This window comes from Symphodus melops (assembly GCF_947650265.1).
Source record: "Symphodus melops genome assembly, chromosome: 9".
NCBI classification, from domain to species: Eukaryota; Metazoa; Chordata; class Actinopteri; order Labriformes; family Labridae; genus Symphodus; species Symphodus melops.
This window is the reverse complement of record NC_136699.1, coordinates 19,844,148-19,988,326: the sequence shown is the minus strand read 5'-3', so window position 1 is coordinate 19,988,326 and position 144,179 is coordinate 19,844,148. Positions and strand designations below refer to the sequence as shown.

Below are 144,179 nucleotides of genomic sequence, written 5' to 3'. Positions count from 1 at the left end.
TTGTCTCTCTTTAGCTGGTTATGACAGTGTCCAAAACTGCATACTTTCATGCTATCCATGCTAAATGTGAGATCAAATTGAGATACGCAAATGCGTTCTAGATCGGCAAGAACCGGAGCACCCTGCTCAAACCAAACCGCCCCGCGATGTGCTGCGTCTCTCAGACTCTCCGATCACGGAACCAACCAGCTAACTAGCGGCCTAAAATCCATGCTGAAATACATTTAACATGTTGTCAAATAATATTAACTACATTGACTACATTGTTGTATTAGTAATGAACGTTTGCATATTGTTGTTGAATTATATTTACAAACCGCTGGTCAAGGTAACTTTATGCTAGCTCACCGAATGGAGCTCGGGCCAGAGGTACGTTGTGACGTGTATGTTACACACTAATGGTCGTCATATGGCAGACTCTGTTTGTCTTGTCTTCCCAGTTTATGTCTTCATGTCTTCCCTCAGGAGTCGCCCCCGCTGTGAGGTGTACGTATGAACAACAAGATCAGTCATTCCATCCACAGAGTCCCTCCTTAACCAGTTTCCACTTTTAATAAAAACTGTTGATGTGATTTAATAATTCACTTCCTGTCGACTATAATAAGTGATATTGTAAGGGAATATATGTTGAGCTAATCAACAAAGTGAAAGTCACTGCTGTCTTTTGTTTAGTGCTTGTTGTGAACATTAGGTTGTACACTTTGTAATGCATTGCATTCACAAGTAATTATGATTATTTTAGTTCAACTTTCCTCCAGACACCATGATGTTTTCGTCCCAGAAAGCACTTTCAAGTTAAAGCTTTAGTGGTAAAAAAAAAAAAAACAAGAAAGAAAAGTCAGCAAAGAGTGAATAAAGGTCAAAAGCAGGACAAGGATATTGTTATTGTAGGGTATGTGTCCTTATTGGTGAGATAGTCATGGCTTTTTTTAAAAAAATTGTGTGCAGGAATGAAGAGTCTCAAACTTATACAAGTTCAAATTTAACCCAGAGAGAAAATCATATTATTATTGGAAATTGAAAAAGAAGTCAATTGTGGATGTTTAATTCTGTGTTGTGCACACAGAGTTAATATTTCTGGAGCGTACTGGTACAATATACTGTTGGTTTTAGACAGTGCAGTAAAGAGGCATCAATCACTGCCTCATTACCACCACCACAGACGTCCTCGCTAGTCAATCCAACTGCTGAAGCCTGTGTGTGTGTGTGTGTGTGTGTGTGTGTAGGTGTGTGTGTGTGTGTGTGTGTGTGTGTGTGTGTGTGTGTGTGTATTTGAGTCTTTGGTCTGCTCAGGAGGAGAGAGCTCACGATCTCGCCAGGATCTGAACTGCCTCTTTGATCTCCCAAAGCCAAACAGAGGGAGAGAGACGCTCGCCCCTCACAGAGAGGATTAAATATCCCTGAGTCGGGACATCACTACTCCCCCTCCCTTACACCCTCCTCCCCCTTCATCCCCCTTCCTCCGCTCCCTTCCTCCTCCCGTCCACCCTGGTTATCACTGAGTCTCCAGAGAGGCTAGAAGGAAAGGAAAGGGAGCGTGGAGGAGGAGAAAAGAAAGTTAAGTCGAGACTGTGCGGTTTTAAAAGCCAAGAGGACATCTGGGTCCACAAGGACTTTGACTGTTTCACCCACACAGGTCAAAGTCTGCTAGGTCACAGCTTCACCCTGCGGCTCTTTGTGTGTGTGTGTGTGTGTGTGTGTGTGTGTGTGTGTGTGTGTCTGTGTGTCTGTGTGTGTGTACAATAAGTTGTCTGAAAGTAGAGGATTTGATTAACAGAGTGTAGAGCAAAGGGTGAGGAGATGGAGAGATGTTGAAACACTCAGATGAAAGAGTGCAGGAGGTCTGAGCTGTTGTGCTAACCCCGGACTCTCAGAGGTGCCCTGTGTAACATCCTCACTCACAACTTAGAGAAATTCTGCCATGAAAGGATTTTATTTTTGGAGAGATGGTTCTCATCTAGTGTACATGTGTTTTAAACTCTACACAGCCTGAGCATACTTCAGGTCTTTTATTTACCCATACAATAATGAGTTATCATATTATCACATGGACTATTGTTCACAGAAACACTAACCTGCTTTCAACCTTAAATCAAAATAAGTTACTTTAGGAGGTAATTAATATTAGATACAAAATTGTTATTTCAATAGGTATGTCACTGATTATTTTTATTCTTTATTAATTGCTGAATTTTAACAGTTACATTTGATTAATTGCATTTTAACATGTGTTTAATCTACTATTACATTATATTTTCCATTTCTGCCAATTTTAACAAAATTAACAAAAATTGTAATTTATGATCTTTACTTTTAAATGTATAATTAAAAACACGTTATGCTGTGGTTTGAAACCATGACATAAAGGTAGGGAACATTTGAAAGAGCTTATTCTGTCAAATGCGTGTGTGTGTGTGTGTGTGTGTGTGTGTGGGTGGGTGGGTGGGTGGGTGTGTGTGTGTTTTGTATTTTATTTGGAAAGGAAAATATAATTATTCATGAATTTTCAGGAGGTGCATGTAGAAAGTGACTCATAGATGTCCAATGATCTCCAGTTTATGAAAGAACTTGTGCACAGGAGTTCCAGTTTAGTTGATTTTATCTGTTTCATACAGTTCCTCTATAAGTGAAACTTTCAGGGCACATTCACGCTGCAATTCTTATCACACCCGAGTTTGACCGCTTTCTCTACTATAATAAGTGCTTTGTACCGTGCCCAAGCACAATACCCTTCCTGGGCCCCTCATGTTATAGCAGAAGCATGGATGCACACCGTGGACATGACATAGCCTAACTGATGCATCCACTCTTTTTATCGATCGCTTTAAACAATTGCAGCAAAGGGTTTATGTTGGTCTGGTGCAGAGGTCGAGTTATGACTCTGAATTTGGGGAAACACAAATATTCTGATTCAGCTTGATGAAACCCACAAGAACTTAGAGGTCTTTGGGTCCTCTGCGCTCTGGTGTGATGTTATATGGCAAGGGGCTACCATGCTCAGGCCCAACCGGGCCTATAGCAATGTGAATACAGGCCAGCAGTGGACTGGTACAGGTTAACTGGGCCTAGTTTGAATGTCCCTGTCTTCAGCAATGCAGTCAGCAGTCAGTCACCAGCCATTCAGCAAGCTGTAGTTAATTTTTGGATTAATAGTGCACTCACACTATGCTCAGTTGCAAGCATTGGTGATGCCTGCTCGCATCATTTTGGTTGGCTGAGCTTCAATACGTAGTTGTAGCTCAAACTCAAAGTATAGTATGTGATATTTTAATTCTGCATGATACAAGGCGCTTATTACTTCTGACCTATCAGCTGACTCAGAGACAACAAATAGAAATAGAACAAATAGAACAACATACAAACAACAAGTTACTCAGCTTCTCCAAAGGTTGAATTGCTGTTCATGAGGTGCCTGTTTTGAAATACTGTTGATCTGATGTGATGCTGATTGGATTCCTTATGTTTTTAGGTTTCTGACTCCTTGTCCTGGTCAATTTACTCTGTTTAGCTTAATGCGTCTGGGCTGGTTGTTTAAAAGGATACGTCACCCATTTGCTTTAGGCTTTGAATCATTGGAAACCTTGTAGTATTTTTGAATGGTCGTGCATCACACCCTTATTTTACCCAAGTTGGAAAGCTCTGTATTTCTTGTCTGAAAAGGAGCCTCCAACAAGGCAAAAGTCAGCATTGAGGACGTGAAGCATAGGCCAGGTCAACATGTAGTTAACATTTCTACTACATACATGGCCCACTGTCAATACAGATTCATGTTTAAACAGATGACGTGTCCCTTTAAGGCATACAGTATGCATATGTATTATATTGTAGACTTATAATCTATCTTACAAACTGATCATAAAAACTCAGAAAATATAATTACTATGGTTGACTTGGACAACCAATAAAAATAATTTTTTATGGGACTGGATTGCATTAAATTTTGTACTCTATGTATTTTCATCTTGACAATTTACAATTATCTGACGATGCATGTTAAACTAAGTAGATGTGTTGACTTGGAGTTATGTATTCCTCCTTTAGAGGTTATGGACAGGTACCATGGTGGATGCATGTCCCTGTTTATTTATAATTCACATGTAAGTATCATGGCTGATACTTACATGGCTGAGTTCAGAAAAACAGTTTAATAGCAGACCAAGTCACAGATACAAAGAAATCACTGGAAAGGTTCACACGCCAGCAGTATGCAAATTCTCAAATTTATCATAAAACCTGTAAAAAAAAAAGTGACTATTTTACTATTCACAATGGCCAACAACAAAATCACATCAAACTCTGTCATCAATGATGCGCTTTGAGTGTGGACTTGTGAAGGCAAGAGTAGAGATCGAACAGGGAGGCTGTGATTGGTTTATTGGTTTATTGTGGCAGACATTGGTCAATGTTTTTTACAGGCTTACGATGGTTACAGATGTCAGATGTTATTTGTTCCTTTTTCAGAGCACATGAAATATTAATTTCTGTCGGAACCTAAGGACAATTTCAACCAGAATCTCAAAAAGTGTATCTGAAGAAATTGACGCTGCAACAGTAGACGCTGCATACAAGCCTCCTGAACCCCCCTCCATTAGTGTCAACTGAGAGCAGCGATTTGTTAATGAAGTAATCTCTGTTCTGATATGCAACCTAAAGTGGATTCAATTCTTGTTTATTTGACTTATCTAAGACCTTTTATTCAGTTCAGAATGAACGTTTGTTTTCCTGCTGCTGTGCTCCTCTGACCACATCTGCATTATGTCTAAAGTCACGAACAGCGCCCCTTAGAGACTAGGAACATCTTTTTTCTTCAACAGGAGGGGCAGGTCGCCTGGACGGACAGGGAGGTGAATACCTCAAAAGAAAACATTTGATTCACTGAGTGATACATAAAAAAGCTGATGGAAGTGCCATCTCGTGTGTACATAGTGCTGAGAACATCAAACCAGAGGGAATTTAATTTAACTCGCTTTTTAGAAGTGATCACTCGAGAATATATTTTTTTCATTTTAATCAACATTGTTGACTTTTTCGTTAAATAATAAAATACATTACATATGAGAAAAATCATTTTGATACTTCAGTACAAAAAATAAGCCTTCTGTGTTTGTGTTTGTCCAATGTTGCCGCCCTCTGTAGACTGTAGTCTTCTCTGATTTCAGAAATGCCAACAAAGTTTGACAAGCATGCAAGCATTAAAAATGGGGTTAAAATAGATCTAGCCTCTGATTAGCTTGTTTGCTTTTGTAGGTCATAAAGAGTCATCAGTATTAATCTAAAGCGTGTCAAAAACCGCTCAGAACTCCTCACAGCTGCTTTAAGTAATATTAGAAGATTAGTAATGTAACATCATCCTGTACTGGTACGTTATCTGTACTTTTACTCAAATGATGTTACTTGATTCACAACAGGGAGAGAAGCTTTAAAGGTTTAGTGCTGAACAATGAAGTTCACGTGGGGCATCTTTCTAAAATACAATAAAGCAATACATTTCTTTTGGATGGATAGTCAAGTAGTCATACTGATTCAGTTGATAATGAAATGTTCAGTTTAGTATTAAACATGTATCAATACTTGACTTACACACAACTCTTATCTGTTCACACAGAAACCAGTCTGTGTAAGCCCTTAATATTACTTATCTCGCTAATTATTAAAGCCTCTTACTAATTACACAGAGGAGCTTACGAAGAGGAACAAGTGAAACAAGCGACCAGAAGATCTTCAGAATCAGCTGGACGGACTGCCATCGACCAAATTTCCCCCATCTTATAAATTGGAATCGGGGGAGATTGGATAAGATACAGGAAGAAGGGAACAATGGGTCATTCCTGTGGCTGTGGCTCAGTTGGTGGAGTCGTCATCTTTCATCCAAAAGGTCAACGGTTTGATCCCCAGCTCCTGTGAGCAACATGTCCGATGTGTCCTTGGGCAAGACACTTAACCCCAAACTGTCCCCCCTGCAGCGTCTGAGGTGTATGCAGGTCGACCGCTGAGTGGATGCTTCTATGTAATAATAATAATAATAATAATAATAATAATAATAATGATAATAATAATAACTTTTATTTGTAACGCACCTTACATTTAAAAGAAAATCTCAAGGTGCTACAGTAGGCCTACCATAAAACCATTAAAACAATAGCAAGCGTCAAACAATTCAAATCATGTCCCTTTTTATTTGCCCCACGGGGAGAGATAAAGTAAAAAAAGAAAAAAAAATTCCAGCAGGTTGTCAGTTTTTTAAATGTGCTTTCTCTTTAAACCATTTCATTTATGCTATTGTTGTGTGCCACCCTCCACCTCCCCCGTCACCGTCAAGTGTTCTCAGTTTCCTCCCCCTCTTCATCCACTCAGATGAAATCATCGGCCTTCCTCCGGTAAACCCGGTCATCACTGTTTGGTCAGCCTCCTCATCCCCAGATGACATCATCAGCTGACACTTCCACCACTAGTCTCTGATCTCTACTGAAGGATGGGTCCATCTGCTGCTCACGGCAGACATCCTTGGATCCCCTGCCTCCCGGTAGTATTCAAGTGCCAAATAGTCTAATCAAGGACATATGTTGTATGTAAGATAAATAAATATCTTTGACTCATTGACTTTTCTCTTATTGAAATGTTTTTTTACACATTTCATCTATTTTGATAAGTAGCCTACATGCCCCCAAAATCCTAAACTTCAGCTGATTCCTTTAGTGTGTGTGTGTGTGTGTGTGTGTGTGTGTGTGTGTTCCTGGACTAATACCTCCAGCTGAACAGAAGCGAAGGTCATCACTCTCTACAAGGGGTTAATACAATCACCATTACTGCTTCCTGCTGCTGTGCCAGGGCCGAAGAGGAGGGGTTGGGGTGAGGGAGGAGGATGAGAGAGTCAGCGAGGGCAGACAGAGAAAGGGGCAACTCTGACGTGACAGTGACAAATTGCCTTGCATTTATTCAAATGTTGTAATTGGATCTTTTGCCTGTGTTGTAATGTGTGTTTTCAGTGTTTGACCCTGCTGATGAGCTACCACTAACGAGCTCTTAAAGAGGAGACGACAAGGTGAGACAATGAAATTATTGGACCAGTTACTTCCAAGAACAATATCCACATGTATATTTTAAAAACATATCTAACTAAAGACAAACACATTTGTCTTTTAATTAGAAGAATATTACAATGTATGTTACATTTTCATAGTAAGAAGAATTCAACAGGTACCATTTATGTAGCTGCATGTACTGTACTCTCAATATAGTTATTTCACTGTGTGTCCCGTGGAGTTCATCAAATTGATTTTTTACAACCAGACAAAGTTTTATTAGCGAAAAAAGATTTTATTGCCAAGTACATTTACACTCACAATTTACACTTGGAAGGAATTTATCTTGGTGCATTGGTGCAAGAAGAGTTAACAAGGGAAGAGAAATGTGAGGGATGGGAGAACTGTTAGCTTGACACAGGGACTTAAAGTTCTTGGCAGTCACAAACTTCTGCAAAAGAGATATTTGTTGTTGCATTTGGGCCGTCAACAACCTCATTCCTCGTTAGATAGCCATGCATCAGAAGTCAGTGCAATTCTTCACATTAATAGAGTATGAAACCATCAGAGGTAAACTAACGTAGACCAGTTCAGAGCAGAGCGGCTGCTTCATAACCCACCATGGCTTTTTTCTGTTGCCCTTTTACCAATGTCTTAAAGGCTGAGGAAGGAAATGAAGGTGGGTATTCACCAAAGTAGTTTTCAAGGCACCTTCAATAAAGCTAAACTAAGAATAATATGATGTGTATTACAGTGATTCTTTAGATAGTAATATTTGTGTTAAGCGACATTTTTCATGTAGTTGTTGGGGACTTTCTTCCCCTTCTGCCTTGTTCATGTTCTTTTGGAAAAAATCAGATATTGTGAATTTGTTCTAAACTGCTGCTGCTTTATGAAGCGCTGAATGACATGAATGAGCTTCTGATTAAATACGAACCATCCGGACCGCTCAGGTCGTTTGGTACAGGTCTGCTCTCTGTCCCCACAGTCAGAACCAAACCCAAAGAAGCAGCGTTCACTTTCTCTGCTCCTTATATCTCGAACAAACTCCCAGTAAACTGCAGGTCAGATTAAACGCTCAGCTCTTAACTGAATAAACAGCTCTTAACTAAACGATTTAAATACGATTTTAAACTTCAACTCTGCACTGTAACTTGCAACTCTTTAGATATTTTTACTTAATTCATTTCAATTAATTAAAATTTGTATGATTTTTTTTTTACATATTTTCTTCTTTAACAATGTTAGTGATTTTAAAATGTTCTATTTTCATGTCTCTTTTTCTCTGTCATGATGCTTTTGATGTCTTCTGTGAATCACTTCGAATTGTCTTGTTGAAATGTGCTATATAAATAAACTTGCCTTGCCTAAAGCTGAAAGTGTCCTTCCATGAAAAGAAGAGACTGGAGCTTGTAGCCAGACTCTTTGACGTAACCCTCAGAACACACTTTGTTTGACAGACGAAACAGTCCAAGCTGAAAACATCGGACAAAGCCTCCGCTGGTTCTCTTCTCTCTGCCTTTTGGGTTATTGACACAGACACCTGCAGGGATCCGGGAAGTCGACACACACTGATGAACACAGCCAACACACGTACTGAATAACACAGCCAGCACGCTGCTGGATGAGTCATGGATAGCTGAGGTCAGTGCAAAGATCTGGAGACATTAGTGAGCAGAGACGGGAAGCACCTGCTCCGACAGGCCTGAGGGGAAGAGGGCTGGATGCGGTGGTGGAGACTTATGCATGGATGTAGATTTAAAGGATGGAAGTAGACATTCAAACAATTGTAAGGTTGAAGACCTTCTGTTATATATCAAATGTGATATGAACAGGAAACTACCTCTGTGTCACAATATCGCCCACTCACAGATCTGAGACTCCACAACAGAGCAAACATACTTAAAGGCAGGGAAGGTCATTTACTCCAGATACGCTTTTAAGATTTTGGTTGAAATTGTCAAGTCCTGACAGTCATTCATAATTCATTTGTTCTGAAAAAGAAAAGAAAAAAGTCTGTAATCCAGAGTTGTAAACACACAAAAACTTCGACCAATGTCTGCACTTGGTACACGTTTTATGAACCAATCAGATCTCCCTGTCTCCCTGCTCGTTCTCTACCCCATGCATGCATGAGCCCACACTTTACAGATTCTGTGGTCTATGTTCATAACTCTCATCACAAACTGTCATCAGAGGAATGTGTGCTCCCTGTAACAATGTTTGAAGGTAAAATGTTATGCAAGAAGTGATGGTGAGGGCACACAACAGGGAAACCGTCACTCTCCTCGTAACTTTTTAGCTCTAAACAGTGTCCAGCTACCCAAGTTTTCCTTTTAATAAAGTGTGTTTATTCAGTTTAGAGAATTGATTCACTTTCTCTGAAAGTTAAAAATGTCATGACCAAATCTACATAGTTCACCTTTGATATTTAATTTCAGATCACATTAGTTATCTTAAAGCTAACAATAGTGCACATAACTTACTATTTCTCTGTTGTTACTAAGTCTGTGAATGTTGTTTTTGGAGCCGGCTCGATAATAAAGCTTAATTTGGCACATTCTCACATTTTATAACTTTACTGAAAAAAAAAAAAAAAACGTCTCACGGACGGGAGGCGGCTTCCATCGATCACTTGAAAGAGCGACCGACACATCACTGGTTTACACATCTCTCTGAAATGACAACACTGAAAATGTGCAAAGACAAATTACACTAAAGGCTTTGAAGGAGAGACCGTCCACAAAGGTGCATTACATATCTGTGTGTAAGTTGATGGTTGTAACTGTGTGAATGCAGGCTGTGTACAACAGGTCTGAACAGTTTTTAGATTAAACATGTTAACTGACTGTATTTGAAGCATACTGATGAATTTATTCAGGAACTAATTATAAACAGTTTCTTCTTTACTCCCACCTAACTTCTTTATCTGTACAATATGCCAGGTGTTTGTACCTCTCAGTTTAACACGTTTTTTCTCAGTGTCCTTCTTTTTCCATGTCCTCTCTGTTTCCATATATCCTCTCTCTTCTTGCTGAAGCCTTATCAGTGCTCCGGGGACTAACTGACATTCACACAGACGTTAATGACACCACAGGATCCGAGGCTGTGCGCTCTCTCCTCTCTCGCCCTATCTGTTTCTCCATTTCTCATTCCTGCTACTTCTTCTCTTGTTCTCTCTTCCTGGGCAATTAGACGGAGAGAGAAGTCCCAGTTGGCTCGCAGTGGTAATCAAACATCTTTTTCTTGTCCATTTAACACTGGGATTAATTTCCTACAAGGTTAATTAAAGAGGCCCATCAGACAGAACCGATTATTGCAAAGGTTACTGTAGCTCTGCTGCTCACTGTTTCCCTGCCTGCGTTTGTACAATCGAGCTTGTTGTATGCACACACGCTCAGGAACTGAAATGCACATTCCTTTAAATACATGTAAGTCTGAAATGAACCATTTTGTTCAACATTTTGGTTGATTTTCTGTTTGTTTGTCTTTAAAGCAAAGTGATGTTAGACACATTGAAGGAACCCTAAACATAAAGAATCTGACCTTTTAAATGTTCTCGTGTGTTACATGAATATAAATACCCTGATGGGGTATTTGGAGTTGTATTTTATAATCACGTTTGCTACCTTTTGTGTTTTTGATGCCGGTCTGTGAAATGGTCGTTTGTCATTCACTACTAAAAATGAAAGCAAAAGGAAATCACATCATAGAAGCCCAGACAAGCTCATGTGTTTTTCTAAATATAGAGGCCCTGTTTCCCATAAATCCCTACTAGTTCAAAGAACAGAATGCTGTTCCTCTGTCCCGCCTCTCCCATTCTGCCTTTGTTTCTCTTTTCACGTTAGTAATGAGGACGAAAATGTTGAAAGTTATTTCTGCCAAGGCTAGCATCTGTTTATTTGGCTGCCATGGTTAGAGTCTTAGAGAGAGTGATGTTGAGAAGAGCTGAGTGCAATAAAGTTATTGTTATATCACGCTGACTTTATCTGCCGTTCCTGTTTCACGAGAATAAAGGCAACTCTAGCTTGTTGAAAACTTGATTCATGTGTCACGGTGCATCGGCACACAGGCTAATTCTTTGCTGTCTGCTAGCTGCACGTTTCTGATTCTGTATATACTGTAACTCTGTATAATGTAACTGTCAATTAATCCTAAAAGCACAAGTTGTATGCCATAAAAAAGAGAGGTAGAGAGCCTTCAGGAATAGAAGCAAGTAACTTTTCAAGTACTGAAAGGAGGAAACTAAAATCAATACCTTCAACTCTTATCAATGAAATCGTGGTCAAAGATTTTCCTCAACACATGTTTTGATGTTCTGTATGTCTGTGTGTTTCTAAATGGTGACTGTATTTTATGTTTACAGCTCTTGGATATCTACATAATGCCTCTTGTGAATCATGTATCCCATGGAGAAGAGTGTGACGGCTCACGTCCACCTCTCAGCAATCACCGAGCACAAAGGTCACCATGACAGGTATAACGAGACAAAGAAGAAACATTCCTATTCAACCTGTTACTATAACAGCAGCAACAAAGACTAAGGTCACAGTCCATAACACACACACACACACACACACACACACACACACGCAAACACACACACACCAACACACACACACACACACACACACACACACACACACACACACACTCACACAGTCTCAATTAGCAAAGCAGCAGCAAGTCCTATGACTGCCAGCCTATTTCTGTTTATTGCGAACAGCGATGGAGCCCTCAGGTGAAACACAAACTCTCTCCCACATGCATACACATATACACACACACACACACACACACACACACACACACACACACACACACACACACACAGTCAAACATGTGCTGGTTCATTAGCATGCTAATTGGAGGTGAGGACAGTGTGGTGTGGAGGTGGTATAGAGCAGACCAAGTGTATTAATCACAGGCTCACCGAGACCAGCTGATTCCCCGACCTGGTCCCTCAGCCCCCTCACCAAGACCCCCCCCCCCCCTCTCCTCCCTCGCTCCGTATGTGTTTCACTCAAGACAATGCCTTTAGATTAGGTTTACCCATTTTGTGTTGGGTTTTTTTCACATGAATTTCTAATTATTTGGGGCCGAAAAAACACCAAAAAAAGCTGCATATATATTATCTAGTTGTAACGTTGTTTATGGTGAGTTTGTCAGGAGCATGACACACAACCTGCAGACACAGAGGAACATCATATTGTTTCCGTGAAGGAGTTGCTTCTTATGACAGTAAAGCTAAACGCTGTGTGAAGCTAAGGAGAGCTGCAAAGTCTGATTTCACTCGTCAGTGCTGGTTACAGCTATCACATGGCGTAAAGGACTTGTAGATCATTTGATGTGGGATAATAACACTATTCTGTAAACATTCATGTGTTGCTTTAGCTGGCCTGATATATTCAACACTAACTTTCTCAGGTATTTAAAAGATTAAGAGCCGTCTGAATTTGTTAAAGAAGCTCCCGTTTAAAACAGGGACAGAGAGTGAGAGGGAAAAAAGCACTGCAGCAGCCAAAAGTAACCTGCTGTTACTGTAACAAGGGACCCTGATAACACAGTAATAACAGGCTAATCGTATTTGGGTTCAGAAACCACAACATGCTAATTCAATTAGCTTAATAAGCCCCTGTAGATAAAGGGCTTGTTTCGGCTGTCGTGATTGGCTCAAGGTCCCAGGGAGGTGGTCCTCTGGGGCTGTGCATCTCAGCATGCATCTCCAATACCACCAGTAGAGGGGGAACTTCCAGTACACCCCTGAACTTTCCACTGAGCATGCATGCAGCTTTGTGTTGCTTTGAATGATACACTGAACTTTTTGTGAAACGTAACAGATTTTTTTTTTTGTTGAAATTTAAGAAGGCCTCTAAAGTTTGACTCATGCAAGAGTTACCTGCAATCTCTCGAGGGTAAAACTGATCCACTTGAGTGGTACAGACATGTTGGACCATCAGATTCTGAAGAATTCAAATCCCCCTCTCCAACCTCTCTACACTGTGCATCTCCTTAAAGTTTCAACAATGAGGAAGAAGTTGCTCATCCCTTGGAACTTTCTTTATTGTTTGTCTCCACAAACACACAACACAATGCTGAACAAAACCATTCTCAATCTATTGTTCTGGTGCCGTGTCTCAGTTCACTCTGAGCGTCTGTCTCAGCGCTGGGCTCTTTGTGTGGAGATGCACAGAAAGGCTCGGCAGCATTGTTTCAGCGGCTGAGGAGGAGAATGGGACTGTTACAGTGGAGAGAATTGGCAGCTGAGCCCAGCGAGGAGATTCTCCACACAGTATTAGGAATAGGGATCACGACGCTCCACCGCCGCGCTGGCCCCGCTCACCCCTCACAAACACACACGCACTCACACCCCAAAACTAGACGCACAGCTTCAGCTCCCTCCCCTCCGCTGTGAAATCTACATTCTCTCTTAACCCTTTGTTTCTTAGCAGACGAGCTAATCTGTTTACGGGTGTTTGTGAGGGCGCCTTTGTTTGAGCCACGCACATATGCGTGTGCACACATACACATGCACACATTAATCTGCAGGCCACGAGCCAGCTGACACCAGCAGAATATAACACCAATCCCCACAGACTCTCTCCTGCACACACACACACACAGTCTTTCTGCCTTTTTTTTCTTCCTCCTCCAATGTTCTAAGATGCATGTGTACGTTCTGTGCATGCAACATGCGACAACGTGCATATTCTACCCAGCTATAGAAAGTGGGGGATGGTGCGTGTGATGAGGGGAACGCAAAGCAGATAAGAGAGGAGGCAGTGTCAGATGAACTGAGGCAGTGTAGGCAGAGAGAGGACGGTGTCTGGAGGCAGAGAACTGCTGTAAACAACACAGCTCGTATTTAAAGGAGGATTTGTTCAGACGCAGAGGGCACGGCTGAATCAGTACTGTACACATCAGCAAAAAAAATAAAAAATACACACATAAACACACGCTCCTCTGACTGGGCCCATTTTTGGGTCCATACCAGCTCGATCCCCTTCATCAAACGTCACAGCAATTTGAGAGATTAGACAGCGTGGATTAGACACCACAAGGCGGCCTCTTTTTGAAGCGCTGGATGCTTTGTGCTCCTTTCTTTCCACCTCTTTCATTTCATAAGTCGATATTATATCAAGTGATGGTAAGACTCTCGCGCATTCACAATGACAGTCTCAGTTGAGTCACTGACTATGTGATACGAGTGAGTAATTATGTAAGAAGTAAACACACTTCTTGCTGAAAGCTCATTTCACCTTGCACTGGCATACTTGTTTATTGGTTGGCCTTACTAGATTTCCTGCCTCTACTTTTGCTCTGATTAATGAGACACACACACAAACTCAAACACACCCACCCACACACACACACACACACACACAGGCACGTGCTCTCAACACTAGCTCCCCTCTCACCAAGTTAGCAGCGCTATTAGTGATGATTGAACCCTATCCAGTGGATGTAATATATTAGCAGGGAGATTATTCTGACGTTAAAACATGTTCCCTGTGCTGACAGCATCATCAATCACTCTCACACTGCCTGTAGAAGACTCACACACTGGACATAATTGCTTCAGCATGGGGTTGGGGGTGGTGGAGGGGGGAGTGTGTGAGTTTTTGTGTGAGTGTTTATGTTTGTATGTTGGCCATACAGGCAAGTGCAGCGCTGACAATAAAGGACGCTGCAGCACAAAACTGGCTTTAGATGATCCAGATTAGTCCAAACTGAGCTTTAATCTGAGTCATTGCTCAGGAGAAGGACTCCAGCAATTACCTCTGATAAGTCCAGTTAATGAAGCTAAGTTTCTCTGTTGCGAGCTGCCTCATGAGGATGAGCACCGTTCAGTTGAATAGAGCATCTTTCCTTTCCATCACATCTCTCTTTTTACTATAGAGGTGGGAAATAAAATATAAAGTCTGATTCTTGAGGGAGAAAAAGGAACACTACAGTGCAAAAGTGGGCTGTTATGAATAAAGGTTTGGCATTCAAAATGTCAAAGAATACAAAGCAAATCAATCACATTCAGAAAACGTTCCTCACCATCCTCTAGCTGTTCATTAGACGCACAACACTGTTTGACCTGATGAGCAACAGGTAGTTTTTGTGCACCGCACCACGACCTCTGCCAGCACTCTCCTTCTTTCTCATCCTCCTCCGAGACGTGAAAACCTGCACACAAAGAGCAATGTGTCCCTGGATTTACACTATTTTAGGAGTGAAGCGTTTTGAAAGAGTTAATTTACGCAGCCACTGAGTTTAAAAATTAATTTCTTCATATCGGACACCTCTCCTTTAAGTTATATACATAATTGTCAAGAAAAATAAAGTAAAAGCTGCATCGATGACTTATTGTTTTCTTACTTACCACTTTGCCATACAGCAGTGCATTGAGCGCTTAAGTCAAGTTTGTGACATAATAACCATAATAAGATTTTCCTTGTGTTTGAGAACACCAGGAGGAGCTCGTAGCTGCAGAAACTTTTGCTAAAAGTCCAGGGACAAAAAAAGTCCCAAAACAACCAATTTAAAGAAAACAAAAGCTCGAGGTGTGTCTGCAGATTTTCACAGTTCATCATTACATGGGACCTTCACATTTGGGGGATTTTTTAAAACTCAGATATTAACATGTGCGGCTTTAAAGCGTTAACCTGAGACATAAAAGTGCATGATGCAGGGGTATAATACATGATTACTAATTATTGATGGCCACAGCCAAAAAGGGGTAACATCATTGTCATCAACACTCTCACCACTAGTTTCCCAACCCCTGTCAACTACACCGCAGTTTAATTAATTTAGTCTGACATGATAACATTTAGTATGTGCCTTTTTACTCTCTTAGATGAGACACACATTTCTGGTGATCCTGTTTGCTGAAATAGACCCCATGTTCAGTTTTCTTTGTATGTAGTTATAATTGATGTCATTTTTTTACCCCTTTTGTTTCATTCGGTTTGATGAACTCACATGTTCCCCATTCGTCCCATTGACTTAGAAAATGTGTTGACACCTTGGTTTTTCATCTTGTTAAGATGGAGAGTTGGTTGACCTGTTAATGGGCCAAGTTCTGTTAATCAGGGTTTGTAAAGAGAGACTTGTTTATTTTATTTGTTTTAAATATCCTGTTGCCTCGGCCTCAATCATAAAAGCATGTAAACAACAGCTAAACGTTGCTTTTACAGGCTGAGGTAATATAAACGGTTCCATGTTAAATTTCATTCTCTTGCTTTTGATAACAGGTTTTAGTTAAATAGTCTTTCAAGTAGTAAGTATAGCAGTTAATAAGTGTTGTGGATTAAAGGGTCTTATATTAGCCTCTAAAAATAAAACCAAAGCACTAGAATAAAGGCAGCGTCGTTAGAAGTTATTCATGTTAATTGCAGCTTCAGGGAATAACTGTTTCTGCTGTCACTGCTTGTTGTCGATGACTTTCCTGGAGGATGACAGAACTTTTCCCTTCTCTGATCTCATCTCTCTTTCCAACATGTTTCCCTCCCTGCTGTTTACCTCTGTTCTCACCTGCCTGTGACATTACTTTTTCATCAGCACAGTATCTGCATGCTGCTCTCAGGAAGGTGTGGATGTAAAAACAAAATAAAAGCACATACACGGTCGACACCTTTGTATTTCTGTTATCTGATATAATCTATGCTATTCCATGCTGCGGCTTTTCCTCCTATAGCTGCAACCATCTCTCTCTCTCTCTCTCTCTCTCTCTCTCTCTCTCTCTCTCTCTCTCTCTCTCTCTCTCTCTCTCTCTCTCGTAATGTGATCCAATGATTAGTATTCTGCTCAGGCGTTAGGATGGAAAGCAGAGTGGCTGCCGAGAGGTGTCCTGAATCACATCACTCATATTCCACAGTGTGTGTGTGTGTGTTTACGTGTGTGTGTGTGTGTGTGTGTGTGTTTCAAAAGAGTGAGTGAGTGAGAGAGAGTGAGAGAGTGAACCAAATCAATCTTATATCACCGACCGGCCACTAAGTGTTGCGCGTGTGTAAACGTCACTCTGCATTGTTTAAACACACATTTACCATCTAACTGAGCTGCTGAACTGCCATTTGTCAGTTTTCTCTCTACATGGTGTGTGTGTGTGTGTGTGTGTGTGTGTGTGTGTGTGTGTGTGCGCGCATGTGTGTGCGCATGTGTTTGCTCACATGCCAAGGTCAACTGCACCTCATCTCTCCTGGCTGGTAAATGCAGATAGTCCTCCATGCTGAATGTAACGCAGTTATGCCACAGACGGAAAGCTCAGTTTTATTTGTTAAATGTATTTCTCTGATCTGCTGTAAGAGAAACATTTCTACATGCACTCTTTAATCAGCTGGAAAGGCTGAGTTTATGTTAAAAAACATAGATAATGTGCTTTTGTATTCGATAGGGTTACAGCTTAATCGTGTTGTTTTTATCATCACTGCTAATATGCTATAAATACACAAATCGCAAATAAAATGTTTTATTGCCTTTAAACAACGGTGTGAAATAAAACTGCCTTGTGTTGGCAAACTGCCTGACAGGCCATCGAAGACATAAATTAAACTTTCATTTCACTTCTCCTTCCATGTATTTAGTTGTTTCCTGGAAAGAAAACTTGGAATAACCTCGGATTACACTCCCAACATAAACTGTTCAGAGGCCGCACCCAGTCAGTTCATCGTCACACTGTGCAGCACTGGGAAACTACAACATGACTAAAAATGGAGTTAAGACAAGAATCCAACTTTGTGTCAGCTGTTCAGACTTTAGAGGAACTTTAATAAGTCATTGACTGTGCTCTTTAAAAAAGCAAAAAGCTACCTGCCCGGAGATGTAGCTCCCTAGATTTAGTGTCATTTCAGCTTTGACTTTCTAAACTCTTCCAAAAAAGGGTTTATAAGACTTTTATGTATTGGAAAATGATTATCTGTAATAATATATATGGAAAACAGATAAACATATCAATTAATGGTGTAGAAAAAAAGAAAAAAAAGCTACAAGTAAAATAGTCTGAGGCTGAAAGAGGAAACAGTTTCCCTTTAAGGTCCAAAGGCAGAATATTTGCATGTTTATGTTCTTGACAGATTAGTTTCTGCGTCGATGATTTTAAGGGTAAAATATGAAGCACTTCTTTTAGTTTTATTTTTGGGCTTTTGTATGCCTTTATTTAGAGATCTGACAGTGAATAGAGTAAATCAGGGAGAGACAGAGAGAGGGGGAAATGACAAGTGAGAAAGGAGACGTCTGATTTGAGCCCGGGTGGAAGACTACGACGCTCGTAGACCACGTGGCTCCCATGAAAACTTCTGTCTGTAATCATGTTTGTTTATTCCTTCGACTTTTAAACTGCTTTTTACCTCTTAAAATCTTTTACATTTTGTTCCTGCTCTCTGCTATTTTTTTAAACATGTCACTGAAATTATAACACAAACAAATTTAAATCTTGTTGGCCTTATGATAAAACAAATCTGTTCATTTTATGGATTACTTTGCCTTCAAAATGCATCCCATTGTTCCAAAATGTGCTTAACTGTCAGACATCCGCAACGACAGTGAAACATTTCAGAAAACTATGAGGCATCTCTGATGCTGAATTTCATGAGCACGGTACTCCTGCTCTTTTTCTCAACACAAATGTCTGTTATTTGATTACTGTTTTCTTACAGTAAATGGACTGACACAGATTTCAGTAAACATTTTCGGACAGCCCCAAGAAAAATGACGCCGAATCAAAATCGTGCTCTGAATAAACAAAATAACAACTTTCACAGTTGTAGCGTGTGCAAAACATGCTTTGCTAAAAGGTAAATGGACTGAGAGTGTTTCAGGTACACACATGGATTTAGAGAAAATGTGTGTGTGTGAGTTTGTGGCTGGGGTGTGTGGACGGGGGCGAGGGAGGAAGATGGAGTGTGTGTGTGCATGCATTAAAATAGGGGATTTTCTTGTCAGAGTAGCAGGGTTGGGGATTAGTTTAGGATCTGACTGAGACAGAGGAGAGGAGGGCCGGCCACATAAAGAGATGACTGGGCAAATATAGGCACATACATCAATATCAGCTCGGAGCACATTATAGCGATGCGCAGCAGGGCGAAACACACACTGCAGACAGCCAGGGAGATTTTCTTTGTTTATGCATGACTGGAGAGAAGGAAATTAATATCAGTGAATTGAATCCGCTCCTATGGAAGATCTTTATGCTTCCCCAAACCTCTGACTCACAAGCCAAAATAGATGCAAGTGGCACACACACACACACGCACACACACACACACACACACACACAAATGTGCACACCCCACTGAAAGACAGGCACTAAAATAACCTCTGTTCCAGCTGGTGGACTGCTGAGGCTCCTGCTGGGCTGTTTTAATGGGGAAAATTAGCCAAGCAGAAAGGTGGATCCTGTTTGTTATGCTCCACTGTCCCCCCTTCCACACAGTCGGCCAAGAAGGCATCCTCTGTTGTACCCTCTCTCTGTCTCTGTGAGCTCTCCTGACATTGTGTATCTGCACCAGCTGCTGCTGCCTGCATCGCTCTCCTCCTGGCTCCATACTCTGCCAGGCACAGATACAAACAGGACGTATATCACACACTCACACACTCTTAAACACACACACCTACACACACAGACACACACACAAACACACACCAGCAGCAGCAGCAGAGTTATCTCAGAAATGTTGGATCTTAGTCCAAATCAAGAAACTTGCCAGTGGATTTAATCTTTTAATAATCCACCATTGATACCATTCTCATCTCATTTACTTCAACCTGCTGCTGCACCAGCAACTGTAGTACCCCACCCACATGAGGATGCCAAAACAACAGTGAGAGAGGGGAAGGATGTGGGGAGGAAAGGTGCAAACAAATGAGAGGTTTGTAAGATAGAAAGAGCGACATTGAGGGAAATGAAAGTGAGAGGTTAGAGAGTGAAGGATGATGAGAGGAGGATATGCAGAGGGGTGAAAAGCCTCTTTGTTCTGGATGCACTTGAGACAGCTGACATTGCTACAATAAGACCTTCTTTCAGAGGAAAAGAGAGGGAGGCCGAGCAAGAGAGAGGATGAGGAGGAGAACTGTGAAGTACTTTTGGAATATACAATTGATAGCAGTAGTAGTGGATAGTAGTACCACTAACGTGTCAGAGTGTGTGTGTGTGTGTGTGTGTGTGTGTGTGTGTGTGTGTGTGTGTGTGTGTGTGTGTGTGTGTGTGTGTGTGTGTGTGTGTGAGAGTGTGAGTACGCTGGTTTCATAAATCATTCCTATCTATGTACTGACAACATTAGTATGCATTAGCAGTGTCTGTGTTCTTAAAGGTGAGGAGGTTTTATATCTAAACTCCACCACTTCTATCAGGTTTGAAAACACATACTCAACCAAGTGTTTTGGCTTTACTGGGAAATAAGTGTTATGAGAAATTAACCTATGAAAAGCCATAGCATGAAAGACTAACACACTCAATCGAGCTCACATATGGAACCCAAAATGATGATTTCGTATTTACCTATAAAACCATTCAGGTCAAGTTGTCCTTTAAGTGAAAGTTTAACAAAGATTTAAAAGACATGATAGGATCATCATGGGATGATCATGGATGAGTAAAGGTGATTGTGTAAACATATCGGTATGGGTTTCAGAAATGACTGAAGCCAGGATTGATGACTAAAGCATGAAAAGCATGCCATTCGTCTTTTAGAGGACCCACTAAATAATGTTCCAATTTATTGGATAGCACACTCAGATACCTTTTAGTTAAGGTCGGACTTTCAAACAGAATTTTAGAGGCAGCACATTTAAAGTCAACGAACAGATGTGAGAAGACTGCAGCGTGAATGGATGCAAAAATGTACTTTTATGTAAACTAATTGAACCGGAAAGAAAAATGTTTCTGCATTACGGAGTTTTATGAACCTAGAAATGTGCAGAGAGAGAGAGAGTGTGTGAGAGAGAGAGAGAGAGAGAAATAGAGAGAAAGAGAGAGAGAGAGAGAGAGAGAGAGAGAGAGAGAGAGAGAGAAATAGAGAGAAAGAGAGTGAGAGAGAGAGAGTGAGAGAGAGAGAGAGAGAGAGAGAGAAAGATAGAGAGAGAGAGAGAGAGAGAGAGAGAGAGAGTGAGAGAGTGAGAGAGAGAGAGTGAGAGAGAGAGAGAAAGAGAGAGAGAGATAATAAATGGGTTTAAAATAAGAAGAAACTTATAATTTGTTTAAAAATTATGAATGTAATGTGGGCTAAAATAATAATGGGGCGTTGCTGTATGTTGGCGTCACAGAGGACACAGTGGACTCCTTATAGTCAGAATAAACTGCTTTGCTGTGACACTCATGGAGTGGGCTGAAATGTGTCAAACACGTCAGCATAGTATTCAACTAAACACACAACAATTGGTTGCATTAGTTGCCAGCTAGTTTACAGCTAATGGCTGTTGTTGATAAAATGGCCGTTTACAGGGAAGTATTACTCTCCAAACTGTAACCATGAGTCATATCTGGTTCATATTTCTGTGTCAAACATTTCTTTACATATCTTCATGATTGTCCTTTTAACACTCTTACTTGATATACAAGTGTTTTGCTAAGAACACGCTGGGATGTTAAAGAAAAAAAATGTTGACCTCATACTATGAAAGATACATTTATCAGTGGTTCAGGATCTAATGAAAATAATTAAAACCACTTCATTTTGTAACTCGCTTTGCAGAGGGCAGCATGGTCTTGTGCGTGTTACAGGACATCCTTTTTATTTTACTGGCTGACTTCCTGGTTGAACTTTGACCCGTCATGCTACATGTATGTGTCTGCAGTTTGGTAATTTTTTCTGTACTCAAAAACACTTTTACCTTCAAAACACAAGTTCAAGTAATCTGGTCTATCAGCGGGCGAGCTGGTCATCCTATCACGTTTTCTACCTCTGTCTGTTTGGATTCATTATATCTGTGTTGAAAGGTTCTTTCATCTTCGACTAAAAAATGACAAAAACAAAGTAAAACCCAGCTGTCATGAATCAGAATATTTTTCTTAACAGAAAAGGTGAAAATACATCTGAGCTTTGAGTATTTTTTCTGCACTTGACCCCAGCAGGAGGATTACAGTTATATTTTCATTTCCTGCAGAAAAAACCTTTTTCTCTCTGAAGTAATAAAATAACCGAGATGCTTTCATTTTTAACTGCAGTCCAGTCTAACTTCAACTTGATGCCTAGCTTTGGTAACGTGCTGTCATCAACACACACACACACACACACACACACACACACACACACACACACACACAAACATACTTTAGAAACCTGAGAATGTGTTACACCTCTCTTCCTCTTCACCCAGAGTTCCTGGCCCCAGGGGGTGGAGGGTCTCTTCACCCGTCTCACACATCCAACCCAAACACACAACGACCCGCACACACACTATGATGAGCACACACACACACACGCACACACTGGCAGCAGACCACATCAGAGGGGTCCATTCCTCCCCAAGTCCACAGGTCTCTGGATAAACATATTATTCTGGATTAAATGTTTCCCATATTTGTTATTCTTCCCTTCGAGACTCCAGGTGGAATTGGTATGAAACCAAAAATCATATGTACGTTCCTTTGAACGAAAGAGCGGGCCGAGGGGAACACTCCGAAAGGGAATTCTTGTTCCCCTTTCGGAGCGAGAACTTGTAACAACATTTGTGCAGATTCTTCGATTGCACCAAATTCTTCGTTACACACCTAACAAAGGCTGTTTTGTGTTGTTGTGAAGTGGTTTCTTCCTCCTGCAAAACTCTACCCAGAATTCTCCATAAGACACCAGGAAGTGTGTGTGTGTGTGTGTGTGTGTGTGTGTGTGTGTGTGTGTGTGTGTGTGTGTGTGTGTGTGTGTGTGTGTGTGCTCGGTGGAGGTCCACTGCTGGCTCTGAATCAGATCCAATTGGTTCAAGAGGCAGCGATCCTCACAGGGACGAGTTCATCAGTTTGGTTGGAGATAGAAGGTGACAGTCGGGGTATAAATCGAAGACTTCAGAGGTAGACGCTGATGATGCTGGAGTCCTGCTCAATTATGCAATTATGTCCAAATTACTGCCAGAGCCTTTTGCCCTATCATAGCTGAGGTCTTAGCCTTAAGCCAACCAATCTGGTGAGGTGATGATGTGCGGGTAGAGATCGCAGACTGCCCACCTATAACACCCCAGAGGTAATGATCGTATTACCTGAGCCATGGATGGATGGATGGATGGAGATACATGTTGCAAAGAACAACAAATTATAATCTCCTCCATCAACAATTAAAGAAGGGACAACTTCCTCCAGCAGAGGACACAACTTTCCCCCAAGATGCTTCCTTCAAATATTTGCAGGCAACACACCACCCTGTCACAAGCATGTCAGAACATCATGCACGATCTGATGCTCTTGAATGATCCCTGCATCAAACGTAAGCCTCACTGCATACTAATGCAACCGTGGGCAACCGTGGAGGCACACAATAGGCTGAAACCCGCAGCGTTTGCGTTTGTTTCTTCCTCTTGTGTTTATTTTTGTAAACTGCACACACTGGGACGTGTGTTGTGGACAGAGGGTTCTCACTGCAGTGTGTTTGATGTCTACTCTCTCTCTCACTCTCTCTCTCTCTCTCTCTCTCTCTCTGTGGACCCTGGAGACTTTCCTCATGCATAATCGCTGTGTGTCTTTCTGATCTTCCTCTATCTACTGCTGGTGGAGGTTAATGCGCAGAGCTGCACACACACATAAAATTACAGGCAAGCAAACACAATCATCTTATTCCCCCACAAATAGCAAAAAGAATACAGCACACAAAGGCAGCAAGCACTTTTGTAATGTTTATTGATGTGAAATAAGAGCCGGTGCAGCTTTTCAGGCTTCTTTAATCTTCTCACATATGTCATTTGAAACACTGTGCTGTGCTAAACAACTCCATTGAATATTGTATTTTAAACACAGTTGCAGTGCGCTCAGCTTAATAAAACCACTTCCCCCTGTAATTCATCATCCTTTAGCAAACATTAAGCCAGGAAAAACAGGGGAAGTGATGCGATTGGTGGGAGTGATGCTGGTGTACAGCTCAGTATTCTGGTGAGGACTCTCTAACTGTAGAGCAGCGGGGGCAAAGGGGTCATGAGGTGTGAGTGTGTCTGTATTTTAATGTATGTGACTCACTGTGTTTTAGTGTGTGTGTGTGTGTGTGTGTGTGTGTGTGTGTGTGTGTGTGTGTGTGTGTGACGGCAGCATCACCAGTCCTCCAGGGCTCAGCAGGCTAATTAATAATGAATCCCAGAGAGTCTGTGTTTGAAATGCAGATGTGCAACTGCCGGCTCCGCCTGCTCCTTCAGAGGGACCTGTGTGTGTGTGTGTGTGTGTGTGTGTGTGTGTGTGTGTGTGTGTGTGTATGGGTGTGTGTGTGTGTGTATGGGTGTGCATAATACAAGTGTGTGTCTGTTGAAGCCACAGGGGAAAGTATGTTGCTTGATTATATAGCAGCAGCAGAGAACAAGCTCATATTCTGCATAAAATTCACCCGGGTTCGTTCATCGGAGTGGTTCGTATTTTCAGAGAAGAGAGACGCTTCCGAGCACAGAGGTTTTCACAATAAGTTTGTCCTCTCTCCTCTCCTGAGTCCTTACTCTTCCTCACTGTACCGACTGAGGCCTCAACCCCGAGCTCTTCTCTGCTCTCAGCACAGAAGAGGAGAAGAAGAAGGAGGAGGATATGAGGAGGTAAAGAGGTCCTGAAGAGCATACATTACATTTCTATAGACTCTCTACTCTTCTTCACAGCTCTCTGTGTATAGGACACTTTGAGTGTGAGAGAGAGAGAGAGAGAGAGAGAGAGAGGAGAGAGATGAGAGAGAGAGAGAGAGTGTGTGTGTGTGTGTGTGTGTGTGTGTGTGTGTTTTGTGTTAGAGTAGTTTGAAGTTTAAACAGATGGTAATGTTATGTAGATTTTTTACCAACCTTGGCTCCCTCACTGACCCAGGCACAATACACTAGCCTCTTCCGCAAACAGCACCTGTAACACACACACACACACACACACACACACACACAAAAGGGGAATGAATTGAATAATCTCTCTGACAAACACATGCTTTGTTTGAGGGAAGGCAAAAGGGAGTAAGAGTTTCGTTTCTGCTCAGGTGTTTTAAATTCTGGCAGATAATAAAAAATTATTCTACTTGGATTGCTTGTTTGTTCTTGGAGACATTTTCCAGGAGCTGAAAGACACTCTGACCTCAGGCCTGTGTGTTGTTTTGACTGAATTCATTCTAATTAACTCCACACCAAAAAATAATTTTACGCTGGGTTTTGCATCAGAGCTGGAATACTAATATGAAGACCCAGGACATTTAATTGAAGCTTTACTTTGCACTTGGAGTCTTTCAGTCTTACAGGAAATTAAATGACTCGAATTTTGAAGGAACCTCGAAAATCAAAACAACTTTAACTGATTAAAAAAACATCCATGGTCCTTAAAATGTATACTTACTGTCATAGCATTGTTATGAAGGTCAATAAAAGGGCAACACAGCTCCGTCGTATTTCCATAACTCAGAAACATATTCACAATCCCTGAAATCCTTCTGCGGATCGATCTGCATGGATGGAGATTGCAAGGCTGAGGCTACTTTTTATTTATACTTATTTAACATGGATATGATCTTGACTCAAAGATTGACAAAATTGATGGCATTATATGTTTGAAAGTTTGAATCCTTTTTTGGGAAGAGAAAGTATTGCATTAGTATATTTCAAAAGCACTTGTTGGTTCTACGATTTTCGATGTCGTCCTATCACTTCAATTTTAATGTTTAGGTAGATTTTTAAATTTAAAAAAAATCGGGCCTATCTAAACCAGTGAAGCACTGTTGGGCTTGTATTTCCTCCACACGATGGCAATAAGTGCGTAAAAGCCCTCATTAAAAATAATACCGTGTCTTTAAACAGCAGAAAACAATTGCCTTTAAAATCTCCTTCATGATTTGGATGCATGATTTGTGTCCCGTGGTTTTAGGAAACATTGATTTTAGTAGGCCTATACAAACTTAACTTAAAATGCTGATCTTTTCCCCTTTAAATGTCCAAACCTGCATGTGCTCTAAACAGAGGACACGGCCCGACAAGACACATGAACAAAAATCTGAGATTCCAGGAGACACTGGACTTCACTGTGGACGTGTTGATGGGTTAAAACACGTTAAATTTCGCATGGAACCACACACACACACACACCACACACACACACACACAAACACACTCTCTCTCTCTCTCTCTCTCTCTCTCTCTCTCTCTCTCTCTCTCACACACACACACACACACACACACCACACCGTGGCGCAAACACACTGAACAGGAGTCTCGCGCTGCAGACCAAACGCGGGCCTCATGCATTATGAATGTACATTTACACGTGTGTTCTCATGGGATGATTTTTTTTTTTTACTCTTTACATTCAATCAGTGGTGTATCTAATGTATTTCCTCCTCCAATAACCCCTGCTGGACATTAACACACACAAACATACAGGCAGAGGTGAGACTACATGACTGACAGATGGAGATGTAGGACAGGCTGCTCTCTTCCATCAGAAAGAGCTCAAACACAGGCTTTTTTGTTTCAAGTCGTTGCTGAAAAACCAAAACTGGTTGTCAGCGACAAGAATGTGAGATTAGTTTCGGGTTTGTTTTTGAAGGGCCTTGCTGTTTAAACATGGTGTCACTGTCCTTTATTAGCGACGTCACGGGTTAATGGGAATACGATTGGACTGTCTGGGAGCCTGTGAAGTGAGTGTCGGTGTCAGGATGAGAAAACAACCGCGTTTACACTCAGATGTGACACCAAGTCTTTGGATTAAAATAGGAATATAAACTCTTTACAAAAAAAAAACAAAAAAAACAGAGACTAAAAAAAAGAACAACAATTAAACAGCTACAACTTAACGCTGTTTAATAGAATGAAATCTGTTTGATGCACTTCAAACCTAGCCCAGAATGAAAACGTTTCCCACGCATATATGAAGAGCAAAGACTCATTGATATGTGGCAGTTATAAATGCTTTAACTTGAGGCCATATTTTACACGCCGGAGCTGAGATTTAGGCTTCATTGGGAAAGTTTTTAAAGGTCATGACACCGCGTGACAGGTCCCCGCCTGAGGCCCACGGCTGTCTCTCCGGCAGACTAAAGCTGATTTATCCAAAGGCTGTAGCGTGGCGCTTTAAACGGGGGAGAAGTGCATTCATAGACAAAGGGAAGAAAGAATAATAATATGGGAAAATATTTAAATAAATCCTTAAAATCATGTTACAACATCCTGTCACCACGTCGCCTCCCCTTTAAAATAATAATGATAAAAAAACACACACAGCAATTGCATCATTATAAAAGTCCCGCAATTGGCTTAGAAAAGCAAGAGTACTGCTGCACTATAACCACTGAAATATTACAGGGAAATAAACCATTCATTTAAGGCTTATTCAACATGAGAACGACAGACACACCAAGCATCAGTATAGGTGGTTTGCTGTGGTGTTAATTTCAAACACTGGTTGCTCTGCAAACACAAGTTTCTTATCTCAAATCCAATTTTAATTTCAGTTCCTGTAACAGCCAAATAAAAGAACCATTAGTATTCTTTTTTTGGATACAATGTTACAAACCTGTGGACAGATGGATTAATTTGAAGGATTAGATGAGAATTCAGAACAAATTTAGAAAAGAATAGTTTTGAGAGTTGTATTCTTACGGAAAGATATATTATAATGTTTTCATAGAGGACTTTGTCAATAACTTCCTAAGAATAGATTTATTCAAACATTTACTTTGTGAATTCACCTACTGAAGGTTTACAGTGAACAAATCTTTGTATTTACCCCACTGCCTGCAGCAAATAATCTGAGTCAGAAGATAATCACCGAAAGATTTACTCAAAGCCGACAAATAAACAGCAACACGCAGCTAAACAAACACGACAAAGAGTCGTAAAGTGTCATTTCATAAAGACAAAATTACAGAAATTATGCGTCATTAGTTTGTGTTATTTCTCAGTAATATGCAGCTCGGCACAGAGAGCCTGCAGAGCTGCCTGCTGTAAGTGTAGCAGGGCTGGCTCGGGTTATCTGTGAAATGGGCTCTTTATTGGAGGCGCGGAGCGGGGATTTGCCTTTTATTCGCCTCGCTATGGAAACGCGCTCGACGGCAGAAAAAATGTTGATGTGAATAAAAGGAATCAGCACAAGGAGCGTTTTTAGAGAAGCATCTGTTACACTTAGAAACTTAGACTATCGAGAGCAATACAACCCCCTCTCCAACTCCTTATCCTGTCTGCTTCTTGTCCGCACACTTTAATTTTGGAACGAAATAAAATATTTGAAGTGCATTTTTTTTTAAAGAATTTTAAACGTGGAAGCAGTTCAGGCCAAAAACTTAAACGTGTGCCAATATAGGCTATTTCGGTACCTATTTCGACAAAGTTGTTAGTGGGATACATTTTTCTTTCAATAAAGATTTCATTCCCACAAATCATTTCGCTTTGGCACGTCATTTAATATCACAGGCAATAAAATGCAGGGATTGTATTGAAATACTAAATCTATCGTACTAGAAGTCTTTTTTTTTTTGGTAAACAATTCTGCACCATTTCCTCCCAAGACGACAGAAGACAAACTAGGCCACTAGAACAACCCTGCCATTCACATCAAATATTCAGTCACTGTTACGAAAATTTCAAAGAGAAAACTATATGAAGAATTTACGCGCAACACAACGCTGGAAGAATAACACACGAAGATATCCTACATGATTTAAAAAAAAAACTTCCCATCCTTCTAGAGGCCTATATGCGACAACAACACGAGACTTCTGTTTGGTCTGTCATCACCCTTCCCTCACTGCCGCTGTCTGTCATTCCTCTGGTTACCGAGGCCCCGTCCAGCCTCCTCTGGCCCTGTCCACACATCCAGCCCGCGGTCACCTCACCTGCTCCGGCCTCCCCTTCCTCCTCTCTGTCCCCTTCTCCAGCAGCAGCTCCTCGGCTCAGCGCTCTTTAATGACTTTCTGGTGGCTGCAGCCTTCTTTTATTTCTCCTAAATGTATGAAAATGTATGCAAATTTAAGTCAAGCTTAACCTGGGAGCACCAGCAATATATTTAATGGAATTTCAAACCAATAAGGAGGCTGCTGCACAGTCTTCTAATGGCAAATATAATTACGCAGCTAAGTTAGCTCTATGATATGTAGATAGATCTTTTTCATGTCAGAGAGTAGCTGATGAGATTCTTAAAGACTGCAAGTAAAAGTGCGTAGGGCGTGAGGACATGTTTAGTTCTTAGAAAATAAAAATAAAAAGCTTTAATTTGCAAACATGTCTGATGAGTACGGATCCATGTGTGTTAGGAAAGACTGTAAGATGAACTGTCACAAGAATGTTTAATTTTTAATATGTTGGAAAAAAAGAGATTTTAAAGTCTTAATTTCAATTCAAGGCCCGTGACCCAAAAGGGTTTGACTATAATGAATGTCGTGTGGGTAAAACGCTTTTCTTTAAAAGCGGTCTTTAAAGAAGCTCATCCATAAACACAAGGGGAAGTGTTCTCTAAAAGTTGATAATTAACAGTGAGAACTGCTCCTGGTTCGATTTTATCCTTCTAAATTAAGTGTTGGCACGTCTGACAAATACCACTGCGCTTTAATCTCCTCCTTCGCACGCGCTCAAGGGTGACCGTAGCAGCAATAAACTCGTGCGTAAATCAGTTGGAAACTTTAATTAATAAACAGGAACTGCGCTCCACGCTCACATCGTTCCACATCAGACCCACTGGACCAGCATTCCGACTCACTTCCGGTTCGACTGCTTGTAACCCTTTACTACCCGTGGCTCTGCTTTACAGAGGGAGAGGGTGGATACCGTCACCGTCATTGGTCGACGCGCGTCGTCACCGCGTCTCAGTCGGTCTGTGAGTGGTTGTGGAGGCTGTCAGTCAGTGCCAGGCTGCTGCCGAGACTCCAGAGAGAGGGAGATGTCAGAGGCTGAGTTACTCTCTCCCTTCAGTAGCTCTAGTGGGGTTCAGCAGCCAGCATGGCCACAGCTGCCTCCAGCCCCTACACCCTGCTCAGCTCCAGCCCAATGATCCACCCGGATAGCCAGGCCATGCAGCCTGCGAGCCCCTACAGAGGACACCAGAAACTCCTCCAGAGTGACTACCTGCAGAGCGTCCAGAGCAACGGTCATCCGCTCGGGCACCAGTGGGCGAGCAGTTTGTCGGAGGGCAGCCCCTGGTCGGCCTCCATGGAGCAGCAGGACGTAAAACCAGGCAGAGAGGACCTGCAGCTCGGCATCATCCATCACCGCTCCCCGCACGTAGCGCATCACTCCCCCCATCACAACAACCATGGCAACCACCCAGGAGCCTGGGGTACCCCGGTGTCCCACAACTCCTCCATCACCAGCGGGCAGCAGATAAACATCTACTCCCAGACGGGCTTCACTGTCAACGGCATGCTGGACCACGGGGGCCTCACACCTCCACCAAACCAGCAGGGGCAAGGCATGCACCCGGGCCTCAGGGACACACTCAGCCCCGAGCACAGCGACCTCGGCGGGCACCACTGCCACGACCACTCTGACGAGGAGACGCCCACTTCGGACGAGTTGGAACACTTTGCCAAGCAGTTCAAGCAGCGCAGAATCAAGCTGGGCTTTACGCAGGCGGACGTAGGATTGGCCTTGGGCACGCTGTACGGTAACGTCTTTTCCCAAACCACCATCTGCAGGTTCGAGGCTCTGCAGTTGAGCTTTAAAAACATGTGTAAACTAAAGCCGCTGTTGAACAAGTGGCTGGAGGAGGCAGACTCGTCCACAGGCAGCTCTAGCAGTATAGACAAGATAGCAGCTCAGGGGAGGAAGAGGAAGAAGAGGACGTCTATCGAGGTCAGCGTGAAGGGGGTTCTGGAGACACACTTTCTAAAGTGTCCCAAACCCTCCGCGCAGGAGATCACCTCGTTGGCTGACTCACTGCAGCTGGAGAAGGAGGTGGTCCGCGTGTGGTTCTGTAACCGGAGGCAGAAAGAGAAGCGCATGACGCCGCCGGGGGAACCGCCGCCTCACGAGGGACCCTATTCTCACAGCGGGAGTGCGGGAGACGCCTCCTCGTGCCACGATCTCTGACCGAAGCACCGGGAGGAATCCCCCGGTACAGACTCTCGAGCGCAGGGCCGCGCGGTGGCACCTACCAGCCTCCGCGTCTGTCCCGGAATAGACTTCTCCAGATGCCTCCAGCACTGAAACTCGACAATAACAGAGATACCTGTTCAGCCTTCGTCGTTTTCTAACTGTCATGAGGGCATTATTCTATAGCTGCATATCAAACGTCACATTTAAGGTTATGGAGCCCGCCAAATTCTTTTCTACATCATGGATATAAAAACAAAATGTGCCTAATAACCTGCCAGCGCCTTTGGTTTGTGTCACCACTTCTCATCAGCTCGATAATAACGATAAAACGGGACTGATGCGATCTTCTGATTTGTTTGGGCTTCTCTCTGCTTCTGTTGTGTAATCAGTGCAGTGAAACAATAATAATATCACTTTTTCTAATTGATTTACTGCAGCACCATGAGGCCGTCTTACAGTACATGCTTCCCTCGGGCTTCTACAATGCTTTACTTTCCATATCTTCATTCATTATTTTGTAACCTACTCGTAGCAAATCTGTAATTATTTTTGTGCTTATGCAAATATAGGCCCTCATTCCAGTTGTAGAGGTATTGCTACCAACATAATAGCACTTGGAGGTTTTTTTTGTTATTAAATTAAATTCCTCCTTTATGGCCTGTAGCTTCTGAAGCCACACACAGTTACAGCTATTTATAAATCCATTTATTTGATTTCACTCATCTCCGACCATAGAAACTGTGTGGACTCTGAAACAGAGCCGAGAATAGAAGGAGGGGTTGTCGACGCTATACACCTGCCTATAATTTTATTGTACGTTCAGTATCAAAATTTTATAATCTTAAATACTCCTGTTATTGGTTTATTTCTTAAGTATTTTTTCGAATATTGTACAGTTTTATATATTACCCTTTTGGAGTCATTAATTTAAACAAATGCTCTTAGTTATTCATGCACTTAATTAGCATTGTAAAAACAAACAAAACAATATTTTCAGTAAGATTGAACTGTTTCGGCGGTTTTATTCCAAATTTCGATGACAGCTCAAGTAATTATTTATTTTCAGTATAAAGCTTGTATTATGTTTTGAAATAAACTATGTATGTTGTAATAAACAATTTCTTGCTACAACTGTTCCCTGTCCAAAACAAAACTTTTGACGAGTATATATTCAATATTTATTTTTATTTAAGAGGGTAGAGACAATCACATATTTTATTATTTTAAGTATTTATAATAACAGTATCATTATTGTGTTGTCTTGAATGTATGATTAATTTACTTATAATAATTTAAATTCTATTTAGATATTTAAAACTGTATAGAGTGCTTAACAAAAGTCTGAATAAGTACAACAATATCTAACAGAATATATTGTCCTCTTCATGTTTTTATCCAAACAAGTAAAACTATGCTTCATAGAATAACCTTCACTCTGCCTCAATGTCATGCCAAAAGGGAAACTTTTCCATGTTACTAACAGCTGTAAAACCTCCAACAGTTTAGTGGGACCTTGGCTGCAGGTCTGCAGGCTCTACGGATCACAGCAAACTCAGACGCTTTCTCCTGCAGTTCCACCCAAATGTTATTGTCCGGGCCCTCTGCCCTCCTCAATCAGACATGCGTGATTTATCGCCTGGGCCGCTGTGCCTGACAGCAAAACACAATGACACACACACACACACACACACACACACACACACACACGCACACGCACACGATCAGAAGCAGATGAATCTCATTTCAAAGACTACAGCTGCGTATAATTGGCCATGCAGGGGCAAAATAGACCAATATTCCCCCCAAAAAAATCATAATGCCTAAAAATAATTTAGGGACGGTTTGGAAATAAGTGGGCCTGTAGATGCAGCACTGCTTTAAATGATTCAAAAATAGAACAGGAGAGGGAGAAGGAAGGAGGGGAGAGAGGAGAGGAAAGGAAAGGAGAGGCGGAAGGGTGCTAGGCCTTGCCTTGAAATGGAGAGCCTGACTAGAATACTAATGCGTCTGAATTTATGCATCTCTTCAGTCTGCAGCCCTGAGAGGGGGGTGGGGGAGACCGAGAGAGAGAGAGAGAGAGAGAGAGAGAGAGAGAGAGAGAGAGAGAGGAGCAGGGTAGCAGGAGGTTTGGAGGGGGGAGAAAAGGGTGTGAGTGTGGAGGTGAAAGGGGTGGTTATGTAGAAGAAGAGAAAAGTAGAACCATGGTAGATTGATTCCATCCATCTATTTTAGTTTGAAATAATCCCTGATTTCTGCAGGAGGGGAAAATAACGCCTGGTTGGAGGAAGAGCCAGCAGCTCATCAAACAAGCAGAGAAGGCCAAGGCTCAGAGCAGCACTGCAGTATCCTTGAGCCACGTCCACCTCTTGTGCCTCAGTGTGGGGACAGGATGCTTTACTCCGTCCCTTCCAAATATGTCTGTAAAGAGTTACTGATACCTCAACACAAATACATTACTAATGCAAAAAATGAGATACTTGGGAGAATGTTTCAAGAAGAGTGAGGAAAAAATAGAACAGGTGCAAGATTAAAGCACATTTCAGATGTTTAAATGTGGAACTTTGGGCAATTATTTCCCCAAACCGCTTGAGGTCGGCTAACTTGGCATTGCACATCAGATAATTGAGCGTCTGAATCAGATCCTGAGTAAGACAGTGTGATCATCAGACAGGACAGTGACAATAGAGAAGCAGAAATAGTGGCTTGTTTTTCTTGCAGTTTTTGCAGGATGAGGTGCTTGTTTACTGGCAGAGGATAATGGGACCGGCTGACTCACACCTTTTTTCATAATAGCATCTCATCTCAAACCTTTTGTTGTCTTTGAATTTGCTCTGCATCCTGTTTTAAAGACTTTGGTGGAGAGTTATAAGATAGATAGATATGCAGACCTTTATCTTCACAGGATAATAAAGTGAACATAAAGTGTCTGGATTATTGAGACAAAACTTGAGAGTCAGGCAGCTCATATTTCTGAGTTAGCAGACACATGTTTGTGAGGCCATGGCAGTTTTATCAGTAAAAGGTCAACGAGAGGACACACTGGACATCACATAACTCTTGAATTATAAAAAAAAAGCAGCGCAGACACAGAGCACAGACAGAAACAAACAACAACCCACATGAGAGCATTCATACATGGAAATAATCAATATCGGCTGCTCGAGGCTGCTGCTTCTATGACTTAACGAGTCCTCTTTCATTACTTTCTTCAAGTTTATCCTTATAATGTGACTCCCCATTGCTTCTATCAAGTTCCAACTTCGGTCATTATATTATTTTTTAGGAAAGTATAGAGGTTCCCATTTGACCTTTTGACCTCGTCAAACAAAGCACTCGTTTTAGGCTGCACACTTTTAGTCCTCTGGCTGATGACTTCAGCCTAAGAATTTTCTTTTCCCTTTGTTATGTTGAAACATTGTGAGAGCCGTAAAAAGCATGAGACAAATTTACATTTTGGAAAACATTTTTAAATTTTGTAAAACAAAAGGACAAAAATATTTTTTTTTTTACCAAAACAAACTTACATTTTAGAAAAGAAATGCACAAGTGGCAGGACACTTTTATGAGCGTTTAAATAGATACATTTACAAACCAGATACTCTTGCTGGAAAGGGAAAGAAACCAAATACTCGAGGCCGGGTCTGGAAGTTATTTAGTAATCTGTAAACAAGTTTGTTTTGGAGAAAAGACTGCATGTAGTGCTTCAGGTGGGATCCACAAAACGGACACAAGATAATTTGGTAACCAAAAATTCCATGTCATATTTTGAATAGTCATTCTGCTGAGGCAAACTAATTAAACAGTTAATCAATCATCTCCAGGTCAATTATGACATGTGGTAGATTCCCCTTCTAGCAAGATTATGTTTGTATATTTGTTTCAGTACTCCTAAAAGTCTTCTGCTTTTGTAAATCTATTTTCAAAAAATGTAAATTTGTCTCAGGCTTGTAAAATAGTTTCACACTTTGTACATTTGGCACTTTCCAGCCACCATACTCAAAGATAGGAAAACAAATCAAATAATTCAGAACAAGATGAGCCAGATGATTTCTGATCGATTTTATTATTTATTTGACCCCTCAAACTGAAGGTGGGACCACCTTGGAAAGAACCGCTGTCTCGACGTTTGTTCTGCCTCACACTTAGATGTAAGTAAGGTGCACACAACACGTTCATACATTTATAAAATTACGCAAAAACACCAAGAAAAGAAGACAAAGACAATAAAACAATAACCCTGGCAAATGATACTTTTTATTCTAATCAAGGTTTAAAGCTCAGACACAAGGCTCATGAAGCTAATGTTCAGTGTCTTTTTATAATCATGTTGAATTCCATCACTTGGATGAGGACATATTGCATCATATTCTATTAGTATAATTCATTATTTTCTTTTCCAAGCTAAACTCGCTCGTTTTCTTTTTCTTTCAACAGATGACCAGTACTAGCACCATGTTTCTATGCAGATGGAAATCTGTGCCAGAAGTGCAATGGGCTCGCTGACCTTGGTTTTTGCATACACACAAGAAAGATGCAAACAGAAAATCCTGTCAGATAGCGCTGCCTTAAAATATTTTCCTTGAATCAGAGTACAGCACCAACTCGTAAGATGTTACGTTATTTATTATTTTGTGACATTAAGTGCTTAAGAAAATGTTCTTTTTTTTGTACCCTCCCTCCATATGAGAGAATCAGTGAGGCCTCAGTTTGCCTTTCAATTTAAAAGAAATTGGTCAATAGATTGTATCCTTTGCAATGTACACACACATTTTTTTTGCAAACTACTTACCCACTTGTTGCAGACAGCATGTCCACATACTGATTTCTCACATTTTTTTGTATTTGAGCTCATAGTTACACTTGAAAGCAGCCGGGTCCTGACAGGTCTGGAAAGCGAATGTAACCAAACTGAACAGATGAGTGATCACCGGAGAGCAGTGCACCTCTGTTGGTAATGACAGCGTATTGGAGGACAGAATCAGAGAGTAACTGAGGGCGGAGTAGAGAAGAAAGCAGTGTGCATGAGGACGGGAGGGGAAGAAGAAGAAGAAGAAGACCAAAGACAGAATACGATTTATCGCATAACCTAAAATCAATTTCACATCCTCAGTTCTGGCAGTTCTGATAGGGCGGGGCAGCTTCAGCTCCAGTTTGCAGGGTGGGGGGTTGGTGTAAGAGTACATCCAGCTGAAGGGATTCCACTAAGAAACTCTGGAAAAATGATCATAACTAGTCACTAGTGAAATGTAATTTTTATCTGCTTCTTAAAAACCTCTCATCTCTATTTTTAATGTATTAACACTGAAAATGAAACGTAAAAATGGTGTCAGCAGAACAGCTGCCTCTGTGATCTTATTGTTCCTCTATGCCGAGGCTGTGCCAGTCATGTCTTTGCAATTACATTGACAATTAAAAACATATTAAGGTTATGCACTGTGATGGCTCCATTAAGGAGCACAGGAACTCTGGGTGACATCCACACTTCTCATTTTGAGGCTGATGCTCCAGCAAACTGTCAAGTGATGTTCAGTGGTCATGCATGGCTGCACAACTCCAGGTACTGTAAGAGGTCTTGTTTCAAAAGTGCCATGTAGCAAGCTCCGTGTTAAGGAGGGAGCTCTCGGCATACCATTTATACCCAGCCTGCACGTCTATTAACACACACACACACACACACACACACACCAACGAGGGGTGTGTGTGTGTGTGAGAAGAGAAAGGCCTGTTTATGGCTCTGAGAGTAAATCACTGTGTCTGATATCTTCATTTGAGACAGAGGGCTGATCACTGCTCGTCCTGCTTGTTCCACATTAACTCATTATCACACACGCTCACTCCATTAATTCTCTTGCTTTTATTAGCAGCAAGAGTGAATGCACACACACACACACACGTGCAAACAGTGGACCGATGACAAGCACTGCCTCTACCTCATCTGACAGCTAATGGCTTCATTAGGAGCAGCGTGTTAATTGGCTGACTTTGGGGAGACGCTCGTTAATGAGGATAAATAGATTCACACCTGAGCAGGGCGCTACCCAGCCACAGCAGCACTGTGGGAACTCTGGATGACGAGCGGATGTGGACTGCAACTATGACTGCAGCACCTGTCCTGATTTTACATCCTACCAGTCTAAACACTGTGCTGTTTTCCTCGCCAGGCAGACTTATTAGCCAAGTGGTTGATTAGCACCAGGAGGCCAAAACAAAGAGCAGTATGTCAAAACAATTAGCCCCACTGTTTACCTCTCAGCTCCCAGGCTGACTGCAAAATGCATCTAATCCAGGAGAGAGAGGAGGGGGCATGAAGGGAGCTCAGACAGTTGCAGAAAAAGACAACAGCTGGTCCATAGGCCAGTGTGTGTGTGTGTGTGTGTGTGTGTGTCGTGTGTATGTGTGCACGTGCACTGATTGGACCTGATGGGACCAGTTCTCGTGCCTCAATCCATCTGCTTCCCTGCATAGATCTCCATCCTCTGCTGCAGTCTGCTCCTGACAGCTCTGACACACAGACACACACTGCACACACAGTTCTCTTTACACACCACTGGTTTAAGGAGCTCACACTCTCTGGGGAGCTGGGGGGTTGGACAAACAAAATGGAAGCAGGCTAGACTGATCATTTACATAAGGGTAGGACACAGACCCACTGAGGGACACTGTGTTTCCCACCGACCCATGGACCGCTCATGTAGTGGACATTGTTACCACCTAGTGGTGGTTAATGCGCTTTGCATGTCGTTCATTATTACTGGGGGACGACACAAAGAGAACTGAAGCTGTTCAAAAACATCTGTGAAGCAGTATCATTTCATGATTCAGCTCTGTTTGCTGCCTGTCCAGCACCAAAGTCCTTCAAAGACTTTGTACACGATCACTCATTCAGTCACGTCTCTTCTTTCTATTTCGGTGGTTCTACGTCGAACTAAGAGGGGGTCCAATAAAAAACAAAACAGACACATGGAAATTAGCTACCTCTGTCTTTTTCATTTCAGTCCAGTGCATGAGAAAGTACCCTATTCTTCGTGGTGAATTGTGGGATACTATCTATTCATTATGTCGTGCAACATCTCACCATGTGTTTGGACACCACTCAAATGTATTGAGTTAGCAGCTAACCTTTAAACCTGAGGGAAACGCGGCTGAACCTTAATTGATGTTAGTTAAACATAGATGCTGAACTGAGATTGAGGCCTTTAAAATAACACTTTTAGTTTTTGACTTTATTGTCCCAAATGTTATTTCTTCTGGACAACATGGTACAGGTATAAGAGTAATCCACAAATACAGACAGCACAGAGAGAATCAGCAGTATGCATTAGCTCGAGCTGATTCAGCGAGGCCTGCTTTACAGGGCAGTGATGGCTGCAGGGATCAGGCTTTTCCCAAACGGGGCCTTCCTGCACCTCAGTGCTCTGCACCTTCGCCCAGAAGGCAGAAGAGGGAGGCGCTGATTAAGTAGGTGTGTGCTGTCTCGTTCTATTTTGGTTTCAATGCATGTGATAACTTCACTGTTCAAGGCTGTGAGGTCGGTGTGGGGAGACCAGATACGTTGGCAGCAGTGTTGGTAATGTGTATACGTTTGACCCGTTTTGTGACTGCAAGCATGTTAAAAGAGAAGGTGGAACAATTTATGAGGATTTTCTGAATGATGCTAAAGTGTGGGCGAACATCTTGAGTTTGTAGATGACTGACAATCTTTGGTGGCTCGTTTTGTAAATGTCCTGTGTGTGGATCAAAGTAGAGTCTGTAGTTTTATAACACGATGTCAACAGGTTGGTTGGTCTCTCAATCGGAAGGCCGAGGGTTTGATCCACAGCTCCTGTGAGCAACATGTCCGGTGTTTCTTTGGGTTTTGTTTTAATTATTGCACTTTGCTACATTTAAACCACATCTGTGTAACTGATTCAAAAAATTGCTTCAGAAACATTTCCCGATAAACAACAGAAGAGAAACAATTGCAGTGAATGCACTTTTTATCTTAAACATTTTTAATATATTGATTGTGGTCTTATTTGGGTCATTTGGGGAAAAGACATACTTATGAGCTTGTTCTGTAATTTGTGAAGATTTGTTTTAATTAAAAACTAGTTTGAGATTTAAATCCTCTTTTCCACTTTCACACTATACAGAAGATGTTAAAAAACGTAACATTTACTTAATGTACATTTCTAATAAGCCACTTTTTACTTGACTACATTCTTTAAAATGGTTAATTTCACGTGTACTTCAGTGAAATGTCATCAAAGTAATGTTACATTTACTTGAGTGGAATATTTTAGGGTTTTTTTCACCTCTGACGGTAACTCACGTTAGCAAACATGTCACGACAGACAGACGTTTGTGATGGAAGACATATCTGAGACCAGACTGGATGCATGTCAATAATGATCTTTAATGTCAATATATACAGAACTTGAAAGAAAAATAGAATCTTAAAAATCAAATGAAATAAATACAATATCATACAATTTCCACAATGTCTTTTTGAAGAGATATCCATGGAAATTCTTTTGAAATTCAGCCTCTCTGGTTCGACAGGGTGCGTCCCGTCCCCCCCAGAGAAATCCATACAGCTCCCCAACATGCTCTTCATCTTTATCTTCATTGTATGTTTTTTTATTTATTTTTTGCAAACTAGAATTTCTGTTAACGTTACCACAAAGTTTCACCTTCAAAGTCTTTTTTTTTTGTCCATCGGCAGCTTATTGTACCTCTTTCCATACATTGTTAGCATCACAGAGTAACATGAGTCAGACGGTGACATATTAAGGAAACGAAATACAGGTTTGGTGCAAACATGCATTTATGTTCCCAGAAGTGCTGGCAGATGATGGTGATCCTGTGGGACGTTTTGATCCGCCACAAGCAGAAACACTTCTATTAACAAGGAGAAGAAACAGTCTGACAATGTCCCTCAGTCAGTATCATCCTGCCAGCACTCTCACACATAAACCATTACTTCACTTTGTAGAAAAGAAGTCAAAAAGAGCCAAAGCAAACAAGGTAAGGAGAGAGAACTGAGGAGGAGGATGGCAGAGCGCAGATGAAGAGCAGTGGGGAGGGGGGCACAGTTTACCGAAGCAGCTTTGAATCAGCCAATCACAGTGAAGGAGAACATCAGCTGGTGTGTTTCTTCCCCACACGAGGAAGAAAGAATGAAAGGCGAGGAGGGCAAGTGCATATGAAAGCTGTGGAAATAAATACAAGTCCGTCTCCCCAGCTGTAACAGATATGTGAGTATCCACTCTTAGTCTTCAGCTGACTTCTTCACAATGCAACCTCATCCAGTGTGAGAGTGCATGTGTGTGTGTATGTGTGCATAATGTTGGGTGTGTCAAATAAATAGATTTTTTTTTAAAAAAGGGAGACAGTAGGTCTGACTGGCCAGGACTTCGGTCTTTGTTTGTGTCTGGGAGTCCGACTGAGAGCGAGGTCTAAAAGTGGAGGCGTGGTGATGTGTGTGTCTACATGTCTGTTGAGGTGAGTTTCTTCATGCTGCGTCTCTGGGCTAGACTGGACGCTGCCACGGGCTCCAACACTGGCTGACTCGTCTTCTGGCTCAGTGCAGAGTATGTGGCAGCCATGGCTCCCTGGAAAACAACAGGAACACTTTTTAATCACTAAATGGACGTGTTGATGTGATTGTCAACCATCTTTAGGCTGATGAACCAAAAACTGAATGTAGCGTTCTTTCTCCAAGGAGATCTGGGAGTATTCTGCTACTCAGCAAGTATTATATGGTAACCTGATTTCACCACAATAACTCCTTAGTTTTTTAAATAGATATTTAGGGCCGAGAGGAGGGGGGGGGGGGGGGGGGGGGGGGTGCGTGGTGACGTGCTGATTCTAACCCACGGCTGCTTCAACAAGGACTAAAGCCTCCATACATGGAGCGCGCAACTTTAGCGCCAGGCTATCTGGCGCTCCAATGATTCTCTCAGTTCACCAACCAGTTCATCTAGACCAGAGGTTCTCCCTGAACCCTTTTTCAGTGGGTGACACACGTATGTGCCTCAGGTGGGAAAAAAGGTGAAAAAGTCAAAGAAGCGCTTTTTAAACATGTTTGTTTTGTTGTGTTTCTTTATTGTGTCACATGTTTACTGACCTCTGAGGTCCATGCAGCTTATGTTGATATTAATCTGAGTGAAATTACCAGACGTTTGGGTCGTGATTTTTTTCATGAAGGAGTTGTTTGTGGTCCTGAGGCTAGAACATGGACTGTAGAAACATAATCTAAATTAGAAACCTTAATTCACACATTGAACATCATGCTGGTTTGAGGAAAACGTCAAACTAGCATGAGGGATCGTAAACTCATGAGAAAAATGTTTCAGTAAGAACCTGAATCAAGCGATGAGTAGAAGCTTTGGAGCGTCTGGATGCACAATCAAGCTTGTGTTTGTAACCAGCAGTGCTGCCCCCTGCTGTCCGCCAGAGAGAATCCTGTGAGTGTCTGCATGAACATTTCATTTGTACTATCGCAGTGAGTTCTGCGAACATTACGTTTCTTTATTTAGTACCACCCACTTCTTCAAAAATGATTAAGAAACAAAATGTGACATGAATTTTAAAAAAGGATCAGGCGTTCAAAGAGATTCAGACTCTTAAAAAGTAGAATGATCTCACAGCAGTAAAATTACAAGACATCAACAGAGAGAGCCTTAGTGATACGAGTGAAATGTCCCATCAGCTCCGTTAGGATATGAAGGACCGCTTGTTCCATTTATGTAGATGTACATTTTACATTTTAATATTTTCAAAAGTATGAAACTGCTGGAACAATCAGTAGGCAGTAAGGAAGTAACGACTCATCGTGATTCAAAGGTGTCGAGCTTCACATCGGTACTCTGAAAAATGACTCAATAATATGTTGAGCGTCAGCAGCCGCAGATGAAGATTTTAAGACCGATGAATAAATCTCTGACCCTGCTGGGGCGCACGACGGAGAACAGCAGGTTGAGTCTAACGTCAGACTGACGAGTGGGAGAAAGAAGCATGGACGACACAAACTAAACTAACGGGAGCAATAATAAAAAACAATATCATAATAATATGAACAAGAGCAGCTGTGGCTCAGTGGGTAGAGTCGTTCTAACCTGAAGGTTGAGTGTTCGATCCCTAGCGCCTGCAAGCAACATGTCCGATGTGTCCTTGGGCAAGACACTTAACCCCAAATTGCTGACGGAAGTTTCAAATAAAAAAAATCTATTAAAGCAAACAAAAGAGCTGTGGCAGGATATCAGAGCTGCGTGTTTCCTGACCAGGTGCGTGCATTAGTGGTCGCACTATCCTGGAATGATAAGACACCTTGTAAAAACAGCATCGTTTGCTCTGCTTGTCTGTCAAGAACTCCAAAAGAAGCTAGCTTTTCAACGACTGTGACAAACGTTTATTAAAAAGCCAGACGTGAGATTGCCTCGTCTTCTTCACAGGTTTTCAAGGAGTGATCAATGAAGGCACCGAGGGGTTTATAAGGTCACATGCTAAGCGGACAATGAGATTGACTGTTGTTAAAGGTGGTGAAGGGAGCACGAAGCTGCAAAGCAAGCCTCTCAATTTGCTGTTGATCTTTGTCCCCGTGATCACAGGCTTTCAACGCATCGGGAAGAAAAAGATCAGAGACGGGAGCAGACTCCTGACAGGCTGGCAGGTCTCTCTCTCTGCGGGACGGGGTGAAGAGTTCAACAGTTCTGAGTGCTTCTTTATATGAAGCTTCATGACTTTAAGAGAAGTCGAGTGAGCGGCTTCTGAGATGTAGCGCTCAGTAAGCACGAGGTCGGCCTGCGTCGGTACGAGGCTTTAAAACAACCGACTTGGAGAAACGGCAACAAGTGGCCCTGAGTGTTTGAGAATTCAGTCGTAAAGATGAGGAGTCTGAAAAAAGGAAGATAAGCATGCTGCGGTTGTTCTGGGACATGTTGTGCCTTTTGAAAGAATCATATGGATATTGACCGAATGACTTCCTCGTTAGTGGCTTCAAGCTCATGATTTCTGATGTTTAACCTTTAGTATCTGTCTCAGTCATATCGATCTTAAAATCTTTGCTTTCTCATTCCTGCTGTCAAAACAACAACACTACATCAGTCCCATTGAAAAACTAAAAACGTGACTCGGACTAGTAGAATTAGAAGACAACAGACGGACACGTCGGCTTCATGGTGAAGAGTAAAGAGTGAAAGAAATATGATGGGTTCCATCGTGTTTGGAAAAGACTGAACACAAAAGAGATAAAAAAAAAAAAAAGTGAACTATGTGCTGGCCCCCTTTCCCTTTAAGGAGAAAAATGTAACCCCTCCCCCTAGAGTCAACGTGCACGCAGGTTGCCATGTTGCGGACACTGAAGCTTCAGCGTTTAGCCAGCTCTCCGTATTGCCACGTTTAAGCTCGTGGAGCTTATTAGAAAATGGTAGAGGCTTTTTAGGTCAAGTCGAATCCGTTCTATCTGAACCAGTTGTCTTGCTAGCTTCCATCGCTGCAACACCTGCTGGTTTGACCTTTTAAACAGAAGGACGCCCTGAACAGACGTGTGGAGTTGCCTTAAATCTGCTTACAGTACCTTCCCTGGTCCAAGCAAATCCAGACCATTCAGGACCAGCATTTAAACTTAAACTTAAAAGGAGGAAATGCTGGCCGCTGGATTATCATCAGAGAAGCCAACACTTCAACATAACGTGTTCCCTTTAATATCTGATGATGCAGTTAGGTCTTTGTTTTTTTATTTAATTGGGTAGATATCTAACATTCTGCTCCAAAAATATTTGATGACCATGAATTAACTGTGGACTTCTGCCCAGACATCCTGTGAGGTCTGGTTTTTATTTTTATTTGACAGGATATTTGCTCACCTTGACGAGGTGTGGCGCGTCATGCCGTGTGAGCTGGAAGTGTGGTAGCGTATCTCTGCAGGTGATCCAGGAATGCTTTAAAACCTGCTCTGCAGTGTATCGCTGGTGAGGGTCCACATGGAGCATGTGTGAAAGTAGGTCCTGCAACAAAAACCCCCCATCAAGTCTTAAAGTTCAGATGAGACTTTTTTTTTTGAAATGGTTCCTCATAATAAAAATAGAAAAAGTATAATATTACACTAGCTCTGGTGTGAGGGCACACATTAGCCGTATTTATACCTTTGAGGTGTCTGATACAGTATCCCAGTTGCCTCCTGTCAAAAGGAACTTCCCAGATCCTATCCGCAGAAGAATCTCCTCTGGCGTGTCGTTGGGCCCATTAGCAAACGGCGTGTACCTGACAGAGGGTAAAACGCATGATTGCACTACACCAAGGTTTCTTTGAATAAACGTACACAAGTCTCACAAGGCCAACCTTTATGCCTCAGTCATGTAAAGTGGGACATAATGAAAGAAGGAGTTCAACAGTGTAACCCACTGCTCCAAATGTTCACAGTAACAGCAATGAAAGTGTTCTTACCCTGCCAGCATGGTATACAGTAGAACTCCCAGACTCCATATATCACAGGCTGCGTCATAACCTTGACGCATTAGTACCTGGAAACAAGAAAGACGCACTCATGGTCATTATGGGAACTATCTGTCCACCACTACAAGTCCTTCAAGCTCTACTCGATGTGTCCTCCTCTCACCTCTGGAGCCACAAAGTTGGCGGTGTAACAGGGGGTGAGGAGCAGGCCGTTGCCTCCCCGGAGCTGCTTTGCGAATCCAAAGTCACAGATCCTGATCGAATCAGGATTTCCAGAGTCATCCATATAGAGGATGTTACTGGGCTTCAGGTCTCGGTGTACCACCTTCGTAGAGGATGGGGGAGGGGAGCAGAGGAGAACACTTTTTAAAAGGGCGTCTAATTTTCCCCTCATGCCGACACACACAGACGGGTTTCCTCACCCCTTGGCAGTGGAGGTAGTCAACAGTCTTGGTGATGGTGTAGAGCACAGCACTGGCCTCTCTCTCAGAGAAAAACTTCTGCCTGAGGATTTTGTCCAACAGTTCCCCTCCTTTCATCAGCTCCGTCACCAGGTACACATACCTGCCCTCATCGTACACCTGACAAACACACACAACAACCCCGTCAGTGGGATGGCCAACAACTTAAACACAAACTCACGACATCCTCAATGTGACTAACGTCTTTCAGAGTGATGATGTTGGGGTGCTGTCCGTATCGCATGAGGATTTCGATCTCTTCAGAGGGGTCCCTCTTTATTTTGTCTATAATCTGAAACACATAGAAACACAGGTATCTGTTATTATTCTCAAATGACTGAATGTACCGAGAGTCACTTACAGCTTTTACTCATTTCATAAAGTACTGTGACGTTACCACATGAAGGGCAACGCTGTTAAAGCTGTGCTGCCCTCTGCTGGTCTGTTGGCAACATCAACCACAAACAACACGCCTACTCACTATTCAGCGCTCTGACTCTTACTTTTGAGTCATCTGGTCTTAAATTTAGTAAAAAAAAAAAAAAAGAAGCAGCACACTACAGCTGCCAAATCACATCATTTAAATTGGCTTTAAAAAGACAGTAAGAGTGATGTTGGGTTCTACAGAAAATGAGCGCAGAAGCATGGTGGATTAAAAAAAAAAAAAAAAAAAAAGCTCACTACCTTCACAGCATAGTCCATGGCAGAGACTCGGTGTACACAGCGTTTACAAATGGAGTAGGATCCGACCCCTATGTCCTCCTGGAGCTCGTACAGATCAGAGAACTTGGCTGAGCCGCCATGCATCTGGAGAGATTAAGATTTCAACACTTACTTTTTTTAATCCTTTTAGGACGCCATAAAAACGTGCTGATTTACGAGACAAGCTTTGACGTATGACATCTGGTGTTGGTCCATCCAAGAAAAACAACGTTTTGTAGTTCAGGCTGTTATGGCGACACGTGCCTCCACGGCATTTGTGCCGCACAGTTTTGTTCACACGTCAGCCGGGGGGGGAAGTGTAGCGCTGATGTACTTACAGATTTAGTAAAGTGTGGAGCTGTCACAGTAATTGTAGCGTGGCCATTATAGTATTTGCTGCCTTTTCACTTCAAGTTGAATTAACAGTTATGAAAATAAAAACGGAGCTGTTCAAATTGGAGGAGGACTGAATGCGTCTGTGTTTTAAAAGCAGGTTTATCATGAAACATTCAAACAGTTATTGATACAGATGTAGAACTACGGCAGTTAAGGTCATGAATCTTTACTTTGTGGTAAAAAAAAAAACCTCTGAAGAGATTCGATGAATGTTGTAATAAACACAGACGGCCAGAGTCAGATGAGGAAGTGTCTAATAAAGGAGAGTTTGCATCTGAATTGAATCAACAGATATGTTCGACCTTCCCTCTCACCCTCACCTTCCAGCGGTCACCAGCTTCATGAGGACAATGCGGGCCAGATTAGAGCTCTGTAATGCTCATTAGCAGAGCAGCAAACACTTGTCATCAGTATCAACTAAACAACAAGGAGGTGAGATCAACAACAACAGGTTTTGCAGCAACCTTTAGTTGTTATAAACCCTACACTGACTCTCACACTCTCACATGTCACTAAGGGTGCAGTCACACGGGCAAGCCGTACCGTGTCCAAGTGTCCACTGTACACTTAATGCACGAGCACGTATGTCTATTTTTTTTTTTTTAAATTAATTGACGTTTGTAGTTGATTTACTCATAATAGGCCGCAAAGTCATAAAAGTAGCTGTCATGCTGTCTGTGTTGTTCTCTGATGTGCAGACTTGGAGGTCATCGTGCTCAGGCCCAGTTAGTCCTGATGCAGTACAGCATGGCCACTGTGACTCTGCTCTAATACGTCATCGCTATGGGAGGGAGGGAGGGGAGGGAGGGGAGGGGGGGGGTTAGATAAGGAAGTTTTTATTTATTTTGCTTCATAGTCCCAGACATATTGACTGATTACATCTTAGCAGGCTTTGGTGTGTTCAGGAACTAAATAACTGTATAACCAAAAGCAGGCAGAAAGCAATCTGTGTTGATGGCATACCGACTTCCTTTGGCTGTATTATGGCGGTCGAACATAAATCAAACATTTCAACTCAAGGGAAAAATAAAATGTGGCTGACACATTGTCACGACAGCCACAACTATGTGACATCCATCAGAAGTTATCGTTCCGACCTCGAGCATTTGAAAAGCCGTTTCTTTCTCCTCTTCAGGACAGACTTGACAGAGCTTGCATTTGTACTTTTTACTGATCTGTTATTTCAGCAAACTCAAGATTTAAATGTTTTTTTTTCCAGACGCACACAGCTGAAATCAGTCCGTGTGTAAACATGATCTACAGTTGGATTTCTTCCGAGGGTTTAAATGGACCAAGTAATGAAAATGTTGCAGATGTTGACCCGGCATGGAAAAAGAGGTTTTGTTTAACGCTAACTTCTGGCTTCACCAGGACAGTGCCCTCCATTCTGTCAGATGATAACTGCTGCACATGATGATAGAGGACCAATGAAAGAGTATGTGTGTGTTCACCTGAACTATAGGGAGTATGCTGAGCAGCGGTGAGCTCTTGTTTTCATCCATAGGGGTTGGAGCCACGAAGCTGAAGCCTTTGAAGAGCTGGTGGGCGTTTGCACTGGGAGGGATACCTGGAGAGTCTAAATAAACAAAGATCACTAATAAAGCAGATGTTTACACACTCAAAGCATCAATTACGTTATGGTGTGTTTTTTCTCATGGTCCGTGCTCAGTTACAGTTTCCATGGCTGCAGAAAAGGCTGTTGCTTTTAAGATGAAAAGATTGAGAGGAGGATGTGTGAGTGTGTATGTGAAAGAGAGAGAGAGAAAGAGAGAGAGAGAGAGTGAGTGTGTGTGTGTCGTGTTGGTTTACCTTTAGGCGTTTTAGCTGTGAACTCTGGGTCAAAGCAGAACGTGTCATCTGGTTTACCTGCTGCCGGCTTAAAGGGGGGCTGCAGCTCTCTCCTGAACAGTTTCTGAGGGAAACGCACATACATGTTCGATATGACACACAAACCGCAGGCTTTAGAGTGTGTGAACATATGTGAAAGGGAAGCCTAGACCACTCCCAGATGAACCCCAGCCCATCTTTCCACAGCCCAGTCCAGCCAATAGCATCCTGCTGGCTGTTAAACACTCACACTGGGCTATTAGTGCACACACAGTGAGGACTGGCCCTCTGCCCAGGCACACACACACACACACACACACACACACACACACAAACATAGTTGGCGAGGACTGGTGGCCAGTAGTCACCAAGCCAACCGTTTGCAAGGTGTGAATCCTCAACAGAAGCTGGAGAATTACGTGTGTGTGTGTGTGTGTGTGTGTGTGTGTGTGTGTGTGTGTGTGTGTGTGTGTGTGTGTGTGTGTGTGTGTGTGTGTGTGTGTGTGTGTGTGTGTGTGTGTGTGTGTGTGTGTGTGTGTGTGTGTGTGTGTGTGTGTGTGTGTGTGTGTGTGTGTGTGTGTGTGTGTGTGTGTGTGTGTGTACTCACATTCCAGTCGATGGTGGAGAAGAAAGCGTGGCGTTTGATCTCCTCCACTCCATCAGAGCCGGCCCCTTAAAAACACAGATCGCTCTGGTTGAGTTCACCTGGCTCGGTCGGTTGTTATTGTTTTTCAGAGGGATCAACACGTTCACACATTTTTCAGCTTGTGATTTAAGTGGATGCCAAAAGGCTTAAGCTTCAGCAAGTGGCCTTCTGGGACGATGAAAAACATTTTCTCATTTTCTTTGCTTCTAACAGATCCAAAAAAAAAATCTGCTTTGATGCGCCCTTACCTAGTCTGTTAGCAGGGTTACGTTTAAACAGCATTCTTAACAAACTCTGAGCCTCCAAACTGAGGAACTGGGGCATTCCCAACTTAGCTCTGAAAGACAAAAGAGAGCAAAGAGAGACAGGTGATTTCACTGCAGGTGATTCATTCACCTCACACTTAAGCTTGAATGTGGACTGTCTGACAGCCAAGTAGAAAATGACTTTATACAGTTTTTCACGGCAGCAGGTTGTTGAAAGCAAGTTTAAGTGAAATTGTTGTGAAATTTTTTTTATCTGGTTTTAAAAAGGTGTGCAGATGATTTCTCTCATTTGTCGTTTGTTTCAGACACTGAAAAGACAACAGGAAGAGGTTTCTGTGTCATTGTAACATAAAAAAAAAAAAGATCCAGCAGAGGCTGGAGTAAGCAGCTGTGCTTAAAGAAAACAATAGTCAGAGTCCAGTAAGTAAAACTGTTAACTTAAAGGGATACTTCACCCATTTACATTTATCATTAGAAACATGGTAGTAGTGTTGAATGGTCGTGAATCCAGCCCTCATTTTGCCCTGAGACGAGAAAAATATGTTTTTCTTTGCTTGAAAGTTTTCTTCATGTGATGCAAAAAGCGTCATATTGAATTCAACCATTCAACACTACTACCATGTTTCTAATGATACACAGCTTCATGTAAATGGGTGAAGTATCCCTTTAAAGCCTGCGATAATAATTAGAAAGTTCTAAACACAGCTCGGTGTTTTACTCCGTCATTCAACACGGAGGACTTTCTCTACCTGAAAATGTTCACATCACATTTTTATTTTGTGGAAAACACTACCAAAAACAGAAGTGATATATTTGCAGTGTGTTGATCATTTTTGTCTTTGTTCAATCTGCCTTGAAGAACGGTGATGACTGAATGAATGAAACCTTTATTGACCTTAGAGGGTCAATGAAGGGGGAATTTGTCTTGCTCCTGAGAGCAGAAAAAAACTACACAAACAAAACATTTACAATCCAAAAACATTGAATATCTATGGATGGACGGCGCTCCTCACGTCTGTTCAGCGACGGTTGTTATCATGCAGTGCACAAAGTGACTCACTTGAGAATCATGTTCATGGTCTCATTGCGATCTTTTCCCTGGAACGGTAACGTCCCTGTTAGCATCTCAAACTGCAGACAAACAGGAGAAGAAAAAAAATTCTCTGATCAGTTCAGATAAAAAACCAAATCAAAAATGACAAATCAGCGGGTTTAGGCTTTTAAGAGAGTGCGTACCATAAGTACTCCCAGAGACCACCAGTCCGCACTCTGCGTGTGTCCTCTCCTGTTGACCACCTCAGGGGCCATATACTCCACCGTACCACAAAAGGAATAAGCCTTCTTATCAGCATCTACTGACTCTTTACTCAAGCCAAAGTCTGCAGGAGAGCAAAGCAAAGACGGAGATGAGACCCAGTCAGTAATGAAGCCACCAGCAACTTGTGTTATTTTATATTCAGGGAGATGAACGAGACAAAACAAGGGTTAGAAGCATCGACAAAATGTTCAAAGTGTTTAACACAGACCATCAGCTGGATCACAATGTTTGTTTAATCTCTTAAATCAGAAGAATTTAAAAATGGTTAAATGGTCAATAGGTGTTTCTTTTGCAATAAATAAAAACGTACCTGTTAACTTTATGTGTCCAGCTTCATCAAGTAAGATGCTGAAAAAAAAGAAAGTTTGTTTCAATGTCAATGAGCTTCAAGCTTTTCTTTTTTTAAAACAAGTTATAAAAAAAAACAACCTGCAGACAGTTCTCCTGAATCTGTCTACATCATCTTAAAGTCTTGGGCATTTTTTTTTTTCAAATTAGTTTGTAGTTCTGGAGGTTTCAAATGAACATAAAGTTATTACAAAAACAGATGCTCTGTTGGACACTTCCTGTCTGAGCTTCTTAAACTACACGAGGCGAGAAGATGTTTGAGGGTTGGACTCGTGAAGAATGTGTTGCTGTAAAAGTCACAGACTGAAAGGACTTGAGGGTTCCCCTGTATATGGCGAAGGTCAATTACGGTTTCACTTCCTCGAGAAAAGAGCTGCCGTGTTCACCGGACAACGAGGATCAAACATCCTCAGGAGGAGCCACACGATGTCTCTTTTTTGGATATTCCTTATGAACTTATTTTATTACTTCAGATGATTGAAATCAAATGTTTCAACTCCAGGCTGCTATTTGTGTTATTGAAGATGACGTTTCTATCGGGAGCGCCGATCGCCTGGCGGTTATGTCACGTGTCCCATGTTCAGAGGCTACAGTCCCTTGTTGCAGCGGGCTGTGGGTTTGAATCTGTCCTCTGCCTTTTTCTGCACGTCGCCCACCACTCTCCACTCCTGACACTTCCTGTCTCTTCAGCTGTCATGTCTGAGGCAAAAAGGCTCATGGTCTTTTTTTTTCTCCTTTGTCTGCGTTCTTCACATGCTGCACATTTTCTCTAAGCATCTTTATGACACAATAGTACCTCATGCTCTCAGTGAGCAGGTTGGGAATGAACGCCTTATGGTTTAAAAACTAGGTGTAAAAGGTAAATGATGAGAGAAGCATCTAAATGACGTGCTGCCAAGATGAGCGTGTGCTGAATGTATTCACTGTGTAAAATAATGTGTTGTGCCTCTTCTGTGAGGACGACTGGAGAGTGACAGATGAAAAGGAAAGGTGATGTCTAAGAGTCATACTTCTCTGGCTTGAGATCTCTGTAAACTATGCCCAGGCTGTGCAGATGGTCGAGGGCCAGGGCCAGCTCTGCAAGGTAGAATTTCACATCTTCCTCTGTAAACATAACCTGATAAGAACTGGACAAATTTACTCTCTGAACTCGGAAAACGAGACACATTCAGCAGCTATGAAAAAAAACAACAACAACAACTTCAATATTGAGCTCAACCACAAAGGGAGAAAAACAGAGAATTATTACTGAGACAATATCAACATTGCAAATAGGTTACATGATTCAGCAGGCTGTTGATTTGACAGTGCCAGGAGCTATCGCTTTGGTTCTGAGACATGCTTTCAACACAAAGTCGATGCAGCGAACAATCACACATTGTTGAATCCCTGAAAGCATTTGAATAGAGCTGATCAGAGCCTCCGACTGACAAGCGATTGATGATCTAAAAGAGAATCACGATTCAGAGAAAAGCATTCGTGGCTCCTTGTAGGAATTCAAGTCATCATACAAATGAAAAAAAAAAAAAAAAAAGCAAACGGAAAAATTAGAGACAAATGAATACCCATGGCCTTATAAAAGAAAAAAATACAGTTTTTCATATTAAAATGGCATCTGTTCCATTTGAAGCTGTCATCTCTGAGTTTGACATTCAGCTGTTTCAAAGAACATGACAGCGCATGTACTTTGGCTTGTCTGTTCTTGGGGGTAAAAAAGACAAATTAAAAATCACATCTGCAAAAGTAAGAACATGCTGTACTTGTCTATAACGAATGAAAGAGGAGAAGAAAGAAAAAAAAAAGGGGGGGGGGTTGAAGGACAATGAGATGTAAAGCAAAAGGATGTCAGCTTACCTCTTTGGATAAGCGAGTGAATACATCCCCTCCCCTGAGAAAGTCCAGTATTAAATACAGTTTCCCTTCCGTCTGAAAGGCTGAGACACAAAAAGTGCACATCACTTTTAGGAAACTCGTTTTTCTGATTCAAAGACACAACATATCTCGACTCATGTGTGTACTTACACCCTGCTACTCGTGTTGCATCTGAAGGATGTGTGTGCACCTTGAGGTGAAGCATCTTCTAATGTCGCTGTACTATTGTATAATGACAATAAAGGCTTTCTATGCTAACAGCGTGCTGACAATAACCACAATTACACTGAGCCAAATCAAAGCAGTAGTGAACACTTGTTATTTTTAATCAATTTAGAATCACTAGAGCCATCGTCTTTCTCACATTTCACATAGCCTTTGTAAGCCTGATTTGAAAAGTTCTAGTAAATAATGTTTAGGACTATTTTCCCCTCCAATATGTGGAGGTAAAAGACAGTGGTCAATATCTTTGGACTATTACTCAAATTTCTCTGATAGATGATCCGGTGTGTGAAGAATTTAGATTCTGATGACTAAAAGAAAAATGTCCATGAACAGTTTTCATCCAGATCAAACTGAGTTTGGCCGTAACACTCAGTATGAGATATATACACATGCCTGGACAGTATGTGTTTAATATTTGTCTTACCGTAGTGCAACTTCACTATGAAGGGATGATTGACTTCCACTAAAATGTCTCGTTCCATCTTAGTGCGAACTCTGTCCCTGACTGATGAGATAAAAACAGGAAGGCACAGTGAGACCGAGAAATTCAACACTGAGGACAGGACGCACTGTTGCTCTTTGTGCCGGTGTGGATTGATCACCTTTCAACGATGCCTTTTTTAGAACTTTCATTGCATATAACTGCCCAGCATCTGGACCCACGATCTTCCTGACAAGGAATACCTGAGCGGACAGGAGACAGGGATAAGGACACAAACGCTCATGATTTCACTGACAGAAACATTTCCTTAGGGCTGCCTCGTTTCCTCACCTTGCCAAAGGAGCCCTGGCCGAGGACTTTTAGCAGTTCAAACTGAGATGGATCTGCTTTCTCACAGCCTTCTTTCACATGGTGGGTGATAGGAATCTCCTTATATGTCCCTTCATCCTACACAAACAGTGTCAGTATGAGACAGTGTCACAACACTGCGAGTTTGTTATTCCACACAAACATGCGCACAAAGACAACCAAACCAAGAGTTACTTACACAGTGTGAGAAAGACTCTTCCTCGTCCATAGGCTCGTCCATGATCTGATGCCCATTGACCTGCAGAAAAGAAAAAAAAACGATTGTCATGAGAAGAGTCAGAAACAGCAAACACTTTCACAGAGCATGTTGAGCTCTGTTTTCAGCTGAGCAAGAGTGTGACTGCAGCTGCAGCACGCCCACGTGTATGATGGAAGATTTATCAGATGAAATCAATGAGTCACATTCAATAACGGTGCATTTTCACGTTCCCAATCCAGCTCTGTTGTCAAAGTGTAAGGAGTCCATACTTAAAGCCTGTCCAGGCGTCCAGCTCTCCTCCTGTCCGTATAAAGCCCATCATTATTAGCATTCTAGCCTAATCCCTGGCTAGAGCAAAAACAACATGTCTGACATGCTCTAAGAGACTGATGATTGCAGGAGCTGCTGTCAGCATTCATCCTCTCGAGGACATACCATAGTTTAGCCTTTTGAGGACATCAGGAAGATGGGGCTGGCAAGAACTGCTTTCCTCTAAGCAGAGTTTATAGGTTTTATGCCTCACTTTTATTTGTTTAAAAGTCTATAGTGTGCCAGCAGAGGAACAGCAGATATAACTCAGCATCTTCCATTCAATCCAACAAAAACAAAAAAGAGATGATCACAATACATTCTCCAGGTCTGCCTATTTGAGATCTGTGCTGAAGCTCTGCCTGCATGATGTATTCAGTCCAGTGTGTTTGTGTGTTGAATTCCATCAAGCCTCTGAAGAGGGGGGATGAGTCATAGCGCTACGCAAACCCACTCAGTGGGTGGAGCCACCATCATACACACACATACATCCTCAGAAGAGAACAGAAACCGTCCTGACGTCTTCACACTAAAGAACACCATTAATAAACATAAACATTGTACACAGTCCATTTACACATGCAAACAAGACTATAAAAGACACAAAGCGCACTAAATACAAGGCATCCTGCATTGATGAAGCTTAACTTTCAGGCCCTCCAAAACCAGGGCCGTGTTTGTGTCATAATTCACACATACATTTTCACTCCCACCTTTGCTGTGGCTCATCACGGCTTGCAACAGAGTGCAGCCTACACTTGCAGCGCAACCAGGCGAGCCTTTTTCAGCCATTTAAGAAGATGCCTGACAGCCATGTAAAACATCGCTTCATAATATCCGATACTGACATACAATACTTTGATTTAATAATCGTCAATACAGGTACAAAAACATTTAACAGCCAGCATCCTCACTAGTTTAAGTGACAAGCCTGTTAGAAGACAACACTCAAAAAGGACTCAGGTGCTCATAGGTAGAACAGTAAAGACAAAAGAATAAGAAAAGGCCTACTAGTATCTGAATACTCCAAAACATCCAGGTTAGCACTGTGAAGTGATTTGCTTTGATAGGCTCAGTAAACATATATAATGTTGTTGTAACAGTGTCATGAAAATGTTTGCAGGAGGATTGACTTCTTCCAAGAAAGATTTTGGCTTTCAGCAGCTTTCTTTCTGTTGGTTTTAAAACAGGCAGAGCAGAAAGACAGTTTGTCCTGCAGGTGTGAAAGAGGTTTAAGATGTCAGGTCGGGTTAGCTGCACATCACAGGGCCGATGAGAGAGAGGACACTGCTGTTACAAAGAAGCGTGTGAAGAAGTTGATGAATATCTGAGCAAGCTTGTAATTCATGAAACGACACAGCCTGCTATCTGTTATGAGACTGTAGCGACACCCATCCTCCAGTATGTTTCTTTTAAACACATTATTCGTTATTATGAAGCTTTCAAAACGAAAGAAACAGATATAAAATGTATAGTAACCACTTGACTGAGGCTGATGACAAGCTAACCCTTTGCTGTGAAGTTGAATCCGTACAGGGTTGTCTCACTTTAAATACATGGAAACAGTGTTCACATGTGAAGTCATTTAGATTAATATAAGTGCTTTACTTTTACAAACAACAATGGAGGTTGAACAACAACTTATGTCCAAGTTTCAAGCCTTGAAGCTGTCAGCTAGCAGGCTAGCTAGATGCTAATGCTACACACGCTAAGCTAGCTCTGAAGCAAACTCCTCATGAGAAGTGTAAATAAAAAAACAAAAAAGCAAGAAGTGGATGTCTTGTTACATTCTGGGAATGTGTCCTAGCCTCCATGTGGAGTACAAAGAAAAAAATGCCGAAAGGCTGGGCGATGGCTAAAAAAACGAGTACACCCGGACAGTGCAACAAAAATAAACATCTAACCAGCTGTTAGCATGAGCTAGCGGGTTAGCATGCATCACGCTGCGGGTCGTGACGCGCGTTAAAAGCTCGCGCGATCAGCCAACTTAACGGAACAGCTTCAAACAAAAACAGTCAAAACAAATGATCACGCAAAACACAATTTATCAACTCACCTCACTACTAACGCTGTTTACCTCCATCTTGTGCCAGGATTCCTGTCCAAGTCTACGGCATCGTAGTCCAGCTAAACCCCCGATCCACGTCTCATGTCTCCCCGTCTGTGGAAGTCCGGCTCTTCTGCTTTGATTATCAGATACAGGCTGCGTGGCTGCCGACCGCTACCTACCAGGGTGGTCTCAGGGGTCGGTGCGGGGAAAAGCTGATCTTGATGACTGGACCATACGCTCCGCCGAGAGCACCGCTACCCTGCCATGGATGCGAATATGGCGGCTATCGTGGTACCTGATCGTCATGAATGAGAGTTTATTGACGTAGTCATGACGCAATTCAGTTAAGGATTTCCCCCGTCCAAACCAAAGCGAGGTAGAGGAGGGAGAGAGGACGTGGTGGCGTGGGGGACTCGTGTGACAAGACATGCATCCGGGTGACAGACCTGTCTGCTTGATGCAGACAGGGAGTTTGATTTATTGTTGAGGCAGGTTAAATTGTGGAGCAAAACAGCCTCCTGTTGTTGTGGTGAAGTAATACATCTAAGCCTTTGATCTTAAAGTTGCAAGTTGAATGTTTTAAAGCCAATGTTTCATAAGCCTGTCCATCCCTTGTCCAAGTGGAAATAAGAGGCTTAGAGCTCATCCACTTTCTCTCTCCCTCCCACACAGTCTTTGTGTAGTGAGGTAATGGAGACAGCTCGGTGTCCAGTCTGCACACATATTAGCACATTTTAAGAAATAATTGTAAATCTAGTTTGCCTGCTATTTCTTATCTCAAGGAAATGGCCATTATAATCATATTGCAATGCTGGAATTGAACTGATGTGTCGCATTTAGGATCAGATCTTTTACCTCCTCCTGACTAACAACTAACTCAAGTAAAGGCCCTTGTGTGTCTTGTGCACTCATCATGTTTGGATTGTATGAATACGATCTGTGCGATTACATTTGGATCCAGTAGCGTACATGAATTACAATTAGCAATGATGTTTATTCACTTCTGTTGAAGCTGAAATAACTCTGTTCCTGCATTACATGACAAAACTACATTTCTTACATAAACTCACTGCCACACAGGTAAGTTAGAGGTCATTTATTGTTCTCTCTGGACTTGTCCAGAACAAGGCGAATGATATGCAGTAAAAAAGGCATTTGTCAGCCCAACAGTCATAGTGAAGCATCAATCCACAGGCACTGGGCATAGAGCATGAGTGTTACAGAGTTTTTCTGTAAATGAAGTCTTTCTTTTGTGAAACCAGCTTCTTTGTTGGCCTTCTGTAGCTTCACGAGGAAGAATCTGCATGAGTCTATTTGAGTTGATATACGGGAGATGGTCACTTTTGTTCCGGCACCTCTCTCTGTCGCTGCTCCTCTGATACAGAGGGCTCAGTAACTTCTCTCGCTGTGTGGTCTTCACTTTTAGCGACCAATGGGACTTTTTCATAAGATGGGGCAGGTGTATGCTCCTTGTTGTTAGCTCCAGCTACCAGGGAGTCGTCGTGATCAACGGAGGCGTCTGGTGACACAGCAGCAGGTTGGGTTCCACTCTCCATAGCCATGTCCCAGTCCTGGTCTGAAGGCTGAGGTAGACTAGCCATAAGTTCCTGAATAAATACACAACAGCAGACTTGAGGTCAGAAAAGTCCACAAAGGTTGGCATTTCACTTAAAGCTGATGTTCTAATGAATCATGTCAGTGAGTAAACATGAGCATGACTGTACCTTCTGTCTCTCCAGGTCATTATTTCTCACAGCACTGAGCAAGCTCTTTGTGAAGTTCACAAGCTCCTCATATCTTTGTTTTTGGTTCTCTAGCTCGTTTTCTAAGAACTGCACTTCTTCATGCTGAAACAGAGCAATTCAAAGAGGTAAGAAGTTAATGACAGTTAAATGCTTTTACTGTGCTGGCAGCTTAGCCAATCAGGTGTCATGTTGTGTCTTTTTTTATTTTTTTACCTTGAATTCAAGCAGGCTCTGCATTTGCTCAAGGTCTGAAGCCACTAATTCACCATCATAATTATCCTCTTCTTCTTCTTCGTCAATTACTTCAATCTTCTGTTGACAAACATAAACACTGAATTTAAGTGTCATGATAACAAACATAAAGACATGAAATATAATGGGATTACTCATGCAGGTTTTATGGTGAAGTATTGGAATATCTGGGATTTATTACTGACGTTTAATCTTTTAAAATCTACTGTTGTAATGCAATTTAAATCCAAATACATGCATGACATGTGGTGTAAAGCACAACCACCCTCTGTAATAAGTGAGTGGACAGTGAAGAGTTATCATAATGATATCATACAGATCATGTACTATATATTATATAGAAATACATAGCAGCCTGTTGAACACACTGCTGCAAGCCAGTGTCTGTGATGACCAGGAAGTTTAACCTTCACATGTAAAGTCTTTTAGACACAAACATGGAAATTCTGTTTTGTATCCAAAAAAATGTCGCAGACAAGTTTAGGGTGAACAATACACGACCGCGCCATGCTCAAGCATGATTGGACAAAACAAAAGAGTTAATATCCACTGTGATACTCGTGAATGTGAAGACTCTCGAATCTACTAAGGCTGTCAGGCAATATCAAAGAAACACTGAATTACCACATTGTTGGTTAGAGGAGCAGCAGTGGACAAATCTGTTCCATCTTCTCCGTCTCGCCATTGTGAGTCAACGGTGCCATCTAGGAGTCAGAACATGGTATTAATGTGAAGACACACAATAGTAACTGTTGTTGTTGTACAACCAGGCCAACCTTCAGACAAGCAGACAGATCCCCCATCGTTCAAGTCATCTCCGAGGTCAGGTGTTCTGAGGCGCTCCTCGTCAGGGCTGAGTGCCCCCGGAGATTCGTTTCCGGGGGATGAGGAGAATACAGCAGGCCCACCTTTGGGTGGTGGGATTTCAATACCCATCAGACGGTATTTCCTTCGTCTGTTACTGATCCATGTCTACCAGGGGAAAAAAAGCATGTTACAGACTTGGAAAAATAAAAATTCAAAGATGCAATTGTTTTTTTGTTTTTTTTTACTTTTAAAATCGCCATATAAGGAAAGAATGCTGTCATGGTCACATAAAAGCAGAAACATTCATTTTCTATTCCTTCACCTTCATGCAAGCTAAAGTGCAATGGGTAGAAAGTATTCATAATACAAACTAATTCCTGTAAATAATCCCTGTTATAATATATCCTAATGAGGGAGGTGACTGCGGGTCAGTGTGTTTCAAGCCGATGACTATATTTAGTCCGTCAGTATTCCTGCAGTGGCCCTGATATATAACTTTGTGACTTTTACACAACTTTGAGCTTGTACTTAAGAAAACTTCTGTGACCGAGAAAACATACTCTTCCCTGTTTCCCTTCCCGCACACTAAAGTTCAAACAAGTCAAATAGTGTTGTTTCCTCTAAATGTCAAAGACAAGAGGCCAGACACTATGAATAAGGTTCAAAAACTTTCAGACTGCAGAGCATCTCTATACTTTAAATGAAACCTCAGCAGATGGATACAAAAAGGGAGGTTTTTTTTATTTTTTTATAAAGGTTTCTCTGTGCAAACATGCAATTTTTTAAATATTTTTAAACCCTTTGATCATAAGTTACCTTGACTATTTCAGTGTCTACATTGAGTTGGTTGGCTGCAGCGGTAATCTTTTCCCTGCAGACTGAGCCCAGGCTGGTCATGCCTCTGTCCCAGTAGCGCTTCAGTTGTATGAGGTCTCCATCACTGAACTGGGTCCGATCCTGCAACTGGTAACACAAACCTCTGTCTGAGTTCTAAAAGTCCAAGCTCGCGTTAATGAAACTGTCTTTGTAAAACAGCAGTCCACTTCAGTGTGAATGTTCAGTTAACACACAGTTACCTCCTTTCAAATACAAGTTGATAAGTGGTTTAAAAAGGTGTGTTAAAAGTACTGACTGTTCTCTTTCTGGAGTTGCTGATAACCCAGGGTGCAGCAGACACACCGACTGAAGTCTGCACACAAAGATAGTCACAGTCAGGTTATAACTTTCAAAATTCACTTTGAAGACAAGCAGCAACTGCACCAGAACCTGTCCTACCTGTGAGCTGGATTCCCCTGGAAGTGAGGTCTGTGCTGTGAGCGAGTAGCTGCCCTGAAGAGTCCTGTTGTTGTGAAGCAGTGCAGTTCTGGAGGCGGTCCCAGGGGGAGTGTGTCCTCCTCTCACAACAGGCACCTCTGCCCTGGTTGGACTGGTTGTCGTCCGCTCCCCGTGGATGTGTGTCTGAGCTGCCATATTTGCCAACTCCTCTTCCCTTTGCCACTCAAACTCTTCGTCTCCGGTTTCCATGGCAATAGAGAAGTTATGACTGTTGTCCAGGGTAAGGGATGCTGACCTCTGAGACTCCTGACTTTTAGGAGTGGACACCTGACTTTGCTTGCGTATGTCCCTGTCCCCTCTTTCTGACAAGGTAAAGACCTGCTGGATACGAGGTGAAAGTTCAGAGGGGGAGCTAGCGTTTGGTACTGGGAGGGAGACCCGAGCCCTCTGAGGGGTGGGTAGTTGAGGTTGGGGGTTGGAGTGAGGTCTGGGCTGAGGCTGAGTCTGGGACTGTGAGGAAGAGGACCAAGGGCGAGTTTGCGCTGTACCGTACTGCCTTGTCCAGCTGTGAGGTATCACCCCAGCTGCATCCCCGAGGGATAACGTCCCCTTTCTGGCAGCAGTGTAGACTAAAGGTCCTGAGGCAGATGTGAGGGATGGGAGATTTTGAGACAGTGAGACCAGCTTGGAGTTTAGGGGAGCCTTAGTGGGACTGTTGCTGCTGCTCTGCAAGGCCTTGTTGATCAGCGATGAGGATGCGTGTGCAGAGAGATCAGAGTCTGAATCTGACGAGGAGGCTGTTGGTCTTGGTCTGGAGCGAGGGATGGAGTTGAGAGAGTAGATCCCTGTCAGTATGACGTCATTGTTGTTGTTGTTGTTGTTTCTGCTGCTATGGGGCGAAGAAGAGGAAGGAGAGGAGGACGCTACAGAGAAAGAAGGGAAGGTTGAGGATGGAGGGAGAAGGTGCAGACGATTCTGGATGGTGCTCCTTGCTGCAGCCATTTCAGCAGGAAGCAGTGCCCTGGCAGCTAGGCTATGATTGGACAGAGCACCACCAGCTAATGTGTGATTTGAGAGCAGTCCCCCAGCGAGTCCATGACTGGATAAGGAATGAGACATGCCTCCGTTTTGTTCTACCTTGGAGGCTAGTTTTCGCCGTTTGTTGCCAACCCATGTCTGTGGGGAGAAAGACAATCAGATCAGTGTTGCCACTTACAAACCCTTCAGGGACTTAAAGAGCAAAGAGAGAATAGAAACTGTTGACTTCTTGAAGATGAAGAACACACAGGGAACAGAATATAAAGGACGTTTCAATTATCTGATTTAGAGTTTCATGGGAATCCATTAATAATGTCCCACCCGTACTACACTGAAGTCCAACTTGGCCTCCTGAGCACACTGCAGTATTAGCTGAAAGCAAGTCTTGCTCTGATTGGTCATCCCATTGTCATAGTAACGTTCCAGGATCCTCTGCTGTTCAGCCGTAAACACGGAGCGCAGGTTCATCTGCGAGAAGACCACAGAGATGAAAAGCCGTCAACTTCATCGTATTCATGCAACGTTTAATGTACGTTTAGTAATACACAAGAAATTAGCATATGCACAATCTTTAACAATTCCAAATAATAATGTCAGAGTCTAAAGATGACATGTTGTTGTCTTCCATCTCATAACGGATGACATGATCTTGATAAACTTACAGTCTGCAGACCACGTCTTTGTGACCATGCATCCATTCTGCTACGAGAGGGGAAGGGCCTGCCATGCAGATCACAGCAAAACCTCCATGTCTCTAGATTGGCACAACTTTGATTGTACTTATCCTGTCCAGTTGACACACTGCCGGGTCATGTGGCTGAGGAGAAAGCAAAGCAGAAACACTCAACTGGAGAAATCTTCACCATCGTCTTGGGAAATTAATCAAGTTTCAATATCTTTAATGAATTTGGCTTCTCACAATCATGAAAGCAAGACAATCGAGTGTGTGTATTTTGTCATATGGGCTCCAAAGTTTTTGTCGTTATACTTTGGCCGCAAGATTACGTCACTACTACCTCAAAAAACATAATTTATTTGTTTATGATCATATTTGATTTTGTGTGTATTTTTAAATACTTTGTCTATTTTTATTTACGTCTACTTTTTCAAAGTGTTTAGTTTGATTAATGCATTGGAACCAGATGTGACATTTTATTGCTACTGTAACTTATGATGGATTAATGTTGGATCTTTGTAACATAATAGTAACATAATATGACAACAAGTGAATATTGGTTATGAATTGGCGCTTTACAAAAAAAAGATTAGTAATAGTTTGTCCCCTTTCACTTAAAAGTGTTCCATTTATTTTCATTTGAGCCCTTGCATTGACCCTGATATCATACATATAAACTATAGATGATCACACTTATGGCTGAAGCTATTACCATCACTATGTTTTGTTTACAGGTTGAGCTGCAAAAAAAAAATCCTGCACTTTTTTTGATCTATTCCATGAGCTGAATTGACAGTATTCACCTCCTTTGAAAGAGATTGGACGAAACGGAAGCTATTTCCATTTTCCAAAGTGAAAGACTAATCGGAAAGGAGAGGAAAGTGTACTCCAGTTTAGAGAAAACACAGTGTTTTGTTTTTAGACCGATGAAAACCGAGCAGCAACCAGAGCTCGCAGAGAGCAGTGAGTCTGAATAGAATCATTTAGAGAGTTTTTGAAACACTGAAAATGTCACATACGGGAATGTTGTGCGACCAATAAGCATCCAGTGTGTTCATTCTGGACGGCTGAGTCAGGCAGACTGCGCATGGCTGCAGTCAATATGAAAACATTACGGAGAGAATTAGTCAGATTAACACGCCACCAAAGCAGCAGCTGGGGGATAAGGACACACGATCCCCTCACAGCAAAGCACACATGCCGTAAGTCTACGAAATCGAGCCAGACGGTAAACAAACCGGGTAAGCGCTGCACACAGCTCATGTTAGCCTGCAGGCCCGAGCGGCCATAACACAGCGAGCCAGTTAGCAAGCATTAGCATAGCTTTCCCTGCTGCTGCTGCTGCTGCTAAACTTTTCCTTTAAAATCTCTGATTTCCCGACCCTGGCAGAGACGTTCCGACTGACCATGCCTGAAAGCGGAAACGTAGGAATATCGGCTCGGGATTCCCCCCCGAGGTGAAAAGTGAAATCACGTCCCTTCTTACCATTGTTGATGTCAAAATCAGGCGGACGTTCAAATTCAGCAGATTTCTTCACCAGTCCCCCCTTTTGCTAGACAATGAAATCAGAACGTCCGATCATCAATTCTAATCATGATTGTGACGTGTTCGCAGACAGGAGCCAATGGGAGGTTGAGATCATCGCTGTGACAGTGGAAGGGGGCTGAGAGCTGAGCACCGAGGTCCCGCCCACCATTGACTTTGTTCAGAGGCTCTCTGGAGGAGGAGGTCACAGACATGGAGGCAGACAAACTTTCATCTACGTTTGTCAAAATATCCTTTTGAAGGTCGTTTTATAGACGACTTTTACTGAGTCTGGAGTTAGCGTGGAGAAAATGTTGACTAAAGGAACATTTTAAATTATATAAAAATAATTTCACATCACGTTTAACAAAAGTGCCACTAAAGTCTAATATTGAAACACCCACCACGTGTTAGATTTTCCACTTCAAGCCATTATTACACTTCTTTAACAACATATCAAGTGTATTTATTTAAAATGTTGACATTAAGTTAGGTGAAAATAAGCAAATATTTGATTCACAATACATTCAGCTCTAGTTATTGAATTACACTTAATGGTAATAGTGAATTCTACATAGTCATTCAATTTGAAAGTACTTAATTGGTTGTGGTTACTTTTATATCATAGAAAGCTACTCCATTTATTAAGATGGACAGTATCAAGATGTTAGAAACTATAGACAATACTCTTCTTAAACTTCTCCTCATTAAACATTTTGCACTTTCACTGATTTACAATAACTGATTCAGGCTTATATTGGTCTTCATGCACTCCCTCACTTTATTCTGTATGATACCAGTTCTCATATTTTATCCATCATTGCACTACGGTAACTTTATTCTTTCAGTATTCACCTTTTTATATAGCTCTAGTACATATTTAGTCTGTTGTTCTATTATGCATCAGTCACTTTCTTATTTAGTATCTGCCACATAGCTATATATACATACATATAACACTTTATCTTTGGTAATTTTTTAATATAGCTGCACTGATGTTCATTTACTGCTCTGTGTGCTATCACCCGGGGACAAATTACATTTTTTGAATTGAATTAAATGGAATTGAGGTAGCTTACTGTGATTCTTTTATCTGATTCATATATCTTCTGAAGTTTGACAAAATCTGTAAATGTGTTGATCTTATTTGCTGGATTACACTTGATTTTGTATTTATCTTATATGTGATGCATTGATGTGTTACACTTACATTTGTACTGTATTTAAAAACAATCTTGCTCAATTGTTTGATTTAATTTCAGAATGAAAGAAGTTATTTTTTTTATTAGCTGATCTTATCTTAAATGCACAGAAAGTTAAAGTGAAATAGGCCAGTACAGTTTATCTCATTTGAACTAGGACTAAACAAACAATGCGCCATTAAAAACTGCCTTGCTGGTACCAGCTATCATTTTTAGTTTGAAGGACTTCTGAAACTCTTATTGAAATGCATCCTTTCTGTTTGAGGGTTTACATTGGAGCTATATTTGAACATTGAAACAAACATGCTGAGTCTGTTCTGTGCAAACAAATAAAAGTTAGTTCAACTTTAACCACTGTGTTGTGTTCTTTGTTTTTTACTGAGTTATATTCTTTTTTTATTTATATTTAATACCTCAGGTTTTAGTGCCACATATTGAAGTAGACACCACTTACTGTACTTGACCATATCGAACGTTTCTCTCGCTAACAATGATCATTTGATTATGGAAAAAATTAATGAAGGTGATGAATGATATAACTACAGATAGCCAATTTACAAAGTGCTTTCATGTATGTAGTTTGTCTCTAAATATGTTATTCTGTTTCTGTATCTCTCTCTCTCTCTCTCTCTCTTTCTCTCTCGCTCTCTCTCCATCTATCTTTTTTTTCAAGTATGAAGTAAGCCTAATTTGGTTGGTTGTGTGCATGGGTAGCTGCTGTAATCCATGACGTCACCTGTGTCTCAGGTGCACAGCAGGGGGCGCTGTGCCTCACAGCAGAGCTCATGCATCGAGTAGAAGCAACCTGACAACTGATGCTGATTTCCTCATCCACAGATTGTGAACTTAAAAAAAAAAAACAGCTGACATCCGCACACGCTGTCAGCAGGAACAAAGATATAGTCAACTCCACTCCGACCCTTGTAAAAAGACACAAATAAAGGTAGCACATAGACCCTTATATGATGCATTATGGTGTTTGAGTTATGCTTACAGTCCATTTAAGGGTTATCACTTTATCTTTGCATGGAGCCTGTACGTGTGTGAGGGGTGGGGGGAGGCATAGAGGGTTGGGGGGGAGATCCTCCCTACATGGAATGCGTTGCACCATTCCCTGGTCTGTATTATGAGTGGTGGCCCTTGTGATGCTGCAGCGAGGCGGGCGGGAGGAATAGAGGAGAGGGGAGGGGTCGCTCCATCCCCTCGCGCTCACCGAATCCACTTCTCACAGCGCGCGGGCTGCTGGCGGGAAGGCACGTGAAAGCGAGAGAGAGAGAGAGAGAGAGGGAAAGAGCAGGGAGGGAGGGAAAGGAGAGAGAGTGTGTGTGCGTGTCTCTGTATGTGCGCGTGGATTGCACCACCGCATCCCGTTCACCGTTTCTGCAGGCGGCCATGCTCTGATGGGGAGAATAAAACTGACAAGCCTGTCTTTTTCCATAGATTTACCCACCGCCGTATCATTCCAGATGTGACTGACAAGTCGTTTTATGTCGCCCGCATTGAGTCCTGTGCTGTTCACCTCAGAGACACTGTGACACCATGGCTTTGGTTATGGAACCTATAAGTAAATGGACACCAAAGCAAGTACTGGACTGGATGAAAGGTAAATTTTGATTCTTTCATTGCATCAGGCTAGTAATTCTCGTGAGTGGGGATGATGATGATGATGATGATGGTGATGGTGGTGGTGGTGGTGGTGAGCAGAAGAGGGCCACACTGTGTGCATGTGTGTTCTCCGTATCCTAACCTGCAGCCTGACGTGTGATTTAGCCGCTGTGTCTGACCATAGTGAGACTAATTAAAGTCATTAAAGTATAGTGTGAATGCGTTGAAGCGGGTGCAGTGAATGGATGTTCCCAAGAGGCAGGGATTTAAGGCTCAGCATTCTGATATCTGGCTTGCTATGGAGCCAAGCCTAAAGGCTGGAGCAGCAGCAGCACAAGCTCTTATCAATGAATGTGGAAGATATGTCATCTTCTCTTTCACTCATTGGCACATGCTCTTAACCCATAGCACAACTACCTGTGTGTGTGTGTGTGTGTGTGTGTGTGTGTGTGAGAGAGAGAGAGAGAGAGAGAGAGAGAGAGAGAGAGAGAGAGAGAGAGAGAGAGAGAGAGAGAGTATTTCCACGTGCGTGTGCGCGTGCCTTTATGATTAATGTAGTTAGCTGCATGCACCCATACCCCCCCACCCCCAATCCCCAATGCCAGGCGTACAGTCAGTTTCAGCACCCTGGACAGCGCAATGCCGCCTGCCATATAAGGCAAGCGCACTGATCACGCTCGCTTTTCTTTCCTTTTTTTTCTTGTTGCTCGCTTTGCTGGCGAGAGGTACGTCCCTTCCAACAGACAGTATGAATGAGTAATCACTAATCATGCGTGTGTGTGTGGCGGGAGCTGTTCTCACACACTCTGGTCAGCTTCAGAGCTGTGAGACAAACTGGTGTGCCGATTGACAGACAATGAAAATGGGGAGGGAGGGTGCCCGCAATCCCTTACTTGAGAGAATGACTTAATCGCTAGTGTGTGATGACTCAAACCCACAATGCAATGCTCCTATCTGGACACTTATGGTTAGGTGTCTGCATACGATGACAAAGAGTATGAGCGGTCCTAAAACTCCTAATTCCTATGTGTGCTTTAAAGCTACAACATTTATGCTTTATCCTTTATGATAGCAGAGCCTAATGTGTGCGATTAGAAGTCACGGTCGTTGCTAGACCCTCAGGGGACCTGGTGAGGGGGTATTTGGGCTGCGTTACGTTGAGTCCGATGATAGTCTTGTTTTATGATTGCTCTCTTTAGCTACTGTAAGCAGCCGATAGAGTCACGGCTTCACCCTCTGATATATGGAGTGTTCACTTGGAAAGCTTTTCTCCTGTGCTGTTCATTTAGAGATACTGGTTCAGATTTGAGTGGAGATAAGATTGGTTACAGGCCAAACTGAGTAATAATTTTGCAAGGTGGAAAACAAAAACCATGCAAATCTGAGGTCAGTCGTGCCATACATAATGTAACTGTTGGCAAAGCAGTTTATACTTAAATATCTCTACTAGCAGCTAGTGTGGGAGAAGTTATCAGAGCTTTTATGTAGAGAAATCCTCTTTCTCTCATTTTTCATCCGGGACAGACAGGTTTTTTTGCCAAATGTGGAGTTGATTACACACCTTATTACACATGACTAAGTTTTGCAAGTGAATGTATTGAGTCCTCTCAAAAACATTTACTAAAATACAATCTTGCATGTGATAGTCTTAGAGAATTCACCCAAGGAAAACCAAGGATTTCAGGCTATTTGATACACTACTCGTTGTTGGTTAGTCGGCAATAAAGACTATGTCACCCTGGTCTTGCAGATGATTGTTTCTTCTTGTTACTGCCCCACACATGGTCTCCACCTGTGTTCTTTGAAAAAAGGGCCTCCTGGCTTCTTCCACATGAAAAGCTCCGGGAATCACTTCCATAGACATTAAGCAACATCTCCATGTTCTCCTGCTTTCTGTGAAGCTCCATCCTTCTTCCTTTGGGGCTTCTAACATAGACCCTCAGCGGCAGGCTTATGCTCTGATCTTATATTCTTATGAATAAAGTGAAAGGCAAAAGGCTAGAATTAATCTCTTCGCTTACAGGGGTTTCACTTTGGCCTATTTTTCCGGTAGCTTTTCATCTCTCTCATGCTGATCTGATTTTTGTGCCATTGTAGGGAGCAGTGACATTGAGACCTCCCTAAGAAGTAATGATTTCTCTTCCTCACACTGAGTGAAAAAAGAACTTGTGACTACTGTACACAGAAATGTGACGCATAGCTGCTGATAGGGAATCTTTCCAAAGAAATGTCTTTAATATTATCCCTCTGTAGAGACTGTAGGCATCAATTGGCAATCATAGTCCTTAATGTTCTATTTTCTGATAATACTGTGCCTTTTTGGCTGTGCACAATGGCAGATGGTAGCATAGTTGAAACAGTAGAGTTGTGTGTATTTTTGCTTTTAATAACAGGATATTAATTGCCTCTACAAGACAGAATCCCGAGAGATGTGACAGGAATGAGGAAAGATAGGGAAACAAAGAAAAGGTTTTCAACCGGATCAGAACCAGGGACTCAAGAATAGTGTGTTATAGCCACAAAACGCTCAAAATGGAACTCTTATTCATTACTAAGACTGAACTATTTTCGCTTTTCTCAACTTACATGAGGGAAATAATTGTTGGAATCCAATGTATTCATCAAAAGAATACAAAATATTGCTAATTTTGTCTCATCAGTTTGGAGGAAATTTACAGGGAAACTTTTACTCTTACATTTAGCAGCTGTAGCTCCGTGGGAGAGCGAGACGTCTCTCAACGCAGAGGTTGGGGGTTTGATCCCCACCACCTGCAGCAACATGTTCGATGTGTCTTTGCGCAAGACAATTAACCCCAAGTTGGTCCTGCTGCTTCATCAGTGGTGTATGAATGGGATTAGTTACTTTTAACGGACACTTAACATAGCAGCTTCTTCCATCAGTGTGTGAATGTGTAGGTGTGACCCAGAGTGTTTAAGCACTTTGAGTAGTCAGAAGACTAGAGAAGTGTTTGACAATCTCAAGTCCATTAACCATTTAAAAATAACCTTTAACATTCTGTTTTACAATGACTTTTTTTTTTTGTACTTGTTAAGTTTGTATTTCTTTCTTGACGAGGTTCTTGGTTCAAGAATATGTTGCATTTTCCCCCCTCTAGTTTTGTCCCGCTGGTCAATGTAAGAAGTAGAATCATTCAGAACGTTTACTTCAGAAAAGCGTCATTGCCACAACACATGTGCCATGCCTTAATAGTTAATAGCATAAGCAGGTCTATGGTGAGCTAATTGTATTTATAATTGTTTTGTTTGAAAAACAGCACTGTATTAAGTCAAGCAGAATTACGATAATAAGGATCTTAAAAGTCTTCTTAAGTACTGGATCTGAGTAAATTACTTTTAACATTGGGGTTCATCAATGATGGTTATATTAATAAAGATCCTACCACCTTTAAAGCAGCTACATTAATCCAGGTTTGCTTTATGACAGCATGAACTTCAGGCTAAAAGAGTTTATGACATTCATCAGGGAGGCACACTTAGAACTCCACCTTTGAAGAATCCATCATTTCCTTGCACAACTCCTCTTCTTCAACAGTTTCCCCCTCTGTCATATGAAACAATACGGGACAGAGTGATGGAATACTGACACAGTGAGCCGACAGGCCCTGGGAGCCCGTACTGTAGCTGCAGATGGACTGCTCCAGCAGCAGAACACTGGTGAGGCCCACAGAAAGATGACTCATCAGCGTTTGTTTTGATTCGAACACCCACACCGGAGGAGTTTCCTCTATGTGAGGGTATGGAGATGCGACTGATGTGTAGAGTATGACGTGGACAGATCAGTGTGTTAACATGTTACTGCGTGAAAGAAAAATTGACTTCTTCTCTGCTCTCAGTGCTAAGCATTCCTCATAAGATCACCCGGTGCTTTCAGGCGCACAACATCGGCAGCTCGCTGATGCGTGCAGACAGAAAGTGGAAAAGGCTGTTCACTTTTCCTCCAGTAATCTCTTATTTCCTTCTCTTTGTGTTTTTTGTATTCGAACAAGAAATCTAAAAATAAAGGTGAAATATGTCATATCAGTCAGTGCGTGAGAAGTACAATTTTAGATGACATTAATTGATCTGTGGAAATTTCTTGCTATTAATTTGGACAAAGAGACCTGAAAGTAAAGAACGTAATAGTTTGCTGCTGTGTTATAAGAATCCCTCGGCTGTAATTTAGTTGATTGAGTGTCCTGGGGTGTTGAGAACCATGTTTACTACCATTCCTTACTGTGTCCCTTGATTTAGTCTCCTGCTGACATGGTAAAGAAGTCGGTGCAGGAAAACACACTTCCCCTGGCTCAGACTTTGTGCTTGTAGTTTCAGCTGCATTAAAGATTAAAGAGCGTTCCTTATTGTGAGAAAACACACACTCTCTCGTGTATACACACAGGTTGAGGAAACTCCTCCAGTCCTCCGTTTTTGTACTCAAAGGGAGGCAGTCACTAGGCGTACTCAGATACATGCACTCAGAAGAATGCACATGCTCACTGAAATATATGGTACATATGTATGATTGCACACTGACACACATGCATAAACACAAACTCTGGAGCAGCAGCTTTAAGTGGGGCATTGGTAGTCATGGTAACCGGATCGGATCATGTTGGAGTCACAGCACATGTCATAAGACGGGGAACCATCAACACACATAGATGCCCATTCTACATCTCGTATACCTCCCACACAAATTAAGACCCATAATGAGTAGCATACGTATACAGAGCTTGCACACGCACACAAGCGCACACACAAACACACACACATGCATGCTTCCCCTCCTGTTTTATAGCCCACAGCTGAGAGAGCGAGAGCAGGAACACTGATTCAGGAATGGAGAAGCGGGGAACAAAATGAAAGAAAGGCCGAGGAGGCTAAGATGGGGGAGGAAATGAGGGAGTGTGTAAGGGAAAGGGAGGGCATGACGGAGAAAGATGGGGAGAGCACAGAGGCGATGGCAGAGGGGTGCGGAGAATGGGAGATTCAGTGGGCATCATATCAAAGCAACCGCTCTATCCGGGGCTGGGACAGAGGCGCCTGTGTGAATGTGTGTATGTGTGTGTGTGTTTTGTATTTTGCACCTGTTGTTCCAGGAACTGCAGTTTTACGATCTCGTAAATTACCTTCAAGGAAAGTTTCTCTAGGGTCAGGACCCATCAGGCACATGAGCACAGACAGGTTATCTGGAGATTTCTGTAAAAGAAGGGGGAAAATATACAATGTACATGACAATTTCATTTTTGGATTTACAAGCTAGCAAATCAAGCTTCACTCAAAAGATTACACTGGATTACACACTACTAGACCTAGAATTAAAGATAAGTAACCAGGACAACTCTCTGGAAATATTCAGCAGTCGACTACATCAAACTTTTTTGAGGGTGAAATAAATGCAGGAAACACTTGGCTAGTATTTGGTTCAACTGGAAGCCAAATGTTTCATCCGCCATTCAACAGACACAGACGTCACCTTTTGCTACACAATGATGAAATCTAATGTCTTCTTTGAGCTCTGTTGTATAACCAAAAACATCTAAGGAATACAGATGATAAATATGTATCATCTCAAGGCTAATGTTGCTAACATGATCTTTTCTATGTGTTGGACATATGCTCAAAGGGCGCCACAGGAGTGAGTCCTAAAACCCAGAAGTAAGTTAGCAAACATGAAACATCATAAAAATGGGGTTCATTTGTGAAGATTATAGACTGGTGTAGTGATGACGTATTTTTGTAATCCAACCCGATAAAAATGGCGCCGGTGGTTCCTACAAAAATTCGCCTGGGATTTTTGCTTTGGATTTTGGATCATTGCAGAAAATAAGCTCTGTGTCAAACACACGTTTCTGATACATAGCTGTTTTGTTCAGCTGGATAACATTTACAGATGAACACCATTTATATGAAGTTTGAAGCATTAATGTAGTTGAGAGAAGTAAAAAGCTAACGTTATGCTCTAGCGAACTACACCACGGTTGGTTTATTATGACGTCACGACCGTTATGCTTCATCTACCTAATCAGCGGTTTTGACAAGCTAGCAGAACCGTAGCTTATTAAGTTGTTTATTAAACTAATATGAGCACTGAAAAACATGAGGATTAATGAGAGAGTTCCTGGGATGTGACAACCACTGTAGTTTCAGTTAGCTACTTGTTAGTTACCGCCGTTTAAAGTACGCTTAAAAACTAAAAATTAACAATTGGGGCTAACTTAGCTAACGTAGTTTATCTCGTCTAACAAAACGTCAACATCGCTTCAGCTTGTGTTCACCACAGACCTTATTTCAGGCATCTAACCACAAACCCATTCAAAATCCCCATTGACTTTTAAAGTTAGGAACCCATGGCGTTAAAATGCTAACTCACTTCCTGGTTTTAGGACTTAAAACTATACCAGGCTATCCTGCTGAACAGCTCAGTTTGTCACAGAGCTTATTTTCTGCAACGATCCAAAATCCAATGCAAAAATCCCATAAGTAAAATCTCTATATGGTGATGCTAGTTCTGGGTTGGCCGACAAATGTAAGTCATTTGTTTTGATCTCTATTGGGATCATCACTTTATTCTTATATAGAAATAGCAGAAATAAGTTCTCACAAACAAAATGGCAAATTTACATCTGTAAAAACAAAACAACGAACTACAAATGGTTAAATGTCCAACTAAGAGAAACTGAAAAGTTGGGTTGTGACCCTGCTTCATTACTGACATTCTTGAATTAATAGAACAGCTTTAATCACGTAAGTCTGGTTTCTACCTCTCTGTGAATTTGCCACAAAGACCATTATCTCTGGATTTGTTGTGTTGTTATTGTGTTTATTTAGATAAGCGTCATTCTTTCCACTTTATTTTCAGGAGCGGTGCACAGTCTCCTAAACCTAAATTACAGCTGCAAATGCATTAAATGGTAACAATGGTGTTCCTGTTAACATGCTACTTTACTTACTATAGTCATGTAGTCACATCGAGTTCTCTCAGGTCGGGTAGATCCTCAGAGTGGAGCTCTGCCTCCAAACTCCTCACATATTCCTTGTTGACCCTATTTTCCATGTCCCTGTTCCTTCGCTTGCCTCTTGACACCTCCCTGCTTGCTGGATATCAGAGAGCAGGCTGTGGTGCACTTGAAAGCTCATACCGGGGAGCTAAAATGCCACAGTCTTTAGAATATTCTGTCATGATGTGATGAATATTTCACAGTAGGAATATTTTTAGTGAGTGTTGTGTCTTTTCTTCGCACTCACCGAAGCACTTACTCCAGCTTGAAGCTTACAGATGGAGGGCAAGGCGACAGGACGAGAGTCTTTGCTGCGGCCCCCGCTCTAAGCCCAGCCCCAGTCTGACCCAAACATGGTCTCAGTGGAAACACAGGTTTGAAAAGCCTGATTTCAGTTGATGTTAATGGCCAAACAGCAAAGTGCAGAGCTGCTGTATTCAACTCTAAATGCAGTCTTTTTAAGGTGGCCTTCAACAAGCTTTCAGTCAGTGTTTGGACTGCGTATATATGCTACAGTATGTGCGTATGTGGGCTCCTTAGCCTAGCATCAGCGCAAGGTCCTGAGGGGCAGCAACTGCTGAGCGCTCACTTTTGCTCCGAGGCCCTCCTTCCCTCTTTGGTTGCCTGGCAACCCCTGTGTTTCTGAAGAGGAAGGGTTTGTTTTGTACAGGAAAGAGAAAAAAAGATTGGAGGGAATTGCATGAAATGTGGATGAAGCTGTCAACATGAGACACTTGTTCAAGCATCAGTACACTGGCGTATAGTGATGGCAGGCATCAGGGGAATCTCCAGGGTTTCTTACAGACACATTTCAGTTTTGCTTACTAAGATATTTGAATCCCACATCAGACTATACAAAACATGAACAAGAGAAATGTGAAGAACAGGTTTAAACAGCTTAAAAAAACAAAAACAAAACAACAACCTGTCCTACAGATTTATCTTTTCTGATGATTTAAAACTAGATTTTTTACAGAATGTGACAATGTGAGTTTTAGACAATTTGGAGAGTTTATAAAGCTCCAGCAATGCTTGTACAGTAGTAGGCTTATAAAGATCCACTTTATTAGACCGACGCGTTTAGGCGTGATGCTTTCATCAGGGTCACCAAGAAACATATTGCAAACGTGATTTAAGTAGGGGAGGTATGACATTGAAAAAAAATGTTAAAAAGTACTGAAATATAACCATCATGTGATAAACATCCACATGTATGATGCAATATGATGTGTATTTTGGCCAATGGGGAACATGCAAAGATAGGTGGCTGAGATGGTAATGTGGTTTTCAACCGATAAACTCAGTCAGTGTTCTTTGGTTAAAACACAAAACATGTTATTTTTATCAGCTTGCTCAGATTTGATTGACAGCGGCCTGGCAGTGTTCGCAAACAACCCACCAATAAAATCAGATTCTGCCTGTCTTTGATTGTTGTAAGGTGTTTGTTACATCATGCAGTGAGCCCTGGCCAGCTCTCCTGTGAACATCCGAATGCGTTTCATGAACTATCTCATAACTGTGAGCAAGAAGCAACATGAGATTTTTAAACCAAGCATTTTTTTTAAGGCAGAAAACCGAGAAACTAAACAGCACTGTGCTGTGGTGCCTTCGTCCACTGAAATGTCATAAAAGATGCTCTTGGTTCACTTAAAAGATGAGCTGAGCTGACAAACTCACAGCTTGTAAAGTGCCATAGCAAAATGTAGGGTGTTTTGTGTAAGTATGACCTGCCAAGTCATGCTGCATGCAGTAATCTCAATCGCTTTAGATGACGAAAAAGCATACAGTTCAGAATGAGAGAACAGTGGCAGACTGTGGAAAAAAAGTCAGTTGAATGTTGACAATTGACAAATGTGTGTGTTGAAAAGTTATTTAGAGTGGAAGAACCTGGGAGATACGAAGGTGATGCCCTGGTTCAGCAAATACTGTTCAATATTAAGCTCCTGAATCGCTGGCGGAAAAACAATATTTACACAGAACACATTCATGTTTGTTGCCTGCCCTCTGTAGTGACTCCTCCACTCTGTGGAAGCTGGCTGGAACACGGATTTATATGTTTAAGCTCTGGTAAAAGATCGTCTTCCTCATTCTGTCTCATCCCTGGGAAAGAGGCACTTGTGATGTTTCTCGTGCAAAATTACTTTTTGTTTATTTCAAATGCACATAGGCTGCGATTCTGTTTGATTCGTATTACACTGCGTGGCCTATTTGAGTAAGAGGTCCGTTTTTACGTCTCCAATGAGGGAATAGACAGCTGGAAGAAAATATTTGTTACTGAAGATATATTAACATAAGCCACTTTAATAACTGTCTGGAGAAGTGAGTACCAACAAACCTGACCTCTGTGTTTCAGTTCATTGGTGTGTGTGTGTTCAGGGCACAATGTGCTATTTCCAGCTGGCGTTTGAACTCTGCAGATGAACTCAGATCAGCTGTTTGTCCTCAAGGGGAGACTTTCTGACTCATCCTATTGGCTGGAAGCCGTGTGTCAACATGCGCATGTACATGTCTGAATGTAATGTATGCCTCTTTGTGTCCATCTGCATTTCTATGCACATGGCAGCCCAATCCAGTGAGTAAGAACTCACATATTTGTCTCTAACGTTGAAGAGAATTGGTGCCAAATGTTGGTAATTCAGGTTTATGTTTATGTAGAGAACTACATATACTGTACATTGTAATATTGTTTGCCAGAGTAGCAGTCATCCTGGACCTCTATTATTATTTTATTTTATTTCATTCCTTATATGTAACAACTCTAAATCTCCTCTGATTCACATAAGCAATTGATTTACAATATTCAGTAGCATGCTGCCATTTTTAGGATGATTTATCCTCTGTTGAACGGTCACTTTAAGAGTATACCCACTTCTTCAGGCACCACACTACTGGCTGCATCTTTTAATGAACAGACACCAGGAAGAGAACTGATGTGATGGCTTGAAAAATAAGAGGGACTTTTTCCACCTTGCAGACAATCTGAGACGTGAAGACAAAACTGTGCCTATCGGTGAAGGGAACAAGCCACTGTGCTTCAGACTGTCGCTTTTTTATTGGAAAGGGAAACTTGTTGTAAATTTAGGCAAATGTTAAAGGAAGATGCATTTAATCACTTGTCCTGTATTCATAAAGTGCCAATTCATAACAAACGTTATGCCAAGGCACTTTGCACAAAGAGGACGTCTGCAGCGGATGATTTTGCAGAGAAAACCAGAAGGATATATTGGATATAAGGATGTAAAGATTTCCATTTTGCTATGTCTTTTTTTAAAATATATATTTCCCTCATATCTCTGTTCTAGCGAGGGTTGGAGTTCTCATATTCAGAAATCCTCCTTATCAGCTGTAGGGCTTCCTCGGCTCTGCCTCTGTGATCTCTGCATGGTCGTCTCTGCTCCCATAGCTGCTGGCCAGCTACAGAAATCTGCACGTTCAGTCCACTTGTTCATATCTCTGCCAACGCTGCTGATGATTCATAGACTGCACACCACTATTATTCATCTGAAATCAACATTGTTACACTGAAAGGAATGAAAAGGAGCTAATTTAAATATAATGCTGGAAAGTAGCAGTGTACTCGCTCTCATTCAAGAATTAGTCAGCAAGAAGATTTTTATTCAGAAGAAGGCAGAGCTGTTTTGAATTTAATAGCGCTGATTTCTTTTTCTTTTCTCTCTGAACAAAGACAAGGAAATGTGAGGACAAACAACAATTGAAGGAGAAGTTTTACAGACCCACGCAGAGATAATTTGACATTTCAAATAACTACAGAATTTGACTACTTCAGTGTTTCTTCACGAGACAAATGTACTCTTATGCTCACTGTTTTCATGCTTTACTGCTACAGTTGTTAAATGGTCATATTTAAAATTTAATCATCACTACTGTATGTATGAATTGTGCAGATATTAGCTGATACTTGACTGTCTATCATCCTTTATTGGACATGTGTGCTTACACATGCACACTCACCCACACACACACACACACACACACACACACACACACACACACACACACACACACACACACACACAGCCGTCAGTGTACGAAAGTGACATTACATATAAACATAAATAAGCAAAGACTAATATGTAGTACCGTGGTGAGTCATGCAAGAATACTTAGGAGAATGATAGTAAATATGGGATTATGTAACAGATGGGTAATTTACATGAGGTGAAGTTTTACAGTATTTAAATCCAAGGATGTGTATGAGGAGGATAATTTTACAGTATTTACAAGATTATTGAACATGATGCATTTTTTTAAATGAGTCCTATATGTACAATCACAGTGGGTGATGGTTTAAGCGTTACCTCTCTGAGCGGTCATCTGAGTGACAGCCTGAGGGAAGAAACTGTTCTTGTGTCGGGTTGTTTTGGGGGAGCGGAAATAGCGAGAAAAAGAGAATTGGTGCCAAATGTAGTTTAGTCAACTCAGAAACCCATTCAGGTTCATGTTCGGTGGAATACATACATATTGTATTTTTGTAATTTGCCATAGAGGCAGTTACAGTCATCCTGGACCTTTATACAACTCCAGGTGGAGAGAGGGGGAAAGGTGCATACTGAGGTATACTGAGTTTGAACAGTTTGTGTCCAGGGTGTGAGGAGTCTGTGGTGATGCTACCTGTCCGTTTTCTTCACCGTGGAGCGGTGTAAGTCCTGGATGAGGAGGCAGGTCGGCACAGATAATATTTCCTGCAGTCCTGATTGTCCTGATCGACCACTCTGTGTCTGTCCAGTTTGGTTGCAGACAGTGATGCAGGTGCAGAGAACAGTCTGGATTATGGCATTGTAAAAGCTGATCAGCAGGTCCTGCGGGTTGAACTTTCTGAGCTGACGCAGGAAGTACATCCTTTTCCTAAAAGTGTCTATGTGCAGGTCCACCTCAGGTCCCGGGAGATTGTGGATCCCCTTTTACTTGCTTTTTCCTGGTGATGATGAAACACATACTTGACCATCTTTACTCCTTTCTGTCCTGGTTTCTTTTTTAGTACCTAAAGGTGAATTTGTTGTGCAGACAGAAAAAGTAAGTTATATTTTCTGAGGCTAAATCCCTCAATATTTCACACCAAAAACAGAACTGAGATAAAGAAATTCAGATATGTGCAACAGCTATTGTTTTCTTATCATACTCTTTTCCCAGTATGAGAAGAAGGTGGAGGTTCATGCACGGTAAAAGTGGAATCTCAAGGAACACATTTCAACTTTAGAGCTCATCATCATTTTGTTGTACTTCATGTAAATGTATAATTTCTAAATGATTTCATAACTGCTTGTGTCAGTGAAGTGTGACAGGGTTTATACTTCCATTTTAATTTGAAGTGGAGTAAAGACAGTAGACATGAACTCTAAAGTAAAGGACAAGTTCTTCAAAGTTAATAATAATAATACTTCACATTTATATAGTGCGTTTAAAGGCTCAAAGCACTGAACAGAGAAAATAAAAGTCAGATGAAAACAAAATGAAAAATAAACAAATAAACAAATAAATGAACAAGAAACCACAGAAAAGCACTGGGAGGGGAGGGGGGAGTGGAGTTAGGGGCAGGGGAGGTTGTAGGCTCGGGCAAACAGTTACTGCAGCTCTTGTCTTTAAACCCCCCCCCCCCACTCATGGATGTACATACTGACATTAGAGAAGTGTTCATTTATTGAGCATTAACAGACTTATAGAGGCATTGTGTGCCTTTATTGGAGGGACAGGACAGAGATGGAAATCAGGGAGCGAAAGAGTGGGGACTGACATGCTGGAAAGTTAACAAACTTTTCACAACTGCTTGGATGTTCTCAAGTATTTCAACCTAACTTTAATAAGAATGACATGTAGAAACTAATACACGTGCCTCCTTATTTTCATGTGTATAGTTTTTACATATTTATGTACAAATGTGACGTCTCATCAGCCTTGTAGACATCTGTAGAACACATTCCAACACGTGTGAGATATGAAGGTTCAAATTCTAATAAACTCTTTGGACTTGTTACGCCACAGAGCCTGATATTAAAGTGTTAGACTTACGATTGCTCTTCTGTACCGCATGCAACAAGATGTCACTCAGAGCAACAGTGCGCTTTTATTCTGTCTCTTGTGTCCCATAAGGAGAGCATGACACCTTGTGCTGATTCTTTAGTGTGTGTGTGTGTGTGTGTGTGTGTGTGTGTGGACTGTTAAGGTGCGACCACACTGTCTGTTCTCTGTCAGCATCGCTTCCCTTGGGCATCAGTGTTTTCCTCACAGCTCCACTCGCCTTTAACAACATGCCTCCGCAGAGGCGTCGAGCCCCTGAATAACAGCAGCAGTTGTAATTGTATTTGTGTGATTGTGTTGAAGAGTGTGTTCGCTGAGAGAAAGAGTGTAGTTGTTTGTGTTTTGCCTTGGTTCCATATGTGTGTATAGATTTACTTCCTCCCATGCGTTTTTGCTCTGTGTGTGTGTGTGTGTGTGTGTGTGTGTGTGTACGAGAGGCTCATTTTGAAGCAGGCTTGTTGATTAGGTCTGTGGGGATGTGCGCTTTCTGCTGACTTTGTTTGGTTTAAAGCCTGAGGCTGGTACTGATCAATAGTATCCCGGACCCACCACGTCTATGTCCAGCTGATTGGCTCTCTGCATGGCAGACAGCCACAGCTTTACAGCAGCAACTCAGACGTCAATGTTACTCACATCTTTCTGGGCAGATCTTGGACACACCCTTTATCACTCACAATTTCCAGGAAAATAAGCTTCACTTCAAACTCTGAAGACACTAAGAATGCATTTGTTTTTCTTGAGTGTGAAAAAAAAAAATCAACATCAAAGGAAAACATATTGCTGCATGGTGTGCAAGATTTTGGAAAGCCAGACCAGCAGCTATGATTTCTAGGTGACAGTTATCTTTTAGCATCCAGGAATATCCTGTCTTCAGAATAGTGCTCAGCTTTTGTTTCTATAAAAAGTCAAGACAAAGCACATTGTGTATCTCAGTGTGGGTGTCTGTCTGCACAGAGGCCTACATTGTGTGGCATTTAGGAGGACAAGGATTCAAGGTTCAGTCAGACAGATATGAACTGGCCTTTGTACTTCTCTCAAACAATCTTCAATATTTCCTCCAATTTGTTTCCCCCACTGTGTCTGTGGAGATGCAGGAAGTATTCTAAACCCCTTACTGCCCCTTACATTTCGATGAATAAAAACTGGCAATCACACAGCGTGATAGTAGATCGAGAACATCTGCACATGCTAATCTGTGTGTCCATGCTCTCCACAGGTCTGGACGACTGTCTCCAGCAGTACGTGAAGAGTTTCGAGCGGGAGCAAATGGGGGGAGAACAGCTGCTGCACATCACCCATCAGGAGCTGGAGGAGCTGGGTGTCACCAGAATAGGACATCAAGAGCTCATCCTGGAAGCTGTCGACCTCCTCTGCGCTCTGGTCAGTCAGCCGCTGTCACTTACTGAAGTTGTAAATCATGCTCTGGGAGGAGGGTGTGTTGGGATTGTGTCCGGCTTTAGGGTCATTTCATGTTTCTTTTTGCTGTTCTTTTTACAATCTGATTTTCTATTGTACTGTTATTTATAAATGTAATGAGTTTTACTTTAATCCATCTTACGATCTAATATATCTGTTGGACTTTTTAAAGAACACTCCGGTCACAATTACGTCGATGGCTTTTCCTGTCATAGATGCCAAGAACATATTTTATTACCTTCAGCTATCACTTTTCATTTGGACAGTTTCTGACATGAATGGGTGATGAATCCAATATCTTTGTCCTGCACATGGATATCAGTTCAGGACACGGACCATTTCCAAGTGCAGGGGTGATGTTTAGACAGACAGTTTTTTTGCTACAGCATTAGCATTAAAAAAATAAGTTTATCACATAAAATAGGTTTTGTACCAAATTTCTAAGATATCAAATGAAAAAGAAAGTTTTGCTTTTGGAGCCAAAACTCATGGATCATATTCAGCTTAGTTATTTTATTTCAAACCACACTCAGCTCCAGAACCCAACATTACACCAGCATCAGTATTGAGTCTTAATTATATGTGAGAACAACATCCATCTATCCATCCATTATCTATACTGCTTTTCCGGTAAGAGGTCCCGAGGGGCCGGGGCCGATCCCGGCTGTCATTGGGTGAGAAGCTGGGTACACCTTGGACTGTTCACCAGGCAATCACAGGGCTGACATATAGAGACAGACAACCAGCCACACTAACAGCATTCATAGAGAGTCACCAGTCAACCTAAGCAGCATATCTTTGGACTGTGGGAGAAAAACGGCGTGCCTGGAGAGAACCCACGCATGCACAGGGAGAACAAACAAACTCTTCACAGAGAGGCCCTGTCCGAACCTCCTCGCTATGAGGCAACAGCTCTTACCACTGCACAGCTGTGGAGCCATTATTTATGAACATGTTATTACAATTAGTGCAATTCAAGAAAAACCTGCGTGGCCGTCCAAAATTCTAAGAATACATTTCTTTTGGATGAAGAGATTTTCAAAGGTAGAAGGCTTAAATTTGTGGTTGTTTATTTTCCCTGACTAGTTATTGATATCAACTAAAGAAACAGCTAGAGAAGTCATTTTGTTCCAACTTTGTGTGGACTTCCTCGGTCACTGCTGACTGTCTGTGCTGTGGCCATGCTCAGGATTAGGGAATTAAGGGGAATTAGGTGCTACTCTTTCCCAGAGCGAGCGAGCGAGAGAGAGAGAGAGAGAGAGAGAGAGAGAGAGAGAGAGAGAGAGAGAGAGAGAGAGAGAGAGAGAGAGAGAGAGAGAGAGAGAGAGAGAGAGAGAGAGAGAGAGAGAGAGAGAGAGAGAGAGAGAGAGAGAGAGAGAGAGAGAGAGAGAGAGAGAAGAGGAAGTAAAAGTGAAAGGAAAAAAGAGAGAAAAAGAGAGAGAGAGTATGTAGAAAGAGTATGCAGGATGCACCTTATCTCCCAGGCACACATGGCTGGATTAGTTGGGACTGTTTAAATGTGTGTAAGTGGGCACACATGCTTGTTTGTGTGTGTGTGTGTGTGTGTGTGTGTGTGTGTGTGTGTGTGTGTGTGTGTGTGTGTGTGTTAATCAGCACCTCTTCTCATTCAGGCGTTCCAGCATTGGAGTGAGTGTCCCAGAGCAGCAATCACTTTATGTTTGTGCACACACATATGCACATACACCACACATATGTAGGGCCACAAGATGTGTTACTCACACTGCTGGTAGGCGTCATTTCTGTCTTACAGCTTGAGATTTAGCCTTTAGTTTGAGCTATCTTTCCTCTTATCAATGATTGGTGAGATGTGTTTGGTTTGGAATCACATTAGCAGTTGGAGAGAAACCATAATCCAATCATAAAAGGTTTAGAGAACAAAATCCTTACTCGGCCAATTAAATTTCAAAGGAATTTCCAGGTCAACAGTAAATTATCAACAGAGCTGTCATCAATCACCAATTAAAGCGTGTTGTAATTTGGACCTATGCCACACTTCTTAATGGTTTTGGCCACTAACAATTGTCATCGGCAAAGTAAAGTTTCAATTTTGGGGAAATTAACTCTGACTTAGCCATTGGCTGTGTTAAGACTAATCATGCCGCTGCTTATTTTTGCTTTCTTGAACTTTGTTGAAGCAAAACTGCATTGTTCTAAGACCAGGGTTTTGTTGAGTGCAACTTTTTTTTATAATCAATAGAAAATACATCCCAAACAGACCCAAGTTATAATAAGACTAAATTATGCTTCACGGTTGCCTCAGGGAAAAGCGAAACTCAACCGTCCTCCTCATTAGGTGTACTCTCCAGACAACAACAGAAAAAAACTGCAGCACTTTAGAACCTGCGCATATTGTGAATATTTACTGTATAGGATGGTAAACTGTTGTCAGCAATATCAGCCATCATATGGAGAGTAAAACCACGCTCCCTTGGCTCAACCATTATGCTTTTCTAGTCCTTCTGCAGTTAAAATGGGGAGCTTCTGTAACCCTGGGTCAATGCAAGTTCCAAGCGCTGGCTGGGATTTCAGTCTCGCTGTAAATGTGGAAAGTCCCTTCTTTTATGTCCATACAATCAAGTGTTTGCCCCTAGCATCTATGCTAGCATCTATGCTAGGGGCAAACAAGTAGGCTTCAGGGGGTTATGGGAATTTTCAGCTGTATGTGTTGAGAAAATAACTTCTGAATAAAATATTGCTCAACCCAAACTGGTTTGCAAGACATGCACAATGACTTCATATGACTTGAGGAATACATATGTATAAAAAGTGAACAAGGGTTATTAGTATTCGAAGTCTGCAGCAAGATTACAATATAATAATATTACCTTTTTAAACCTTTAATGATATAAGCAGATAAATACGGCCTCATTCAGACAGTTATTTATCATGTGTCAGACTGGGTGCAGCTAAATGTGTGGAGCACTTGGAGTCCAAGACAATTACATGGAGCATAGTATATCATGTATTGTATCTTATCTTGTCTTATTGTCTTTTCATATCGTTTTGTATCATATCACATTGCATTGCAACACATTGCATTGCAACTAACATAACCTGGCTAAGTGCTGGTTATGTATCGTAATGTATTATACGGATTGTAACTTTATATGCACCATCAGAATAAGCAGATACATACTTATCTCGTCTTACGTCATCTTGGTTTGTCTTTCTTTCTCTTGTCTCATGGTATTGTATTTCATTATACATTACATCATGTTGTATGGTATCATATATTTTCTGGCTGAACTCTGGCAATGCCTATTTGTTAACTATATCACACAGATTGTCAGGTTAAATTCGCTATCAGAATTGGCTGACACAAGTTGTTTTGTATTTCTAAGGTGTACTTGTGGTGTACAACAAGGTTCTGTTCAAGGACAACTTGTTTTTCTGAGACCATTCTTGTTCTCCCTCTTGTCAGAAGTTTAAAAACATAATCCTCTGTCCTTCATCTACAGTGGATCAAACTCTTAACCACTCTGACATCATTCTTAAATAACAGTTGGCTATACCTGTACAGCTCAACAGTCACACAAACCCTACCACATGAATCAGGAATTTATTATTTTGAATCAATATAATAAGACTGACCGTATGTTTGGCCTCTTTGCTTATTAGCATCATTTCATGATTTCAAGTGTTTAAAGTTTGGAATCTGTCCTGATTCTCCTCAAGTTCTGCTTTTGTTCCGGGGGAGTGATTCATGCTGTCATCTCATCCTTTCATGCATATTAGTCAGCTTTCTATGTTGGTTTCTATCAAGTGCTACCCTGTCTGACTCAATCTTGATTTCTAAAATCCTCTTGGTTATGCAAATGTTTCTAAAAAGTTGGCCATCATTTCTATTCTGAATCCGTTTCATCTATATTTGAACGTGAATGCTAATCAGATAGGAGTACCATAGATGATCCTGATAAAAAAAAAAGCGTGAATGCACGTTTAATGTAATGTTACACTGTGTCCCCAGAAAGTGCCGTGTTGATGCTCTTTTATTATTGGCCAAGAAAAACTAAAATCAGTGTTTCCATCAGTCTCATAAAAACATTTATGCCAAACAAATCCAACCCATATAAAGCCCTGTTGTATTCATTTTGGGGAAAAGGCAGTGTTTTGTTCAAGACAACTTACTGCACGACACTCACAATTCTTTATGATGTTAAACACTGTCCATTTTGGTGCAAGCTGTCGACAAAAGCTGACTGAGCAGTGAAGCAACAATGAAGAATGCTCTCCTTGAGCAAGAAAAGGATTAGAGGGTGAAGACTCGTTTTATCGAAGTATTTCATAAACAATGTCTGTATGTGATTCTGTGAACAATGGTAGCAATATCAGCATAGAGGAGAGGCCACTCCACACATGGCTGCTATGGCAACCACATCGACTTGAAGGTGGAGGGGTGGTTGCTCTAATGGCATCGCCCTCTTACTGTATTGATTTGACACACACAGGCACACATATGCACGCATTGCTCAAATTATTTTTCTCCTTTTCTACACACACACACACACACACACACACACACACACACACACACACACACACAAGCTCAAAGTCATTCAGATGGCCGACACAGGGCATTATTCCCTCACTTCATCTCAGCTCTCTGTCCCCCGGAGAGAGATGCACACAGCGCTACATCGAATCATAGGACAGGCTAATTACAGCTGTGCAAACATGTATAGTCTTGTTTCATGTATACGTCTACATTCACATGGAATTCAAAATATTACACGGAAAACAGAGTATGCATGACCCAGTTTCAGTGATATTCATTGCTGGGTGCTCTCTCTTTCTCCCTCTCCCTCTTGTCTTCTGCCTCTTTAGTTCCTCAATTCCCTCACCCCCCCTCTCTCTTTCTCTCTTCATTGCCACTGTGTGAAACCCTCTCTCCTTTGTAGTCACTGCGGTCGTGACTGTGTAGAAAAGATCTAGAGGCAGAGGAGGAATAGATATGTCTAGCTAAGCCTGTGCATCTCACTATACAGGGATGTGTATGTGAGTGTTTGTATGTGCATGTAGCCTTTGTGTCAGCAGGAATCAGGCTCTGTCAGGCAAGACATGACTGTAGGTGCCTTGGGACTGTGCATATGTGTGTGTTTGTGTGTGAACGTGTGTTTATTTAAAAGGGCCACAGTGCAGTAATGGGAAACTCAGTATAACCTGGTCTTCTCATTTTGTGAGAGGAGTTGCTGTTTTGTCAAGTTCTAAGGCTTTTTTCAGCAAAAGTCATTAAAATTTCAGTTCACTTTGCTCAAAAGAACCACTTACTGTGTAATAAGGGTACATGTTTCTGTTCAACCTAACAAAAGCCAGTGGAGCAACATTTTCTGGGACAGATAAAAAGCGCATACATGCAAGATATGCTGAAAACATTGGAAATATATTGCAGTTGACATCTGTTCCTTTTTATGTCCTCCAAGACAGACGTGGAAGGAGTGATACATCTCAGACTAGAAACAGGGAGGTTATTAGCCTGACTTAGAACAGAGACGAGCAGCCGAGGGAGACAGCTCGCTGTGTTAGTTCAACATGTTTCTATCCCATCTTTAAGCTCACTAATAAACAAACTGTATGTTTTACTAGTTTGGTTCATACAACGATAGAAATATCAGGATGTGATGTGACATGACATTGATTTTTTAAAGATTATTTTTTGGGGATTTTTGCCTTTGTTAGCGATGACAGCTTGAGAGAGATTGGAAATATGGGGAGAAAGATTAGAGGATGACATGTGCTGATTATCATCAGAACCAAAAATAAAACCTGAGACCAGTGCAACATTGATGACGGCTTCTGTACAAGGAGCACTCGCTCTACCATCCGAGCTGAAGTGGCACTCTGTGGTGTAACATTTCTTGATGTTGTGTAAAGTGACTTTCTTGAATCTCAGTGTCACAATGAGTTAGCTAGGTGTGTTAGCTTCATTGTTCCTTTTGTTACTTACGGTACCACAATCTGTCATTGAAGTTTCTTTAAATATACAGTGTTAAAGTGTTGAATTGTGGAACTAAACATGAAATTAGATAACTAATTGTAATTAGATATTACATTTTAATATAATTTTAAAACCTCGGTGAGAGTCTAGCTAGCTGTTTCTCACAGCCTTTGTTTTTGAGGCGAGGCGAAACACTTCAGCTCAGTAGGACTTGACACATAGATGTGAGAGCTCTTTAATATTTTACCGGAAACCTTTTCTTTGACCTATGATACAACAATGATCTGCAACAAATTTCCTTAAAACTATCATTTCTAACACAAGGCACAGCTTGTGTAGCAAAAACAACATGTTAGCAGAGCAGCAGTAGCACTTTTCATCCGCTACAAGAGATGTGTTCAAGCAGAGTATTAAATGAAAGTCACACATGAAACAGTCATTGTAGTTAATCAAATAATGGGGAAAAAAGACTTTAGGAGCACTGATTAAAATACAGTTCACTCCTATAGTCATTCTCAAACCAGAGACTGAATTCCTGAAGGTCTCCTGTGTTAAAACCTCCTAATAGAAACGCTGATAAACATACTGTGATTTTAACGTAATAATTTGTTTGTTTTCCAGAACTACGGCCTAGAGACAGAGAATCTCCGGACATTGTCCCACAAGCTCAATGCTTCGGCGAAAAACCTCCAGAACTTCATCCTGGGTCGGCGGAGGGGTGGACACTACGACGGACGAGCTTCTCGCAGGCTACCCAATGACTTCCTCACCTCGGTGGTCGATCTGATAGGAGCAGCTAAGAACCTGCTGGCCTGGCTGGACAGGTAGGGACTACAGTTTGTCAGATGAGGTCAGGAATTGGTTATTTCAACCAAGTAAGAAAGTTGCAAAGAATATACACACAATTTCAATGGTAATAAACAACCAGTGACTACTGCACAAGAGCTGTGCATTACATTTACTGGGATTTACCTCATACATGTTAATGTTCTGAGGTTTGTTATAACGTGCTTCTTTTTGAGAGTAACAAGATGAATTCCGCAATAGTATATGTTAATTGAGTACTAAGCTTCATCAATACACATCTTAGTTTTGCTTTGCGCCATTACTGAGCTAGCAGAACCAGCCAGTGCTAAGCTCATTGTTAAATAGACATGATAGTGGTATTGATCTTTCAACCCCTCACTGCCGAGAGGGCACACTGTAGTGGACAAAAGAAATTATTTCCTAGATATAAAACCGGGTGTGTTCTGTACTGTAATGGTGAGGTTTTGAACAGCTGATGGAACCGTATGTAGCTGAGGACAGATACAAATAAAGTTACGACGAGCTTTAGTAGATCCCTGGGCTTCCCAGCCTCCTGGCCATGATAGAAAGGCAAATATTGTTGTTTGTCTTTATCACCTGCTCCTGCGCTCTGTGAGGAGCACAGAACAGATTTTATTTCCCTCTTTCTCTGTCCTATCACGGCTTTAATCACACTCTTAGTAAATAAATTAAATGAGCAGAATTTTCTGTAACCACAAACATGATATGAAGATATAATATCAGTCATTTAACTACAATTTCACCCTTAAGAAAGACATTGTCCAATTTCTAATTCAATTCAATTCAATTCAATTGATAAAGAACAAGGACAGCGTTTGAAATGAGATCATGTCCAGTTGTTTATCAGAGGTTCAACTGATGTTCAATTTATCTTCAGTGGTTTCAGATGCATTTGTACGATCATAAATTCTTTTTCTTTTTCCCTTTGTGTCTGTTTCAGGTCTCCATTTGCCAGCGTGACAGAGTATTCATTACTCAAGAACAACATTGTGCAGCTCTGCCTAGAATTAACAACCATCGTACAACAGGTAGTTACACACACGATGCATGCATCACACAATCACATAGATTCAGCTTGTTCTGGTCTGAAGCTCATTTCTATAGATTTGATTATGAGTTGAACGTATGTCAACTGCCACAGGCTATTAGCAGCGTGGCTGACTGGACCTGCAGCTCTCAGTAACTCCCATAGGCAAAGTACTCATTGACTCATCCTGTGTTTAACTTATGGGCACTGATGGAGAATGAACCAGGGGTCTTTTGTCCCTTCATTTCCTCTCCTCTATCTGCTCCCCCTCTGGCTCTCTCCTTCATGTTGATTCACCACATTTCGACACACATACACTCTTACAAAATAAAACTGGAGCTACATGCATACACACTCTGCTGATATTGTACAAATCTCATTGTTTGGACAGAAACTATGTCTGTTCTCTTGGACCCCGTCCATGTCCTCCCTGTAAGAGCTGCTTAGAGAGTATCAGAGTGGGTTTGTTTGCTTGCCCAGAGTGAATCCTGGAGTCGCATAGATAACACCCATTCCCTCTTGCAAGGGCCAAATGAGAGAGAGGAGGAAGGGGCCACTGTAGGTCCACAATGGTCCAAATATATATGTGGTTGCCAGGTTGCAGTGAGACAGACAAAGGTGGCAGCAAAACCCGCAATAATGCATCAAACAGATGAATTAATTGCTACCATGCACATCTGGTGGATTCAGTGGGCTGCTCTCCCAGAAATAGATTAACTATCAGCTATCGTTAAATAACAATCTGTCATGTTCAAATAATGTCGTTTCTAAATCCTGCTGTGGCTCACGGAGCTCCAGGCTGCAGAACAGATCCAGAACTACTCAATCCAGTATTTAAGTCTGCCTAGATTATAAAGTACTGTTCATTATGTGGAAAGTTAGAAATTAAACACCGGACTGTGGATGTTCGCCCTTGAAAAGGAAGTCATCTATTTTTTTTCTGTTGGACAATTTCCATCTCTCCTGTTGTTGTATTTCAAGGAGATATTTGAGCTTGTATAGGAATGTTCACTTTGATGCTCGAACCCTCTCATGTTTTATTCTTTTTTTCTGTCTTCTCTTCTTGACAGGATTGCACTGTGTATGAGACGGAGAATAAGATCCTCCATGTGGTAAGTGTATTTTAAAATACACACATGCTACAACAACACTCTCTTTCAAAAAATAAAGTTATATCTTGGCTTGAGGCAACTTTTTCACTCTCTTGCCAAGAGTTCCATACTAAGATTCAATACCTCTATTTTATCTGTATATTAAGTGCTGATGGTCAACAGACTCTCTGCTTTAGAGGTCTGGAAACGTAAAGAAATAGCCAGACTGGCTCTCCCTGAAGACAACAATATTAACTTCCTGAATTGAAACTGTTTATCTAAAACACTACAAAAACCAAAATGTTATAATAACTTCAGACGGACATTCCCTCAGTTAAATTAGTTTATTTTCGGTTGTTATTATGCTTCGACAGCGCATTTGTTTTGGTGTTGAAGCAAATTTTCAGAAGAAAAAAAAAACTCCAAAAAGGAACACATTCAAGGCATGTCTGTGAATATTTTTTATTTTTATTAAAAAAATAAATCCCGTATGTATTGATGTGTTGTGTGTGTGTGTGTGTGTGTGTGTGTGTGTGTGTTTGTGTGTGGGTGCTTGCGTGTGTGCTAGTGTGTGTTTGTGCGGGTGTGTGTGTGTGTGTGGGAATATGCAACCTAATTGTGTGTTGCATGTTACAGTCCAAGCCTGGGGCCTTTTAAGAGCTCCAGTTTAATGTGTTGTGTGTGTAGTGTGAGTGTCTATGTGAGTGTGTGTGGGTGTGCATGTGCGCGTGTGAGTGCGAGTGCGTGCACGTCTGCATATATGACTGAAAACTGTCTGCGTCCATGTGTGAAACTGAGTGAGCAGCCAGTGTCTGATCCAGACTGACAGTTGGATTTGGGACACTTCCTGCTGCCATTCAAGGTCAGGTGGAGGAAACCAAATAAAATGTTGGCAGGGGGGAGTTCATCGAAAAACATTTGGAAGTGGTATGCCAAGTCATAAATCCCAGCTCAGATCTTTTGTCAGAGGGCCTGTGTGATATTCCATTAGCATGTGTTTTAGAAACAAGCATTATGTTGATCCAACACAGGGCAACGTCCCCCATGTCAAAACAACTCTGCCTGTAGCTTTTAGGTCGTTGAACTATGGCTGCCATTTATATATCTTTTTTTGTTAAAGGCCTGTTAATGACACATCCAAAATACTTAAAATGGCTCTGCACATGTGTGCGCACACAAATGCACTCACATAAAACCCGGTAGGCAGACTGTGGCTACGCATGACTTAGTCTGTTATGTGTGGGCGGTTCAAGTGTGAAAAAGAGAGACAGCAAGAAGGGAGCGACAGAGAAGGAGAAGGAGGTGTTTGAGTTTAGATTATGCCTCCTCTGTGTTTTAGAAATAAATACCGTATAGTGGCCATAAAGTGACTCTGACATCGAACACCGAACCTGCACAACACAAATAGCAGTGTATACATCTTCAAACATCGTAGGCGCGCACACACAAACTGTATGGGATGTAGCTTATGGTCACAGTTGCGGTTGTAACTTTTACCGCTCACATTTTCAAACAGGATGGTATCATGCTGTGCTCCTGAGGGATTCATGGGTCTTTTTAAATAACAAAGAGTATGATCTAGATCTACTCCTTTTTTAAAGTATCTTTAGATAACATTTGTTATGAAAAGGTGCTATACAAATAAAGATTTGTTTTTCCTTTAGACGATTCAACATGGACATTACTGGTCTAACCCTTGCTTGATCATAACTAACTACATATTATATTATATGGAACAAAAGTTAAATAGACTGTATCATACATTGATGAAGGCAAAGTTCTTGCAGATATTTGTTGATGACCTGTCTTTAAGTTTGCACTTTGTTAGTGAAACTTTGCTCTTTGTAGGACTAAATTATAGCATGGCATAAAAATAAATCTTACTAATTCTAATGTTGAACATCTCAGTTTGTCGTGGATTTGAATACATTTCTTGTCTTGGTCTCAAGACAAAAAAGTCATTCAAGGTGGTCAAAACCAACACTGACAAACTATTTTGCTATGTCAGTACTGTAATTAGAAGGTAAACTCAACTTTTGAAACGGACAAATAACTTCAATTAATTTATAATTAACTTTGGAACCCCCTGGTTTTTAGTGGTATTAATGGTCTTGGTCTTGTCACGGTCTTGGATCACTCTGGTCTCAGGTCTCAGTTAGTGTGGGCTTGACTACAGCCTTACTAATTGGATAGCTATCCGCTAACTTGTTCCTTAACTGGATAATAATCACCAGCTTACTGCTAAATAAATGCATACAGCTGTTATATTTGCTACAGCATTTATTCTCAAACACGTGCAAACTGCTTTCCTATAAAAGCCAATTATAAGGCTGAAAAGAAAAACTATAGAAAAGAAGAATAACACACTGTACTCACTGCTTATCTGAACATCAAGTAAGCATTTTTAGATCACAATCATTCCCTGTCCCATGTAACGTGAAGCTACGAGCTAACTAAAGAGCGCTACCATTAGCCTGCTAACACAACAACACAGCTCGAGTTGTTTTGGTTTCGAGAAGTCGCACTTTCTTCCTTTAAGTGTTACTGTATTGCTTTTATCAAATAATGTAAGAATCATGTTTTCCTTTTAACATCTCAAAATAATTTACTCTGAATAGTTATATTATACATCTTGTTAGTGTGGAATTCTTGTACAGTAACTCATAGGTAGAATAGTTCTTTATGAACCCAGGACACACTGGTGGTGTTGGAATAAATGTGTGTTTGTAGGTAGTTGGAGACAGACAGACAGTATGAGGAGTGTGTCTAGCATCCATTCTGCACACGCTCTGTTTATTGCTCAGGTCAGCTCTGCCTTTGCTACTGTACTGCTAGTCATACGTTTGTCAGCTTCTCCTCAATAATGCAAAACTCACTTCCACTCTGCTCTCCTCCAGACTCGAGCCCGCAGCAATCAGATGGACAGGAAAACTGTGTGATTTTGTGTGTGTCCTGTGTGTGTGTGTGTGTATGAGCGGGAACACGGAGATCAGATATGAGCATGTGTGAGTCTGTGTGTCTGATGGAGCGTGAAGTGTGTATGAATATGTGTGTGTTTTTATGTGCATGCATGCATAAGGATGAGGGGAATTACGTAAGACTGTCCTAGTTGTGTGTTTTTCCTTTCCCTTGTTTTCTCCCCTTTCCTCTCGTACGCTCCCTCCCACCTCCCTGCTTTCCTGCTCTCCTTCTCTTCCACCCTCCTTCTTTCTCCCTCTCTTCATTCCTACTGTGTCTGAGGTCAGGTTCACATTTGCCGCGCCATGTATTCTCAAGCATGTGAAGGTGCTGCTTTGGGCAACAGCAGCGTGTGTGTTCGCATGTTAGCGTGTGTGTGAGAAAAAGGTGCGAGCTGTTGAGGAAGAAGGAGTGTGTGGAGCGAGAGATTAATCCATTTGGCAGCGGAGTACGTCTGGCTTTCTGTTTCACTGCTCTTAAATCTCACGCCAGCTATAGCTGGTAAGTTAACTATAATGTGCTCTCTGATTCTCCAGAGGCATGTCAGATCAAGGCAGGGTGTGTCACATCTGGAGAAGTCGGGAGCTTGCCTTTTGTCTCTCAGGCCGTGATAATCCCAGGTCAGGCTATTAGAACTATGATCAAAGAGGGACACAAGCAGAGCCACACAACTGTCTCTTCTGGTTTTCAACAGGGAACTCGACATGCTATTTATAGCTCTATAGACAGGATTAGATATACTGGGGATTTCCTTTCCCTATACTTTTTTTTACCCGCTTTTATCCACCCCCCTTCCTCTTTTTTTTTAAATCGGGTTTGTGGATGGCATGAACATCCTGGGTATCACATAATACAATGTGTACATGTTGACAGAAATGTAAAAAAAAAAACAACAACAACATGAAATTAAACAGGCAGTGTAATGTTCAAATAACTGACCTAGAAATGTTTGGTGTTTATGAATATGTGAGCGAGAGACAGCAAAAGAGAGAAAGAGGGAGCAGAAGCATCACATGGCTGGCTCACTGGAGATCCTTCACCTTTCTCTTGCGATGAATGAATCACAGGCTCTGAGCTATAGTGTGTGTGTGTGTGTGTGTGTGTGTGTGTGTGTGTGTGTGTGTTAAAGATCTCTATTCATTCCATCACTTTAATCTGGTAATTGCTCATTAGAACTGAGATCAGAAGATTATTTTATGCAGAGTTCATCACTTTCACACCGCTTGTGTAAATTTAGTCGAGGTATATTCTCTTACATGTTTGTCGGTAATGTGTCAGCGTATGGATGTGTATTTGTGTGTGCGTGTTTGTGTGTGTGTGAGTGTGATGTGCACTAAGTAGCAACGCAATGATGCAAGATAACCAGGGTAACCGTCTCTGTGAGCCCGCTCCAGTCAGTCAGCCAAGATTAGAAGGCAGAGATGCCGCTGTAGATAAATTAACTTGCATGCGTGACCGAGCAGACAAATAGCCTGAAAAAACAGTCGAGGCTTCTTAGAACAAAGCGAAGGTGAAGCCATGTTTTTGTTTGCCTGGAACTGGCTCAGATATGCAGGAGTTTAAGTGTGCTGTAAAAACAATTACAGCCGAGATAATCTACAAATAGCGTCTGGATGTATTTATCGATTTGAGGGTAAATTATTGCCCTTATCTTCTTAAAAACAAATTACATTTCCCAACAAATGTAATCTGTGCTCTGTAATTTAGATGTTAGGAAATGTCAGTGGGGCACCGCAGGGTTGGCTGGTATCGGTGATGTGTTGTCCTGTCTGTGACAGTGTCTTGTGGGCATGCCTCTGGACTGATTGTGACAGGAAACAGTTTGTGTGCTGCAGCGATGGAAGTGGCGATGTGGAACAATCTGATGAAATGATTTCTGTTTCACCTCCTCCAGCTAGGTCACAGCATCCCTCGCGGACCAAAACCAATCTCAATAACTTTCCGTCTTTCTCTTTTTGTCACTCCCCCCCCCCTCCCCCTTTTCCCTCCTGCTATCTTTACCTCCGATGACATCTCCAGTGTAAGACCTTAGCAGGGATATGTGACCACATCATCTCTCTTTCGTCTGACTCTCTGGTCTCTCAGTCAGCCCATCTGGAGGTGGTCCACCTTACCAGCATCATGCCAAGTGAAGGCCTGGTAAGGAGACACTGGAGGACGCCCACACATCCTTCCACCAGAACTCCAAGATGAACTGATCAGTACTCTCATCCAAACTTTCAATCTGTAATGTGAAATGTCCTTTATGGACATTCATTACCTTACCATGCAGTTCTCCTTCGCTCGAGCTTCCATCTTTCATTCAAGCATTTCAGTTGTCTTGCCAACTCCTACGTCGAAGCATAAGGTCAAAGTATGACGATGTTGTATTTCCAAAACTATTTCCAAAACTGTTGTATTTCCAAAACTTCTTACAACGCCCCTAAAATAAATGTTTCCTGACATTTTCTAGCCAGGTGAAGTCCAGCCCCAAACGACGAACCCAAGTAAGGTCATGTCTACATTAGTATGTAGTGCACAGTGACGCTCCTTGAACTGTTTTTACAGCTCAAACATTTTCCTTTCAAAGCAGTTTACAGCGTTTTTACTTAGCCAGGTCCCGAGTCTCTTCAATCCCCCGGATTAATAATTAAACGTTCAAGGTGTATAAATATACAATGACTGCCTTTCGCTAGCTTATTCTTTATTTATTGTTATGGGAATTCACCAGGTCAAAACCTGACGTCGTTGCTTTAAAGAATTCTGAGGCTTTAGAGGTGTCTGATTGATTTTTGGCTAAGTGCTTTGAAGACAATCAGACTGACGGGAAGCAAAAAAAAAACGAGAGTCTTTAAAGTCGACCCAATTGAACACCAGAGGGAGTTTTATCTGAACACGTACTCTTCCATCATCAAAACACACCCTATATCTTCTCGGAGACTTTGAGAGTCTGTGACGAGAAGCATCCAACACGTCCAACACGTCGTTCCTTTAAATTGTTACCTCTCTGTGAGTCATATCCAGACTACACACAAGACACACAAGAAGTCTGGCCCAGAAACAGACAGGAAATGTCCCCCCCCCCCCCCTTCCTGTATTCTGTGTCATACTGAATCTTCTTTCACTGCTCTTGTATTTTAGGGGATGTATATCAAATCGACGTATGATGGACTCCACGTCATCACAGGAACCACAGAGAATGTGAGTTTTTACTCCCACCACCACATATGATGCTTTTATTATATTCTGCAATAAAAAAGGAGGTAGTTTTACATTGTGGTTTAATACCACCTAAAGAAGTGGCTATGCTGTTCATTTTTCCCTAAAATGTTTCCCTAAGTGGCTCGCCCAGCGGAGGATAAAAAGCCTCTGTTATAAACAGTGACATGTGACACTACTCCTACATGTTCAGTTTGTGTGTACTAACAAATTACAGACAGAATAAGACAAGTCATCCCTTCGCTGTCAGGGGGGAAAAAAGCAGCATACTACTGAATATGGTCAATCAATTTATTGTGTAAATCAGAGGGGATTAAGAAAAGGCCTACCGTTAACTACATCACCGGTTATAATATGCACATCACGTAGGTGCAGGGCAGTGCAAATGGGCAGCCTTAGGAAGAAGATAGGCCCGCACACTTGAAAAATACAAAAATGTATCACATAAAGTTGTGAACTGTTCAAACTTTTTGTGGCATTTGAGCGAGCGTGCTCTTCTTTATAGTCTGCAATAACACTGCACCCACACCTCAGTCTATCTCAGCCATTCTCTCTCATTGTCCTTTTCTTCTCCCATGTCTGCCTCTGCAGTCTCCGGCGGACCAGTGTAAGAAGATCCATGCAGGGGACGAGGTGATCCAAGTCAACCACCAGACAGTGGTGAGTCTGAACGCTTCCAACCCAACCAAAGAATCACAGAAAACATCCTTTCACTGTGCTTCCACTGTGAATACACACTGCAAAACCTGCCTTTTGTTCTCCATTCTGTGCTGTGTTGAGGAGATGTCAAGGTACATGATGTCTGCTGCTGCCACCACCACTGCCACCATGGTGCTTCCTGTCCTGTGCCTGTGTTGCTATGTAGGCTAATTAGACCTGCTTCGGGAGCAGATAATAGGATGATAGTTACAAGACCTTTGTTCGGTCCAGCGTGATTGTCAGCTCAAACTTTTCTGGAATTTGTTCCCATTGTCGTAGGAAACCCTGAAGGAGGTGTCTGATTTGAAATGTTCCACTTTCAGACTTGAATAAGTTGTGTTTCTGCCCTCAACTCATCACAGCAGAAGGAGGCGCACAAATGAGCAGCCCTTTTAAATGGAACCATGCCTTGTGAGAGCGTGTGATTGAGTGCGCTGTCTATTGCCCGTTCTATCAGCGCTGACACAAACGATTCGTTCCAGCGTTTATTTGAGATTTCCAAGGAGGGATGAAAAAAAAAAAAAAAGGTTTAATCTGTTTGTAGATGTCTTTTACTTGCCTTTTCCCTCGTACGTCTCGATAGGTGCTGCTCATGTGAAAGCGTGCGTGCAGGCGCCGGGGAGCTCGTTGATTGACGCGTGAGGGAGCCGTGCGTTATCTCTCTCCCGCTCTCTCCTCGAGGTGACAGTGCAGATCGCGCCCCGCAAGGCTCACAGCTCCAACCCCTCATTACTCCCACCGCTAGACCCTCACCACTCTGATCCCTCACCCTGGGGGAGGAGATAAGCAGTAGGAGACCGAGGTGTGTGTGCGTGTGGATGGGAAAAAGGAGGTTGAAATAGTCTGGGGATGCTGGAAAGTCACAGAGCTGGGAGAGTGGAGGGAATAAGGGAGGAGGAAGTAAAGAGAGACTGAGGGAGAAGAGGAAGCTGATGAAAGGAAAGGGGGGAGGGAGGGAGGAGACTCTAAATCGAGCCGCTGAAGAGGGAAGATGGATACACTCAACTATCAAACTCTCTGTCAACATCTCAGCTGATAAGTTTATCTAGCAAGACTCCATATTCAAAAATTAGATTAGTGTGAGTATTGAATGAGCAAATTCCATTACATTATGGAATCATTCTGTAGGCCTAACCCACGTATTTAGCAACAGTGCTGCCTTCATGTCTATGCATGAGCTTCTGTTTGAGAACCACTTCAAAACAGAGCTCACAGGTTTTTTTAGCTCGGCTTCTCTTTTGAGGTAAAATGTGGAATTTGCTCAAAAACAAACTGATTGTTTGAAGAGGCAACATAATTATGTGGAGGTAATAGCATCTGGGAAAATAATGAAGACCCACAGGAATAGAAAAAAAAAACCCCTCCTCAGCAGCAGTTTATGTTCTATTATTATTGTTTTTGGTAGGTTTCCCTTTCCCTCTCTGTAATGTGCATGTTTGGAGAACAGAGCCGTTTTAAAGTGGCCTGGTTAGGTGTTTGCTGTTATTGTGCTCGCTCCGCGATTGTTGCACGAGTGAAGAAGTTATGAAGGCACAGCTCAGTTCACTCTCAGGTCATTCAGTATTTCCGGTGTGCGTGCCGATGTGGTACCTGTGTTTGCAAGAAAAAGGCTTTCAGAATTTTGATATATTTTTTATAAATCATTTTGGGAAATGTGCTTCTTAGAACATCAGTTATTATCTTATAATTATACAGCCTCTCCGGGAGCAGCAGCTACGTTTGGGGGTCTTCTGAAGAAGCCAGATCTGTTTTCATGTTTAAAAAAATTGGCGAAGACTTCCTTTTTCATGAGCTCATCGATGTTTAGAGTCTGACTAAGAAATTACAATAATAATAGTAAAAAAAAAAAAGGATTTTATTTCTAGAGCACTTTACATGTGTACATTTCAAAGTGTTTAAAAGAATAAAAGAGAAAATGAGCAGAAGGCTTTTTAAAAAAAAGATGAGTCTTTAGGCTTCCTTTCAAAGCAGCTGTAGTCTGTGGAGCCTTCAGGTGGTCAGGCAGGGCGCTCCACAGTCTTTGAGCAGCAACAGAGAAGACCCCATAGCTTAGCTTAGCATAGGGACATAGCACTGGAGAAACTGTACACCAGAATAGGCGTTGATCCAGAAATAGGAAACATATGGCGCTAATATTGTGACAAAACACAGATCCGAAAATGTGTAAAAAGATCCACAAACTCTCCCAGATCCGTGAATGCAGATGGCAGAAAAGTGAACTCTTTTTTTTGCTGTAAGCACAAATCATTGGTAACAACAGAGGCGGGCCTCTCCATTGGCTGTCATTTTACGCGTGACTTCTGATAAATTTAGTTGAGTTCCAAGTCCATCTTATCTATAAAGAGCCTCAAAGAGGTTTCAGTGATTCAAGAAATGTGTCTGACATGCAGACAGATTTCTTTGAGGTAAGCTTGTTTTATACCCAGCCTTGTTTTGTAATTAAAAAGACAGATGAACAGTTTAATTTGTAAATCTTATTTCATGAATGAAGGTTGTCCTGCTGAATGATAGTGTGTCCTTGTTCTGCTTCCTTTGGTTTTAGTGGCCTAAGCAGGACACAGCATAAAGGCTTATGTCCATGCAGCTCTTGTTGACGCTGACTGAACCCAGACTTTTTTGAGCTAGCCAAACAGAACAGGAAACATGCCACAAAAGGCTGACACAGCTGGCCATCATTATGTCAGGAATAAGGTCAGAGCAGTTCTGTCTGTGTGTTGGTGAGTGTGTGTAAGCATGGCGGCCTCTGCGGACACTTCTAGTAGCTGAGGCCCGTGTAGCCAATCAATGGCCTGACGAGTACTGTGAGCTCTGGAGACAGGCCGGCCAGAACATGAGGAAACACTGCAGTCAGCACTCCTTACTCTTCTACCATCTTGCTCTCTTTCTCGGAGCTTAAAAAAATGCTGACTAAGCTTTCCTTTAGCATGACACCGTTTTCCGAATAGTGGTGGTGGGACAGTGTGAAGCGTGGTGGTGGTGTTTTGCTGGCGTGTTAAAGTGTGGAAAGAGTTTACAAGAAGTGAAATAAGTGGTGTTAGATTTGGTGATGCTTCAGGTGTATCTGGATCAAACTACACAATGATTTCTGTGGTTGCTTTGAATTTGCGCGGGTCACTTCAACACCCACAAAGATGCCGTAGGTTAGATTTTAGCTGATGCCCCTTGTATTGCAACCAATTCTACCTTCAATCACAATGTTCATACACTTAAAGAAAACTGGCACACAGCTTTATGTTTTACCGCTCGACTTTATTTAAACCTGATATTTATCAGTATGAGTTCCACTCGCTTCTGATAACTCGTCCGCCCTCGTCCTCCACAAAGAGCGGTGTTGTGATGCGTCAGGTTGAGCAGGTAGCCTTTGATGTATTTTTTTATTTTTTGGCCTCTTTTGTTTTAATACAAAATAATAGAATGAAAAGGACTTTAAAAACACATGAATTAACCGTTAAACTTATTTCTTGCTTTTTCTCCTGATTATCTTTAACTTTTCCTCCTCACTTATTTAGATTGGCAGGGCGCCCCTTATGGACAGTAGGCGCCCCTATCATTAAACTATACTGCCTATGCCACATTCCGGCCCCGCCCACAAATGTATGAATTCATACTTGGTCCAATACAAGATCATTATTAGCTCATTGAGTTTACTGAGCAGTTCTCTGGTGAATTCTAAACTCTGCTGTCACTGCTGTTTGCACTGTTAACTGTTTTTAACACAAACTGTTGAAGTATACACACAGTGACACACAATTATGTTAATTCTCTGACGGCAGACATACTTTTGGGACATTTCCCAAAGAGAGTCTCAGATTAGAGCCTTCACAAAGAGAGTTGTCTTTTTAAGTGATTTATCAAACAGGAAACTCTCCATCAAGACTTTCAGACCTGGAAATGTTTTGAAGGGAAAAGATTGTTTGCAGTAAAAGGTCTGATATCGTCATTGTGAAACAATGAGTGTCATGTGTAGATCAGCTGTAGACTGATACATCCTGGACCTTAACTAGAGACCTTTACATGATCTCTCAGCTGTCTCTGCAAAAATGTCATGAAATGCCCAAAAATAAATCAATAAATAATAAACAGTAGAGACAGGGAGTATCATGAGTGGCGGTTTTGCAGTTTCAGAGTCGAACATGTGCTTGGTGGTTTTCTTCAGAGAGGACGGGGAGATGACCAAACGGCATCATGTGCGGAGAGGTGTGTAGTGGTGGCACTTTGGTAGCCCAGTGTGTGTGCTCCTCAGGTGGGCTGGCAGCTGAAGAATCTGGTCAACGCTCTGAGAGAGGACCCGTGTGGAGTCATCCTCACGCTGAAGAAAAGACCTCAGAATACCCTGAGCTCAACTCCGGCTCTGCTCAGGAACGTCCGCTGGAAACCTCTGGGCCTGCAGGTAAAACCAGCTGTGCGGCGAGTTTTAACACAATGCTCTCCTAACATGAAATGTGTCTACTCTCAAAACCACAGTCTACTCCTATATGTGCATACTTACAGTTAAGGTTTGGAGGTAGGAAGATGTTTTCCTCTTCGCAGTGAGATCTCTTGCTATTTTCCTTCGGTTCACTCAGCCTTTTTTTCCGCTGCTCCTTTCTTCTTCCAGTATTTTGAAAAACAACTGTTCTTCTTTGACCTTCCATCAATACTTCTATTGAGCGTTTCAACACATCGGCAAGGTTTTTGCAGCCTGCCGTTCTGCTGGCACAGCTCAAAGCCATTCACAAATGTGTCGGTTGCCTCACCACCACCGTAAAAGAACTTGTGCTTACCAAAAGCATGCATTAAATTTAAATGGTGTAATATGAGCTGGACATTCTGCCACGAGGTTGTGTGCCGGGTCAGTAAAAGTACCATTCCACTCCCTCTCATATAAGACCTCAGCCTGGATACATCGACCTTTACCCTTATGGCCAAGAGTCCATTTACAATCTAGTATTAATCTCAAATGTGGGATTCTTGTTTTAAGGGCTTACAGCTCAGAGTTGATGTACAAATGATGTACAAATTTCACTCAAGGGCAAATACTATTTAAATCCCGCTCTCACTCAGAGACATTTTTTTGTGCACATTGAACATAGTTGTGGGAGGCGGACAGAAGAGTGAGGCGAGGGCTAATCTGATGCTGCCTGAGTGCTTTGTGCTGCAGCAACTGTCTTGTGTCTACACATCTGTGAGCTTCTAAATGCAGCATGTCGCCGCTGTATACTACGTGCATGTTCACTTGTGCTTCGGTGTTGTCGGGAAGGTTTGGTGAATGTGATTTCTATCGTTGTCTAGAAATCATTAAAACTCTGTAATAACCGTGGAGCCTTCTTAGCATCATTGTCGTCTCTGTCTATAATGAGCTTTCTGCCTTGTTGGATCAGCACTCGAAGTTTGTTTCCATGAGCTCATTGTTGCATTTACTGTGTGCAGCAGCAGAGGATTGTGGGAATTCTACCCTGATGGTTCTGCTAAGACACGAATGCACCGTGAGCGTCTAGATCAGAGCGCAGAGATATCTGTGGGAGAAAGGAAGAAAGGAATGTTTTAGATTTGTTCTCTCTCAGAAAGACTGGAGCTCTTAATTATTCATAAGTAACTACAGGCAGCTCCACTGGCTCTGAAACAAGAGGCGCTACTCAGCAAATACTGGAGATAATGCACTGAATCCAAAATATCCTGCTAAACAGCCTTTGGTGTGTGTGTGTGTGTGTAGGTGTGTGTGTGTGTGTGTGTGTGTGTGTGTAGGTGTGTGTGTGTGTGTGTGTGTGCGTGCGTGCATTTCTAAGCACACGGCCCTGTTTGCCTAACCATTTGTGTCAAATCAAGTGTGTTTCTGTGCATACATGTGCACACATGCAGAGCGACGCATCCGTTATCGGTCTCGTTGCTCCTTTGAGAGGTGAAGAAACTGGGTCAGTGCACTCGTACTTGAATACAAACTGTATGTACACATGAACAAACACACGCGCACACACACACACACACACACACACACACACACGCACACACACATTCAAACACATGTGCACTCCTCGCTCTAAGCCTCTTTTTAGAAGCTACATTTTTACTTCTGTGAAGTTTGGCCCAAATGTAGCAAATGGCAGGATTATCACTAAATCCACAAAGGCAACAATCTCTCTCAAAAAATGATCCTGTGATTCCAGCTCCAAATCCCTCCATGGCAACCTCTTTAATTCCTCTGAATAACAAAACATATCTCTCTCTGTTTCCTTTTCTATTTTTCTGTGTGTGTGTGTGTGTGTGTGTGTGTGTGTGTGTGTGTGTGTGTGTGTGTGTGTGTTCATGTCTGCCTGCTTTCAACGATGGAGTGAATGAAATTAAACGATCCGATCTGATATCAAGGATGCTATCAATGGTTTTGACAACAGAGTGAAGGAATCGCATGCTGGTGTGCTGTGTGTGCTCCACGATGTGAGTGTAGGGATTCTTCGTAGGTGAGCCTGAAGGCCACACCAGCATCACAGCTCACCTTCCCGGTCACGTGTGTGCAGCAGCACATAGTCCATGACCTCGCTTTCATACAATGAGTTATATGTTAAAGTGTGCTATTTTAGACAACTCATGTATTATTAAGAGGCCTGCTGAAGGGTGAGGGGTTGAAGCGCCTTTGATGTCTCGCATACAGCACATTCATTGCTCTATTTCTGTGACTTTTTTTTGGCTCCCATTGTAGAGTTAGATAATGCAAGTTTATCTGCAGTCCTTTCAAAGATAACGTGTTTCACCTTGAACGTTGAATAAAAACGATGCTCTCTGGTCAACACGAACAGTTTTTAAAAAAAAAAAGTGTTATTGTACTGAACAAAGCTGAAGTCAATACTGAACAAGAACCTGCAGTACGTCCAAAATAAATTCATCCAAATAAAAAAAAGAAAGGTTTCAGGTTCTAAGTCAGACATTCAAGAGGACTTTGTGAACGTTATGTGATGTAAATAAAAAAACACACTCACCCTCAGTAACCTGTATGGTTGTGCACACAAGTGTTTCAGACACCCAGCTCTCTCATTGGCAGCCTGGCCTTTTAACGGCCCTCTAATATGTGATACCTGCGAGTGAGCCCTCGGTCTCAATGTGTTTGTTTGCCTGGAGCCACAGAAGGACGGCTCAGGCCCGAAACATCAGCTGCAATAAAAGACCGAAAGGGTGGAAGTGCAAGATTTGATGCGCTGTCCTAAAAGACTTGATGTTGTATAAACATACAGCCTGTGTGGATTCACAATGTGATTTATATATGATGATTCAGTGCGACATGGAGACACTTTACCAGCTCCAAGTATTGTTTGAAGCATGCTAAAGTGTTTGCATGTGTGTAAATAAAGATGGTGGGAGGGATGGGGAACACCTGTGTGGGCGAGATATCAGAAGTAGATTTGAAGCTAGTTTAAAGTGGACGCAGCAGGGGTCAAATGGTTTAAGTGCTTTTTTTTAACAGACTGGATTTTCGCCTGCTGTGGTGGTCTCGTCTCTCTCGATTCCACCCCCCCCCCCCCCCCCCCCCCCCTTTTCCATGCAGGCAGCACTGTGCTGTAATCACTAAATTACTGTTTTCACTCTCAGCTCCAGTCAGCACACTGAACAGCTCCCCCACCTCGCTCTCTCCCTCTCTCTCTCCTTGTCCTATTTCCTTTGCTCTCCCTTCTTTCTCTCATGTCCCTCTCTTTCCAACTCGACTTCATTATTTATTGTTAGGCTGTCTTACTGTAAGCTGCCTTCAAAAGAGGACTGAGAGAGGGAGGAAGAGATAAAGATAGAGACAGTGTTTGGGGGACGGGGATGGGGAATGGGGGGGGGGGGGGGGGGGGGGGGGGGGGGCAGAGGATGGAAAGTTTGGAATATGAAATGAATTTGCCCCCTAATGCACTGCTGATGAAATGATGAAACACTGGGCTTCCTTAATGAGAACGCTGCCCACCTCGTCATCGCTCAGTCTCACTCGCGTCTCCTCTCTCTAAAATGGAGCTTCCTCCTCAGACACACAGTAAAACATCCCATCTTTTCGAAAATCTGAAAAAAAAGCTCTTCGACTGGGAGAAATCTCTTGGCATGATATGCATTTGCCCCTCCAGCTGTTCCCGCTGAAAACAAACATCATCCACTCGAAATCTGGACTGACTTTCCATGACATCAGAGAAACAGGCATCCTGTCATCACGGAGGGCCTGATGACAAATGAAACTACATGTCCTTGAGTCAAGCTAAGGTAGGAAGAGGAGGCCATGCTATCTTTCTTCTGTCCTCTACTTCTCCTGTAGAGCGAGAGAGGGGAGAGGGGTGAGAATAGAGGAATAGCGAGGAGAGGAGAGGAGAGGTTGTCATGGGAACAGACATGGAGAGCCCTGTGTGAGTGAAGAGAGTTGAAACAAAATGACAGAATAGAGAAGGGATTGAACGTGGGAAAGGCTGCACACTCAGACAGATGTAAAAAAAAAAAAAAAAAGACAACACGGCAGCTCAGTGAAAACAACTTGTGTTTGTGATTCAGTGTTTAAACGAGCACAAGAAAGAAAGCTCAAACAAAAGGTTTTCTTTCCTTGTAACATCATAAACTGTTTGTTTGTTTTCTGTGAGGCAGAAAAAAAAGCCCTAAACCATCCTCAAATTAAAACTGAGAAAAAAAAAAAAGGTGTTAAAAAAGAGTTTTTCCTCCCTCTCTCTTCAGCCTGTCCCTACCAGCCCAACCAGCACCTCCCCTACACCCGGAGGAACTTTGGGGATGTCCAAGATGGACGCTCCGAGCATGCAGGACGTTTACATCCTCTCTCCTGTCTCTGGACTCTACAGCACCAGGTCAGACACTTTCCACACACACACACACACACACACGTTTGATGATGGCGATGATCATGATCCTGCTGAGGACTTATGATGGCGCTGATGACAGATGACGATGATGACTCTGCTCTCCTCAGGGAGGAGATGGGCCTGATGTCATGTGACGACATCAGCCGCTACAGCGTGAGCTCCCAGTCTGGCTCCAAAGGCTCAGAGGCAGTCAGCTACTACCTGGACCAAGACAGCGGTCAGTTCTTCTCCCTACTGGAGGGAGACGGACCACCGGGCCCCGATTATGACAGAAGCCGAAATACAGGGGTTCGCCGGCGTGACAAGACCCCCACCCATGGTGAGATAGAGAGTGCAGTTCCGCAGTATGCATGGGGCAGTCAAGGCCCTGGTCTCCAGTTTGTTTAAATGAGCAGCATGTTCTCTCCCACCAGTTCTTTTCACCTTTTTCTCCAAGCTTCTCCTTATGTGTTCATCACTCGCCCCATGGCTCTGCTTCTCTGTGTCCTGGTGTCGCGGCACACGTCCTAAAACACTTACCACATGCCAAAGGGTCAGTCCACACACACTGTCTCCTGCTCCCTGTCTGCCCCACCACCTGTATCAACCTTTTCAAAGAGAGCCTCCCAGACATCCTGTGCCGTCTTGGGAGACTCTCAATGGACCTCTGATGTGCAATGGAAGGGAAATGTGGCCGGCCAAAAATGTAAAAAATGATACGGAGGGGCCATCCTTCTCCAGTCTTCTTCTACTTCAAAGATAATGTCCAATCAGAAGTTTGTCAGTTCAACACACCTGGATTTAAAACCACATTAAAGGCTCTGCTCAGTTTGTTGTACTCATCACAGCTAATTAGACTCTTTTAGCCCATTGTTTTTGGCGTACTTTGCCACCATCAACACTTATCCAGAACGGGCCGCCGTTTTATTAGAGAACGCTGAGACACGGCGACCATGCACTTTCCAGTTAGCTTTTTAACAGAACAGCTGTGCAGATAGCTGCTAAAAACACATATTTCCCTCAAGAGCTGCTGGTGAACGGAGTTAAAAATAAAGTGTATCTTGGGGCACCATGTCCAAGTGGTTCGTTAACTCGCCCCATGTACAGAGATGGAGTCCTCAAAGCGGTGGCTCGGGTTCAAAATCCCACCGCCTTCCAGCACATCGTTTCCCACTCTCTCGACTATTCACTGTCCTGTCTCTCTGATGGAGGCATGAAAAGGCTCAAAAATATATAATAATAAATAAAACTAACAGAATTTAGAAGAAAGTGAATTTTAAGTGCGCATGTATATGGCCGACACAAACATGGATGTCAACAAATGTTGCTTGTTGTCCAATGAAAGCAACTGTTCACCATGACGCATTTATTCAACAATCTGACAGAAGATGGAATTTCCTCTTACTTTGATTCTGCGCAAGACAAAAGAAATCAACAAATGAGACTTTGAAGATCATTTTTAAAACTGTACTCTCCTATCCTCTCTTTTTTTATGTCATAAGAACACAGTTTATAATCAATGTTTTAGTTTTGCAGTCCAGGAAATAAATGTTCTGACCTCTGATAGGATTAGAGAAAACCTACCGTACATGAACAAATTTAAATATGAAGCTGTCTCAATCTACAATCTTTACAACTGATTTGTTACCACTTGAAACATAAACCTATAGACTTTCCTATAATGGTTATATTTACCCAGAATGCATTATGGCACTTTATGTACTGAATTGTAGGGGCCCAGATTTGTGCAATTTACCAACAGTAAATGGAGCCTCTAATTGAACCTCTAACCTGATGAAAAGGCCATGTCACATCTGCCTTGCAATTCAAAGTGATCCTTTGAGAGTCTCCTGTCCCCCCCCCCCCCCCCCCTCACCTGCACACACTGTCTCACCTGTCCTCCCCCTCCAGCTGTCTCCCACGATGTCTCTCAGACGACGCCTTCCTGCGACACCCCCCTTCCCTCCCCACTAGCAAACTCTCTGATTGCTGATTGGTTGTTCCAGGTGATCTCAGGCCTGTTTCCATGCCCCCTGAATATAACTGGATGGCCGAGCCCAAGGAACCCAGCATGGGCAAGAGAGGGAGCCGAGGTACACACACACAAACACATGCGCACTCAACAAACCCTCTCACACCGACTCAATCGGGTCAGGCCGGTTCTTTGCCTCGCTCCATATTCCGCTCAACGCATTTCAGCTCATGCTCTGGTTCTCCATGGTGGTGTGGTTTTGTGAGGATACATATCTGTCAGGTATGTATCTGACAGAGCGAAAAACAAACATAAATGCAAGGAAATTGCATTTATACAGCTGCTCTGGAAATGAGGGTCTTTCTATGTGACCTATTCTAAACAGCTTCAATGTTTTGCGTGGACACTCGATCAGTATTCAACCGACGTTCTTTCACTCTACCATCAGAAAGTCCATGAATATCATTAAGGCACAATACTACTGTCGGTTGTCTGCCTTCCTACTTCTTCCTCCTTTTTTTCTAAATCACTTTCTCGTCTTTGACTTTTAAGGATATGAATAATAACCAAATAATTTCCAAAGCTTTTTCTTTCCGGAGCTGAAGTGGAATAAAACTGCGACTGGCAGGATTTAGGAGTTGTGCCCTTCAAATCAGCCTACTCGATGCAAACAAATAAGCCGTATGTCCCTTGATGTATCAGATACTGTAGATCTGCCGCTCTTTTATCCCTTTCTCTAGGTTTTTTATTTGCGAGGGTCTTTTCACCCTCATCTGTTTCTACTCTGGGATTCTACCTCGACCCCCCCCCCGACCCCCTCGCTGAAAGCTTTTCCACCTTCTGTCATCCGTGTCCCTCCTCTAACTGCCCCGTCCCTCTGCACTCCCCTTTAACCCCACAGATTCAGACAACTCCCTGCTGCGTTACCTTAGTGACGACAAGATCCTGGTGATAGAGGAGGAGCCCGAGGGTCCTGGCAGGGAGAGCCGGAGGGATTCCACCAGGCGCTCTCGTCGCAAGAGTCGCAATCCCAGCAGCCCCAGCTTTCCCATCAGCCCCTCCATGCTGTCTTCAACCCTGCGCCTCGACCAGCCACCGGAAGCATTGCCTGTATGTACACGGTCTTCTATTTCAAACATCACACCTGCTAATATCTGTGGAGTTATTCAGAATGTAGTGTTGTTTTGCAACGATTTACTGCTTCGAACAAAGATCAAATGATTATTCATTGAGCTCTGTCAAATGATGAATTCAGCAAAAGAAGAAAACATGTCATACTGAATATAACACATTTTTAATCTGAAAAAGTAAATGTGCTTGTCTGTCAGAAGTCCTGTCCCCTGTGACTGAAACATATATCATATATGACATCAGTAGCATGTTTCTGTTAAAGCAGCTGAACATAGCTTGAAGAACTTGAAGTGCAAAGTTGTGCTTAATAATGTGTTGTTTGGGATTTTTTTTCTTCTGTTTCCTTTGCTGATCAAATATTAATGCATTCTTCTATTCTTGTCGGTTATTAAAATTTAATCATCATTCGAGATGCTAAAAGGAGAAATCTCGTTTTTTTAAGAGCTAACAACTTACATCCATTTATAAAGACACACGATTTATGGCATTTTGTAAGAAAGGTAAAGTGTAACCTTTAACATCATGTGTCTTTACAATCATGACCTGGACCACATGTACACATTCATGTATTTTATGTTTATACTCTGAGTTGTTTTGTTTGTGATTGTTGCGCTCGTGGTAGATTTTCATGGCAGCAAATGCAAATCAGAAAAACTTTGGCAGATACACAGGCACATCACGTACAGTACAGAAGACAGCAGACTGCATGCACACTCACCATCATGACCAGAGGTCTTCTTCAGGCGATCATATCACCTAAAGAAGACTTCTGGTCGAGGCGTTGTGACTGTGATGGAATAAAAGCTTTTTGTGACATTTGATTAAGTGTGAAGATATGTCTCTTCCTCAGCCAGCAAATGTAATGAAACCATCAGTCATATCACTATTTACAACCGTGCTTAAAGGGATACTTCACCTATTTGCATGAAGCTTTGTATCATTAGAAACATGGTAGCAGTGTTGAATGGTCGTGAATCCAGCCCTCATTTTGCCCTGAGACAAGAAAAATGTGTTTTTCTTTGCTTGAAAGTTTTCTTCATGTGATGCAAAAAGCGTCATATATGAGGGCTGGATTCACGACCATTCAACACTACTACCATGTTTCTAATGATACACAGCTTCATGTAAATGGGTGAAGTATCCCTTTAATGACAAGTTTAAAAGCCTGTTTTGTAGAAGGTCTCTTAAACTAACCTCAAGGCCTTCATCCAGGTTGTCTCGCTCAGCCACGTTACCTCACACCCTCACTGACTTTTACAACTTCCACCACCTGATTGTTTGTTCCTGTGTCCTCTTTGTGGTTGACAGATAGGATAGGTCACAGTGTTCACAGAGTCACACATTGGTGGTTATGTGAGTGAGTGTGAGTGTGTGTGTGTGTGTGTGTGTGTGTGTGTGTGTGTGTGTGTGTGTGTGTGTGTTAGATGAAGGAGACAAAGGAGAGTCAGGATGATCAGTGTCATTGCATGGCTGCCAACTTCACAGATTATGAGAATGACAGGGACACGCCCCTCTCTAACTTCTCACACACACACACACACACACACACACACACACACACACACACAGGCCTACACAAACTAAAACACACACACACACACACACACACACACACACACACATACACACAAGAGTGCATTTGTATGCTGGGTATCCATCTCACGACTCGTCCTAACTCATCCTATTATCCCCATCTCCTCAGACACGCCTGAGTCTAAATGGGAGTTTATTTTGGACAAACACGCACACACACACACACACACACACACACACACACACGCAAACACGTACCCCTGTGAGCAGGTGTATGACTCAGCATCAGCCAGACCAATTACAAGCACGACTGACAGACTGAGCTTAAAACACGGCACACGCAAAGACATGCATACACAGCGTGCTAACAGCTAAGCTAACACAGCCCTCTCTCACCCTCCCAGCTGTGTGCTCATCATGATGGTGACTCATACCTAGTCGGTGGCACATGAAGTACACTATTTAACACTAACAAGCATAGGCTGTCCATAATGACCTGCTTGTTTTCTATCACTCATTCACTCCATCCGATCATTTCCTGTTAACTATCACACCAACATTTTACTGAAGCGTGTTGTTTCATCTGTTCGTCACGTTCTCAGTGGACACTGTGAAATGACTTCAGAATCATCCCAAGCAACACAAGCATTTTATCATGCCCTCTGACCCTCCCCTCAGTCCTCAGGTCAATTACCTTTTAAATATCTCAAATCTAAGATTTTAATATTGTTGGACTGTTTCAGTCAGAGTGGTCTGTGGGGGAATAAATAGATCAGGTTGTGGGCCATCAGACGAGTAGCCTGGGTATGAATCTGACCTTTGGCTCCTTTTTCTCATGCTATTCCCAGATTTCTGACTCTTTCCACTGGTCTACATCTTAATAACAGCGTAAAAAACCCCCCAAAATAACCATTTTTTAAAAAAAGTCTGATGACATCATGGAAATATACACATTTTTTATAAATTCATTTACAATTTAAGGGGCAACCAAACAGCACTTCATTTCTTTGCCTCCATAGTGCAGTGTGTGAGATCAAAAATATAAAATCAAAGAACAAACTTTGCCCCACCCTTTTAAAAGTCTTTGTAGGTTTTCCAGACATGCAGAAAGTTCAGTTATGACACCACAGAATGGTGAACTGGTTTAGCTCAGGTGGAAGAGCAGGTGCACCATGTAGGCTGCAGTGCGCGTCACACTGCTCCTCTTTCTCCCCACACTTCCTGTCCGATCAAAAGGAATAAAGCCAAAAAAAAAAACAACAACCTTAAAAGAGGAACCACAGAACATATATCTTTTAAACGAAATGTAAAATCACACAGAATATGTTGAACTACCAGCATACCCATCGTGATGTGTTTTTTAAGGAGCACATTCAATGACTCTTTGTTCAATGTGTGTTTCAGCGAGGTTCAGACACGCTGCGAGCTGACACAACAGACAGGTGAGTACTGGGTTAGTGCTTGTTTGTGGTGTAACCACATGCATGCGATTGATGGAAGGAGTGGTGTGCGGTTCCATTCACTCCTGTTTGTCCTCATGCAGGTACTCTGGCTCAGGAAGCTCAGGAGGGGCCTCCATGAGAAAGGTAGGACATTAGACTGTCTTTGTATCTCGTTGATGTTTATGGATAGATGCATGATAACATTATTTTTCAAACATAGCTGTTAATCAAACACATTTTATTTGAACTCATACCCCTTTAAATTGTGTTTGGTTGATCAGTCGACCAACCACATCCACTGTTACAGGGATATTGTGTTCAAGTTGAGGCAAAACACACGGTACAGACATAGATCAGATAGATACCTGAGAATAAATCCATTAAGGACTGTTATAATTAAATAAAAGATAACAGTCGGATGAGGTCAATTGGTTTCCATATTTAGGTTACTGTGAAAGAAGAAACTGTATAATCCTCTTCTGCAAAGCACAGTCGGTGGTACCTCAAGTCAGCTTAGTTGACTATAAACAGAAATGTATCTGGCTTTGTTACTTCAATGAATATCCAGCAGCTTTATGTGGCTGTATCTTCATACATTCAGTCACTTAGCCTTCTAGCATTAGCTTCTTAGAAATACATCAGCTAACATGCATCATAGGTGTATTTGCTTGCATATTCTACACACACAATTTAAAAATAAGCTTATATAGCCTTAAAGAAGATACAACACTCCTATTCTAATTAGCATTAAAGGAACACTAGTTGTTTTTTTGGGAACCTTATGTTGGGCATTGTAAGATTTGTTTGCTAACTTAAGCTAGTGTTAGCTAACTACAGATTTTATTAACAGTGTATCTTTATTCAGACTCATGATAAAGTATGTTCCTGGAATAAAAACCTTGGTCCCGCATTACATTGTATAAAATTGTAAAAAGTCCAAGCTAAGGTGCTACTGTTCATTCCTTTCTTACATCACTGTGTTTTCAGTCTCTGTGATAGGCAGTTTATAGATTCCCATCACAGGTTGTAGGTAGGTCACTTACTGGCTGAAGCAGTTTTATCATTGCGAGCCGTCTGTGCCTGTAATCCTGATAAAAATAAAAATAAGCCAAACACTTCGAGTGAACTTTCTGCAACCTCTCTTTGTGCTTCAACGTCGACCCAGAAAGTTTGTTTGAGTTTGCTTGAGCTGATGTTTTCTTTCTTTCTTCCCTCCAGTCTTTCCATTACACATCTCTAAGAACGAAAACCAAAAAGCGAAGTAAAGGTAAACATGTTACATCGTTATCTTTGTATCTTCTTGTGTAACATCTTTACAGTTCTGTTCACTTTACAAGTGTACTTGTGCTCCTATGGCTCCAAAAAAGCAACCTTTAGCTCAAAAATGATCTTTGTCCAAATGTCTGAACACTTAACATAAGTCTGAGAGACTTAAGGTGTTATGTGTGACAGAGAGCATGACAGTGCTTAAACTTTTTCAGTGTGAGTTAAACGGTGAGCTAAATTTGTGCCCTAGTACACTAACGTCAGATGATTTTCTCCAATGCGATTATGGTCGCAGGATTTTCTTTGTGTTGCTGCTGTCTGAGTTGCGAGGGTCCTTAGATAGCTTCAGTCTGCTCACTGACGCCATTGCAAGTAGGCCTGTTTCCCTGCTCACATCCCTGGTTCTTTCAACAGGAACTTGTTCGGGAGATTATCAATTCCCTAATTTTTCAATACTTTTAGAGCCTTTTTTATAGGGTCCCCTGATGATACCTTTTTTTGTTTAATGAGATAGATAGACAGACAGACAGACAGACAGACAGACAGACAGATAGACAGATAGATAGATAGATAGATAGATAGATAGATAGATAGATAGATAGATAGATAGATAGATAGATAGATAGATAGATAGGGAAGTAAAGGGAAATAAATGATTAATACAATATAAATGTTTTTAAGACATGTAGCCTGCAAATCTGAGTCTGGCATCTTCTCTGTAGCATGCAGCAGTAGGAAGCTTTTTTTGTCAGCCAGACTAAGTGTGAAATGACTTGTTAATACCACGGATGATACTGAACTGACACAATAGAATAGTCAATTCTAATTTTTAATTTCAGTTTTCTTCTAAAGCTGCTGCACACTTCAAAATAGTCCAGATAATTGTATTCCATCTGTCAGTGGCCGACTGAAGCCACTTAAAACATGGTATCTTTACTATTTCGCTCCATTCTTTTCCAAATGGCATGAAAATCCCTCTCAGTATTGACTTGGTCTTTTCCTCCCTCTGAAGGTTCCCTCACGAGTGCCAGTCGAAGGAGAATCTCCTGTAAGGACCTGGGACACGGTGACTGTGAGGGCTGGCTGTGGAAGAAGAAGGATGCTAAAGGCTACTTCACCCAGAAATGGAGGAAGTACTGGTTCATCCTCAAAGAGTCCTGCCTCTACTGGTACACCAACCAAAATGTAAGAGAGAAAAATCCTTTTGTTGTCTTTTGACAGAATCTACAACACTTGATAGAACAAAACAATTGTACAACTTCTAGACATGAACACTGATGTTGGATACAAAGATCTTTTCTTAATGCAGAGTTTTCTTGCTGTGTAAAAACAGCTGTATAATGTTGTCTTTGCCTCTGAGCGATTTTTCTTTTTTTAAAACTTTATTTCAGCAATTACATTTGAGCACATAACGTCTATTTAAAGCCAGTGTTTTTATACACAAGACGGCAGACTACATCGTGAAATGTACATGAAATAAATAACTTAGTTGTTTAGAGTTAAAAACTTTACATTTAATTTAAAATTATTGTCAATCATGCCGAAGCTAATAGCTTTGTCTTCAATTAGACATACAGAGGTGCTGATAGGGTATTCACTGTCCTATATCTAAAATTAGACATATAAAACAAATGTATGGACTCGTGGACTGTCAGCTGAATAGGAATTCAGTGGGTAAATGAAATCTTCAAAATAATGATTCACTTGAACATTATTTTAAACTTCCACATGTTTTTTTTCAACATTATTATTTTGTCATTTGTGATCAGACGTTTCGTTCAAATGGAGTAAATCCAAACTACAGCATGGAGCGCTCTCAGGACATACAGCAGACATATTCTGGATAATCAGTTTTAATATTTTATAGAAACTTCAGCTCGACATATATTTTACATCTCTAAAGAAAGGATGCAGTTAGGTGTCATTATGAGAGTAGTATGATCTAGTGTGAGCTTGACTTACAACCAGAACACATGAGCTGCTTCTGGTCACATTTTTAATTGTGTCCTTATTCAGATTCCAGCTAGAAAACAAACAAAGACAACAGAGAGAACTTTTTTAAGCAGCTCATTTTTTAAACTAACTCTGAAACTTTTTTTTGCTGGATAAATTATCTTATGATGAGATACAAGTGTTTCGTCTGTGAGGAAGATTTAAGTGAGAACATGATGTGGGGAATCCATTCAGTTATGTTTTCTCATTACAATCTGTGTGATATGACGTCACCTGTCCTGTATGTCTTCTGCCTTTATAATACTAAGTCTTCATCAGATGAATATTCTTGTGATTGATCTGTCAATTATTTCCTTTGCTGTCTACTTGTATCAGTAGAGAGAAATAAATATCTGTCAAAAAAGTGAAGGAGCTGAGGTAATATCATCAAAAGTTCTGTTTTTTCAACGATAGTCTAAAAACCAAAGATAATCCAAGATCTGGTTTGGACTTTAGGACCAACTGATGCGTGTCTGTGGTGTTGTAGTCAAGACCGCACCCATCGAAACCAAGACCTACCTGAGACCAGAGCGCTCTGAGACTAAGACAAGACCAAGACATTTAGGTATCGTGACATAGTCAAGACCAAGACCAAGGCAGGATGAGACGAGGACAAGAACAAGACCAAGAATATGCCTGAAAAAAAAAGCTGAAATAGCTGAAAAAACACGTACACTGAACTGACAATGTAAACTTGTTCAAGCAGCCCAGTTTTCAGCATTGAATGTCAAATCTGTTCTCTATCTTTTTAACTTCAGACTGTTGAAGGAATATATTTCTGCCAGTGTAAACAACATACGATGTTTTCGTATGCTCGACTTGACTATTGCTATCTCTTATAAAATTGGTACATCAGTACGTGTGACATTTTGTTCCCTGTGTTGATGATGTGCCACCACTCTCCATCTGTCTGTGCCTGCAGGATGAGAAAGCTGAGGGCTTCATCAGCCTCCCAGAGTTCAGAATAGACCGAGCCATAGAGTGCAGACGGAAATTGTGAGTGTCCCTCACATGTCGCCGAAATTACTAATCAAGCACATTAGCTCTCATCCACACAACGTGAAACACAAGCCCGCGAGGCGCACACAAATACACTCATCAAACTTTTCTCCCTTGCCTGACTGCAGCGCCTTCAAAGCCTGTCATCCCAAAATCAAGAGCTTCTTCTTCGCCACGGATTGTTTGGAGGAAATGAACAGGTGAGCGGGTGGGGTGTCTCTGCGAGTCTCTCGAGTGTGTTTTCGTGTCTTAATGTGGACAGTCTTCAGCTGCTCGGGACGTCACGTGTTCTTCCATGAATATTTTAACTGAGTAAACCAAGTTTACACAAGGCAACAGCCCACACAACACAGTGCATGAATAAGGCATGAACCCTCCCCTTTTTCCTGTGTGGCACTGTGTGTGTATTTGTGTCAGTGTGCATGTGTGTCACATGAGCGTCTGTGTGAGAGGGGAGTAGTGATATTTGCAGGAGTGCTATCTGATGAGCTCTAATTATCCACACCTCTCCTCAGTAACGTGGAGAGATAATCGCTGGAGCGTAATTAACCAGCTATATTTGACTTCCATACGGCACATGTGGGTTCATGTGTGAAAGGGCCTCTGCACACACTGTCATGTGGATTTGCAATTATTTGCGTGTGATCAACAACCTCGTGTCTATGTGACGTTTGCGTCGATGTTCTTGCGCTTCCATATTGGATCCTTTGTTGTTTCTGGAAGAAACGAAAAGGAAATGTTACCTTATGGGGCGCTTGTTTTGCTCACTTGTTTGAGGGTCTCCGCCCTGAGATTTATGACTGGTGATCGATCTGGTCTCATCACTGTGACCTGTATGAGAAGGTGGGTTGACCTTCTCTTAGAGAGAGACACAACAAATGTTGTCGTTTATATCTTTTGACTTGGAGAAAACGTCCACCTTACAGAGCTTCCACCTGTTGGAGCTGAATTCAGGTGACTGGTTCCGCTGATTGGCTTGTTCCTAAAAGAAAAGGTCAAAAGGTCAGAAAATGCTTGCGATATACAGCAGTGATCTTGAAGCCCTGCACCAATGGCTCATGTGTCACTCTTTTGTAAGATAGCTGGAAAAAGGTTCAAACACGTGTGTCAGATCCGTTAAAGATTTTAAACATGTTCGGTTCATTGTGCATGTAGCTAAAACCACCACGTGGCCTGTGTAGATGGACGGATCATCAGCAGCCGTACTGAGCATGGATTCCAAGGAGAAGGCTAAAACTGAGTCTTAAATGGACTTAAAGAAGACGGGAAATTGTTTTCATTGTCTTTTATTCTGAGCAAATCCCACGAAAGCAGCAAAACTGGCATCTTTATAAAAAAAAATTCAGATTACATAATTTACATAAGCAAAACTACATTTCTGTTGGGCAGTGGACCCATCAGAGAATAAACCTTCATAGAGGCAAATAAGGTGGTGAACAAATATCTGGAATGACCTTCACAAACACAACAATGGACCAGCTGACCTCCTTTGCCTATGTTTAACTTTTTTTCGACGCGTGTTTCTGATTGAGCTTTTTAATCATTTAATAAGTCAGTAAGGTTGAATTTGATGTCTCATCTTTGTAGATCATATCAGATCAGATCATAGTTTTAGTAAACAAAACCAAATAAGATGGTGGAAATAAATGTTTCGAACTGCTTCCAGCTGCAGATGAATTTACATAAAACATGTAATAGTAGTAACATTCAAAAGGACACAATTCTTCGTCATCCATTTCCTGTTCCTCATGCACTGACTGGGACTCTATTCTTAGTAAAAACGTATTATTAGGTGTCTGCCGAGAGTCGCAGGACGTGGATTCTGCGGTGCAGAAGGACTAAGGACAAGCGCCATGAAATTCTTTGATGAGAGAGAAGAGAACAGAAGATTGTTCCCTCCTTCTCATCATTCGTCTTTCTAATGAACCCGACCCTCTCTGTCCTCATCGGGGGGGTTAGAGTCCGTGAGATAGATATCAACTGTTCAGAGATGCCAGTTAAATAATTCAACGTAAATTCATACTGTAAGACAGGTCGTTCCCTCTTTTCCAATCTTCTCGTTTTCTTCGTCTCTTCTACGTCACCGTCTTCCTCACTTTCTTTCCTCTGTTTTCTTTGCTTGTCTCCTATAGGTGGATGAATCGGCTTGGTCTTGCTGCCATTGGCTACACACCAGATGACAAGGTGCCACGCCCAGACGAGGGTGAGACAGACTCACTTGATGGAAGAAAACCAACTTTACTCTTTTGTCCATGAACTTCTAACATGGCAGCGTGTGTGTGTGTGTGTGTGTGTGTGTGTGTGTGTGTGTGTGTGTGTGATTCCTTTTCCACATCAGATTACTGGAGTGAGAGCGATCAAGACGAAGTCGACGGTTCGATGACACTCAAACAGGAGGGACCCTCATCCCTCTGTGATACTTATCACCGCACACCATCGGTAAGCAAGATACACACACAGCACTCACACACACACACACACACACTCACAGTGTTTCATTCTGATGGAATATTTTATCCCTGAAAGCCCCTTAGTTTTTCTGAGCTGCAGAGACCAGATCTACTCGCATAAATAAAACATCAGAGTGTGAGAGAATCTGGTTTGCTAAGAAGTCAACACCATCACTTCTTTGTGTTCTGCTGCCAGAGCTTGTTTACAGTCAGACCTCTAGGTGGCGACAGTTGCCATTTCTAATCAAATCTGTAGAATATAAAGCCACACTGAAATACACTTTTTATCAGGCCGTTTTCATTCAGTCCTGAGGAATAGGAATCATTCTGTCCCAGCTGAGGCAATGTCAGCCATTCTTGGAGAGTATCATCTGCCATCTCATTGCTTTTTTTTTGCTCTCATCTCTTTGCTCTCTTTCTGCCCTTTCTGCTTTTCTGTCTTCCTTTCTTCTCCTCCTGTCTGTGCTTCCTCGCACCCCTCCTCTTTCTCCTTGTTTTGCGGGCCTTGTATCTGTGATCACATTTCACTTCTCTGTGATGATCCAATGATCGTCCTTGTCACTACTCTCCATACTTAACCAACCCGGCACACCTCACAAACCCTTCTCCTTCAGACTAACTTCCTTCACAGTTATGACCAGTTGCCCCGCTCAGTCAGCTCCATGAGCCTCATGCGCTCCACTCCATCCCCACGTCCTCCATCATTGAGTGCCTCCACCTCCCCCATCCCTCCACAGATGGTCTCTTCCACGTCCCCTCTCCCTTTCCAGGTCAACTCCTCCAGCCCCTTCCCGGAGCCCAAACACGGCCGACATTTTTCCAGTGAGTCCACGCACTCTCACTCCTCGGCTGAGGACCAGCGTGGAGACAGCATGGGCATGGGTACGGGAACAGGCAGCACCAGTACCCACTCATCGGGCTGCCGCTCCTCCCATCGTGAGCGACGCTCCTGGCAGGACCTCATAGAGACCCCTTTGACCAGCGCAGGGCTACACTTCCTGCAGACAGCACCAGGGGAGAGTGAATATGGAGGCCTGATGGGGAGCATGGCAGGAGACATGGGTCTGTACGGAGGTTTGGGCAGACAGGGCATGTCTCCGGAGAGACGTAGGCAGGCCACTCTGCCCGTACGGAGACACCACGCCGCAGAGAGGGACAGGGAACGAGACGGGCCTTTCCCTCTGGAACGAGGTCCACACACACACAGTCACACACACCGACGCTCCCACAAGCAGCGCAGCCAGAGTCTGCCCAGGAACAGGGACCCGATGCCGGGAAAGCTGCTCCACACCTCAGCTCATATGGAGGAGAGGAGTGAGGACGAGGAGGCAGAGAGAGAACAGGCTGCTGATATGCTTCAGGGTGAGGAGGGTAAGAAAATAACACAAGATCTGTTGTACACTAAAACACAGAAAATCCTACCCACAGAAAGTCTGTGTGGTCTTCAGAGGAATAGTCTTCTTGGTGGAAAGCAAGTTTGATATATTGACTTTAAAAAATAAATGCAGCCGAGGTTCTTCACTGTAATGTTTAAACTGGATACGTTGACGGGTTGTACCGGACAGAATTTAAGGATATTGAAGGAGCAGGCTCCGAGAAAACACTTAGAAACACTGTTAAAACCTTCAACAGTGCCGGAATGATCTTAGTCAAATATAAACTAAAACATATTAAAGAGAGAGAGAGAGAGAGCAAACCTCGGGAAGCCACAATGTGAGACACGCCGTTCCCTCCAATGTTTTATATAAAACTTGGAGGTCTATCTGAGCAGTCCTGTGTGCGTAACGTTTATGTGCTGATAATGCAGAAAACAGGCCTCTGTGGACGATACAGTCATGGAGAAGTATGAAAGACATATTAGTGTTTTAAGTCATCTACATGAAACATCTAAACGTTTGTATTCACTTTATATCATTAGGTCATGATGTTTTATATGTCAAATCTAAACCCTAATGTATCATCCTCGATACGTGATGTCTAATTGTTTGAACACATGACTTCAAATTAATGATGGTGTTTTAAGTGTCTGCTGCTTTTATGGGTCAGAGAGAAGTCAGACAGAGACAAAGTTTTTTTAAAAATGAGACTGTATCACATTTTTTAAAGTTAAAAAGCAACGTATTTGCTAATCCGATGAAATAACACAACTTTACATGGAGATTTGTTAAAAAAAAAGGAAAATGACTTTTTGACACATCAGGTCTGAAGTGCAGTTTGTTAAAGGAAAAACAGTGTTTATTCCAGCAGCCAATCAACATCCTTCACCAGTTAACATTTTCTGATTAGCTTCTTGATTAACTGACCAAACTTTTGTTTTTAAATGTAACACAGAGGAGAGACTGTAGATGACCTTTCTGAATTTAACAGCAGTAAAAAAAAAAAAAAAAAAAAGTCAAATTCTTAACACAGGTTTTATGAAAAAAATGATTTCCATCAACTAATCAGTTTATCTAACCAGGTTTTCTGCTAAATACTAAACCTGACTGTATTTTCAAACCGTCCTTGTCGTGTCATTCTAACAGTGAATGTGTGTCTTACTGGTGCTCTCCTCCGTGTTTCAGACCTCCGGGAGTTGAGAGTTGAAAGCAGAGAAAGGAGGGTGTCAGAGGGAAGGGAGCGACGGGTGTCAGAGGGGCGTGAGCCGGAGCCTTTGGATGGGCTAGAGCAGCTTTACCGAGCCCTGGAGCAGGCCAACGTGACACCCCTGGGAGACCCAAAACCCTGTAGCAGGCAGGACCTTCGGAGATGTTTCACCCAGAGAGCCAGAGACCCTCTGCTCAACGACAGACTGCATCGGGTCCGGGCCCTCCGCAGCACCTTGAAGGTAGCACAAACAGAGGATTCAGGGATTTGAAGGAGAATTCGAGATTTGAGGATTAAACTAATTAAGTTCCTGGTGTCTCTTTTTTTACCCAGGCCAAAGAATCAGAGCTGGCAGTGATCTGTGCCCTTCTGGAGGATCCTGGTCTGTGCTCCCAGACCTTCAGAGAGTGGAAGCAGTGGCACAGCGAGCTCTACTCAGACATCTGCCAGCACAGCCCGGGCACCAACGGCCAGGACGACCTCTCCCCGCTGGCTGCACCTCTCATGACTCACACACACTCCTTCATCGAGACACATGTGTGAGGACGAGAGCAGAAGCAAAAACTGAACTTATACACTCACTTACTCACACACATACACACACATACACACACACACACACACACACACACACATACACACACATACACACACAGAGCTGTACACTGGCAGAATCCTCCTGCAGCATCACAACTCTGAGCACGACCTCACACAAACACACACACACACACACACTCACACACACACACACACACACACACACACATTGTAAGATGTGTAAATATCATAGAGGGAACAGTCTGAGACCTGCGTGTATGAACTTTTGATAATCCTGAGGACCCCAAAGGGTGCCTATTGCATGCCTGAACAGAAAACATTAATCTTCCTTTGTCTATGGAACTCAGCATAAACTCAACATGCTTGTCAAGCAAACTGGAAAAAGGAGACTTTTTAACATTTCGTTCATTTCTTCCTCCTTTGTTTTGTCCTGTTGATTTCAGGGGGCAGGGGGAGCTATGTAGCAGCAATACAGAGGAGAATCCTTTTCACCACAACACTGTACTACTTTTGTACTGATGAACTTTGCACCCAGAGCCAACAGTTCTCCCCCTTTCTCTCTCTGTATCTTTTTTTTTCTTCTTTCCCTTACTGCACATCTCATGTATTTAATGGGACCTCACATGATTTTCCAGGCTGATCTGACGGGACTGTGTGGGGAACGTTAGGGCAGTGACTTTAAGTGCAAGACTGTGAAAGGTAACCAACGATACTGGTTTATCTGTTTAAGCTGTTCCTCCGGGAACCAATCGAATTCAAGTGTTATTGAAGGAACCACTGTGCTGGCTAGATGCACACCATTCCAAACTGTGAACTGTTAAAAAATACAATTGTATCTGCAAAGGGAGGCTCCTCTGATAGCATGATTCATTTGCATTATCTCTGCCTCTCTTCCTTTCTTTTTCCCCTCTCGCTCTTCATCTCCACCTTCAACTCTTCCTCTGTTTATTTTCTCTCCCTCTCTAATCCTCAAAGACTTGTGTATATGTGTATACTGCTGTGTGTACTGATGTAAATGTTTGCGTTCCACTACCACTGTGATATGCTTCTAGAGGTAGCGGAGGGAAGACAGAGAGTATGTATTTGCGTGGGTGCAAACTTTTTTTGTGTGTGTTTATCTTTTGCTTTGTTTTTATCTTTACCAGTGAATGCAAGAGCTAGAGAGTTCTTTTTTCAATGAGTCACTCACTACAAAGAATGCACTTTCTATATCTCTATATCCCATTGGCTGCATCACAGGGTCTATGTCTCATCGGCCTCTTTACCATTGCTGTTCAAAATATCAGGTAAAAGCATTTGCCGTCTCATTTTCTAAAGATTTGTGTACAGTCTACAAATATATTTAAACATAGAAGAATATATAAATCTATTTACGTTTTGTGTCATAGATATAATGTAAAGTATGATGTATTCTATGCCAAGGTTTCGCAGTGTCCCCCTCTTCACTCTGTAGATGCAGGGTGTTAAGCAGTTGAACAACTAGGAGACAAACAAACAACAACCACCATCTTCGACAGTTGATTGACAGTTTGACAATTTCTAATGGCTATTTCCCAGCTGATCCTTCTCCTGGTGATGTGTTGCATGAGAAAAGGCCTGGGACTGATTTGATTGGACAGGGTAAAATATTGTGGATCATTTGTGTTCCTTTCCTTTTTTTGTTCCTCTCATGATTGCAAGATTAGACTTGTAGCGCATGATACATGCAAAACTACTGTTAAGAAATATTTTGATTTATATGTCCATCCTTTTTTTTTTTTTTTATTAGATAGTGTTTGACGACACACACTGTACAATAACTGAGGTGGCGTTTTGGCTCCTGAGTTACTTGATCAAATGCAGATCCTCCTTTAGCATGCTACCAGGAGGTTTAGATTTGATGTTTTGGTTTACAGAGGCAGACTGACTCGAGTCCGAAGGCTTCAGGAATATAACCTGAGAGAAAACAGTGCAGGTACTTTTGAAATGAAAGCTGTTTTGATATTCCCTCCAAGCATATGGTTGACACTGGGTGGTCAAAGACCTCGACACTAAATGGTCTGTAATGTCTGTGAAACTCAGATGAATCATTTCATCTGCAATATCAGGCCAAGGACTCAACGCTGCCCCCCAGTGTCCAAGACATTACCAGACATGCGTAGCACCTGCTGCATTCAGCACTATCTGTACTTATTCTTCACTCTTTTTCTTTCAGTGTAGGTTCAGGTTTCTTCATCCAGTCACACATTGTTGTGAAATATCGAACACAGCCCACAGATATAGCTCATGCTTTTTGAATGCTTAATTCAAGAGTACCACAAAGAAACTAAATGATGCAAACACTTTCCCTGTGCCTCCCAACCCTCTCTTTGGCAACAATGGACTGACTATACTTGTGATCCTACACACACACACACACACACACACACACACACACACACACACACAGCTGTAGAAGAGTTACAAATACAGCGTTAGTCTGCATTCCTCTCCCATCTGTAACATTGGTTTTCTTTTTTTCAACCTCTGCTCTGCTGAGCAGGCAACATACTGTAGATTAAGGAGTGCGAGTTACAATTTGTAGGCACAGACTGTGTTATCCCTCCCAGACCTTTGTGTGTGTAGACCTGCAGAAACAGGCCGAAAGGGGAGATTCCACTGTGTGTTCTTTCAGGGGTGTACACCTCATGGTACATTGCACAGGTGTGTAAGATGTAAGTTGCACTGCGACATTAAAAAAGGAACATATTGCTCTTTTTCAAGGATAATATTAGCTTACTGTTATTCTGTACATTAAACTGACTAAAGATGATATTAAAAAAGACAGAAAATGACATTTATTCTTCCTAAAGTAGCCTTTTTTGGTTTCATATATATGAATATATATTACAAAAAAATACAGATTGTAAACTTAAGTTGTTAAACTTTGACTTCAATAAACTGAATCCTCTGCACTACGAGCTATGTTTGCTTTGTGTATAACTTTTCTTGGAACAGCATTAGTGTTTTCTGTGCATATTTTTCCAGGAGGAAGATGCAAATGAAGTGTAGGGACCCTTTCATGAAGCAGAATGAGTTACAATGTGTTCTATTTATGTAATAGCTGATATGCATATCTTAAATGTCTTGAGCAAACTGTACCCAAAGCTGTGCTCTTCAGGAGTCGAAGTTAACCAGACTGAACTGCATGGACTGATAGTCATCCACCCATGGCATCCACTTATCATACTGTACATTATACTGAGCTGGGTCAGGGAAGGAAAGAGAAGAAGCACTGTGTTCTTCCCTACAGATCAACAGTTTATCACAGGGCTGACATAAACAACTAATCACACTCATATTCACACATACACCTTTGTATACATTTGAGTATACATTTATTAAGCCTGTATGAGAAATGAAAGTCACATTTGTTCCATGATGTTCTGCTGCTTATTCTTAAATATTATTTCATAATTTAGATGACCTCCATCAAGCACCGCGACGTGTCTTAACCCTGTTGAGTCTAAATGTGCAATCAAATATGATAAAAAAAATAAAAAAAAATATATATATATATATTGAAAGGATGTGGAAATGTCAATAAGCTCTATTTATTGACAACCGAGCTGGAGGAGGCCCATGTGGTCTTGCCCCCTTGGTGATTGCCCACCTTGCATTCTCTTGTCTATGATAAACACAGAGAATCCCCATCCGCACTTTAAACACTCTGAATTTGTTTTACAATGTTATTAAAAGTGTAAATATTACATTTAAATTAAATTGAATCAGGTGTACAAATCACCAGTTTAAATAAATACAGTTAGCTGTGCCTTCTGAGTGAGATCACCTTGCACCATATAAACCGAGCTGTTGCAGGTGCGTCTTCAGCCCACCAGGTGGCGGTGTGGTCACGTGCTTTGGACGACTCCGAGGGTCGCCTCGCAGCCCAAAGAAGAAGGAGGAGCAGCAGCAGGAGTGCTGTCATGGCGGCCAAGGTGAATGCTTGACATTTCCTCTCCGTTAAAGTTTGAATGTGTTTTGAAATGTTTGTATTCAGGTAGTTGTGTTGTGTGGCGTTAACATCAAACACTCCGGAGCTGTCAGTGTTAATGTGAAGCGACGCGACGTGAGAGAGGCCGTGCTAACTAACTTAGCCCCGCTGAATGACTGGATGCTAACAAGTCAGCGTGTTGTTATCTGACTGCCTTCAAAGAAACACTTTCACTCTTTTTAGTCTGACCATCGCTTACACTGAAATCAAATAAACATATTATGAACGCGGCTGTAGCGGTGTCTTTAGATTAGCTGTTGAACCAGAAGTAATACCTTCTGAATTAAAGATGAGTAAATGTGCACACCTGTAAAGTCAAATACAAATACACATGAGAGAGTGCTTCAGGTATGTTTACTGCTCCCTTCAGGCTGTTCTGTTGGTCCTTAGAAACATGAGGTAGACATAACATATTAACATTATACAGTCCATTGAAGTGGTCTTAATTTAAACCATTGAGCACCATTACATTGTTGAACTGTTACATTTAAATGCGTCATTTGTCCATTAATATTATATACTACTCTCACAGGGTCTGTTAACTCTGTTTAAAGGTGCACTATGAAGTTTAGGTGGAGAAATGTGAGAGTTGAAGGATTGTGTAGTTTCTGTGGTTTACTGTATGCACAGAGGAAGATGTGGTCTAATACTGTGTGAAGAAAATGAGCCAAGTTATGTTGGTGGCCTGCATTACTGAAACTGTATTTTTTTTATTCAGTTCAGAAAATGTCGCATACAATTGTTTCACGTCTCCATTTTTCAGATTTCGCCATATAAGTCATCAGTATTTGAATTGTATTCTAGGTGGCATTAGTGGCCGTCCCGACGGTGCTGGGTATCGCCTCCATCCGGGTGTATACTGTAAGGGAAGCCCCCACTGATGGGCTCATAACCAGAGAGAAGGTAAGGCTTTAAAAAAAACCATCATTATCTCATAAGAACTCATTGCCATTTCCTGAGCTGCCGCATGTCATAACCAGATGTTAAACTCTGCCTCTGTCCTCAGTTGAACATCTACACCCCCCTGCCACAGTCTGCCCCGGCTCAGTTGGTTCCAGAGAGGCCGGGTTTTATCCAGAGAGGGTTAACTTCAGCCAGACAGAGCGTACTACCATTTTTCCAGGCTGTTAAGGTATCAACACTCTGCTGTGTTTACTGTATACACATCTGTAGATATTACAGTTCAGAAACACTACCCCCTCAGATATAACTCATTCTTTCACACTGTAAAACCGAAAGCACAACACAATAGTCAGTAAGTGGAATATTGAACGAATGTTGAATATTGAATGTTGAACAACAGCCAAACTACATGGTTGAGGTCTGATCATGCACTTGCAGTGTTAGTTTTCCAACCCAGACTTGTGCTCCTCTTGCGGTTACAGAGCACAATCCCACGTGCTGCAAGTGCTCTGTGCAGGGACGATGTTTGCAAATAGCAAAAGTTCAGGAGTCAGACAGGAAGTAGCGTTCATGCAGGCAATGCTGCAGGTGTTATGTTTGCTGCAAAGAGATTTGACAGTTTGATAGTTTGACGGATGAAGGCAGAAAAACTGTGCAGAAAGTGATGTTTCTGTTGAAGTCAGTGACGATATTTGTAATAGTTAGGTACTTGATGGCTGTATGTATATATACAGTATATATATATATATATATATATATATGAATTTATTTACACACACTGGTTTATTTCTTTTTTTTTGTGTGTTCCTGACAGGGAGTGTGTGTCTCTGTGAAAACAGGAAGTGTTAATCTCTACTATACAGGAGAAGGTGAGTCACCAGTAGGTCCCTGAAGGCCTCACATTCACTCTGATTCTCTCCCTTAAAGTCCAAACTGGAATAAATTCTCCACAGTTCCACTGAAGACTGTAGTAGACCTTTTCCCTCTGCAGAGTGTTCTGTACATCAAATAGACAAACAAACTTTACCCAGAGTGCATCTGTGACGGTTTTAACCTCTTTAAATCAATGATGCATGTCTTCCTGTTAGTCTGTAAATTCACATTTTACGAAGAGGGAAACATTTGAGCCTGCACCTTTTATAAAATTACTGTTATATTGGACCAACCAATAAAAATACAGCGACTCATTTATGTCACAACTCTTCTCATCAGCACTGCTCGTGTTTATAATAATCAGAAATGAGGTGTAAGCGCTAAGCGGTTCATCCAGATGTCCATAATGCTAAATCTATTAAACAGACGGGATGATAGAAGACGGCGTAGCCCAGTTGGGGGTCGGACAGAGAACACTGAGACTTTGTGTAAACTGCAGAACAGATCAATTTAATGGTCTTTGTGAATCCGTTAAATACGGCACACAACATACGTCACAAATTCTTTCCAACTTTAGATACCACAATACACAGCAAAGAGAGTCATGTCACCGTGACTCTTTGAATGTCAAGCATCTATTTACAACAATCTCTCATGACACTGCTGGATGAGTCTGTACATTTAGCTCCAGAGATATTCCATGTGATGTACGTTTCTCCAAGTACAGACTGTAAAGATGTCTGCTGACATCGAGATCATTTCTACAAAGTGTTCCCAAACTGAACGAATACACAGCAATTCCTGCGATCATGAGGTCAGAGTAGAGAACAGTACAGAGAATACTATGCGTCATGTTGACCGTCTGTCTGTCATTCCCAGATGTGTATTATTACTTGAAAGACCCTCCCCCGGGATTCCTCCCAAGATTTGGCACCATCACCATGGCTGGTCTGCTCGGGATGTTCTTGGCACGGAAAGGTAAAGAGCGCTCCTGTCACTCCACGGTGCACACTCGAGGCTGACTGGGAAACATTTGTTTGTCATGCGAGTTTTAGATGAGAGAGTTTTAACATTGTAACAGAGGACGTGAACCACAACAACTAAATGTTTCTTCATCATCCAGCGAGCTCGAGAGTGTTTGCAGACGTCACTTCCTGTAAGTCTGAAGACGCTCACAGAGATGTTCTCCTTGTTCTGTGTGGATCAAGGAGAACTCTCTCACATCACGCTCTGCTTCTTCGGTGTGATCTTTTCTCTGTTGAGAATCTAAAGTGTCACTTTGTGGTGATGATTTAACAATCTGTCCTCATGAGTCCCCTGCACGTCACAGGAGCGTGCACGTGACCTCCTGCCCACCTTGAGTTTGCCATGCAGCTTCTAGTAACGCTCATCAAGCAGCATGCTTCACTTGTTTATTCAGTGTACATTCATGCATTTATTTTTATTTTTTTCATTCATCCTCATGAACCATGATCAGGATGTGTGAGTAGAAAACTGTAGTGGACCGAATAGCAGCGCTCTTATGCAGCAGCATTTTACCCGACTCTGACCTCGCTGTGCACTCACAGCAGGAAACAGAAACCGTCACTGAGAAACAACAGAGAGTGAAGGTAGAACAGCACACAATGATTAATGACGCCGTGTTCCTCTTTTCATGTCCATTTCACTTCCACGCTTGAATGAATGTAGAACACCTGCTTTCCTGCCGCTCAGGCTTAGCTTTAAGGCCATTTAGGCGAAGGGTCGTGTGAAACTGCGTCACTATGTTAGTTTTTAATAAGCTATGCTAGGTCATGTGTATGTGACCTCTCCAGACGCAGCAGTCCCATATGACTCTGTACCCCAGGGTTTCATTGATGCCAACCTAAACTGACTGTCCTTCTCCGTCTCAGGCTCTCGTTTTAAGAGGGTAGCTGTTCCGATGGGCCTGATGACTGCGGGAGTTTCGGTGTGCTACCCGGCTCAAGCTGTGGCCGCGCTAAAGGTGACCGCTGATTTTTTTAATTTTTTTTTTTGTTGAACGCTGAGCCGACCTCTTGTAAACCGGTGACAAAAACGATCATTTCCTTCTCTTCCCAAGGTGACGGGTAAGAAGGTGTACGCTGCAGGGCAGTGGAGCAGCGCTGCAGTGTCTTCACTGCTCCCCTCGAAGCCTCAGGAGCCTGTCAGCGAAGAAGCTGCTGCCTCCAAACCACAGGTTCGCAATCACGTCGAGCTACATGACATCAACCACATGTGAAACAGCTGAGGCTGAGGTTTATTTTAGAAACAGGTTGTGTTTTTCTTTCATGTCCAAAACGTGTCTCGTTTGTGTAACTTTACCTGTTCTTTACATGCACGCCTCCGCTCAGTGTCTCCTCATGGTTGACACAGGCTACCATGCCTCCTTCAGCTTCATTACAACCTGGAGAGCTCTGACTGTGTGTACTCCTTGGTAGGAGGGCCTGCTTTGGACATGTAGGCTCCCACACTGAAACACCTTTATAAGGCAGTTCTTGGTCTGCTCCCTCACTATCGATGTGTTCTTATCAAGCTTAAGAGGACTGAGCAGCATTCCTTTGTGTTCTCAGGACCTCTTCATGCTCTCTTTCCCAAACGCTCAGACAGAAATTGGGGAAAAGGGGGTTTCATGTACTCTGCACTAGAGCTGAAACGAATTCAAATAATTCAATTACTAAAATTGTTCCAGGAATTTCCGCTGCCTCGAGGCCTCGTTTTGTTTTTTTGCGTCATCAAAACCATGCTATGAGTATAAAACACGTTTAATGTAGCTGGAGCTACCTGCTCCTCTCTCTGCTGCACGCTCAGTCTGACACAGACACACTTCAGCGCTAACACACACACACGCAAGCTATTTGTTATGTCAGCCATTAAAACATGTTTGACCTGTATTTTTAATAATAATTAATACCTGCCACCTTAACCAGTGAATCAAAAAGTGAATTTGGGATCCTGTCAGTAATACGGTGAATGTCAGCAGCTGTAGAGCAGAGGTGGTGGGTTGTAACTATAGTTGTAACGAGCAGGCGTTACCGTGGTAGCTGCAAAGACTACAAGCAGGTTTGTAGGGACGACCGAGGCGAGTTCAACCTTAATGAAGCAAAAGTCTGATTTACTCGATTAATCGATCGGGATATTCGATAGAATACTCGATTACTGAAATGCTTGATAGCTGCAGCTCTACTTTGCACCCTCAGCCCGGAGTGACTTGAAACTCAAGGAGCTGCTGTCCTTAAATGTTTTTTAAATTTCAAATGAAAGACCTGGAAGCAGATTGTGAAGGATGTCCAAGTTGTTGTAACCAGATTAAGATTAAGGCGTGTGACTGTAACCAGTTAGTGATGAATGAAAAGGAGTAAAGGGTTTTACTGTGACTAAAAATAAGAAGTAGTGTACTTGTGGTCTCTCCCCACAAGTTCTGCTATCTCCTAATCATATTTAGTTTAGATGAATTGTGTATTGTTTTTTGTATTGTTAGTATGTCAACCTGCCCAGGGACTGCAGATAAAATCTAATTAAAGCTGATGCAACGCGTCTTCTCCCATTAATTAAGATGAATGTGTATATTTGTGCACATGCTCCCTGACAAACCAAACAACCTAAACTAAAAGTTTGTATCTTTCATAATAAATTTGGAAGTGTTGTTTCATGTATCCAAGTAGCAGTTGAACAGATTGAAATGTTTTTTTTTTTCTCCCTGTATGTTGACAGGCAGCTCCAGTGCCAAATCCAGAGTCAGCTGTAGCACACGAGGCTTCAGAGATCAGCTCAATCCAGAGCCCTTCAATTCTTGAGGTCGAGGTGGAATCAGCGGAGTCTGTTCCTGTCTCAAGAGAGCCCATTGTAGCTGTTGTAAAAGACGAGGTGTCATCAGTCACACTCACAGAGATATCTCCAGACCAGATCCCTTCAGAGGCCACTTCAGGTGTTATAGATATTGATCTTTGTCTCCTTCCTTCTGTGTCTCAATTTCTTTTGTTTCACACACAATCACACAAAGGCTCTTCCTGATGATATGCTTTATTCCCTCTTTCCGTATAGATCCAGTGGCGCATTCAGTGCCAGCAGAGACAGATATCACCAAAGCCTCAGAGGAAATACCTGCACCTGTTGAAAGTGAGCCCTCTGGCACAAAGAAAGCAACTGAGGATGTATCCCCCGATATCAGTGTAGCCGAGCCAACACCAAGCTTAGAATCTGAGACACTAGAGGCTTCTCCAGCAGAGTGTCCACCCGTAGAGTCTGCACCTGTAGAGTCTGCACCTGTAGAGTCTGCACCTGTAGAGTCTGCACCTGTAGAGTCTGCACCCGTAGAGTCTGCACCTGCAGAGTCTGCACCCGTAGAGTCTGCACCTGTAGAGTCTGCACCTGTAGAGTCTGCACCCGTAGAGTCTGCACCCGTAGAGTCTGCACCCGCAGAGTCTGCACCCGTAGAGTCTGCACCCGCAGAGTCTGCACCCGTAGAGTCTGCACCCGTAGAGTCTGCACCCGTAGAGTCTGCACCCGCAGAGTCTGCACCCGTAGAGTCTGCACCCGTAGAGTCTGCACCCGCAGAGTCTGCACCCGTAGAGTCTGCACCCGTAGAGTCTGCACCCGTAGAGTCTGCACCCGTAGAGTCTGCACCTGCAGAGTCTGCTCCTGTAGAGTCTGCACCTGTAGAGTCTGCTCCCGTAGAGTCTGCACCTGTAGAGTCTGCTCCTGCAGAGTCTGCACCTGTAGAGTCTGCACCCGTAGAGTCTGCACCCGTAGAGTCTGCACCCGTAGAGTCTGCACCCGTAGAGTCTGCTCCTGCAGAGTCTGCACCCGTAGAGTCTGCACCTGTAGAGTCTGCACCTGCAGAGTCTGCTCCTGTAGAGTCTGCACCCGCAGAATCTGCACCTGTAGAGTCTGCACCTGCAGAATCTGCACCCGTAGAGTCTGCACCCGTAGAGTCTGCTCCTTCCTCTGAAGAACCACCTGCATCCAAGGCCTCAGGCGAACCAAATGGTACCAGAAATATTTTGCCACATAATGTCCAAGAGCAGAATTTACATAAGTAATGCTAAAACTACCCCAACTGCACGTGCCTTCTTTGAAGACCACTGTTAGTACAAAAAATAAATCCTCAGAACTCAAAGAGCTACTTAAAGGGATACTTCACCAGCTGAAACAGGAATCTGTATTGACATTGGGTCATATCTGTAGAAGAAATGCATTTCGAAGTTGGTGCCTTCTTGACCAAGAAAAGGCAGAAAATGTATTTTTGGTTCAATTGGATGAAAAACAACAACTCCCAGAATGCACATCACCGCAGGCCACTCCTGCTGAAGTAGAGGCTTTTATGGTGCATTCACGTAGTGTCGAACACATCGGAAAAATGAGTTGCACATGAAACACCCACTCAAGTCGGTTTTGTTAATGCCAGCATAGAAAAGAAATAGAGCTTTCCCGTCTAAGGGAAAATGATGACGGGATGCACAACCATTCAGGAATACTACCGAGTTTCTAATGATACAAAGCTTCATGCAAATGAGTGAAGTATCCCTTCAAGTTTCCTTAAACTGTGAAAAACAAGTCCTTCGAAAGCTCCTAAAAGTAACTACTATGCATTTTTTCACTGTGGTTGATGGAACACACTTCTCTAGAGCTCTTGTAAGTTTGTGTTAGAGCAGACTAAAGTACATGGAATTGTTGTTAACAAACAGTATGAGAACTGACTTTCCATGTTGCTTCTAATAAGGACATTTGCGAGATAATCGTCGATCATATGCTTTGTGTTTTGACTCCCACACAGTGCCAGCTCTTGAATCATCTGACCCGAGACCTGCTGCCTTAGAAGAGCCAGCCGCGCCTCTGCAGCCTGCAGCAGAAAAAGGCCAAGGTACTGAGAAGCCATTCTGCTTTACCACTTCCGTGCTGATATGAACATTTGGTATTATGATCTGCACACGCACAAACACGCATCTCATCGGTCAATCACCTGAGATGAAAGGCTTCTAAGTTGAATTGGTCTTCTCGTCATTTGGTTTCTTATGAACATTCGACAGCACTGTAGATTCACTGATTTTATCATGCTGATGTCAGTTTCCTCTGAGATACATTTTGATCAGGCTCCATCTTTTAAAGGAAGAGTGTGCCGCTTTTTAATCCTGTAGATGTCCCACTTGAGCACCAGCATGAAATCAAAACAAACTTGGCAACGCCTCCGTCATTCTGAGTCCTCAGCTGTCGTCGAGGGAGACAACTGACCTCCAACCTATCTCTCCTCTCGTGTTCGCACAAAAGAGTTAACAAATGAAACGCACTATAATTAAGCACCATTAAGCGCAGGCGGCGGACTAAAGTGCCCTGCATTGTTTTGTTAGCAGGCTAATGTTAGCACACTTTGGTTAGCTCGTAGCTTCACGCGGGCCGTGAACACTCACCGATACATGACATCCATATAAGCAGCGAGTAGGTCATGTTATATTCTCCTCTCACTAGTCTTTGACTTAAACCATTTTTAAACACAAGAGAACAACATTGAGAAATATATAAAATATACATGAGCCGTTAGTGGAAAATGTTTGACTCGTTTTCCTATGAGTCTTTGAACGGGACCTTTAGACTGTGGTCAAAGGACTGCCACTGCTAATGTTATATCGACATGACAATTCACAGAGCATCTGTCGTCTCTGTTTTAGAAGAACAAAGCAACACATGAAGAAAATGGAGACGCTGAACTTCGTGGGTTCATGTGTTGCTGCAACCCGTGAGCCGCTCCCTGCCAGACGCACGAGTCTCGTTCAGAGGAACACAGCTAGACATTCAGCACTTTGATAGATAGAGGTGTGGAGGAGGTAGAATAATATCCACCAAACAAATCATGAGAGGCATCTGATGTAATACTGCCAGAGTCAACATTGGGACGTGTGCAGATGGAAAACTTAAGCAAAGCATTAGAAGCTCGCTTTGAATCGGTTCTCGACAGCTGGCCTTAACCCAAGCTAAGGAATGTAAATACAATGCAGTGAGCTCAGTTTGCATTACACATACATTACATATATATCAAAGTCTGTTTCTTTGCACAAAAAAGCCCCAGTTCTCTTAAAGAGTGGTTGAATGTGTCCTCTGACTTTGATTTTCATTAAATCATTTAACTCCTTTATGTGGTGTTTCTGTGCCTGTGACTTAAATGATTGCATTTCTCTCGCTGACCTGCAGGGGGCTCTGGTTTCAAGCCTGACCCTTCTCTGATGGACTTCGGCCAGTCCAGCCCAGAAGATGAAGACCTGTACAGCACACGCAGCTGAGCAACCACAGCCGACCTCAGTGAGAAAAAGTCTCCTTCCCACACTGCCATGTCGTAAATCATGACAGATAAAAAACACTTTGAATCAAAAAGGCCATTTTGGAGGCGAACAGGCTCAGGAAGTCTTTCACGAACATTTCCGTTCTCATTTCTTCTGCCCACATTATTCTACTTTCCACAGAGAAGCTCCAAGTGCATTTGCCTCATGCAATGAAATGAATTCAATTACACAGAACTCAGTCGAGTTGCGTAGAAGGAGAGGAACTTGGAAAAGAAACTACTCCCACTGCAAGCCTTTCACAGATGGCAGATTGTGAAACTCATTCTGTTTGTCTCATTTACTGGATTTTGTTTTACAGCCTTTACGATCATGAATGCATGGTGCTTTTATTTATTGTAATTTAGCCCACTGCATAGTTCAGTTAATGACAGTACATGTGCCAGCAGACCAGTGCTGCTCCTTTGTGGTTCATCAAACATGTTCCTCAGTTGTTCAAAACCAAAAATAAATGTATATTTTTCATGATTTCATGTTGTGTTTTGTTCAACATTACTTTGAAGGGTGCACATCACTTTTTTCCACATAGCATTCCATCTCTAACCCAGATCTGTGTCTTCTGTCCAAAGCTCTACAAATACTTTCTGACTCGTTTTCTCCCCTTTAACAAAAGTTCAGTTCAAAAACAGGAAGACAATACTAATGACACTTAACTGTGAAGCTCTTAATATAATCACATAATGATCAGCTTCACATTAGTAACTCCCACCTTAATTTTCATTTCATTTAAACCTTAATAAAGTGACTCTTTTGTTCTCATGGAAACTATTAAACCTGATTGTTGTTGCTAATGGTAACCAGAACTCTGAGATTTTTTAGTAACATGATCATAAAGTAGTGGTTAACAGAAACAGATTTTTTTTTTGAAGATGTGAAGAGTAAATCGTAAAGATCTTATTTTACTAAGTCTCATCTTCATAATGACCCAGCGAAACATGTTTCCATGAGAAGCTGTAAGGTCCTGTGCTACAAATGAAGTAAGTACATGATGTTGACTTTACAAGTGATGGATGGGACGAGCCCAGGCTCTCTTAGTATGAACAGGAATCTTTGTACACATCTTTTCAAACATATGGCTCTAAACAGGAAATGTTCAATCTTTCACTTAATCAACGCTGAAATGTCTCAAACCTCTGTACAAATCCAAAAGGCCTCAAAGAACCAGTACCATTTTTATCTACTGGATTAATTGGAGCACATTTTTGTAAAGACATTCACACTTCCTATAATGAATAATGAATCTTCCTCCACTGCAGCCAGACAGGTTTAAGCAATCTGTCTTTCCTTTTATTATGTGGACAGTCATGAACTTTGGTACAGTTGTTCATTTTGCACACAGGATGAATCATTGTTTATCGAACACAATCAGTTCAACCTGCATCATCTTCCATCCTCAGACTTTCCGTTTTTGTTTTTCTAAGTAATACACAGCCTGCTAACTCACTAAACTGAGGTTGTGTTCATAATCACACAATCATTGTCACCTCCTGCCTATATAGGGAGTCTTCTCTACTGGAATATACTGTGCATTAATTAGCGCAATAATATCACACTCGCTGTCTCAGCAGCCCGGGATAATAACGTCATTACTTCACACACTAAACCCTGCAGCCAAGGAGCAATAATGATCAAGCCCTTAGTGTGGTGGATGAAGTCCACATATCTGGGACATATCAGGAGTGATGATGTGCAGCGTCAGTGCTGCAAACTGGACATTCAAGCGAATGTGCTGGCACGCACATTTCTAATGTTAACAGACGACGTTCAAACAGGTTTTAGTGCTTCCTGTACTTCACGGCATACTGCTCACACTTGTGCAATTACAGTAAAACTAAAACCAGAACGCTACAGGTTATCATGAAGCATTTAGAATATTTCTTCAATGACCAAGCTCGGCAAATGCAGGTGAAATGTTTGATTCTAATGTCTCCACATGTCATACTGTGTCGATGAATTGATTCAGAAAACGTCATCATACGGTCTCACTCTCCCATGTTCCTCGTGGTTCTGACAACACTGGTGCAAATATCTCTTTGTGTTTTAATATCTGGCACACTGAACTGTAGAGATTATATGTTTTTGCTGATGTTCTGTATTTATATTAAGTGTACTTTTTTTAAAATGATATGGACTCATGGGTCGGAAAGCAAATAAATAAATAATAAATAAAATTATTAATAAAATAATAAAGAGCAGCAATATAACAAATACTATAAGGAACATCTTTTTTTGTAAAACAAGATAATAAAGAAGGGTGTTTTTAATAATAAATATTGATCTTATTGATTGGTGCGTACTGACTGTTTAGTGCCTTCATCATCATAAGGAAACTCTATTAAAACAAATCAAAGAGTTTAGAAGCATCAGTATTATTTCATTCTGTTTCATAATCTGCTAAATAAACCTCACATGTAATCTAACATGCTGAGCTGGCTTTTTTATGTTATCTTAAAGCACTACAGTGTCATTGTCCTCATGTCCTTGTTACTGTTTACTCAATGTTGGACCAAGACAGAAACTGACTCATTTTATTGTATGAACTTCCTCCTTGTTCACTGCTAGTAAATCTGATCCCAATCCCAAGTGACATTGTCATAGTTTGTTGTTGTTTTTTTTTGTCCTGAAACAAAAGTACAAATGCAACAATATTTAGTATACATTGTGTCTTAACCCTGGGAGCGTCATGTAAACGTAAGAGCAGAATGTTGGTGCCAAATGTTTTTGCTTCATTCTGTGTGTACGGGGACCAGGCGATCTGTTAACATCTTTATGGTTACTTTAGTGCTCCTCAGAGGAACCCGAGCTGCCTCGACCTCATAAACTCTGCATGAGGCTGACAAGTCATCCCCCTCGGGACTGTGTGTGTATTTGTGTGCTCGCATGCTCACTGGATAGGACAGGAAGATGTCGGATCAATTAGATGTCAATACTTTCTCATCCTCTGTCTTGTACAAAAGACATATGAGGCGTGGGCGGCTGAGTGGTTTGTGCGTGCGCCACATGCACAGACGCTGTAGTCCTGTAAGCATTTGATGTGGGTTCAAATCTGAACTATGGTTCCCTTCCTGCATGGCATTCCTGGTCTCTCTCTCTCCCCAATTTGCATCAGTTCCCTGTCCTATCTTTACACTAAAGCCCCATGCTAAATCTTTTAAGAAAAAACAAACATATGGGGCCAAGAATGTCTGTTGCATCAAAGCTACGGTCTGTGAAAATGGTTTGAGTCGAGGTGTTATGGGACTGTTGTTTTGAAAGTTCTCAAGAAACGACTCCATCCTCTGAATCATGATTTGCCAACAGCATTAATGAAACCACATGGAACATATTGAGTCAGTTGAAAAATAGAACAGAGACAGAGAGTGCTGGAAATCTGTGCAATCCTTTCTTCTCACACGGACATCTTGTTGCTTTAAACAGAGGGTCTTTATTAGAGAAGATGTGGCACTAAGTATAGCCTCATGTCACCTCTCTCAAGGGTCCCCTACACATATGGGCCCTCTTCCTTAACAGCATCCCACACAAGCAGCTATGATTATATTCTGAGAACTAATGCTAAACTGGACTCTGTCATGTAGTCCAGAGCTCCTCTCGGAGAGGAAGCGGGGCTTAGAGCCCTGACCTTTCACCTTTCACCCCCAGGAGCCTTATTTTCCACAGAGAAATTTGCGACGGCCATGGTTTGTGGTGGTTATCTTCCCAGGGTCGGGGGCAGCAAAGAAGGACCCCATCACCATGTAAACACATAGCACATTTATCAGTAGAAATTATAAACATTGCAATTATGTAAGCAAGTTAGGGGGCTTGTGAACACAGTACGCCTATATATTTACTTGCACATCTTCCCTTCTAATTTGTGTGTGTAGACAGTACATGATGTATACCATCCCATTTTTCTCATGCAAGTGAAATTCATTTCATTCTCTTTGATGGAAACGTTCTTCCCACAAAGCACACATTTATTTACTTTAATATCTTTGTTGTAAGCAGCTCATTTCTTTACGGCTGCAGAAACTTTCAGACGTCAGCTTCAGTAATATGATAGTTGTCAGAAAATAATTGGTTTGGAGATTGATGTCCAGTTTGGGCGGTGATGTGAGTTGAGCTTTGATGCTCTCTGCTACATCGCTTCCTCTTATCTGCTGCCTGCTCAGACGCTGCCTGTAACTAAATGACTGTTTAGAATAGATCATCAAACAAACACACAGGGACAAACACTCCCACACATTGTCAAACTGTTCATCACTCAGTTTTCCCATTTGTGATACTAACACCCCAAAAATGGGGATTATTTTGTATTTGGAAGCAGAATTAAAGCAAACATGTCCTGACTGCCAAGAATGCCGTTCTAAGTGGAGCATGTATCAGCATTAACAAGAAAACCCAATTGATCGTCTGCAGATATGATGAAGTGAGCTAAGACAAGTGAAACCACTGGATACTTATGGCATAGGCATCTTAATTATGAATGTCTGTAAAGTCTTAAAGTATTGACTCATTTTAAATCCAGCTGAGGGCTAACGGATGAGAATTCTTTTGGCTAACATTAGCACATGAGCATGATGATCAATGTGTGTCTGGTGGGAACACAGTAAAACTTCAGCAGGGTTGAAAAAAGACTTGGGTCCTTTAGTTAGATTAACAAGACCAGGCATGTATTCAAGCTGCTCTACAGGACTGAATTTCATGCTAACACTAGCATGCTAATATGCTAAAACTGACAATAATAACGTGCTTTTTTAAAATTTAAAACTAGGTTTTTCATAGCCTGCTTCACAGTCATTCTAGCTAATATGACACAGAATGCACCTGAATTTACCAAAAGTAAGTACAAAAGTACAGGAATCCACCTTAAACTTTACCCACCAAGTAGAATACCATGTTAACAAGGAGTAGAACACGATAAAAAGTCAATTAAATCATGTTATTTCATGCAGCATGGTCTTAAACTCGTAGCTATTAGAGGGAGCTGATACCTGATTTTTTACTCACTTTTTATGTGCAACTAATTACAAGTAGTCCACTCTCTCCTGAATAGAAGAGACAGACAGACAGACAGACAGACTATGTCACACTAATGCAGTGACATAGTTCTGTTTTCTCCTTTTTGTCTTCTGTTTTACTTGGCCAGCGTAACACCATAAATTTCAGTTTTTAGTTGCCATGTCATGACTCAGAGCCCTTGGCTTCAGTGGGTATGTGGAAAAACAACTGTGCATAGCCAGCATGCCAGTGCAAGAACATTGCAAAAGTTTCCATTTTGGAAAGCACAACTGCCATTCTTGTAATTTAGAGAGATACAGTGCATCATTTCTCACATCGTGCAAGTAGACAACGACAAAGCTCTTCACACAGGCCTTCAGAATCTGCTGCTCTCTGTCATCCTCACTGTCAGTTTTCCCACAGCTATTAGAACAAGTCCCAAACTGATAACTACTCAATGGAGCACAGTGCACACAAATGCATCTGAACACGTGTAAACATAGGGAAGCTCATTGCATTGATGCATGCATGCCAGCATGAGATTAAGTACAGCCAGTTGCACAAGTATTGAAGCACAGACGCACACACACACACACACACACACACACACACACACACAGAGGGAGAGGCATGCTCACACCGTTGATCAAAGAATCTGTGATGTAATCAGTCTCAGAGCTTTGTATGCATCCCTCATTAACTTTCACCAGAGGCTTTAATGAAAAACCACTGGAGGGAATCTCCGCTTTCTCTCCATTCCTCACTCCTCCTTCCCTCCATCTCTTCTTCTCTTCTTCACGTTCACTCCCTGCAGTATCTGCTCGTCCTCCTCCTCATTCATCTTGCACACTGTGCCTCCCCTAAGCTCCATCTGCCCCAGTGGCGGGTTTTGACTTCCGCTGAGACTGAGTAAATATTTCCCATGGCTTATCTGACCGCTGGCAAGACAAAAATGACACAAAGTGCGAGGCCGGCCCTGCTAATTAACACACAGCCTCGGTTGCTTGGGTCAGAGGCCCCGACGGGGACAGTTAGGGCTTACAGTTTGACACCTGAAACACAAGGGGATCATGTTCATTATGGTACGGTATGACACATGGCTGCATTTCTGCAGTCACTAGAGACACAGTTATTACTTTAACACACATCTTGACTTGATTTACAAAGTTTTGGCCTTTCTGGTATAGAGAGTTTGTGAGGGAGGGATAGAATGAAAAACAGAAAGCAACTTCCTCTCGCTCTCTCTGGCTCTTGTCCAGGTACAGTCCAGCCCCTTGTTTCTGGTGAAGGTGTGACGTGGAAGTTGTGCAATCATCAAGAGGCTCTTGGGGGCTATAAGACCCCCAACCTCATCTGGTTTCTCAGAGCCTCCAGTCTGTCTCTTCCACACACAGACAAAAAGGCATGATATGGTCCGGGCTACTCAGCTGTGCAGTCTCTTAAAGGGGTCGAGGAGCAATTGTCAAAACATGGACTTTAGCCAAAAGGCGCACTGAAAGCTGCTTGGACACTGCTTGGACTTGGACATTCAACCTCTAGGTAAAATTCACTCTTTGAATTAAATAAAAATCACACATTAAGTCTTATTAAATTTGAAATTGTCTCAATTTAGTTTTTGCTTCCAAAGCATTCGTCTCTGGCTTCTGTTGAGCATAATAACAGTATAATTTCCTCATGTCGTCTGCTTTAACTTCTCTTTGTTGTCTTTTCTTAATAATTGATTCTCATTGTGGACTGGAGTAGAGAAGAACCGAATACAATTTAATTGACTGTTAAAATTATTTAATCTGAAATTTAGTTTTTATCTTTAGACATGTTTCATTATATTCATACATGTATGAAAAACGTATTGCAGTCATTAATATGAAATAGATTTTTCCATCAAGCTGCCAAATTATTACATCCCCCATGTGTATTTCATTAGACTTCAAGAATGGTGTTTTGTGTTTTCGCTGTGATTAGTTATCAAGTCGGACAACTTAAAAAATACTGAAGCCAACTAAAGACAGATCTGTAGGAACTCTGGTCCATAAAAGGCAGCTGTATTTGAAATGCTCTTTTCTTTTGTTTTATTTCCAGATGACCTTGGATAACTGAAAGGAGGGAAGTTTGTGACGCAACTGTATATCCATTTTCATAATGGCAATCCCAAATGAACTCTCTCTTTTCAACTCCACCTCTTCACCTTATTCAACAACAATGAACGATGTCAACACCTCTATAGCCAATTCTACTCCACCCTGCAAAGACTGGCCCCATGTGCCCATGACCACAGCCATCCCCGTCATTTATAGTGTCATCTGTGTGCTGGGAATTGTAGCCAACGCCCTGGCGGTGTGCGTCCTAGCCCATGCCAATACCTCAAGGAGAACTGTAGCAAACACTTTCATGCTGAACCTTTGTGTGTCTGACCTGCTGTTCCTGTTGACACTTCCGCTGTGGGCTGTCCCCTACGCCCAAAGCTACAATTGGCCCTTTGGCTTGGCCGCATGCAAAGTCTGTGGAGGTCTCCTCAATCTCAACCTGTATGCATCCATCTTCTTTATCACAAGCATGAGTGTGGACCGCTACCTGGCTATCGTGCATCCCCTCCGTTCCCAGAGTGCACGAGACCCCAAATTTGCCCGGCTCACATGCAGCCTTGTTTGGGTGTTGGCATTGGTTTGCTCAGTCCCCAACATGTATCTGAGGAAACTTCATCAATTTAACGAAAATGTGATTGCTTGTGTCATTTTTTATCCGAATGATACCTTGAATACCACCCTGGTATGTTTGAAGATTGTTCTGGCCTTCCTTCTCCCTCTACTTATCATCTCTTGTTGCTACTGCACAATTGGTAGACATCTGTTGGCTGATACAGGGCTGGTAAGAATGCGGACCCATTCCAATCAATCAAACATGCCCTCGTTCAAATCCCAAGAGAGCTGCAGTAAACCAGAGAGACCTCCAACCCCCTGTGTGAGCCCCAGCTCCAGCGGAAGCAGACCTCGGGAGGGCAGGGGCCTCGAGCGGGTGTTGCGGTCAGTGGCTGCTGTGGTCCTGGCTTTCTTCCTCTGCTGGTTCCCCTTTCACTGTATATCTTTCTTAAACATACTGCATATTGAAGGCTGGTTGGACAGCTGCTGGGTAATCTGGTCCCTACAAAACTTGACCCCTCTCACTCTGTCTTTGGGCTTCTTTAACTCGGCCATCAATCCTGTACTCTACTGCTTTATTGGAAACCATTTCCGAGGACGTTTGGGAGGTCTCTGCAAGGACCTGTGTGCTTGTTTGAAGACCCGTGGGGAGGATCAGAGCCAGAAGAGAGGCTCTTTTAGCACCAGGCTGAGCTCTTTCTCCAGAAAACTCAGTGATCTGAAAGACCTGGCGATTGTGGAACCCTCAGGTCCGGCGTAGCAAAGCCCTTGATTGGAGTCTTTCCCTTCTCATTTACTGGCTTCACACCCCAAGGAGCAATGCCAATGCTAAATGACTTGCTGAACTCCAATTAACATGGATGTGTGAGACGCCACTGTTACCATTATTGACTCCAACAGAGTGAGATGCTGCAGTTCAAAGACAGAAACCTGAATAAAAATGTCAGTCTCGAGACTGTGATGGCATACTGTGTAACAAACAAATAATGAATTGACTGCTTTAAAAACTACATCAAGCAGCTGTTGTCAGTGAAAAGGCAATAAAAACCCTCTTTACAGTACCTGCTCTACACCAAACAGAAGACAGACATAGTCACTCGCTTGTAAACACAGTGGGGCATTAAGCAGCTACAAAGCCAGATATTTCCCTCAGGATTTGCGTAGTCCTTTCTTTGTCCATATTTGCAAGACAAAAATGCCTTATTGTAGGTTGCAGCAACATTTGTTTTCAACATTCATGGACTCCACGTCTGAAATTACAGCTACACCAGTAACCCAGCAACTCTTCTGTTCTTGTTTTTATGTTGAAGTTGTTGGCTTTGGGAAAGATGTACATAGTTTTGAATGACCAAACATGATTTACCAATTGCATGGAAAGGGTAAGAAGGAGAAGATCGTTTTTCTCTCATTGTGACTACTTAACCAGCTATCGCTTTAATTTAAGGTTGTTCTATGGAGCTCTGCCGATGTAGCTATGACAATGTACAATTTAAATGTTTGATTTTTTTTTTTAAATGCTAAAAAAAGTATTCTCAGAGTTCATATAACTCAACTGCATTTTTGGGGATATAAATGTATTTGGATGATTATTAACCAGTGAAAACAATGCTACTTTCTTTGATCTTTGTTGGACCAAAAACATTACGTGTATACAGTGTTCGTTTATTTTGTGTGGTATTATTATTATTATTATTATGTAAAGGCATAAAAAAAGAATATTACTGCATCTCTTTAAATGGATAAATAAATGTTTTTGCCTGAAAAAATCCCCTTTTTTCATTTGATGTAAAACTCAAAATAATTTAACAAACTGATTCCCTTTAAATATTTCCCTTACTTTCCATTATCTTACTACCAAACAGCTGTCACAGCGTGCTTCCCCTTAATGGGAATGAGATGGTTTACTGTCACACAGACAGATGGGCATTCAGCTGCAGTCCTTCCCAGAATCCCATTCATAGATTCTGTACATATTGTATCAAGGCCAGATATCATAATCTCATACTAACGTCCGTGTGATGCATTCCAGTCCAGTACGTTGTTTGCTGAGGGAGCTGCCTGCAAATCAATGATGTATCTCAGACTGCTATTTGAGTCCAGTATAGTTTCACTGCATTCTGCATTGACCCTGGCCTGACTCTCCCCGAGCTGAGAGACGAAAAAGTATGGCCTATGGTTTAATTTTGCTTTCCACTGGCAGAGACTTTTTTTCCATGTGTAAATGATAAACTTGTTTTTTTTTTTTTTTTTTTACATTTTTGATCTAAAAGTTTATAAGTATGCCAACTTAAAGGAAAACCAACTTCATGAAAAGTCCTCCAGCCCACTTTAAACTGCTTGTAGTCGATCGATCCTCATTAATCTTTCAAA

The 144,179-nt window shown here is 42.0% G+C and overlaps 6 protein-coding genes and 1 long non-coding RNA gene across 12 annotated transcripts; 4 read left to right on the top strand and 3 right to left on the bottom strand.

Annotated features, from left to right (window-relative positions):
- Positions 1 to 23,783: 23,783 nt before the first annotated feature.
- LOC306828924 lies at positions 23,784 to 29,074 on the bottom strand. 2 transcript variants are annotated; one of them, XR_013779807.1, is made up of 3 exons: positions 28,979 to 29,074; positions 24,960 to 25,014; positions 23,784 to 24,673 (listed from the first exon to the last, which is right to left on the bottom strand). It is a non-coding gene; the product is annotated as an uncharacterized lncRNA (long non-coding RNA). The 2 variants fall into 2 exon arrangements; XR_013779808.1 differs by having other exon boundaries at positions 28,920 to 28,992.
- Positions 29,075 to 29,828: 754 nt separating this feature from the next.
- Positions 29,829 to 32,282, top strand: LOC306828916 (POU domain, class 3, transcription factor 4-like). Its single transcript, XM_079351663.1, has one exon. The coding sequence runs from the start codon at positions 30,078 to 30,080 to the stop codon at positions 31,164 to 31,166; it is 1,089 nt and encodes a 362-aa protein (XP_079207789.1). The 5' UTR covers positions 29,829 to 30,077; the 3' UTR covers positions 31,167 to 32,282.
- Positions 32,283 to 39,547: 7,265 nt separating this feature from the next.
- Positions 39,548 to 57,026, bottom strand: rps6kal (ribosomal protein S6 kinase a, like). Its single transcript, XM_079352779.1, has 22 exons — positions 56,046 to 57,026; positions 53,660 to 53,719; positions 53,443 to 53,559; positions 53,273 to 53,354; positions 53,095 to 53,175; positions 52,428 to 52,507; positions 51,584 to 51,690; positions 50,536 to 50,573; positions 50,144 to 50,286; positions 49,968 to 50,038; positions 48,890 to 48,978; positions 48,603 to 48,667; positions 47,978 to 48,080; positions 47,620 to 47,744; positions 45,755 to 45,877; positions 45,273 to 45,362; positions 45,032 to 45,190; positions 44,773 to 44,934; positions 44,601 to 44,677; positions 44,300 to 44,417; positions 44,021 to 44,161; positions 39,548 to 40,765 (listed from the first exon to the last, which is right to left on the bottom strand). Exons 1-22 carry the CDS (start codon positions 56,070 to 56,072, stop codon positions 40,640 to 40,642), a joined length of 2,184 nt encoding a protein of 727 aa, XP_079208905.1. The 5' UTR covers positions 56,073 to 57,026; the 3' UTR covers positions 39,548 to 40,639.
- A 94-nt stretch (positions 57,027 to 57,120) lies between these two features.
- hdx (highly divergent homeobox) lies at positions 57,121 to 64,904 on the bottom strand. The gene is made up of 11 exons (XM_079352778.1): positions 63,319 to 64,904; positions 61,819 to 61,973; positions 61,478 to 61,624; positions 60,119 to 61,294; positions 59,976 to 60,032; positions 59,660 to 59,806; positions 58,813 to 59,008; positions 58,661 to 58,740; positions 57,998 to 58,096; positions 57,764 to 57,886; positions 57,121 to 57,646 (listed from the first exon to the last, which is right to left on the bottom strand). The coding sequence occupies exons 2-11, from the start codon at positions 61,852 to 61,854 to the stop codon at positions 57,377 to 57,379; spliced, it is 2,331 nt and encodes a 776-aa protein (XP_079208904.1). The 5' UTR covers positions 61,855 to 61,973; positions 63,319 to 64,904; the 3' UTR covers positions 57,121 to 57,376.
- Positions 64,905 to 65,768: 864 nt separating this feature from the next.
- LOC306829286 (connector enhancer of kinase suppressor of ras 2) lies at positions 65,769 to 124,233 on the top strand. 5 transcript variants are annotated; one of them, XM_079352269.1, is made up of 24 exons: positions 65,769 to 66,162; positions 80,415 to 80,578; positions 87,192 to 87,394; positions 88,339 to 88,426; positions 89,496 to 89,537; positions 94,494 to 94,613; positions 95,595 to 95,654; positions 96,264 to 96,332; positions 100,615 to 100,761; positions 105,030 to 105,157; positions 105,280 to 105,491; positions 107,158 to 107,244; positions 108,025 to 108,233; positions 111,192 to 111,229; positions 111,331 to 111,373; positions 112,448 to 112,496; positions 113,508 to 113,680; positions 115,410 to 115,483; positions 115,615 to 115,686; positions 117,619 to 117,689; positions 117,825 to 117,925; positions 118,551 to 119,298; positions 120,498 to 120,760; positions 120,853 to 124,233. In XM_079352269.1, exons 1-24 carry the CDS (start codon positions 66,099 to 66,101, stop codon positions 121,060 to 121,062), a joined length of 3,435 nt encoding a protein of 1,144 aa, XP_079208395.1. In that variant the 5' UTR covers positions 65,769 to 66,098; the 3' UTR covers positions 121,063 to 124,233. The 5 variants fall into 5 exon arrangements, with proteins under 5 accessions (XP_079208395.1, XP_079208394.1, XP_079208396.1 ...); XM_079352268.1 differs by having other exon boundaries at positions 65,770 to 66,162; positions 118,551 to 119,307; positions 120,853 to 124,232; XM_079352270.1 differs by having other exon boundaries at positions 65,772 to 66,162; positions 118,674 to 119,307; positions 120,853 to 124,232.
- A 686-nt stretch (positions 124,234 to 124,919) lies between these two features.
- Positions 124,920 to 134,661, top strand: apool (apolipoprotein O-like). Its single transcript, XM_079351984.1, has 11 exons — positions 124,920 to 125,033; positions 125,894 to 125,992; positions 126,096 to 126,221; positions 126,807 to 126,861; positions 127,745 to 127,843; positions 128,758 to 128,849; positions 128,946 to 129,062; positions 130,577 to 130,790; positions 130,907 to 130,981; positions 132,639 to 132,725; positions 134,048 to 134,661. Exons 1-11 carry the CDS (start codon positions 125,022 to 125,024, stop codon positions 134,134 to 134,136), a joined length of 1,065 nt encoding a protein of 354 aa, XP_079208110.1. The 5' UTR covers positions 124,920 to 125,021; the 3' UTR covers positions 134,137 to 134,661.
- Positions 134,662 to 140,511: 5,850 nt separating this feature from the next.
- agtr2 (angiotensin II receptor, type 2) lies at positions 140,512 to 143,569 on the top strand. The gene is made up of 2 exons (XM_079352799.1): positions 140,512 to 140,712; positions 141,253 to 143,569. The coding sequence occupies exon 2, from the start codon at positions 141,313 to 141,315 to the stop codon at positions 142,567 to 142,569; it is 1,257 nt and encodes a 418-aa protein (XP_079208925.1). The 5' UTR covers positions 140,512 to 140,712; positions 141,253 to 141,312; the 3' UTR covers positions 142,570 to 143,569.
- Positions 143,570 to 144,179: the final 610 nt, after the last annotated feature.

Excerpts from the sequence above, each read along its gene's own strand:
- LOC306828916 (XM_079351663.1), top strand. The coding sequence starts at position 30,078 with ATGGCCACAGCTGCCTCCAGCCCCTACACCCTGCTCAGCTCCAGCCCA.
- rps6kal (XM_079352779.1), bottom strand. The coding sequence starts at position 56,072 with ATGGAGGTAAACAGCGTTAGTAGTGAG. Across the intron at positions 50,287-50,535 it reads TGGACACATAAAGTTAACAG|ACTTTGGCTTGAGTAAAGAG; the intron begins GTACGTTTTTAT and ends GCTCTCCTGCAG. Across the intron at positions 44,418-44,600 it reads CTGTATACCATGCTGGCAGG|GTACACGCCGTTTGCTAATG; the intron begins GTAAGAACACTT and ends ACCCTCTGTCAG.
- hdx (XM_079352778.1), bottom strand. The coding sequence starts at position 61,854 with ATGGATGCATGGTCACAAAGACGTGGTCTGCAGACT. Across the intron at positions 61,295-61,477 it reads TGGACTTCAGTGTAGTACGG|ACATGGGTTGGCAACAAACG; the intron begins GTGGGACATTAT and ends TTCTCCCCACAG. Across the intron at positions 59,009-59,659 it reads TAGACACTGAAATAGTCAAG|ACATGGATCAGTAACAGACG; the intron begins GTAACTTATGAT and ends TTCCCCTGGTAG.
- LOC306829286 (XM_079352268.1), top strand. The coding sequence starts at position 66,099 with ATGGCTTTGGTTATGGAACCTATAAGTAAATGGACACCAAAGCAAGTA. Across the intron at positions 105,158-105,279 it reads TCTGGACTCTACAGCACCAG|GGAGGAGATGGGCCTGATGT; the intron begins GTCAGACACTTT and ends TGCTCTCCTCAG. Across the intron at positions 115,687-117,618 it reads TGTTTGGAGGAAATGAACAG|GTGGATGAATCGGCTTGGTC; the intron begins GTGAGCGGGTGG and ends TGTCTCCTATAG.
- apool (XM_079351984.1), top strand. Across the intron at positions 126,862-127,744 it reads TCTCTACTATACAGGAGAAG|ATGTGTATTATTACTTGAAA; the intron begins GTGAGTCACCAG and ends TGTCATTCCCAG. Across the intron at positions 127,844-128,757 it reads GATGTTCTTGGCACGGAAAG|GCTCTCGTTTTAAGAGGGTA; the intron begins GTAAAGAGCGCT and ends TCTCCGTCTCAG.
- agtr2 (XM_079352799.1), top strand. The coding sequence starts at position 141,313 with ATGGCAATCCCAAATGAACTCTCTCTTTTCAACTCCACCTCTTCACCT.